Below are 139,909 nucleotides of genomic sequence, written 5' to 3'. Positions count from 1 at the left end.
GATTGATCAACAATAACAATAAGTATTAGTTGTAACCTTAGTTATATATTACTGTTCTAACCAAACAAGACATTGAAGTCATTGCTTTGCCCCAAGAGAAAAGTGTTTTGATGTTAGCGACAGAGATCGAGGGAATAATTGTCAGATTAATCAATAAAGAAAACTTTATTAGTCCATATTGTTTCAGTTTTGATTAGCTGCCTTCTTCCTGGGTTTGCAGCTGGTACTTTCCATTTACAGTCCAGTTACCTCCAAGGATGCTTATAGCTACCATGATGCTGCACCATGTTTAGTCCATTCACAGAAAAATGTGTCAATTAACAGTTCCTGCCATTTTTAAAGGAAAAACTGTGAATAAATGAAAAACATTTTCATATTTCAGCTTCTCAAATAAGACCAGTTGCTGCTTTTCTTTGTCCAATGTAAACGGAACCTGAATATTTTTGGGGGTTGTGGATATTTGGTGAAGTAAAACAGGACATTTGAAGAGCAGATGTCAGCCCTGCATTACGTAAGCTAAACAAATAATTGTAAATTGAAAGAATTGATTCTTGCAACCTTAAGGCTTAACAGACAGTCAGCTGACAATCGAACTGTTGCAGCTAAATTTTATCAACCACATGAATTTATCAAGACAGGCTGTGACATCATTGCAACATTGGTTTAACCATGGCTTTTTTTTTTTTTTTTGCACTAAATGAGGATTGCAGATTTCTCCTTCATTAACTGAGTCACACTCCAGATGGAAAGCCTGTTTACTGCGTGGAACAGGATGGATGTCTGAACATAGCAGCCTCCTACATCATCAAAAGTGTAGAACAGGATGAAAATTTCAAAACAATCAACTATTCTGTTTAGAGTCTTTTATTTTGAAGTCCCCTGGATGTTGTGGTCACGTCCTCCTGATCACAGTTGAGCCCCTGCAGTCTAGACTATAAAACCATTGTGTTAAATGACACTGCAGAGCAGGCACCAGGCCTAATAACACATCCTTCACATTTATGGCTTCTACACCACTGAGTTGTGTGACTGAGGATAATGGCACCTAAAGGTTTTGATGCTGCAGATCTGTCAGACAGCTGAACAGACCTGCCTGGATCAGGCGAGAATACGTGTACAAGTTGTACATGCAGCCAAGAAAGACAACTAGAAATAATAACGGTTGATTTATTCTTGGGAATTACATGAATTGTCCATTAAATTTAGAAAGAACAGCATATGTGTATCTCCAAAGGTTCAAGTTTTGAGCGCTTTGAAATACTGTTTTAACGTTCTAGTTGAGGGAGGGTTGAGGGCTTTTTGTGAAATACCACCAGCTTACACCTCAGTGTCAGTTGATCTCAGCTGAAAGACCTGTTTAGCGAACTATGACTCATATAGGAAGTTGCAGGAGGAGACGCCTGCTTCGTTTCTTTTAAAATCTACAATCAATACTCCCTTTCTCTTTCTCTTCGTCTTGCTCTCTGAACTTTGATTTGTCAACCTAAATGCGCTGACTTGACTTTACAGAGCTGGTTGTAAAGTTTTAATTAAAGGGTGTGTTGTTTTAGAGCTTAACTAATTCAACTCTGTCTTCAGTTGCAGGTTAGTCACCATAGCACCTGTTTTGCAGTAAAAAGTGTAGCTGAAAAACATGTAAATGTTTTAGTCTGTGGAAAACCCCTGAATGTTCTATGATCCTGCACACATCTCTCTTCCACCTACGAGTGCTTTGTTTGTCCCAGTGATTTATAACAGACATGAGCACAAATCTGCTTTTGTGTGAACCTGTGCAGGAGTATTTGCTGCATCTCTAACATGAGCGTTGTGAATGCTTTTTGCAGCTGTCTCGTTACATACAGCTGTAAAATTACTAATGTAGATTTTACATGTAACCAGAATACAAAGGATGGGACTGTTACTGCCGTGCACTTTGTTCTATTCTACTCTATTTCCAGCTCTCCTTATTCCACACTGTCCTGCTGTAAACAAATCACCTCCGCTCCATCTTTGCTCAGATGGGAGTTTTCCTGTGTGACCTGGGGAGGGTGTAATTGCTGATCTTGTGGCCGCACAGTCAAACACAACATGTCCGCTATGAGAAGGGGAATTTCACCTTACGTCTTTTGCAGTCAGCTGCATAAAAACCTTTTTTAAGAGTTTTGTTCTTCAGGACTTTTTCCAGTTTTTGTTGAGCTGCAGTCTGCCAGAAAATAACATGATGGTCCATCCACACAGTCAATATTGAAACCTAAAGGAAGGGGGTTGGTTTATCCTCTGCAAGGTGGACCTTGTCTTAACTTGTCTCTTTAAATATATAATCGTGCTGTCAAAGCAGGGACGAAAACTACATAACTACTTTGTCATCTTGGACCAGTCGCAGCATGCAGAGTTTCTTGTTTTGTGTGTCTTTTTGTGTCTCTCTGTGCTTTACAACCTCTCCACAGTTCTTTGAGGCCTTGTTGTGAGTAAGATAAGTCCAATGGGGGTAATCCCATGAGACCAAAACAGGATGATATTCCTAAAGAGCTGCTGAAAGAATTTCCTGAATACCCTGCTGCTGTTCAGTTAGAGAACATCATTGTTTCAGTTGTCACAGGAGTCTCTTAGTGGTATTTCTCACACTGTACTGCTATATTCACACACAAGAGGGAACAGATTGCTTGTGTAGATTGCGAAAAAAGAGGTGCAGGCCACATATTTCCTTTTTATAAATCCATAAGACGGTGCCTTGGAAGTCAGCATATTGATTCTGTTGCCTAATGCATTCATCAGTAGTGCTGTATTTTTCGTAAGTGAAATTCAGCCTGCCTCTCAGTCGCTTTACAGAATCCTAAGTGCTCCCTGGCTCTGATTCAGTACCCTTACAGTTTGTCCTCAGCCCGGTTCTGCTGCCAGGGTTCCAGGAAAGGATGCCAGTAAATCAGGTCTTTGTGCCTGCCCTGTTTATTCTGTCATAAACCTTGTATACATATATAAAGGTTACTCAGCCTCAACTGCCATGGCTATCAGTCCAGAAGTGTAAGTATGTGTGCCTGTGTAGAGATAAGAGCCTGCTTGCGAGTAACAACAACATTTTCCCTGGAAGCCTCTCGTTTGGGTTAAACACAGTTCAGGAACCAGCATGACAGTTTGGTGCTGTACCGGATTTACAATGGAAGTGAAGAGAACTGTAAGCAGCAACTGAAGCGACAGTATCTGAAAATGCACAGACGCTGACTCTGGACTGGGCATAGTTGAACCATGGAGTAGATTTATGAGATTCCTGAGCTTCTGAGTCTTATTTCCAAAGTTGGAGATTTTGGGAGTGAAAAGATAACATTCCAGCACAGTGAAGTGAGCTTCAGGGCAGCAGTAGGAGCCCTCAGAGAGGTATTTTTGTCTGTTGAACACAAATATGCAGCACTGAAATTATATTAATAACTTTTGTGCCATTTTGAACATTAAGTTATCCACTTCAATGTAAAAATCATGCATGTTTCTACAAATTCGTGCTATTTTTTTAAGATTTAAATACTTTCTGCTTTGTACACCGCCCCATTTCAGCTATGATGGTGGAAAAACATGTCTCCCTCAGAAGTATAGATGTTCCCCTGTCACTGAACACAGAGAGCATTTACCTACAGAAGTTATGGGAACCACACCCAGAGGTTTTCAGTGTCTCCACTCTGGCCTAAGGGAACAGTGTTTTCTCTGTTCTGGCTGCCCCCTGGTGGAGCCTCTTTGTTTGGCTCATATTAGTTTAGCTTTACAAGAATTAAAGGTATGTTTATGAGGGTTCCGTACATGACACAGTATTTCTGATATCTCTGATGTCTACATAAGAAATACCTAAATATTTCATTTTAAGCTGAAAGGCTGGAAGCAAGCTGCCATAAGAGGCCTTACATATTCACATTATAATGGTTAAGACTTTATCTTAAAAACATGAAATATCATAGTCCCAGTGTGGTGTTAAGTCTAACATTGCACTGCCCTCTGTTGGGATGAAAATATTACTTTACTCACAGTCACTCTGCTCTCTCCTCTCAGGTGTTTTGAGGCTCTGGTGGTCTATTTCAAGGCAGGTAAAAAGGAGGAACCGTATGTCACCATCTCCAGGAAGATCAACCTGAAGAAGGGACAGGGGATGCCCATGGAGTGGGAAATCGGACAGTCAGAGCGCATCCTGGCCACGCACAGGAACGCCTTCAAACGCACAGCAGTCATCCAAGCTTTTCTGGGCTCCACGCCTCAGCTGACGCTCCAGCTGTATGCCACCATCCAGGAAAAATACATCCTCCCTACAAGATGTAAGATAGATGGGTCCAAAGTACTGTTCCACTTAATGGGTACCACCAGAAATTAAAATCACAGTGTTAGATCCTGATTATTTTTCTTGATTGCTTGGATGAAGTATTTCTTAAATGATGAAATTCTGTGAGACTGGCAGCTTTAGTACTGTGATTCACCACTTTGATCCTATTTCACATATACAATTAAATTTCATTGCCAGTTCTGTGTATATAGTTGCAGTTTAGGAAGGATGGAAAATGTTAATTGTTATGTTTTAGGATTGACCAGTCCTGTCTGAGTTAGCGTCAGAAGTTAGATAAGCTAACTTTAACAAGAAGAGGTTTTTGAACAGATGACTTCTGTCTGTGTTCACAGTGGCTCTGATGATCATCACCCTGATCTCCATCACATATGGGGCTCTTGTGTGCACCGTTCTGGCCATCCAGATCAGGTATGATGACTACAAGGTGCGGGTGCGTCCTGCAGCCTACTTGTGTATGATCATTTGGAGAGGTTTGGAGATTGCTACCCGGATCACCGCCCTTGTCCTCTTCAGCACCGCGTTCACACACTGGATAATCCTCGTCGGTATGGCTAACTTGCTGTTCTTCTTCTTCCTTCCCTGGGCTGAGTTCTGGGCTAGGAAAGGCTCACTGCCTGAGAACGTGGAGAAAAACTACTCAAAACTAGGCACCACAGTGGTGCTGTGCATGTTCACATTGCTCTATGCCTGCATCAACATCTTCTGCTGGTCAGCAGTGCAGCTGGACCTCTCCCACCGAGAGCTCATTGAGAGGAAGCAGCGCTGGAACCGCCTAGCCCTATACTACTGTGGACGCTTTGTTGAGAACTTCCTCCTCATCACCCTCTGGTACTTCTTCAAGTCGGACTTTTACGAGTATGTGTGTGCGCCGCTGCTGTGCATCCAGCTGCTGATCTGCTACAGCCTGGCTGTGCTCTTCATGTTGCTCTTCTATCAGTTCTGCCACCCCTGCAGAAGCCTCTTTAAGTACAACGTCCACGACTGCCTGCATTGTGTCTGCTGCCGCAAAGGGACAGGGGGGATGAGAGGGAGGAGAGGGAAGCCACCACTCTCGTACTCCACTGCTGCCACCATGGTGCTGGTCCCAGAGGAGCCGCTGGAACTGTTGGACCCCCAAAACTCACATCCTCCTGACCTGACCAGTCAGCTGGGAGAGAGGGAGACTGCTATTGTTGATGACATGATGGAAGCAGCCTGAGAACAACTTAGGGGAACTGTGAACAAATGGAAGTTCTCTACTGTACAAATGGATCCTGGGAATGAATGTGTGCAAGGAATGATGCAGGTGCTGCAGGGAGCACTCCTGAACGAAGCCTCGAGTAGTCTAACCAAAAAGAAAAAAGATTTTGTTTATTTGAGTAAGTGAGATGATGTAATAGAGAAAACATTTTCATAAAATCTTATCCATTCATGGTTCCGCGAGTTCAGGTCGCCTGCTGCAGATGTCTTTATCACAGATGGCTACATACACTACCAAGGAATGTAGCATGTTTAGATATGCAGTGCTGTACAAAGGCTGCCTTCAGAGAGCAGCAGTGGGTCACGTACAGTGGCCCAGGTGTGTGGAAAATGTGCCAAGTGTGTGCGCAGTGCCTGAAAGACTGAGCAGGATGACCCCAGCTTACTTCCTCTCAGGGTCTTTACACTATGAATGCCTTGTTTGCACACTTTTACATAAACCTGCTGTGATGGTTCACTTTGTGTTGTTGACTGTTCAGTCTGGTTGCCTTAATAATAATAATAATAATAATAATAAAAAAACATGTGACAAGCAAGTGAAAATATTCAGTTTTTAAAAAACAAAGGCAATATCAGATGTGTATGCTTCAAAAACTTATAGATGCATTAATAGGAATGACACTAAATGAGCTTCTGTTTTACTGAAATACTTTACCATTTCACTTGTTTTCTATTCTTTGTCGTGTTTGTTTAGTGCCTTGACCACAGTTGTGTTACTTGAAATTTAAATAAAATAATTTGATGTCTACACATTGATTCTTACTGTTTTCTTAAAATGTGACTATTTACCAGACAAACACACATTAAAACACTCAAAATGCATCATTTCTCACAATCTGGACTTTCCTGTACGATGGAACATATTTCCTCATTCCTGCTGTTCACACCTGTGAACCAAGAAGATTCCAAGAAGGAAACTTGCTCTCTGAGCTTTCTCAATCATACAGTTTCTCTCTACCTTTTTCCCTCCTGTCTGATCACCTGTAACATTTCAAACGGGGGAGGAGCCCGGGCAGGTGACTATAAAATCCAAAGTGCGGGTAAACTGAAGACGCAGAGAAGCTGACGCAGTTAAGTGCGCAACATGGGTAACTGGATTATCAACAATGGACTTTCAGCCTTTATACTGGTGAGCTGTTAATATTTACACTTTATGAATTATATCTTTGAAATAGTAAAGAAGACCAACGTTGACATAGGTGAGAATTTACGCACAGCTTTTACGCTCAAAATGACGAGTGTCCAAAATTAGCTATACCTGTCGGTGTCGGAGATTCTGCGTCTCCGGCATAGCGGATTAGATGATTAGTCTTCGTGTGAAAGTCTGTGTTTCTTTGCAGGTGGTCTGGATGGGCATCAACATCTTTCTTTTTCTCTGGTTTTACTTCTTCTACGATTTGGGGGATCAGTTTTTCTACACGCGTAAACTCCTGGGGGTAAGTACAGAAATGTAACTGGTCAGATAAATGGAACTGCTGAACTTTTTTTTTTCACTGATTGGAGAAATACTCAGATCTTTTACAATAAGAAACGTACCAATAAAAATGTAAAAACAGAAAAAAAACTATCAGTAAAATACATAAAAACAGCCCAGCTCTTGTGACTGAACTACTATTATATAACAATGTAACAATATAATAATACATAAGTAGCAGATGGTCATTTTAGAGCTACTTTTTCCTGAACCCGAGGTCACAGGATAAATCTGAGGGATGGTTCTCTAGGACAAGCAGAAAAAAATCTGCTCTTTATCTTCTAATAACTCAGAGATGTGAAATGTAACAAGGGGTCACATCTGCTTCTTTCTTTCTTTTGATTTTGAAGGTAAGAAAAAGTTGAATATTTCCCTCTGAAATGTAGAGTTACTATTTTTCCTCCACTGCTTTTAAAGTTAGATAAATACGGTTTTGTTTCAGTCTGCCTTGGCCTGGGCCAGAGCTCCTGCAGCTGTTCTCAACTTCAACTGCATGTTGATCCTCCTCCCAGTGTGCAGGAACCTGTTGTCTCTGGTCCGGGGCTCCTTTGTGGTAGGTTTGTCTATTGTTGTGTAGTAGCAGGAAGAGGTGCAGTGTCAGAACTTTCATTATATTTAGAAGTCAGATAGGAATCAAGCCTGACTGGAAACATATGTAATATTTTCACACCCATTTTTTCTTTTCATCCCTTGGTATTTATACAGTGTTAGGTGGCAAATTAAAGTATAAACACCTGAGGGGAAAATCTTAACCTAAACAGTCACCAGATCACAACCTAACTGAACATCTATTGGGGATTTTAAACCACGCTCTCGTCAAAACACCAAGTGGAATATCTCCTCCAGTAAATTTCATAGACTTGTAGAATCAAAATGTTCTGGCAGCATGGGCTGACCCAGCACCTCCCTAAGACCATTTGTGTTTTTAATGTCTTACATGTTTTTAATAGATTTTGAGGAATATAGGGTTAAAATACTGTTAATTAATAAGTTTAATTTAATGTTCTTTATCTAGTTTTCTGTTTATTTTCTTTTTTCAACTGTTTTCTGAAGTAAGAAAGATGGTATACAAATTATTTTGTTTTTCAGTTTTAACATTTTGGTAATTTAATTAATTAATTAATTAGTAATTTTTCAGCAGGACGAATAAGAGTAAAATGTAAAATGTTCTTGTCCGTGATATTGGGCTGTTTCTGTATATTAAAAATGTTAAAACATAGAACAGTATTAGCTTTATGCTTTAAAGTCAGGCCTGACTAAACAGTTGCATAATACAGATTTTTATTTGATGTACATCACATATTTTTCTGCATCGGAAAAATGTTTCTCATTATTCTTATTACTTTATCTTTTCAGTGCTGCAGCAGAACAATGAGGAAACAACTGGACAAAAATTTGACTTTCCACAAGCTGGTGGCATACATGATAGCTCTGATGACAGGTGAGCTGATGCATAATTTCCCTTTCAGTCCTGATATTGTTGTTGAATGCATTTCAACAACAGGTTTAGTTTTACCTCTACTATGTAGATATTTTAACCAAGTATGACAACAAGTAACTAACTAAAACACAATTTAACGCAGCTGTCCATCAAATTGACATCAAAAAGTATTTCAGACCCATTTTGCAGCATATTTTCCCAAACAGGAAGCAGATTTCAGCAGCTTGTGTGAATAAACACGTGAAAGCAGGCAGCCGCAGTAACAGGTCTCATCTGTCTCACAGCTGTTCATACGATCGCCCATTTGCTGAACCTGGAATGGCTCAACAACAGCAGACAAGGCGTTTACGATAAGCTCAGCACAGATCTGTCCAAGCTGGAGGACACAGAAAGCAGCACATACCTGAACCCAATCCGCATAAAAGACATGGTAAGTCTTTTGCTAGTTATTGTCAATTAAACTAGGAAAACTGCACTGAAGTAAAGTTTTTTCGTCAATACGCTTACTTCTTAACTTTACAAATACAGAATAAAGTAAGAAGCCTAAGACTCTACAGCTGTGCTGGCAGCTCTGAGACTGTAGATAGGCACAGTGGTGGTTTTAGCTAGCTCGTAACATCAACATGCCAATATGCTCACAGTAACAATGCTAAGATGCTGGTACGCACCATCTGCCTTATGTGAGTGTTATTAGTTTTGCAGGTATTTCAAAGGAAAACAAAGCCCTGTTGAATTTTTGACCTTATGGTCACATTAAAGGAGGAACATTAATGTATCTACCACATTTCATGGCAATTTGTCCAATTATTTTAAAAAAATTTTCACTTAAAACCAAAAATGTCAACCTCATGATGGTTCCAGATTTAAAATCAGGGGTTCACCAAAGTGAGCAGGATTCATCTTCCTGGAGCCATGAATGTTGAGATATTTCAGCCTGGACCAAAGTAGTGGACTAACAGACTAACTGAAACGTGTTCTCCTTCTGCTTGGGTTTCAGGATCCACAGCAGATCCCAACCTACTTTGCCTTCACCACCATCGCCGGCCTGACAGGTGTCATCATCACTCTGGCCCTCATCCTCATCATCACCTCCTCCATGGAGGTCATCAGACGCAGCTATTTTGAAGTCTTCTGGTACACGCATCATCTCTTCATCATCTTCTTCGCTGGGCTCGTCTTTCACGGGGCTGGGTAAGAGAAAAAGTCTCTGTTTTTGTTTCTATTTTTCTTGGAATGTGGTTACTAGCTGGTTTTACTTGTCTCTTCTACAGGCGCATTGTGAGGAGTCAACAGTCAACAAATCCACCACATAATGTCACCTTCTGTAAAGATCGCAGTGATGACTGGGGAAAGATTCCTGAGTGCCCTATTCCTCAGTTTGCAGGAGGGTTTCCACAGGTTTGTCTGTTTCTACTACAAATGACTTAATTATTACAACTCAGGTCAGTTGACAGTAATTTAAATCACATTTTGTCTGTGTCGCTTTTTTTTTTTTTTCCAGACCTGGATGTGGGTGATTGGTCCGATGATTCTGTATCTTTGCGAGCGTTGTCTACGGTTCATTCGTTACATGCAGACAGTCAAATACAGGAAGGTATATTTGAGTCATGATTTGTTTGCTGCTTTCTGAGTTTCTTTGCACGTCCTGTTAAAGTGACTCAGAGCGTTTGCCTCACTTCCAGATCGTAATGCGACCGTCCAAAGTCCTGGAGCTGCAGCTGGTGAAAAACGGTTTCAAAATGGAGGTGGGGCAGTACGTCTTTCTCAACTGCCCGGCCATTTCTCAGCTGGAGTGGCACCCGTTCACCATGACCTCTGCCCCCGAGGAGGATTTCTTCAGTGTCCACATCCGCTCAGCTGGAGACTGGACTGACAAACTCATTGACTTAATGCAGCAGCTACCAGAGGGTGCACAGGGACCAAAGTGAGTACTTCTTCCAAACATTGTTCTAGTACAAATTATTATGTACTTCTCCCAGCTACCCCAGTACTGGTTGTCAATGGTAATGATAGTAGGACCGATCAGAATGAGGTTGAATAACTTAAATCTTGTGTGGGGCTGCTCTTGGCCCCATTTCCCAGAAACCATGTTTCCCACAACCATTTGTACTGAGCAACTGATTGTTGGGCCCTGCAAAGATTTAATCACTCTATAATGTCCCACAGAAAATAAACAGTGCAGAGCCAGATAGTAATAATATAAACACTTTTTAGTTAGTTTAGTTAGATATGTTATGTTACAAATTAAGTATTAATCAGGTCTGGGAATTATGAGAAAAGCAGAATTTGACAACTAGATGAGGAAAATTTCTCACCACCAAATCCATTTACCTGTTCAAAAGTTCCAGACAGAGCTACTAAATGGACCTTGTGGTGAGATCATTTTACTGTATTATTTGTGTGTATAATTATATTTAATGTTTTTCTGGGTTTTGAGTGTTTGAGTGTATGAAAGCCTCTCTGGGGATGCCCTTTGTAAATTAGCTTGTCAGTAGTTTTGGTCTATTCTGCATATTTGCCCCAAAAAACCCATTAAATTTTTTTTTTTTTTTTTTAAATCATCATAGTAATTCCAGATATTACAAATGAATAGTGATTACAGGTATAATATAACCAGCTGAGACATGACTGACATGTATTGTATTTGAGGGATTGTGCAGTGATGCAAGTCTACATGAAGGCTTACCTGACCCAGTTTTATATCATTGTTTCCAAGGATTAAACAGTAATGACAGGGCAGTGGTCCATTGTGTACACATAAACACTACACATGAATTCACTGTGTTCACCAGCCTGCAAGGCACTCTTTTAAGGCTTTTTCATGTTTAGCTTATTTGACATAACTGAAGATTTTCTTCAGGTTGGGCGTGGACGGACCCTTTGGCACAGCCAGCGAGGATGTATTTGACTATGAGGTCAGCATGCTGGTTGGGGCTGGCATCGGAGTCACACCCTTCGCCTCAATCCTCAAGTCCATCTGGTACAAGTTCAAAGACTCAGACCCAAACTTGCGCACCAGAAAGGTAATTACGCAAACGCCGCAATCAATCAGTCTGAGTTTGACATTTAAACCTTAAACTCATTTCATCACACTGACACGCTGCTGAGTGACAGAGGAGCTGTTATTGTCTCTTAAATAAAGAGCATTGTGTGTTTTCACAGTACACCCATGTTAGAAGACAAGTCATCAGCAGTGTGGCCAACATTCTTGTAAAAGGATCATTGTTTAACACTCCTGCATCTGCTTCCTGGTTTCAGATTTATTTCTATTGGCTCTGCCGTGAAACACATGCCTTTGAGTGGTTCGCAGACCTCCTGCAGGTGCTGGAGAAAGAGATGGAAGAGAGAGGCTTGGGGGATTTCCTCACCTACAAGCTCTACCTGACTGGATGGGATCAAAGCCATGTGAGTGTGTGAACTGGTCCTTAGTCACTTAAAGTCCAGACAAATAGTGTCAGGTCATTTCAACATAAACTGAGATGTAATATTTCTGTTTTTCCCTTATTCCATCACAGGCTACTCACGTGATGGTTCACTTTGATAAGGAAACAGATGTGATCACTGGGCTCAAACAGAAAACGTGCTATGGCAGACCCATCTGGGACAAGGAGTTCGAACAAGTCTGCAAAGAGAACCCCACGTAAGAAAAAAACCTAAGAAAATTAAAAATGTCTTTAATTCCCTTATGAAACACCAAGAGTGATTAATCCTGTTAACCATGGTGAAAGAAGTATTCAGATTATCGGTCTGTCTATCTATCCATCCAATTTATTCAGTGTTTATATGCTACTTATGAATTAGCGACTCAAGATGTTAGGGATATACTTAAATATCTCAAAATTAGTACAGAATGTGAGTCAATGTACACATAAACACTTCCACCACTGCCTATTATGCCTTTTTTAATTTAGTCGTCGATCTTAATCTTGTTTCATCCTCAGCTCTGCAGTGGGAACTTTCTTATGTGGCCCTGAAGCTCTTGCAAAAGTCTTGGAAAAGAAATGTGCCAAATACTCAGACATCGATCCTCGAAAGACCAAGTTTTACTTTAACAAGGAGAACTTCTGAGCAGAGAAACGGCAGCAGTTTCTCTGTCAGAAAAACTGCAGATTACCTGATAACAAACTGCCTGACAACCTAAGGCACTGGGTGTGTTTAAATACATTGTACACCAGTAAAGATGCATGGTATGTTATTTTCAGCTGCTCAGGGACCTACTTGAACTGTTTTCGAGTCTTTAAACATACCATAACTTATACTGCTAGTTCATTGTGTGGAAAACAACCTTTTTTTGCACAAAGACAGATTAACATTTGAATCAATACAGTATGTAATTCAATGTATTTCTTTCAAGTTGCAATAATTTACAAGTTACCACTAGCGCAGCTCAGCTATGGCTGCAACAAATGATTATTTCTATTATCTTAGATATTTTCTTATTTTAATGTCAGAAAATAGTATTAAGAAAAAATAATTACATTTTAAAAGCTGCAACCATTTTTTGTCCTTTTGTACTAAAAAAAAATGACTTGATCAGATTCATGGTCTTTTTCCTGTGGAATGATTAATTGATTTATTTTAAAGTGAGTATACTTCATCTGAAGATTATATTGTATATGTAGCACAATATACTGAATCTTGTGCTTTCTAACTAAATACATGTGAATGTGTTACAGGTTACAAAAAACTACTGTGAGCTCTGAAGAAGAGTTGTTAAAAATTATTTTTGTCATGCATGTTTTTCTAAAGCTTTGAGGAAGCAGATTTCTTGGAAATATATAATGGTTTATTGTCAAGGTGTCTGACATTTCCCTGTCAGAATAAATAAATGAAAAGATAAGAATCAGGACGTCAATCCAATTGTGGTTAATCATCCTCATGCCTACAGAATGAAAGTGTTTTTGTTACATTACTTGGCCTATTTTAATTTTAATGTGCCATTTTTAAAGTTGCCCTTCTTGTATAAAAAACCCCTTTGAATAAGTAAACTGAGGAAATCAATGTCTTTTTTTTGTTTTATTGACAAAACAATATCCAAACATTGCCAGACCTGATACCATGAAGACTGTTGTCTGGAAGAAAAAGGACAAAGCCTCCTGACATTTCAGCTCTGGCCTTTACATCTGGTCACCATCGTCGTCCTCTCAAATGTTTTATTTACGTCTGAATCCACAAGAAAAACAATATGATTAAAGAATATATACAATATTTCAAACTAAGCTGAAACTTCTTCAGAGTGGTTCAAGCTGAATGTGACAGATTTTGAGGGGTACGGGACCTAAAACAAAAGGGGTACGTGTAAAATATGAGGAAGGAAAACAAGTTGCTCCATGACACTACAAGAATGTTTTACAAATATGAAATTTTCAGAAACAATGGAAATGAGGATGACATAATGGAAAATAATTAAAAAAAAAAAAAAAATCCACCTCTTGTTTTTAGAGTTTGTTCCTCAGTCAGGCTGTCACGGTGCCCCGCCTGCAGTCTTCTGAATCTGCTCTTTGAGGATGAGGATACTCTGACGCTGCTCCGGGGGCAGCATGGCGATCTGTTCTGGGGTCAGCTGCAGGACTTGCATGATCAGGGCAGCCTAGGAAATGGTGGAAAATGGTCATAAATAAGACAAAATGTGTTCCTATGCCTAACAAAGTGAATGAGAACAGCTGCTTTGGCATCACATATAATATTGTTATTCTTTGGCAACAGGGAAATTAGAAGACCTCCTGAAAAAGCCTTTGTATTAAAACTTCACAAGCAATTTCCAAAAGTGATACAGACTCAGAATGACTTTCAATTAGCAAATAAAAATCCAGGAAACAGCGTTTTACTCAAATGTTCAACAAGTTCCTGTTCGACAAAAATACTCCATGTTTAACTGCAGGCTACAGAAGAAGGCTTCTTTTATAAGTATCAGGCCCATCACACGTCAGTCTTTCCCCTCGCAGCAGACATACAACACTGTAGATAAATTCTATTTGACATATAAAGTGATGCCCACCTTCTCCTGGTCCTGTGTGGAGACCTGGCTCTGCCCTGGACTGAAGCCTCCTCCTGACGGCGGAACACCAGAAATACCAGGACCCTGTCAGACAGACACACTGATAGTTTTCACTGTTTATCAGGAGAGTAATGACTTTCCAGTATGAACAGAGAGCGCTGATTTTTTCCCCCTGGGGTCACATAATGCTTACATTGTTTTTAATGGAATGGGAAGCTAATGTTTATTTAATCAGTGTTTATAGAGTAACAACTGATGAGCCAAAGGAGGAGAGATGCAACCTCCTTGTGACATATTAGATACTTTGAGAAATACCCAGAAAAACAAATCTTGGACAATATAACTGCTTGCCAAATTAAATAAGCACTGAAACTAAATCCGATTGTGATTTGTGTTGGAGGGGCTGTGGACGGAGGGGCTGTGGACGCAGGGGCTGTGGACGCAGGGGCTGTGGACGCAGGGGCTGTGGACGCAGGGGCTGTGGACGCAGGGGCTGTGGACGCAGGGGTGATAATACCCATTTATTTTATGGCTGCATAAAAAATTATGGCAAAATGTTCAAGATGATTTTCAGCAGGAAATAAATTAAGCTCTCCCAGTAAAAGCCTGTTTTTTTCCTCAGAATAACTAAACAGCTGATATAAACATCAGATGAGCAGTTACCGGTCTTGAAGGTGGAGGAGCATTTGGACCCATGCTGTGAGGAATGGGGCCTTGCATTGATCCTGTCATGGGAACCCTCTGCCCAGTCACAGGCCCACGAGCATCCATCGCCCTCGGGTCACGACCTGCAGAAACAAACGAAACCATGGTGAGCGACCACAGCTCGGTCAATATTTACTGAGTCAAGCAAATATCATTTGTTTAAAAATGACTAAAGATTTACATAAAACATACACATTAAAATCCACAGCTGAAAAAAAGTCTTGCTGGCTTCTAGAAACATTTTGAGACATGCACATTGAAAAACAAATTAGAAAGGTTCTGATAGGAAAAATGCATGTTTTATGCATATGTAACCACAGTAGCAAGAAGAAGTGTCATTAAACCTCCACTGGAATTTCCCTCAGGGATTAATAAAGTTTATCTCATCTCTCATTAGGACAAATGCTTTGGACATTAGGGTTTATCTGCCAACTGGGAATGACTGAACTAAGTTACAAGCTAAACAGAAATGAAGCTAATTCAGATTCTCTAACAGCAGTACCTCTCGTTTCCATTGGAGGTCCCCGCGGCTCCATCATCGGGGGCCCTCTGGGGTCTACCATCATGTTTCGTGGTTCACCAATGGGTGGACCTCTCATGTCCATTGGGGGTGCTCTCATATCTGGAGGGGGTCCAGTTCCGATTTGGCCCATGTGTACAGGTGGGGCTTGATGCGGTGGAGGGGCAGCCATGTAACCTCGGCTAAATACACAACGACACAAAATAAGAGAAATGACATTTTTATGAAACTACACTAGCAGTCACATAAAAGGTCAAAGTCATAGAAGAGTCTTCTTTGCACTGCTGAGACTGTATCAGAGCTAATCTTTTCTGTAAACAGATAAGAAGCTTCTCTGCTGTTTCATTTTCTCACAAGGCATGTGTTTGAACTGACTTCAAATTTTTAGGACTGGTATCATTAAACTACATTTGGGCTACAACTAATGAATATTTTCATTATTGATGAATCTTTTTTTTTTTTTTTCCCCAAATCAAGCATCAGAAAACTGAAAATATTCTGGAGCACAAGGTGAAGTTCCTGAAATGTTTTTTGTCCATTCAAAACCTCAAAATATTTAGTTTAAAATAATGTAAGACCAAGAAAATAAAGCCAAGAAAATTCTCACATTTGAGAAGCAGGAAATACCAAATATTTAGAATTTCAGATAATCTGATAATCAATAATCCACAGGTACTGCAAAATTGACTGGGCCCGAAATCTAAGAATTACAACTCATCTTAAATTGATACTGCTCTAAAGTCCACACAGCCTGCTCTATTATTGAGCTAATCTGATATAGGTGAATTTCCTACTTTGCGTCGATGACCTCTCCAGTGACAGACAACAGAGTTCCTCCCCGAGGGTCATTGGGTCCATCTCCCAGCAGGCCTCTGGGTGGGATGCCCCCTGGACCTGAGAGGAGAAAATCCTACATTCAGCCATATTAACACACTTCATTACAACTGAAACTGTTTCTATTCACTGACCAGGAAATATCTCATGACTAATCTATTAAAAAGGGATGCCTTCCAGGCAGGGGAAAGCACACACCACCATAAAACGGTGAGTGTTTCACCAGAATGGCTACCTCAATAACTGGAGATGTTGTAAGAGCACACAAAGTTCACAGTGCCCACAGCAAACTGCCGCAGGCCAATGTCACAACACACAGGGAGAGTTGAGGAGTGGGATCAGCAATACAAAACTGAAGGAAGGAAAGTACTGAGGCCTCAATGTGAATATTAAGAGCAAGTTACAGGTTCATAACACAAACGGCAAAAAACCTGTCTGTAAATAATCTCTATTTCCTTACAGATAAATTACACCTGTATGTATCTTCTGACTTGTTCCTTTTGATTCTAATATAATTTGGCATGCAGAGAGAAGATCAAGTGTCTATTCAGTTACATTTGCATTTTAAAACACTATAAATTCTGGAAATACTTATCCCATATAGGACAGGGCATAGAATTTCGTCTCAATCAGAAAAGGAGGAGTTTTGTAAAAAATCTCCAAGATGCTAGTGTTGATAATTGTCAAAAATGTCCTGTCTTGAATCAGTTGCTAAAGAAAAACCAAGGCGCAGTAACTGTGAAAGAACATGGGTGTGGAGGAGATGTGTCACACCTGTAGCTGACTGACCCCATGTTCCCTCAACACTCAGTGTCACGGCAGTAAAATGCGAAAACACAGTAAATGATCCTAAGAGAAAAACTAAGTAAACAAGCATCAAGACTAAATTAAAATATCCAGGATTGTATCAGAAGTGTCAAATGGTTTTCCCATGTTCAGTGGCTCACTCCACCTTGAAATCAGGTCACACCTGTACTGGTTACTCTGTGCGAGGTGGGCCCATGACAATCAACAGGCCAACAAGAATAGACAACCTGCTGTGCTGAGCTGATGAGGCCTGTAGATCTCACTCCTTTACAGCATCATGAAGTGCAACACTGAGTATAATAAGTCCATCTAGCTGTACAACATCTAGAAGAGAGCTGAAGGCAGAAAGCCTGGCTTGCCTGCACAGGCTGGTCTTAAAATTGTAGTTGGATTTTTATTACCTGTTGTCATTCTACAAATCTAAATTGTTTTGATAAAGATACTGTCAAAACAGTTTGGCTTGTTATTTCAACATTACCTTTGTAATAAACTGCATATCCAGGTTCACAAGTCCATTCAGTTTATTCAGACCGCTTCCAATCCAATCTTAACCCTCTTTGTGTTATATTTAGCTTCAGTGATGATAGTACTTCAAGATCACACATTTATGTAAACAAGCCTATAAATGATTTCAAGGAAATAACAAAAGTGCTCATATTTGATTAGAGTGAGCATGCAGTAACTAACATTGAATCCCAGTAATGCTGTACACTTGGACAGAGGCCATCCAATAACAGTCCTATGACATGACTGTTGAACTGAGGGAGTACTGTGATACCTTGAGGCCGCTCGATAGCAGCTTGCCCAGATGATCCTGTGGGAGAATGCTGAAGGTTTCCTGAGCCAGCATTAAAGTGAAAAGAACAGGAGACACAAGACTCAAGAGAGCAAAGCAGCAGTTTAACAGCACTGTGAGGCATGCTCAGGATATCAGTGTAGGTGCACGCACAGACACACTCAAAGACAGGGGTGGGGAGGAAACTTTTAGAATCTTAACATTAGTATACGTTACATAAGCACAGACAATGTAAAGCCAAATGTTTACAGAGAACTGCAACAGTCATATTTGATGATACGCCTCATAAAGAACCTCCACTAATTATAAGCCTCTGGTGACACCTAGTGATCCCAGCGAGCCATGCCATGCGCAAAAAAAAAAAAAAAACATAAAATGAAGTCCAGGCATGATTATGGTTAAAAATAAATCATTCTCAGCATTTTACCTGTGTCAGTGGCTTAAAGCAGGGCAATGTTACAGATGTAATAGCCAAATCTTTAGTTTTACCCACTCTGAAGAGCAGCTTAAAGCACTGAATTACTCATAAACATGCATGACTGTAGTTTTGTTTGCACCTGTTCCAAGAGTGGTAAGGACATCTGCACTACTTTCATCATTGATGTTACTTTGACTGTTAATATGAATGAATAAATAAATAAAATTAAAGTGTTTTTTGGACCGGTCAAATCTACTCACTTTGTTAATGCTTATTGAGGGTGTATTATTAACAAAACACTGGTAGAAAAAGAATGGCACCTGAATTATTATTTAGTTTTTTCCAAAGAGTGGAATTAATATCTAACCATTAAACAATTTGTGGTCAAGTGTGTTCATTCTGAATGAGGACCTAGTGCAATGTAACAATCATGCCACACAGATCAATAATAACTATAGTCCTCAATATTTGACACATAGGGATAATGCTACTGGTTTAGGTGATGTAATGATGCAAGCGGTTGGTTGACTACCTTGAGGTACAACTGGTCCCGGTCCAGGTCCTGGCACTGGTATTGGTCCAGGGACAACACTCATGTTTGGGGGCTGCATCATCTGCGGCGCTCCATTGACATGCATACCAGGCTGATCATATTCCAAAATATGAATGAGTAAGAAAAAAATAAATTATTCTAAACCCTCATCTTGAGAGTTTTTTTCCCCCCACATAATCTGCAGTAAATTCTGAGCCATAACCTTAAAAAAAAAAGCACCATTGGCCTTCCTGTGTGTCTTTATATGTCAATATGATATAGACTGGCTGGTTGACAGCACTATGACCGTTTCCTGATAATTATCAAATTCAGTTAATTTAGGATTAGGTAAATGTGTTGTAATTAAAAACAATCGATAGATGGTGCCTAATCGGATAACCAGTCCATTTCTTTTATTTACCTACAACGGGGGTCTAATATACACCTGTTGAGGTTCAGTCACATTATACTTCTACGCATCCAATATTCACTGCGTCTTCCATCACTTCCATCAAATTTGAAAATTTGGCCTGCCTTGTTATGTGACCACTGTGTTAGAGAGTGAAAGACTGTCTTATTTACCACAGGCTGTGGCTGAGACACTGGCACACTGGGCTGTACAGGAGGAGCATTGACCGGTGGTGCTCCCCCACCCTGGCCACTGGGAATCAGAGGCTGGACTGTTGATTGCCGATGGAGCATTTTCTTTAAAAGAAGTACATGAAAAGGCATTCCTCAAAAATTTGTTTTGGTTCACAAGCTCAGATGAACATAATGGAAAAATGAAGGTCATGGTCAACATTAACTTATTTTTCTGACATTGCCAAAAATAAGCCCAAATAAATTTGGCTATTTTTTTCATTTTCAATGCAGTGTCTCTCACCAAGGCTATCTCAGGGTCAACAATCCGCATGACCACTTGGGCCTGCAGCAGAGCATAGGCCAGCTGAGGGTTCTGCAGCAGCATGTTCCTCGCCTCCTGGGGACTGTTCTGGACACACAGCTGGAGAGAGAAATCACATTTTCACCAAAGAGAATATTGAAAATTGAAATTACAGACTACAAACAATATCACATCTGGACTTAACTAAAAAACTATGTGTGTCTCCATTTGACAAAAGACATCCTCATTTGAAGAAAAAAAAAAGCTTACAAATGCTTTAGCATACCCTGTTTAGTTTTTCACGATAAATATGATTTGATTTAGACACATGCTCATAACCAACCAAAGTGAGTGCATCAGCACAAAGCAGAGAAAGACAGAACAATATTTGTGATATGAAAATCTGAGCTCAAACACTCTCTGATCAGCATGTGGAGCTGTCCTTCTGACACAAGCTTTGGTGCAATAAAACACTTTTCCAGTTGGGGGAAAACATCTGCAGTGTGTTGTTTCTTCAAGCTTAATGAAGCAGGCTGCCAGCTGTGCAAAAATAGGACTTCTGTGGCAGAGCTGAGAGGGACAGACTGTTCAGCACAGCCGCTGTTAATGAAAGGGAAGGAAGAGCATCTGCATACAGTTGCCATCCTGAAGTGACTCAAACTGACAGAAACATCAGTCACCATCTTTGTTTGAAACTAGTTAGTTAACAACATTATAGGTACAGATTAAGAACAGTTAGATATAGTATCATCATTGTTGTGATGTGCACATGTGCAACAGTCAGATTGCAAGACATGTATCGTTTTCATTGTTTTCTTCAGGGAAAATTCCACATGAAAAAAAAAAAAAAAGCGAGCATGAAACAACCAGAAAAGCTTAACTCTTTTGTTTGGGTTATGTTCTGATTCAAACAACCATGGAAATGTTCTGCGCTTCAATTGGCCAATGTCGCCCCCTGTGGTCTGAGCTTGATCACCAACCACTACAAGCACACATTGACTATCTTCATTAGCGAGACACCTTGAGCCTGTTGCTTTCATGTGCCTGCATGCAAAGTTTGTTTCAGGCCGTAATATGCCTACTTGACATCACACATGCCTCATCACATGACTGTTGTGCATGTGTGCATCACACTGACGAAGCTGACATGAAGCATTGTGCAGCCCTACAAGAGATTAATGCAGGGACTAGACATCATAGGTGCACTTGAAGCAGCACCCAGGATGGCCCTGACGTTTCTAAAGGGACCCACTACCAAAGCCATTTTATTTAGTAAGTTAACAGTTGAAAGAAAATTAAAAGATACTTTTAATATTCAATGTAAATACCACCTTTACCTTTAAATATCTTGAAGAAAAGAAAAATAGCTCAATCAGTGTAAAACCTGTAGGATATTTTAAAATTGACCATGCATGTGCGAGTCAAAATAGTTGCATGTAAAAATCTGAATCGGTAAGCCAGCCTACCTTCATCTGTTTCATAAGTTCAAACATCTGCTCTGGCGGTAGACTGGCCACAGCTCTGCTGATGGACTCTGGAGCTTCCTCTGGCTGCACACTATCTCCATAAGGAGACTCAATAATGGGGGCCCCTGTTCCCAGACCTGTGCATGATAGAAATGGCAAAGAGCTGTCATTTCTTTCAATCAAATCAAATGCAGCACTTTCATTAGAAACAACACCAAGGGAAAATAAACACTTACTTTTAAGCTCTTCTTTGTTTTTCTCACTGGCTGCATTGTCAACCCGGAGCGCCCGACCGCTGAACTCTCTGCCGTTCAGGTTCCGCATGGCGCTGAGAGCCGTTTCCTGGTCTTGATACTCACAGAAGCCATATCCCTTAGGCTTTCCTGTCTCCCTGTCATATACTAACCTGAGAACAAGAGGCCACAGGTGAACACAACAACCTCCACATGTTAAAGTTCACTAACATAGGCTGGGAAACTCTCTTCTGTAACAATACAACTCCAAAACATAAGAGTGCACATGCTTTAACTGCAAAATGTAGCATTAACCTATAAAAGCCCATGGCTAAAATCAGATTTTAAGGTGTTTTACACTGTAACACAATGAAGAGGCTGACATTACTACACAGGGTTTCACTATTGTTGTACAAATGTTATTTTCCACTTTAAACAAAGAGATTTGGCTGCATGTAAACACCAATCAACGTTGTAAACATCACCCAGCTACAAATAAAACAGTGTACATAACTGAATGCTAAATAATTAGCCTGGTTTACTCACCTGAAGCTAACAACAAGCCCGACTTCAGAAAAAATGTCTTTCAGCTGTTCTTCTGTGGCTTCGTAAGGGATGTTTCCCACTAAAGTGATAAGTGCGTAAAACAAATTAAATTTTACAATAAAAAGAAAAAACATTCTCATTTAGAAAAGTATTTGTTCATTTTTTTTAAGACTAGCCAGCAGAATTACTAGCCGGCTACTAGCAGGCTGTCGTTCTTCAGCCATAGCTTGATTTTTACAGTTAATGAATCATATCTGACAGAAAAAGCTGCCTACAGACACGAAGATAAAAAAGGTAGAGACTTACCAAACACTGACCGCAGTGAACGGTCCACAGCTGGGTCTCTACTCGCGGCGGCAGCAACGGCTGCAACAGCAGCGGCTGGAACAACGTTCGCCATTTTGGGGACAGAAATAAATGGGACGCCAGGAAGTGAAATAGTGAGACAATATCCGGTTGTGAAAAAAAAGCGTGACCTTTCGTGACCTCTTGACTGATGACTCTTTCTACTGCCTAAGTTTTTATCTAATTAACCTTCGACTTATTTTCAAACCTGCTGCACTAAGGGTCAAAGTGGCTAGAAGAACAGATGGCGCTGTTGTCCGCAGATCAGTTAACCAAAAAATATAAAATGCTAAAAACTAGGAGACAGTTCGTTTAAAGTGAAACAGGTCAGAAACTATCTCTACTTTAAGTTACTTATTAGAATCAGAATTAGAGTTATTGGTCAGGTTTGTGCACACAAACATTTGACTCTCTTAACATAAAAGGCTAAACTTTAGAAAGGAAGATAGGAAAATATGTACAAGATTGTTAATTAAGATTTTATATATACAATATACACAATCTGTGAGCTGGTTCAAATTCAGAGTGCAAAGATTTAGGTATAACTGTAAGTATAACTGTGGTTTGGCACCTTGCATGAGGCAGGAACAGATGTGCAAATATGCATACAGTGTTAAAATTGCACAGTTTTTATTTCTGCCACTCTCTGGCATTAGGAATTCATCAGCCTGGGGGAAGAACCTGTCTCTGTGTTGGGTGGTTTTGGTATACAGTGCTCTGTAGCGCCTACCAGAGGGGAGGAGCCTGAACAGTTTGTGTCCAGGGTGTGAGAAGTCTGCAGAGATGCTCCTTCCCAGTTTCCTGACCATAGATCAGTACAGGTCCTGGATGGAAGGAATCAAATCTGAAATATTATCGTTGTAAAGGAAGACTTTATGGCTCATCCGTTGCATTAGATTTTACAGGTGTACCTAAGAAAATAGTCACTAAGTATATTTTTTAACTTCTGGCAACTGCCAGTTATGTTATAGTGTGATTTAAACCAAATTCAACTGATTCATTGTGTAACATTTTATATTACACCTAGCAATTCCAAATGGTACTTAAATGTGGAAGGAAAATGATTAGATGTAACAATTGGTTATTTATAGGAAAGGAGAACTAAATTATCCTATGAAACAAACAAAGTGTCTCTTTTATACCCCAGAGTAACCTGTTATGCGTTAATACAATACTGCAATACAATGTGTGTCTCTCCACCCATTTTTATTCTCTAGTCATGCAATAAAATTAGTTAACACCATTTTTCAAAACTTAATTTTGTTGACTACCTATGCAATATACTCTGTAGCTACCCAGTATTCAAAAAAATATTTAAAGTTTAATGTATTGTTTGGGCAGCACGGTGGTTGAGTACTTAGCACTGTTGCCTCACAGCAAGAAGGTCATGGGTTCGCAACCTGGCCTTTCTGTGTGGAGTTTGCATGTTCTCCCCGTGCTTGCGTAGGTTTACTCTGGGTACTCCGGTTTCCTCCCACAGTCCAAAAACATGCATGTTAGGTTGATTGGTGAATCTAAATTGCCTGTAGGTGTGAGTGTGTGAGGTTGTCTGTCTTTGTGTGTCTCTATGTGGCCCTGTGATGGACTGGTGACCTGTCCAGGGTGTACCCCTGCCTTTCACCTGAGAGAGAGAGCTGGGATAGGCTCCAGCAGATCCCCGTGACCCTGGCTTTCAGGAAAAAGCGGGTATAGAAGATGGATGGATGTATTTCTTGTATCTTATAAAATGCCCACTTTTTACTCCCTTGTTCCCCATATTCATGTTTTCAAGTTTACCTACATTTAAGTAGCAGCATGTTATTTGTACTTAATTTACTGTAATTATCATTTGAATTGTGGCCGGTGACATAAAAAGTTATAGTTCGATTTATCAATTGATGATTAAGTGAAAGCAGGAACACTTAAAAACACAAAAGCTAACAGCTGGTTCCACTGGGGATTGAACCCAGGACCTTCTGCGTGTAAAGCAGACGTGATGACCACTACACTATGGAACCAGACATGCGATTCCTCAAATGGAAGTTGTAAGTTGAATAGAATGTGAATAGAATGTGATTTTGTTGATCTGTGCCGCCTTGTTTCTGAGAAATAATAGAAACAGGGCGACACTGATGTACATTGCCATTAAGTATATCTCTGCTTCGTGACTACAGGCTGCGGTTTAAGGAAGAGAAAAAATTGGCCAGCTTCAGTCTCCGCAGCAGGCTCAGACAGCTCGCTTGGACGCATTAAGTCTGTTGATTCCGTTGCGAGTGGATCCTTTTTGGGACGTTTGATTTTATGGCCGTTCACAGAGCACGGTAGCTCACATGCAGCAGCCGAGCTGGATCCCGCGAAGCGATTCGCTTACATGTGTCTGCCTCTCCTGCCTGTCACTTCCGTGCAAGGGTGCAACAAACCGAGGGGAGAGGATTTCCCCTCTGCAGCTCGGACCTGAATTATCCACTTAGGTTAGCATTCACAAGTGTGTATGTTTTCAAAACCTGTGATCTCAATTATAAAACCTTGGACTTTTGCTATTGCTAGTCCAATACAACAGTGTAGTGTGTTGTCAAAGGGTGTGGGCTGTGTTGAAATTGTTAGAGCTGTCTCAAGTGAGACCTCACCTACTAATCAAAGTTGGAACAATGCATGACATTTAACCTTGTATATAACTGCCCACCTATGCAGTATACTGTGTAGTTTCTGATACAGCTTACTGACATATAATGCTGTGCAGAAGTTTTAGGCACTTTAGATGTTTCAGTCTTATCACACAACACCATCAAGTGTCAGATTGACCCCAGGTTAATTGTGCAGGCCATTCTGCAGGACAACAAACCCATAAAGAGCCCACTAGAGTTCATGAAGAACTATTTTCAGAGGCAACAGAAACCAGGAGTCCTGTAGCAGATAGTCTGACCCCAGAGAGCCCTGATATGGACAGTGGATCACACGATCAGTCTGGAATCACACGAGGAGACAAAAGACACTGGGACAGAATCTACAGAAGATCTGCAGCAGCTTCTCCAAACTGCTGCAATGAACCAGGAGAAACTGTGCAGGTTGAACCAAAGAGAGCTGCTATTGGTTTAAGGGCAAAGGGGAGTGCTGCAAACACTGATTAGATTTAGGTTTTGTTCCCTTTACTGCACTTTGTATGAAGTTAATTGATAAAATTATTTATGTAATTTATGTTAAACCCTGTTTTTCACAGTATTGTATGTAATGCTTAACAAAAATAGTGACAGTGACACATCTGTTCAGTCAACCAAAGTGATGTGCTTTTTATGTTTAATATTTTACAACTGATAAACAGCCCACCTCAGGGGTTTAAACATTACATCTAACTGCTTATGTGTGACATTTGGTTAAGCAAAACACTGTGGAGAGTAACAAGACTGAGTATCTTAAACATGTTACTAAAAGTTCAGGTCGATGGATCAACCACCTGTCAGTGTTTCTAACACAAGGCCATTAGTCCAACTTGAAATAAATGTTATAAAATGGAAAGTTATGGAGTTAATCTATTTACAGATTTGCGTTACAGTCTGCACCTATAGATTTTTATTTTTCAACTGATGTATCATTTATGCAATGAAAAGGTGGATGTTCCCTTAATGGAACTGGTTTCTCAGTGTCCATGCCTGTGCTGCTGTCTATAGATCTGCGAGTGTTTCTGCTGTGGTCTCTGCATTAAAGAGTGATGCAATTCAAACTGAATTTTTAAACCTGAGTCAAATTTCTCCTGCGCTTTGACATGGGCTTTGCATGTGTGTACCGCTGTTTCACTAAGGCTGTAGTACAGTGTGAGTGATTTTGTCAATGATTGACGCTCATTTTAGGACTCCTCAATCAAGAAACTTTGCAGATTCTATTGAAAATTTCTCAAAATGCTCTTTTCTTATTTTTTTCTTTCTGTGGGGTCTGAAATCACTGATTATAATTTGAGTCTTTGAGGTTACTTGAGCTCTTCTACAAAACAAGTCATGCCATTTTACATTCGCATTTCTCTTGAATTTGTCTGCTTTCAACATCATTCTTCCCTTTTTTTAACCCAGTTTGACTCTAGTTCCCCTGCTTCCTTAGGTGCCAGTGAGGGAAGGGCCACAAGGCTGCGCTGGAAAATGTGGGGATGACAGCTGCATCTGTTTATCATGTGGGGTACAATAGCACACCTTGCGAGGCAGCCAGACCTTGTATTCTCACTGATCCTGTCTCCAACACAGCAGGCCAAAATTAATACACAAATATGTGAGCAGGATCAAAATTAACGACATGCTCCACAGCCTCTGAATGTAACTGACTTACATTATGTGCATGTGATACTAGAAAGACTGGCTGCTTGATATCATATAAGCTGACTAGCTGAGCAAGTAGGACTGGATCTAAATATTGTTTTCATTAGTGAGTAATGAGACCCTTCCTCACATTATTGCTCATTTTTAGCTTCACGGTGTATAAAATGTCAAAAATCTATGAATTATGGTAACAAAAACCCATTATGACATTAAATAGCTTAATATGTCTGACCAGGAAAAATCCTAAAGATATTTTATGTACAACAGCATAAAACAAAGGAACATAATAGTTGAGAAAAAAGCTTGGAATTTTAGCTTAATAAATGATTTAGAGGAAAAAATCAATTATAAAATGTTTGCACTGATTAATTAATCAATTATTTGATTAAATGTTAAATCTAAGCCTCTAAATCCATGTTTCTAATCTTATAGCCAAAAACTTGTTTCCAGAAACAACAGCCTATGTCAGTTGGATTTATTATATGTGGGCCCAGAAATTTGTCTCTGAGGTACCATTTCAGTTGACTGTTACACATTTGTTGTTGAACTGAGTAAAACATATTCTCTGGTGAATCTCAATAGGTGCCTGACCTCTGTCAGATGCAGAGCTCCACTGAATGACTTTAAAGTTTTCTGTATTACTCAGTAAAATCACGTTGCGTATTGTGAGGCCTAACCAACGTGCATTCCTTTCTCATAAGGCATTTGTGATCTGAATTTTTTAAAAAATATGTTAATATGCTTTCATGCATTCTTTTCATTCACATTTTCAGTCTATTTCTTGTTCCCTTTGTTAGCTCATTGTTAGGTTTGTTGGTGTGTTTGCTTCACTAGCTGTCAATCAGTGCAATAGCTGGAAAACCAGCCAGGATGTTAAAGGTTTCCTGTGGAGTTCCTGACCTCTAGTAGTACCATGAGGCTTTTTTTTTTAGGTCCCTTCCACAATCCACCTTCCACAGTTCCTGCCAATGGTTCATTTGCACATGCATTATACAAAGAAAGCATGACCCACTTGTGAAAATATTGCTCAGTAGTACTACTAGTGGTCAGTAACTCCACAGACCACCCCAGCACCCCATCCAGACTAAACGCAGTCTTAAGCCTTAACTGTAACAGGGGTCTAATCTTTAAGGCCAGTCCACGTCAGCTGACCCTTTTTCATGACTGTCCTCTTCACCGGGGCTGACTTGCCATAAAAATTAGCCAGAATGAGAAGAAGTGCACATAACACAAAATCAACAGAGGTAGGCATACAGACAGACAGAGGGGTGAACTGTAACTTTAATCTGTGGGGTATTATTGAATTACAGACTTCACATTCAGATTTGACTAGACTCTGCTCATAGTCGATTGTGTTTAAATTAATCATGAATACTTAGAATAATCTGAGCTATAATGAGGTGAAAGATTTTCTCCTAATCTCTTACACACATCATGTTAAGGTGTGCTCATTGTCACAAACCTGCCTTGATTGGTGCAGAACAGATTTGAAAATTAATCATGATGACAAAATTTTTATTATATTGGGACATTCAACTGTGCACAGTGCTCCCAGTTTAACAGGGCAAACCACTTGCTGCTACACTGCTGTGGTCTGCTGCAGTTTTGAAGGCCATCGTCTTGAACACACGTGATTTTGATAACAGTCCTGCAGATCCTCTGTAGACTACTCATGTCAACATAAGACAATGTATGCTGTCTCGAACAGTGACATCAATCTTCTGATTGGCCAGATTGCTCTTGGTAGCTTTGTTAGGCATTTTTATGTGCCACTGCTTTCATATTTCCCCGTCTGAAACATTTGACCCCACCTCAAAACAAGGCGGATGAGTGCAGTTTAATTTATGCCGCTAAAAGAGTTTGAAAAATTACATTTGAAAACCACGGCTGCAATGCCCCAGTTACTCAGGATAATCCACAGACCTCACTGTCAACAGTTCCCATAGGAGCTGTTTCTAAAAAGTACAGCAGAGTTCCAACATAGAAATTTGCTCACAAGAAGGTCTGGAGATTAGCCAAAGTTATTAGGGGTAGTGTTTCTGGAAAAACATATTGCTTTCAAGTGTTTCCTGATCATTTTCAAGAGATGAAATTCACCTTGGCAGATGACATGAGGATAGTTGGTGTGGGTGAGGAGGATACAGAGGATAGGGTTAAATGGAGGCAGGTGATTCGCTGTGGCGACCCCTGAAGGGAGCAGCTGAAAGGGGAAGAAGAAGAAGAAGAAGAAGAAATTCACCTTGGCAGATATCTCCAAACTGGGGCACATAACATCAAAACTGTGATACTTTTAGCGGTAAAGACATCAAGATATAAAGTGTGTTTGGACTTCAGGTTAAATGACCATACAGATGTAGTAACTGTGATGGTGTCTGGAAAATCACCAGCTTGTATATGTCAGCCTGTACAATCCAATCTTGCACTCTGTGTGACGTCTTCATGGACACTTTACTGAAAGCACGAATAGCAGAGGCAGTGGTCCTAAATAAAGTACCATATATTTTGCTTTTAGTTTGTTGTGATGCCGCTGATGTGATTCTTTGTCAGGACCCTGAGGGAACTCTCTTGAGGCACAAAGAGCATCTCCACAGTGCACGTGAGCTTCTAAAGGCCAGTGAGACCATGCTTACCAGGGTTTAGACTACTGCCTGCTTCCTTCTTGGTGTATTCTCACATCCCACTAGTTCAGTTTTGGCCCACAGGAAGTTTCTATCATGGCAAATCTGGGCCTGTAGCAGCCATGCATTGTTCACTGACTTAAGCCACTTTTACAAGGCTCTAATAAATTAGCAACATGTCCTGACCTTGCCAGGGATACCTGTAAGAGGTCTGGTGTGTAATCACATCAAAAGAATCAAAGAAAGGAAGAAAAGAAAACTAGATGTTCCCAGCTTCATGTGTGTCTTTGTCACTGATTATTATTAGACTTGTTTGCGTGTTGATGTTGCTCAACTTCAATATTTGTACTTTTGGAACATCACGTTTGCCTCATTTAGTTTGTTGCCAAGAGAACAAAGACTGGCTATTTTTGATTTCTTTACTGTACATGAGTTCCCGTCAAACATCTTAACAATCTGTGATTCATGGTAAAATAAATATATAACATGTACTGCTGGTGTTTCTGAAGCTCAGATTTCAGCTGATCAACACTATATGCATTGGATTTCACATCTCCAGGTTATGGCAGACACTGTGTATGGGACTCACCAGGCCACATATTGTGTTTTTTCAGTAGCATTTTGCAGATTCCCCATACATCTAAAGGGCTGCACTGAAACTTTTCTTTTCAAATAAGAAATAAAGAATGCAACCAACTTCAGAACACACCTCTCCAGAAACATTAGAGGACAAAACCCACCAAGGTGAATCTGTGATGCAGGTTATATTTTCTTACTTCCTTAAATAGTTACTCTGATGTCAAACTAATGGAGGTTTACTGTAGCATGTGTCTGTGTTGTGTAGCTATCAATAAATAAATATCAGATTCAACATGGGTAGATACTGAAAAACATGGAGCAAAGATAAAACCAGCCCAAACCCTGGCAGTTCCACTCAGTAACTCGGCCATAGTAATAAAATATGAAACGTATGATGTAACTGTTGGCTAAATTTGGCTTTAATAAGCTGGTGGTGTACCTGCCAGTTTGACTTGAGACACTTCTATTATCATTACCAGTTTTTTTATGTGCAAGGCCCGGTTGCAAATTAAATCAAAATTAAATCATAGCCTAAACGCCATGCTAATGGGCTGTCACGTGTTTGTGAAATAGTGGTGTTGACACAAATGACTATTTGATGATCAGTGTGATAGACTAATATCAATAGACTAAAAAAGTAACACGTGGTCACTGGATCTGAGTCTCTGTTGAATCTTTGGTGGTAAAAAGAGAGAAAGTCTGTCCTATTTATCTGACTCCAGCGAAGTCCAGTCCGACTGAAGCTTCAAGCCCACCGCGCAGCAGGCTGTTTGTTATTCACCTGTAGGGCTTTACCCGGCGCTAGGACCCAGGGTGCGCGATTTTCATCTCCAGCTGCTGCAGACCGAAAACTGGCAATAAGGGAAGATCGCGAGGACAAGCCAATATTGCATAGTGTATTCATTCTACTTCAAAATCACATCCCCGGCCCCGCACGGAAGCATCTGTGTAGACAACAATAGCTTGTTGCGCTGTGTGCAGGCTTTGTGGCAGCAGACAGCTCGGAGCGCAAGGTAAGACGGTGCAATACCATGCGATTACTAATAACAAAGGCGTTACGGGCGAGCAGGGGGCATTAAAGGGGGCATTGCACAACGCGATTGAGGGCGAGTAAAACTCTGCCAAACTTTGACCTGGATATCTGTATTTTCTACTTGTCGGTGTCTTGCGGGAGCCACAGTAGTTGCGGCGGCGATGTGTCGCTGCTAGCCCACGGCATTATGTAGGATCGTGTCACATGTATGGAGAGCCAAGTTGTGTATCGAGATGACATACGTGAGTCTGCCTGCCGTGGATGCGGTCGGCTCTCCAAACGCTGACACCAAGTGGATCTGAAGTGATGCATTTGAATTTCAGACGTGTGTTCAGCGTCATGTGCATCGGACCTTCCATTAACCTGGCAAATAGGAACATCACCCCTGACTGTTCCTGTGATCGCCTGCCATCATCCCTGCGCTTGTTGTGGAATAATTCATCACTTCTGCCAAGATGGAAGAATAATGCGCTTGATTTTTACTCAACCTTCACCCCCCGTCGCCTTCTCAGCCTCGACGTCCAATATTGACCAGGTGAACCACGAACTTAGACGGGACATCCTCGTCGCTGTAAACCATGGCGGCCTAAATAGGGTCGATAATCTCCAGCAGGGCTCGCAGATAGATGACCATGTATATGCCCACTTTGAAGACGACGTACTTCCAAAAGCCAGGCCTTCGACATAAACAACGTGCTTTCATCGGGGCTGTATCGCAGTTATCATAGTGCGTGTGCGGAATCGGCTGCCACATCCCTGCTCGGGAGATTTATAATTGCATGCACGACAAGTTTTTTTTAAACACCACAGATTCAAACATCCGACGTGGAGCCTGTGAAGCAAACTGGTCTATAAGTGGTGAAGCCCCGAGCAGCCGGTCACTACCGGGATAGCTCCTGCGCGGTCGCTGAGGTCTCCGGGTTACCCCGGCTCAGACACAATGCGATGTGTCAGCTGCCGACTTTGTGATAGTCCTGCTTTAGCCCACACGGATCTCTCCGGCGTCCCCCTTCTCACCGATCGGTGTTTTGTTTTGTTTTTTTTTTTTTTTTTTTGGTTTCCCAATTTCACATTTGGCCATCTGTCAGCGATTTGGCTTGCTTGTACGCAGCCATTACTGAGCGAATGGCGAAGGGCATGTTGGAGGCTCTCACACACCGATCCACTCCGCGATAGGAGAGCAGCGAAATAGTTTCTGCTCTCGGCGGATGATCAGGGTCGTTGTCCTGCACCGTCTTAGTGGCCGGGAACGACACGGATCGTGCATTGGTTGTAAACAAACTCTTGCAGTCAGAGGACGATGTCAGCCTCGCTGTGTGTGCACGATTATTTCCTCACCAGCACAAGTGTTGAGAAAAGTAGGAAATTTGTTAGCCTAAAGCAGTGGATACCTTTGTAAACAGCAGGCCTGCACTGGTTTCAGGATCCAGGTAAGACAAGTGGCCTAATTACAGCAGGGTAACCTGTACTGCTTAACTACCGGGCCAAAATGTGATTATGTGAAAGGAGAGCTGCATATCCTGCGGTTGTTTATCTTTAGGGAGAATCTGGGAAGACTGAGTGCGGATCATCTGCTCTAGAGACTGATTTGATGCTCCAAACTTTTTATCTGTTGGCCTGTTTATGACTGGGAGCTGCACATGTGTTGTCATTCATCTCATGAGTCCAAATATGACCTGTTGGTCCACGTAGGCCTGTATGTAATATCTCCTTTGTTTTCCAGCACTTAGTCTCAGGTCAGACTTCAGCTAAGACAAAGCTCAGCCCATGATTCACTTTGCATGTGTGAAAATACAGAAAAAGGTTATGAGTAAAAGTTGTTCTGTTGCAAATGACACTGTGATGTAAATATGATATTGCCTGCAGGAGAGGTTCATTTATATATCATTAGGTCTGTACAGTAGTCTTCTTCTTCTCTCTTCAACTCGGGCCAGTTTCTGTGAGAATCATGGGTTATTATGGTCAGTGTGGACCAGAGATTCTGCCCCAGCTTGGCTTCATTTGGTGTTAGGTCTGGCACAGAACTAGGGTCTAAAATTGAAAATCAGAAGCTCCATCCAAATTGCAGTTTTTCTTTGAATTTCAGCCCATGTCTCTGAATGGATCAGTTAAAACCTGACCTGACCTGTGAATAACAGGAAATGTGATTTTGACATACTGCACTGCAGAACGAGTGAGTGTTTTTGTTCACATTCATTTGCGATGTTCTGTGGTCTCATTGACACAATGTCTTAACTCCCTGGCCTGGTTAAAGCAAGAAAACTGCACTAAAATAGCAACAGTTAGGATGTAATCATCCTGATGAACGAGGGAAGACCATCTGACAAACATCCAAGGATGTGAAGTCCTCTCTGTATGGGTTTTCTCTGTGGTTATTTAGATATAGATCCATGTGTGACTTTGTGTTTCAGTGAAGGACGGTGTGTTAATCCTGGCTCTGCAGGTTGTGGAAACAGTTCCACAGCTCATGTAATATCAACCAAAGTGAATACAGTGAAGTGCAGAAACCTTGCAAGTGATTGTTTTCCAGGGCTTTTTGTGCCACATAGCTGGTGGAGGTCAGTGCCGGGGGGCCTGGGATTGAGATTTTTGTGGAGTTGGAACCAAAGCAACAACACAAATGAGCAAAACTTTATCAAAGATCACGCTTCTCCACAGAGTTACAGGCTTTGAGATGAATAGAAAAGCCCTTGGTGTTTCCCTCCATCTTCTCCAGGCTATCAGTCTGCAGCCTACATCATGCAACTGGACAGCATCCAACACCCAGAGTCCTGCGTCCTGGTGTCAATTCCCCTGCAACAGACCCAAACCTCTCCCACTCTTTTTTATTTTTTGCCAACACCGTTTAGCAGCCATCACCCACTGTTGTGACTGCGTTAATTGACCCTGCTGTCAGAGAAGAGCACACACAGGTTCAGTGAAACCCGGAGCCTCATTTGGTTAAATAACAAAATACTGTTTCCTACTTCGTTACCCTGATAAGCCTTTTCAGTTTAGCGCACCGTTACACTCTTTGGTCGCGATCCCTCATTCCCCTTGAGCGGCTGGAGCTCGCGTTGCATGCCGGTACCTGCAGTCCTCACCCCTCCCAGCCTCTCCAGTGTCTAATCCTGGGCGTTGCTAGCCGAGCACTACATCTCCCATGCTGTCACCGTGCACCCTTCTGCCCCTCTCTCTCTTTCGCTCCCACCAGACTGGAGACTGGAGATACGGAACGGACTGTCTTGACGACCCCCCTCCCCACCACCGCCACCACCACCACCACCATCCCTCCACAGCCCTCCCCTCCTCCCCTCCACCGCCCTCCCTCCCTCCCTCCCGCACCCCCCGGACTTTTTAGAACCGAAAACCGTCGAGATTAGTGAACAGCCACGGACGGCAGAGGCGAAAGGCTGGACACCGCCGTATCCGAGTCGTGCCTGTGCGTCGTTCACATGCCATCTGGACGAGCGGGTTGGTAACTGTTTGTGTCATTAGACATCTTTAACCTCGACTGCTGATCTGCTAGGGAATTATTCAATATTTCAGAGAGAGAGAGGGAGCGATAGAGTCTTAAAGCGGGGAGGGGGACGGAGAGGAGAAAGCTTGGTGGGTCGGGGGGCTCGGTGAATACCTTCCAACGCCGAAGTGGCCAGCCAGTCCGCCAAAGGGCCGACAGAGACGGGAGCACGGAACAGTAGGTCGGCCGGGGATAAATAGCCCAACACCAGGCTTGGCTCACCGGGAGTAGTGCGAGGGCTTCGCGGAGACTCCGCTGCGCAGGGGGCTGGAAACCAACCCGTGGTGGTCAGTGGAGTTAAATATATTGTTCGCCTCCTTGTAGCGGGCACTCCAGCTGCTCAAGCCTGTGTAATAAGTTGTGTCACCCACCCGTGTGTTTGTCGTCCAGCTGGCTACTTTGTTTGTCTGCAAGTAACTAAATGCAGTGGGCTTCTGCGCCGAAACCGCTTGTTTGTTGGTCAAAAGACTAATTGTTTGGATACTTTGTCTTGTGTTCGTGGGCTCATGAAACAAAATGATGGTCGTCAGGACTTTTGTTTGTTTAGCTCTCCTGTGTTTGTGTGTGTGTGTGTGTGTGTTTACATTGATGTTGACTTACCTTATCAGACGGAGATGTGACACATTGTGCTCCCACGACACAGCCCAGGCAGCCCACTCGACAAGGGAGTGGGGGGTGCTGCTGGTGGTCGTGGTTTCTCATTTGCTGTAATTTCGAGACACATCTGTGTTCCCCCCACCCCACGGTGTTTAGCCGAGGTTTAGGGATGGACACAGGCTGCCTCGTTTTGTCTGTGGATGCATGGACCGATCACCTGAGAGCCAGTTGCCATTCTCGCGTTATGGAGCCTGCTCGCCATCTCCAGCGAGAGAGAGAGAGAGGGGGGGGGGGGAGAGAGATCCGGAGCTCTCCGGAGTTGTTCCGTGCTGATATTTATAACACAGAGAAGCGTGTTGTTTGTTTGTGACTGGCCCAGTCCCCCTTTTGAACGCATGTGGTCATGTTGTGCACTTTTCAGATATGACATTGGGACATGCATCTTGTGTGCCGTGGGCTGGACACTGAGCTTGACCCGGCGAGCGCAATAATTTTGTTTCTTCGAGGCTGTTTTCCTCCAGGATAATTGTCAGGCCCCGACTTTGTTTCTTCCGCACGGTGTTGCCCACTGTGTGTGCGGGCTGCTGTGTGCATCTATTAGGCTACATCAGAGCGGATGGATTCAAATGCTGTGGTGGAGCAGACCGCGTCTGATCGCAGCACAAAGACAAACTAGCTGTAAGCAACTGTTGTACGGTAATGAATGCAGACCCTCCTTGCGCTGAGCTGTATCTGCATCGCTGGATCCCTTTCAGTCCGAGTCCGCAGATTCCAGCAGAGATTGTTGTGTCAGTCATTATGTGCATCATCTTTGTTATGTTTCACTGACTCCGGGGTGAAACATTTTCCATACCCCCCCCTCCTCAAAAAAGCCTTTGACACATTTTTTTTGTTGCATAGTCCTTTAATAGTCGTCTGATTTACTTGCAGGTGCGCTCGCCTGCGCTCACCTCTGCCCACATACCAGGGGCTGCTCTGGCGTCTGTCGTGTACATGAGTGTTTCAGATATTTGCTCTCAGATGACATGAAGTTGGACCGACTGTTTGTTTGTTATGATTTGCAATTATGTGCATCCTCAGCATTGCTTTGTGAAGGAAGGTATCGTTTGTGAAAATGTCTTTTTTGTTGGGATTTCAACAGAGAAGGAACGGGTGAAATTTCATGTCTAATATTAGACAGGAGTGATGAGCCTTTAACATGATCTCTGCATAAAACTGCAGCAAACTGAGCTGGGCCCTGTAATCATAAATAACGACCTGTCCAGTGATAGATCATCTTTATCAATAAGTGTATTGTTATTATCCTTAACATTAATCCAGTCAAACTTTAGCTCACATTCACTCATCCAACAGTGACTGTGCCTTAATCAATTCAGAACATAGAAGCCTGACACTCACTAATAAAAGATCATTTGACCAGTCACAGCTGATCTCATGGATGGATTACTGTAGAGGCCTACCTGGGACCTCTAAGCAAAACCCCCAGTTTGAAGTGACTGTTGTAGAAAAAAAAATCTTGTCAGAAAACAGGCTGAGTCAAAACTAGTGATGTCCTAATTATGTTTTTTTTCTGTATCCCTGACCCTTCAATATTTTGAAGTCTGTCTCTCATCTAATACTATTACTAGTCTAGTAGTAATTTATTATATTTATAATTTTTCTTATGATAGCTGCAGAGTGCATATAGTGAATATACCTTAAAGTTTGTAAAGCAATATAAAATCCTCTTCTGTTTGAAAATGTTTTTCATTTATTTATCTTTGACATGTATCTTTGACCTTCACGGTGCAGAGTGATGTATATGAGGACGTTTAAATATATTTGACAGCAGAATGTCACTGCTTAAAGAAAGACAACCCCCATCACTGATGGTTTAATATTTTTCTATAATGTCTTGTATCGTATACTACAGTGTTTTGTATGATATCTGTGGAGAAGATTGTAGGTGTGGATCTATTGTGACAGGAATGTTTAAAGGTGATTTAGACTGCCTCTCATCATCTCCAATGTGGATGGATTTATTTTTTCAACCAACAGCAGACCTCAGGAGTTAAGACTAACATGTAAAACACTGGGAAAAACATACAAAATGGCATCTAACAATCTGGTCTGAATCTGAAAACGGTGACCTTTTATGTGTCTCTGCCAGGAGCCACTTGGCTCATAATTCCTCCATGGCACAGCTGATGGTTTAGGTGTCATTTCACTCACCGTACATCCCATTTTTAGTAAACTCTTTTCACATTCTGCATCAGTGAGCATTGAGAAATTGTTAGTATTCCCTGGGTGCAAACAAATAAAACCAAAGGGAACAACAGAACAAATATGTTCCTTGGTGTACCATACTTGTCTCTGCTAGGCTGAATTGCCTCCCTGCTCTGAGGAAATTGTAGCCTAACGTATCTGGGCTCTCATAACAAAGAAAGGCAGTTTTCAATTGGTTAAAGTAAATCACTCACTGTTCAGTTTCCTTCATGAAGGATTAAACGAAAGTCTTTTCTGTATTTGAAACAGCATTAACAGTGGTTATATTAAGTGTTGTTTTTTTGTGTTTTTTGCAGTGCATTTCTGGATTTTAAGGAAAACTCTCACCTGACTGACTCAGCTACCCTCAGAGGCATGTTGTGCTGAAGAAACACCTATGCAGGTAATTGTTTTGGTTAGATTGTTAGATTATGCATTCTTTCCTCTTATCTAATTAACACTGGCGTCATGAATTTTGATTATTACTCAGGTGGATCCTACACTAATGAATGTAGGGGATGGAGGCACGGTGAGCAGAGAGATCAGTGCTCCAAAAAAAGCGTCTACTAGTATGGTGGGAAATCCCCCCCAGACGCTGCCCCTTGAGTTCAGAGGAGATGTTACCCTCAGTCAGCAAAACAAGACCATTCCAACAACAGACTGCAAGACAGCGAAAGCCTGCCTGGACACTAACAATTACAACCACAGCCCTGAGCTTTCTCCACTTCAACAGCCCAGCAATGCACCAATGTCAAGCTCAGCCCTCACCAGCTCAGAGAAGAGAGCAGACAAAAGGGCAGAGACTTCAAAACTCAAAGCTGACGGTGCTGGGGTCTTTCCCACTCCTCAGTGGTCAAGTGGCATAAAAGTCAGTCGGGAGGACTCACTCAACCCCTGTCACAGCAATGTGACATCCAGTAAGAAATCACATCTGCAAACACAATCTGCGCAAAGTGTTCCCCCTGGGTTTCAGTGCTCCCCCATGTTCAAACCAGCTCAGCCAGTTGCCTTTCTTCCTTCCACAAATTTTTCCTCTCCACTTTGTAAAATCACTCTTCCACCAGCATTGGGTCAGATTGCAGCTTTGAGAGAAGCAACAGCCAGTCAGTTTCAGAAAGAAATTCAACCTCAAAGCCCGGGTGTCGTAGGGACGTCTCTCATGCGAACCTATCCCTATCCATTCTCACTGGGCCGGGCGCCTGCTGGGGAGAAAAGAGCAGGCACATCAGCCTCAAAGCTTAAATCTAACCATTCATCGAGTAAGAATTGCAAATCTGTAGGAGAACATAAATCTTTAGCCTCAGTGGTAGCCTCACCAGCTATTGCCCCACCGTTGCAGCACCCCTCATTAACTTCTGCAGCACCAACCCGCTACACGTTGTCTCCCACTGCTGCCATTTGCTGTGGTTCTGCACTGGCCAGCATCACCTCACAGAGCAGACTGCTAAACCATGTAGACAAAGGCAACAGCATAGACAAGACAACCATGGGCTCTCTTAAAACAACACTTCCGTCTGCCTCAGAGGACCACACACCTTGCTCAATTGAACCAAGGGATGTCCCTCTCGATTTGTCTGCTAAATCAAAACGTCCAAAATGCATAAATAACCCTCCAGTTTCCATGATTGAACCTCATAATAATGAGTCAAATCAGAGAGAGTTTCATAACTCAAAGAGGACTCATGCTACAACTTATAACTCGGCTGTGCAATACCCTATCTTACCCAATACCCACAGAAATGGATCTCATCAAAAGCAAATTAATAGGCCTCATAATCACCAGGTTCCAGAGCCCAAACCAACCTGGGGTAAGGGATCCTCACAAGACTCTATGAAGAATATCCCTGGGACCTATGTAGGTGTGGCTAGCCCCATACTGGCTTCTACTCTGCGGGGCAAAGATGGAAAGGGGACATTTGCAGATGAATTTCAGAGTTTTGCGAAGCAGGAATTTATATCTATTATTGACCAAGGGGAACATCTGGCCTCAGGAGGAAAGAAGCCATCCTGTCTAATGAAGGGCAACCAACATGCCCACAGTGTCAAGCATGTAAAAAACACCAGCACAGTCATTACTAAGAACTGTCCCTCTAAAGGAGCCCTGTCGACTGCCCTGTCAAGCTCTGCCAGTAGTCAGATTCATCAGAAGTCCGGATCTGGCAAAACAGCGGTGCCATACTCTACCACTGTTGTCAATTCAGCTTGGCAGCAGCCTCCTCATCTTCCTCATCAAGCCTCATCTGTTCAGAGAAAAATCACACAAGGATCACCGAAGACCAAGGGCAACACAGTTACAGAAGGATCTAAGTTCCAGAGTGCTCACCACAGCCCGTCCAAACATGAGGATGATAAGTGGGAGAGGATGAAGTCTCCCCTGTCCAACCTTGCGTCCATTGTAAAGCAGCAAGGTCTTGATACAGCATCGATAGCAGGTGAGGGTAATGCTCAAGGCTCACCTGTTGCATTGAGAAAAGGGGATGTTCTGAATCCCCTTACTGGGAGCCATGACACCCAATCCAAACATACTTCTGCTTATGAATGCCCTCCATGTTGGTCTGCGGAAAAATGGCCTGGTGTGCTATCACAAGGGGATTCCTCTCAAGCTATGAAAAGACTTGAGAAGGCGTACACCACAGAGCCTTTGGAGAATAATACTGAGATGCACATCAGTCATGTAGAACACATGGGATTACAAGTCAAACAGGGCTCTTCAAAACCCATTGGCCAGTCCCATCTCTTTGGGAGCAACGCATCAGCAAACGGGAACAAGATGGAGAGTAAACTAGCCCAGGTGTTAGAGGGGGAGATATTGAAGAAAGAAAGTGGGGCGTCAGACAGTCCTCCCAGTGAAAAATTGGAGGGCAAGGTTGCATCTGTTGTTACAGGGCAGTGTGCTGGGGGAGGCGACAAGTTTGAGAAGAAGACCAACAAAACCAAAGAGGAGTCGCCTGCCAAAGCCACTGCCATCAAACAAAAGAAATCCAGTCCTAAGAAGCCAGCAAAGGACAAGTCACCAACAGAGTCATCGAAGAAGGCTACAGGAAAGAAAAAGCAAGATGCAGAAAACACGCCAGCCAAAGTGTCTTGCCAAAAGAAGGTAAAAGATTTTTTTGTGCCTTTGTATAATTTCAGCGAAATGTTTGTGTCATTCAGATTTTAAAATTCTAAAATGGTAAATAAAAATGGACATACAGAGCTTCCTTTCATAAGATTAATCTGTGCCTGGTGATTAAGCTTCCAAGGGTTCAGTGTACATCTGTTATATGCTTTGTGATCAATAGCATCCAGTACAGCGTGATCACTCTGTCCCGTGTGTATTTCAGCACAAGAAACAATGTGCACCTGTGCCGGAGCAGAGCCTGTCATCAGGAAAACTTTCTCCTCAGAATAAAGAGCCAGTTCCAAAGGACAAGATCAGTTCTACCAACAGTGAGCAACCAACCTGTAACAAACCAGGCATAGTCTTTGTTTTTCACTGACCCTAAATGTTGTCACGGCTTGCACAAATTTCTGCTCTTTATCACAAATGTAATGGTGCTTTCAGCTGTGCCCAACACATAGACATTTTAGTTGAACTTAAAGTTAGATTACTCTGGCCAAATCATAGCTGTAGTTAGATAGATAAATAGCCTGCACTCAGCCTGACTAATGTGGCAGGTTGTGTGTATTATGTAGACAGCAAATGTCTCACACTGTGTGGATGGCAGTTTTTAGTGTCGCAGTAATACTTTTAAGCATAGAAAGTGGATGTGAGTGTAACAGACCAATATGATTCAACCAGTTTCAGAAAGCGTCAGCTGTTCTCCGCTTGCAGAGACTCCAGTAGCTACTCTCAGTAGCTCTGCTGTATCTGCTAAGGACGACGACACCACAGAGAGATCCTTCCCAAGACTGAGGCGAGGACGGCGGCGAGCTGACGAGGCTCGACTTGACCTATGGGGTTTTGCAACACCTTCCCCTCCACCCCCGCCACTGCCTCCTACCCCAGCTTCCCCATCACCCCCTACAACTCCAACCCAACCTGCCCGTCGTCCAAGAGGGAGGCCTCGCTCAAACCCCCTGCCAGAGCGAGTGCACCAGGGCAAGGGCAAGACAGTCAGCGCAGAGGGTGAGACACCTGCTCATAAGAAGCGCCGGCGATGTCGCAGCAGAAAGTATCAGACTGGGGACTACATCACAGAGAAAGACAAGCTAGAAGATGCAGACCACCATGAAGAAGCTGACTCAGTGAGACAAGACAGTGGAACGCCAGCAGGTAGGTCATTTTTCTCTGGAGATCAGTGAAGTTTTGATTAACTGTTTCCAACCCAGGTTTAAAGTGCAGCAGTTTAGATACAGACACAACAAAAAGTCTTTAAAATGTTCCTGTAGCATGTTCTTAGTGTTTTCTGACATTTTATAAACCAAATAATTGATCAGTTCATTGTAAAAAAAACAGATGATGAAAAGTATTTTATTTTTTTAAATAATCAAGTAATTGTTTTAGTCCTTTCAAACACATCATTAGTTAGTTAGTTAACGTGAGTTGGTAACAGCTTCATAAATAAGCCTAATGTGTTCTCCAATACCATTATGCAATAATCCTTTTTTGACTGCTGACTGGACTAAACAGCTAAATGTTTGGCTCTGCTGGCATGGGATGAACCTTTATGATCATTTTTGATGTTTTATAGACTAATTATTCATTCTTTAAAAAATATCTGATAAATAAAACTTTTTGACAACAGCTGCAGTCCAGTTCAAGTCTGGAACAAATGTACAGCTACGGTAAGACAGTTTCTCAAAGAGCAGTTGCCATTTTAAAATGTTTGTCCGGAGCAGCACTTCATGATTTAATCAACTTTGGTGACATTATCTTTGCCTTATTTTGGAACTAAGAGTAAAACAATGACCTGTTTACATTGTTTGGTAGTTGTTTTTTGCGGGTTTTACCCAAGATATTTTACCTAAATAGATTATTACTCATGTCCCCTGAACAACACAGATAAGCATATGTGATTAGGTTTAAAAAATATCTTTTAAATAGACAAGTACTGATTGATTTTACACCTACATAAAAAGTACATTTAAAATGATTAATAGAATAAATGTAATTTTAAATGGTGAAATAAATAGAGTATTTTAAGTATATGATACCTGAAAAATAACTTCTAACAAACATGATTATATAAAGAGCATAAATGTGTAATTCTTACCTTAAATTCCTGAGGTGTTTCATTTCTGCATCAAGTGCACACAAGTTGCCTGTTGATATATATGACACATTTAAGACGTATATACAGAGAATTCACAAAACTATGGCAAACTAGAGCACAGGACGAGCAGAGCAGGACGGCTGGTAGGCAGCGGTTATCCTGTTTCAGCAGATAAGATGGTTAAGGCATGAGTGATTGGTGCAGGGAGAACTGGAATATTCCAGAGCAGGCTCCGTGTTGGCCAGCAAGCATGAAGCTGCTTCATAGCAGCACGAGTATATCATAGATATGAACAGTTGAAACAGTATGATTTTTGTGTGAACTTTTCAGTTTGTTCATCTGTTTGACACCACTCAGAACAACCTCCAATCAGAGTTTTTCATCACAGATCCACAGGCGGATCAATGTCCGAGTCCCACTGCCTCCAGTCCAGAGCCTCCTCCACGAAGACCCTTGATTACTCGCTCAGTATCAGTGCGCTACCAGGAGAGCGAGGTTTCTCCAGAGTGCAATGACAAACCTTCGGGGAAGAGAAAGTTCAAAAGCAAGCACTTATGTGACAGTGAAGAGCAGAAGGTAAGTCACTTGCTGATGCCCCTTGTTGGATTACATTTCAAAGTCATACAGGGTTTGTAGGAGCAAGGTACCACTAATATATAAGCTTACAGTGCCCCCCTGTGGTTAGATAAATCCCATGTTTGTCACAGTTATGACTGCAGCTTCTTTTATGCAGCGCAGGTCTTTGATAAGTGGAGCCCATTGCTGTAACCTGACATTGCATTACAAGAGATTTCATTACACACGGTGCTCTAATCAATAAATCTGTATTTTAGAATAAGACCAAACGCAGCAACCTGGGCAAGCGTGGTGCCTCACATGTTCTGGATGATGATGGTGCTGATGTCAAAAAAACAGATAGCCCTCCACCCACTCCAAAATGTTTGCCATCATCTCCATCCAATAAGAAAGGCTCATTAGGGAAAAGCAGTTGTTCAGAGTCTCCACCCAAAAGACCTGTTCCCCCAGAGGTTCGACGGCTCATTGTCAATAAAAATGCTGGGGAAACCTTGTTGCAACGTGCTGCTCGCTTGGGCTATCAGGTAACTGCTAACGCCTGTTAACTCACACTCTTATTAACATGCATTTAACTCCATTAAATCTCTCTGAGACAATGTTTATGTGACACAGTCTGTCTGTTCTAACTCTGTTCTACAGGACGTAGTCCAATACTGTCTTGAAAAGGATGTCCGTGAGGTCAATCGACGAGATAATGCCGGCTACACAGCTCTCCATGAGGCGTCCTCTCGAGGTTGGACTCAGATTGTCCAGATGCTGCTGAAACACGGTGCAGATGTCAACTGCAGTGCCCAGGATGGAACACGGTAAGATTTCATGGTGCTTGATATAGAGTCAGGGTTTCATTTAGTTGAATTAATAGAATTTAATAAATTAATATGTCTCTCTAGTATTATTATGGTTTTCCTTTGTAATAAATTTGAGAATGGAGGTTATGTCTTGACCTTTGCAAACAGTCCTGAGCTTTAAGGTCTGCTTACTAGCTTTTTTGGCTCAAACGTCTAGTGGTTTTGCATGCGAATATTTATATAGTGACAGTGTATATTGTGCTTGTTATTAATGTTTTTATTTGAATAACTAATTCAAAATAGCCTGGTAATCATCTTATTGTTTTCTTGTTGTGTTCACTCACCTGAAAATATAAACCCTGAACATTCAGTGCGTGTTTGAGCCTATTTACTTTTCCTGTCCGAGGAACTAGCCTCAAAACACAGTTACAGCAAATTGCAAATAATCTTAGGGAAGTATTTGAAAATTAGTCTCACTTTTGTTTTACTGCAGTACATTTTTCACAACTAACAGTCCATATGCAGCAAGTTTGCAAATGTTTTCAGCTGTCATCTAAATGTGTACAATCTATGCAAGGCATTTGTTCTTTGTTTGTTCTTTCTTTAGGCCCCTTCATGATGCAGTAGCAAGCGATAACCTTCCAATAGTCTGGTTGCTTCTGAACCACGGTGCAGACCCAACTCTGGCCACCTACTCTGGACACACACCAGTCAAACTGGCTCACAGTCCCAGCATGAAGACCTTCCTCAAAGGTAGTTCATGCTCATTATGAGCCTTCTTTTCCATCTGTAGAACTAGTTTTTATAATCAGACACATTTTCAAATTGGTAGTGTTTTTTTTTGTTTTTTTTTTACCTCAGGCTATATTCACTTTTCATACCAACAAATACAGAGGCTATCATTGAGCTTATTGAAATAAGACAATAAAATAAATAATAAAACTTGTATTTGCCAACTTTACAAAAGCCCTTTAAATAATCTGTCAACACATTAATACATTCTGTGCCCACTCCCACAGCAATACACTTGGAACAGTGAATAATAAACAATACGAGCTGGAAGCAACACATATGAGAAACACACAGGAAAATCTTAAATCCACACACAATAACAGCTTTTAGTTATTTGCTGTTAAATTTGTGACTTGCTGTCAGAGCTGAATCTGGTTATCCAAGAACGGAAATCCAGTGCCAGTAAAATGAAACATTTTCAGACAACTCAGATAAAGTTGTAGGCCTGTCATGGATTAATCAGTGAATTATGACAGGCCAGTAATAATTTGTCTAGAAAGCTAACGTGTCAGTATCTTTTCATCCATGGGCAACATGAGCAACACAAAAGCTAAGAGGTGAAGGTGAATTACACGAACAGACACAAACACTTGTCACCTACAGCGCTCCGTCAAGTCATTCTGGAGGCTGCTTCTCCTGTTTACCATCCTCTTTGTAATATTATCTCTAGTGAAACTCATTCATTTTTATCAGCATGAAGTTACAGTGAAAAGGAGAGAAGTCGTTCATGGACACATACATACACTCATACGTACTTAAAAGATAACCAGTAAGATTTCATTGCAGCGCTAAAATGGCCCATATCAACAGTTAACATTAACAAAGACAATCATGCCTATTCTGGTGTAAAGACTTTAATCATTTTGTCAAGTATTGCTCATTGAGGAGTCTAATAGTCAATTAGGGAATCTACTTTAAATTTGTTTCCCTTCTTGGAAACTCATTCCTTAACTGCGTCAGACAAATGATTATTGCACTTTTGACACAACACTCCCTCTTGGTTGTCACAGAGGACTGTAGGAAAATCTTTAAGCCAGAGACTGACTCTTTGGTTTGTAGCCTTTGATGTCGACCAGACTTAAAGATGTTTTCCCAGCACTACACACCCTGCTACAGTGTTAACATTTTGTCAAGTGTATTAATCATACACTGTGCATCTCAGGTGATCAGAGAGCTCAAGGTAGCAGCACAAACATGGAGCCCTAGTAACCCATTTTCCATTTCCATTGGTAGGATGTACACAGTTGCAAAAGAGATGGTATCACAGACAAACTTAACTGTCTACCTGGTTTCATAAATTTAGACATGGTGTACCCCAGTAAGTACATGTAACATAGAAATCTTCTAAAACACTCACTGCTGTTTACAGAATATTTCACAGACCTGGAAGGCCGCAGTGAACAGGATCCCGGTTTACCCTGGGATTTCTACAGCAGCTCCCTGTTTGGTAAGAAGCCTCCGAATGGCACTGAGATCTGTTCAGTGTGTGTCTTTCTGTTTGTCAGCCCATCAGTTCACTGATCAGTCGTTTTTCCCTTTTTTCATTAAACATTATTGTAAAAAGAGTCCTTCCTCCGCTGTCTATGAGGCTGACAAGTCATGGCCTGCTAATCAGATTTCTGCAAGGAAATTCCCCTCAAGCTGCAAACTTCTTATACTTTGGCACAGCAGATTGATATTTTACAACAGGGTTAATCACTCAGTTTGTAAAGTGTCTCACTTTTTGTGTTACAAAATATATTTTCTTCCAGTAACAATGATCCTGCTCATCATTATGATTTAACAAATCACCCTTACTGTAGTGTAAATATTTAGTTCTCCCTTGATATTTTATCATTTCCTCCATAAAACCTTTTAATAAAACCACCAAATATTCCCCCAGTAAGACTGATTTTGTTCAATGTTGTGTATGTTTCTGTATTGTGTATGATTTATTAAATTGAAGTAAATTTGTAAATGTATGTATTTTATCAGAATATGTCATTTGAAAACATAATTTTTATAATTTTTATATACATACAATTCTGATTATAATGAAATTAAATTAGCAATTAACAGATAATAAACTGACACAAGTTTGTATTTTGTAACTGATCACAGCGTCGTCTGTTGTGGTTGGTTGAGACTTTCCACTAGAGGGCGTCCTAACCGTGTCTAATAACGCAGCTCAGTGGCTGTGCAGATGCAGAAAGTTTGTCCTCTCCTCCTCTCCTCACCTCGGTGAACTTCTCTTCACAGAGGCCGACCAGGAGCCATGCTGGGACTTCCTGCTGTATGAGCAGAATCAGGAGCTGGATGAGAATTTAATGGGGACAAGTGAGCAGGACTTGGACAAAGATTGCCTTCTGTTTGAGTTCTCTGACGAGCCTCTCCTACCCTGCTATCATGTTCAGGTGTCATTAACACAGGGGTGAGTGCACAAACAGATGCTGTCAGTAAGATAGAGTGGATAGAAAGCCTTCTGAAGACAAACTCCACCATCCTCTAAAATTCGTTATTTTAATAAAAGAAAATAACATAGAACATTTTAATCTTGATATTTCCTTCTTTGGAGACAGCACCAAGTATGGTCTGTTGGAAAAGCTCACCATGTTTGTGTATTCAATATGAATTGAATAATTAATTGTCAGCTGCCAGGCAGTGGTGTCTTTAGTGCAAAAACATCTATGATCCTCAGGATCTTCTGCTCATTTTGTCCTTGTTTACTTCATGGCTGCTCCAGGAATTGGATTTTCTGGCATCAATGACTTTTTTGCAATAAACTCTCAAATCTAATTTCAGAGTTTGAATTATTCAAAAAAGAGTTTTCATATTATTATTTTTCAGCTATTTTACCACTGTAACTCAGCTGCATGTTCAGTCAGGATACTTGAGACAAAACTAAGGGACAGTTCTGTTAATACAAGCTTAAAAATGCCTAATCCTTTATGTTTTTAAATTTATTCATTTGTTTTTGTGTTCTTCCTCAACCCCCACCCTACATTTCTGTCTTGCAGCTTCTGTAATTGGTTCCTGCTGACAGACGTCCTGAAGCGCCTGAAAATGTCCGCGAGGATCTTTCGGGCACGTTATCCACACTTGGAGGTGGTGAGTTTGTCGCGTGCTGAGCTCTGGAAGCAGGTATCGATTAGCCAGGTGAGCTCTGCTTTAGCTTCACCCTACAGAGGCAAAAACAAGGACGAGGTGGACAAGGAGGAAGAAGAGGGACTTGTGGATCTGGTGCGTTGTGTGCCAGAGCTCCAGAGATTGCTGGGCTCCTCCATTCACATCCTCCAGGAGGACGGGGAGGAAGAGGAGGAGAAGGAAGAGACCATGACAAACACAGGGAAGCCTCGCAGCCGATAACCTCTCTAGGATCAGTGTGTCAACCCCGAGCCCTCCGTGCAAGTAGCAGCTCACAGGAAACCTCTCCGTCCATTGTAAGGAGGATCATGTGTTTTAACTCCAGCTACAGTAAAGACGTGACACTCCACCAATAAAACTTCGACCTCAGACAGAAGGTGATTAAGGGATCACAAGGACCTGCAAACAGGAGTGGTCAGTGCTGGAAAGCAGCTTTCAGGTTCCTATCTATAGGTATATTTGAATACATGAGAACTATTAGGCAAACTTTTTTTTATTGATTATGTATGTACATGGTAGTGTATATGTATATTTTGCCATCAGGGTTAACACATTTGGTTATATAAATGTATTCTTGTGGCAAGGGGCGGATTATGTTTAGGACTATGTTTGAGTTTGTTCCCGAGGGAAATTGATATTTTTCGATGGGAGATAATCCAAGGCTTTTATCTTAGTGAACTCTTATAGAAAGCTAAGACATCTGGGAGGCCATTGGCTCAGATGGTCTGTCAACCTGGGAGACCTGGAGACCTGCAGAGAACAGACCACAGCACATAATAGTCAATCAATTGCCACCAAGCTTAGAGCCTCAGTTCCATGTTCTTTGTCTCAGTTTTTACTCGATCATCTTCAAGACATCATTGCTGGCTGGACCTAAAAGCTTAGGTTGTTTATTTTTCCTTCACATTTCACAAAGTACCACACTAAGGTGTACCATTCCCTGGAAATAATGTTTTTGGAACTTGAGCTTGAGAGTTTGTTTACAGAACTGGACAGATAGTAGTGTTCTCCACTCTCCAGGTTGCACTCCTCTTGAACTGATACAGATTCTTGTGGACCTCTCAAAGGAAAAGTTGTACCATCTCAGGAGTCCAGAGTCTGCTCCTGTGTCTGAGAAGGTGCGACGCCCTCTCAGCTGCAGCCACGACTATTCTCCACGCCCCGATATGGTGTTACCAGATCCCTGAGTGCTTTGTGTTGCAGTGTTCTATTTACACTGTTTGTTGTGCTTAATTTAATAGTCATTAATATATTTGACCTCTTGTGTATCTGACAGACCTATCTATGAAACAGTTGCTTTGTATGGTTGGTGCTTCATTTTGAAATGTACTTATTAGGATCCCTTATTCTGAGATTTTCCTCCCTCATTCAGAAACAGTATTTCAAAACAGCAAAAGTACAGTTTTATTGTACTGGTGCTAAGATAGATTTTGTGTTGACAATCAATAACGTTTTGGTTTGAAGTCACAAGCTAATAAAAGATATTTAAGATGAAGAGACTTAAGGTAAAGAAGAGTATAGTTTAGTTAAAGAAAATGGGATACAGCAAGACTGAAAGACTGAGCAGCGTGTGAGATCCTGAAAGAGCCTTTTATTTGATTCTTTTATACAAAATCAACAAGAATAAAGCATGATTGTGAATCATAATTTTATCAGTTTGCTTTGTCACACTTTTATAATGAATGAAATATGCAGCTGTGTTTCAAATGAACCATTTTGGCCTCAATTTACTGACTACATAATTTTTTATCACATATAATTTGTCCCCTCAGAGATAATATGTGAAGAACAGTGATATTGATTTAGTGCTGTACTGGCAAAAAAAACAAAAAAACATCTGTGAACCCAAGGAAGATTTGTGTCTATATCTCAAATCCACTTACTCACATTTGTATCAGCAGACTGTGGTGAGATTATTTTGTTCTGTTCCCAGCATCAAGAATGAACTGCCAAGCTCAACGTCTGCAGTGAGACCATATAACTTTTAAAGGAAGCAGATCTTTGCTCACTTCAATATATGCAGTGGTTTTGACGGTTAACTTCTGCTTACATAGATGACAGTATGTTATCTTGGTAATTTAGCATTTAGTATCATCCTGTACTTGGTGCCCACTGTTTAAAAAAAAAAAAAACTGCATTGCCTCTACAGTCCTCTATAGTTTCATGACAACTGAACAAACATTGTTATACAGTTTTGTCAGAAGCTGCAATCAGATCTAGATAAACTGTCAGAGTCTGGACTGGAAAGGTTTAAGTGAATTCATCAAAAAATCAAAAAGCAGCCAAGTCAGAGCTTAAAACACACACTGTCATATGAGCTTTTTCAGTATAAGGCAAACCCAGAACCACGACTATAATAATTAAACAATTATTAAAACTACAAAAAAACTTATGATATTGCAAAAGATGTTTAAAGATTTTGCTCATAAATTTTCACAGATTTCAATTTTTACAAATCTTACAAATCTTACGAATCAGTAATGATAGAAAGATAAAAAAGTTTCATCTTATCTGCAAAAAACTGAAATTACACTTGTTATTCATTAGATATGTTTATTTATTTGTAATTTATTGGAATATAGCCGTAAAACATTTCCTCAGTGGAAACCCCAGATGGTACAAATCATACGAGCACAAAGGACCCAAAACAATTTTCACCCACATAATTAAATTAAAACTAGCTCCACCACCAAACCTGGTGTTAATATAACACGTTCATTGTGTGGTCTCACTTTATTTTTAATCCACTAGAGGGAACCAATGACAGTGACTCAGAAAACATTAAACCTAGAAGAAGTCTGCTGCCTAGTTACTCCAATCAGATCTAAGTAAGTATATATCCATGAGTTATTAGTCACTTCATTTACACTAATATTTCATTTCACATAAGCTTATTGATCTGCCATATAAATAAGTACACTAGAGGGATTCAGCTACATAGATATCTATATAGATAGCTGCCTTACTATTACCAGGTCTACAATCACACACTAGGACACAGCTGCTTTGAAGTCTCTTCACACTCCACACTTTTAACAGCGTGGAGTTTAATGCACATACCTAACTGAGCTAAATACCAGGAGATGGCATCATGTGAAGCAGGATTTAACAGTTTAACCTTCAGGGCAGTTGTGTGTGTTGGCAAAGTCTGCTCTCAGTGACTAAAAAATGTCTTGTCTGCAAAAAGTTCCCATGATAGTTTCTCTGAATTTAACATCCATACCCCTTAACAATAACAGAACATAAGACAATATTTTTCAATGAGACTGTTACATGTGAAGTAGAATCATAGATGCTTGAAAATGTGATCCACAATTAACTGGATAAAATTAAAGACTCAAAATAAATCAACTGCCTGAAACATTGTAATATACAGTAATTCAACATTTCGCTGAGAAGCATATGGGCTTCTGTTTGAGGTCTCAGTTTGACAAGATGTTTCACTGTGCTAAAATGTGACATACCAGTTGCCACCCCTGGCAGGGCCCCATGCTACAGATGGTCCTATCCACTGAATAACCTGTGCAGTCCCCATGGGGTTATTCCAGTTCAGCCAGTGCTGCGACGGGACATTATATCCCAGCCAGATTTGAATCTAGTGAAACAGTGTCAGTGTATGTTTTAAATAACATACTTATAATTGTATATGAAGAGTTTATTCTAAATTACATAAAAATGCTTTGGAGTTTGGCATTGAAGCTTCAGAAGGTGCTTTTGTGGGAAACTATTTAGATGGTTCATGCTACTCCAAGTGAAGTGATCATGTTCCTGTGGCTTTAGGAATATTGGGAAATTTTGACTCTCCTGTAAATCAAGCTACATTACATCATACATGTAGTTAAGCTCCCGGGTCCACCCTCTCCACCAAGCCCCTATCCAGACCTGCCGCTCATTGGCCTCCAGTTGTGGGGCAGTAGAGACTGATTGGTTTAAAACGAGGGCATGTCTGCACAGGACCTACTGACAGACTGACATGGAAAGAGGAAGGGAGGTTAGCATGATTCAGACTTGCTTTGTCCTCTTATGGAGAAAAACAGGAACATGGAGGGGGTGGGGGAAGAAAAATTAAGTGTGCAAGGGAGGAGGGTGGGTGGTGTTTGTGTTTCATTTAACCAAACACCAAAAACCATTTCTGATTCTTTTTAACATCTCTTTTAACAAAACTAAATCCTGTCTTTTAAATCCAGCTCAAGACAAACATGCCGTTCACTCACAAAAACTTTCCAGGTTAGAAATGATTCATTTGCACTGGCCAATAAGTTATTTGTTATTAAAATGTGTCCCTCTAAACGCCTCCTGCATTTGGGTTGGGTTCACTGAGGACATCTGTTGTCTCTGTTAACTGCACTTGGCTCAGTTATGTAACAGACCCACAGAAGGGGGAAGTCTGCTCGGTTAGCTTGAATGTAAAGTTTGGTTTCCTTTTTTCTTAGCACCTATTGAAAACACTTCACAGTACTGGTCTGCCAACTCCTGACCAGAATCTTAAACATGCTAGAATAAATGCTGTAATCTGGCTGAATTGTCTTCTGATGTCTGGCAAACTTTTTAGTGCTTGAGACAGCTCAAACCTACTTTCATCCCATGAGACTTCACAGCGCTCTTTCTTCAGCAGGATTTAGATGAACGTGTTTTCTCACCACAGCCAGGGATGTCTGCACTATATCTGTATATGGCTCTGTATTAAACCACATTAATACAATACACAACCTACAGCACCCTACATACAGGTGTTACATGATCTTTTATTTCTGTTAACATAAAGGCAGCTAATAGTGTTAATCTGTTGCTAAAGTTGACTAGATGGTTTCACTCCAACAGCTCTCAACATAAGCACAGGGGGAACACCAGACAGTCACGTATTGCCTGTCAGTGTGTTGCAAAGGGTGCTGACTTTGTGCAGACATCTGAGTTAGCTTCTGTACGCAGCTAACATCTCAACCACCCAGCATGTGCGTATGAAACCCAGTCACCCAGACATGCTAATGAAATCTGGTTAAAATGAAGTAACTTTGCACTTTGCAATTCTTGCTACATGAAGTTCAAGTAAACTAGAGCAGGCCAGTGCTGAAAATTGTAGATGCAAACACTGTTCAATGATAAAGATGTTTGTTTTTGGCATTTGAGATGCAGTTTAATTTGAAACTCTCAGGGAGTACAGAAAGTACACATGAGGTTTTTTATTTCATCCAAACCTACTTTCAATAAATCGGTGTAGTTGCAGTTCACTTTTATCAGTTCTCTATTTTTTAACCCAAAATGATGAATAATCCTACAAAACCCAAGTTTGTGTTACAAACTCTCATGTGTGATACTGTGTTTCCTGTGGATTGTTTGGGTTTCCAATAGCTCCACTGATGACAGAGGCCTTCATCTTAGTCAACTCACTCACACTCAGCCATCCCATTGTTTTGTAGATTAAATGCAGCACCCAGTCAATGGACAGAGGTACTGACCTGCACAGAGCTCATCTCTTTAATCTCACTGTGTCACTGAGCAGAGGATTTCTGCTGCAAGAGATGACTGATTATCACCTGCCTTCCTGATAGTCTGAGTAAACTGTGGACCAGAGGAACAGTGTGATTTAAAGACATAAAACCACTGGTAGAAAGTAACTAAAGACATTTATTTTAAGTACATTTTTGAGGTACTTCTATTCTACTTTAGTATTTCTATTTTAGTCTACTTTATACAATGACTACTACATTACTACTTTAAGCTAGGTCACTACATTTCAGAAGTAAATTGTATACTTTTGATTCTTTATTACTCTGAAGTTATTCCATTACACTTATCTGACAGCTAGGATTACTAGCTAACTTAAAAGTTAGCTATGTATATATATATAAACAGAACACAATATGATGCATTCCTATAATTTTAATTATACAACACTGTATAAATTAGGTATACTAACATCAGATAAACATAAAATCTGCTCTAATGTAATGTATGAGGCCTGCGATGGACCAGCGACCTGTTCAGGGTGCACTGTATATTATTGTGATTACAGAAGTGTAATCACTATGCATAAGTTAAACTTTGCACACGGCTTTAACCTGTGAGAATTTTTAGAGTGCTACTGCTATTTTCCCTCATTATTACGAAAAGCAACCACTAGTGCATAAGGCTCAGCTGAAAATTATGAGGCATATACATCAAAGGTGATGTGATCAGACTCCATATGGATGTGTATATTGCATGCATGACAAAGGCTATATTGAGCAGTAAAACCTCTGGGTTTATAAGTGTGTGTGCACAGCAGACAAGGCTCTTTGCCCTCAGATACACTCCGTGTCAGGCTATAAGCTGCTGCATTTGGACTCCACACCCACTCACCTCTTATATAACCTCTAACATTCCTCCTTTATATGTTCTGCATAGTGTGGGCACCAGTGTGATTTGTTCTGTTGGTTTGCAATTGTACCACCATGGATTGTGGGTTTTCTTCTATGAAAAAATAAAATAGGCCTTCTTAAGATCGTAAGTGAATTCAGCACATTATCCTCCCATATGAAGGACTATGTTTCACCAGCAAGGGAGGCCTTTGTAACCCAAACAACACGTACTATTTTTTCCCAACACAAAGAACACAGAGATACTGGATCAACCCAGGTCGTATCATAAAATCAAGGGAAAACACGGAAGGAGGTGGAGCCTCTGTGTTGGAGGGGTTCAGTAGGAAAGTCTCTGGCTAAAAGAGAACATGATGTTCCCACTTATACAGCTGTGTCTCCATGCTGACAAGACAAAAGACCTGAGACTGATCTGATGTTGAAAGACTGGACAACAGCTTTCACCTGAAACCAGATGCCTAGACCCAGTGCACAAGTTCTACGGCTGTATTTATTATTTTTTAAATGTAAAAAATAATAATGTAGGAATAGTTACAGACCAGACTACACCTGAGCATTTCTTATTGAAAAGTCAATAAAAAACACCCACAAAGAAACAACTCGCCCCTGGTCCCAGTATGTCTCACTATCTGATTTTAGTGTCACATTCAACTAAAACTAGGTCACTTTTGTTGGATCTTGATAAAAACAGCACTAGACATTGAAGTAACACATTAATATCCTAATTTATCACAGTACAAGGTCCATGTGGGGTTAAACATAAACAAAACCTAGACTTAGTTAGATTACTCAGTTACAATTCAAACACTGCAGATCATATATACTTTATATCTGGATTCTTAAAAAAACTTACATTTCTTTGCTGACAGTAGAACTTTCTAACTTTTTAGTTTATTACAGTTCTAATTGTAATCTTACAGAAATACCTTTCCAAAGAAGTTTGTTTTCATCACTAATGTTTTCTGCATCTATGCTCCATGAGAAATGTTAATGACATTATTGAGCGTGCTGGTTCTCATTACGTCTGCACAATATGTAGGCTGCAACAAGGCAGCACATTGTATTGTCTGAGGTGGCACCAGTGTGGGCTCCATCGTCTTTCACACGAGATGATTGTACACTATTGAAATGCTTAGCAACACAACATTGATTACATGCGGGCAACAAGCATCGCATTACAGAACAAACCTGTTTTATTCACAAGCAATAGTTACCTTAGTAGCAAGATAAATACCTAGGTGGGCCCTTAAAGTTCAAGTTAGTAATGGTAGAACATATCTAAGTACATTTACTAAAGTATAATTTTAAGGTACTTGAGTGTTTCTATTTACATATTAGAGGGAATACTTTTACTTTTTACTCCACAAAATATTTGTCTTACATATCATACTGACAGGTATATCAACTGTTTCGCTCACTGTTGCGTACCAGCGATAGACGTACTGGATATCTGTCATCATCATAAGAATGAAAAGCACATGATTAAGGTTGGTGAAGGGTAATGGTTGGGCCCCAACCAATACTTGGTTAGGTTTAGAAAATCGCCATCATGGATTTGGATAAAACAGTATTTTCTTTAAGGTTAGACGATACCAAGATTGGTATCTGTAGCAGTTACTGACACTGCTCACTACAGCATCTCCAGAAGATGGAGAGAGATAGTGAGTGAAACATTGTTTTTGTCTTTACTTAATGAACACAACATTTATCTAATGCAGGTACATTAATAACTTTAGCCCATAGTCTAAAGCTGGTAAAAGATGCATGGTGACATTTTATTTAAAGGGTAAATTCATGGTTGTGTTGAAATGTTATAATGAATGACTATAGAGAATATCAGCCTGTGAAAGTGAGAATTAGTACCAGTGATGTAAGAATTCAGATCCTTTTGAATATTTCCTATCCTGCATTCATAAGTTCACTTCATGCAAAGTATTAAATCCAAGATGCACTTCTTCCAGTAAGTCAAAAGCCTGTTGAGGCGTCTGTTTGTCACAATCTCAAGTTCACATATCAGTTGTTTGATTTCACAGTCAAGCTCCACTGAAACGTGCCTGGATATGAACGCAAACAATACAGTGAATGCTCTCAGGTGTTTACTCAGGGAGCAGTGTTGTTACCATGGGAAAAGGGATAAGAGCAAACAGGGTGTAGGTCTTGAAGTCACATATTCAGTAGATCGGTAGTGTAAGTCCAAATAAAGCCTTTAAATTTAGAATCACACTAAGTGACCTTTAGATGTCACACTTCAGCAGCAACATGACCCATGCCTCATAAAGTAATAATCTCTGCTCTGTCTGGTTGTCTGGAGCTTTATGTCTGTCAGGTAAGGGTTTTATAGCCATTGAGCAACAGACAGTGGCGATGTGGTGGTGCAGGGCACTGACAGGGTAGGGGCAGCTTTCAGAGGCTGCTGCTGTCTGCTGAGACTGTGATCACGTAGCCTCATGCTGGCTGTTGGGGAAGGGCAAAGACCTGCCAACCACACAGAGATTTAAGAGGCCTTTCAACACCGAATATCTAACATCAGTCATGTTGCAATGAGCCTGAAACCCACAGCCATGACAAAAATATATACATCCAGTATCGAAACAGTCCAGATTTCAATAAAGACACGGGTTTCTAGCATAAGCATAGTTTGTATTTTACACAAAAGCTATTTTACATTTTCAATAGAGTGGATTTCACACCCAGTTTTCTAAATGTTAGCTGTGAATGATGAAACATCTTCCTTAAACCTCTGGAGCCAGTTCAAATCTGCAATGTGCTGACTGGGGTTTCTCAAGACGTTAATTTGAGTGGGGCGACGTGCAGATGTCAGCAATCAGAGCTGTATTTCAGAATATCAGTGTCATGGTTCAATCCCTCTGAGATGCGCTTGGTTAGAGAAAGCAGATAAAACTATAACTATAAAACATGGCTGGAGATATCAGTCATTTATGGCACATAATATCCATCAAAAAATAATTTACTGGCAAAAACTATGACAAATTTAGTTTAACCCTGGAAAAATATTACCAGGAGGTGAAATCACTATTTAAGAGACAGATATGAAAGTAGTATCCACCTTCTTATCAAACACTTGGAAATAAATATACATATGTCCCAAAATATTGAATTATGAATATTGAATTATGAATATTATTATATACACACACATAGTGAATAACATTTGTTTCACGTTATAATTGTTATGATTTTACACAAAAATAGACAATCTGGTCTCAGTAGCCAACTGAAGGAATACTAATGTTGATTTTGCTGCAAAGAAAAAAACAGTAATCCAGTTTGTGTTCACATTCACTGGCCAGCTGTCACCAGTGTGGCTGACCCACTTTATTTGAGTGGGCTGAGGCACACTGACCAGCACAGCCATTTTGATTTGCAGCCTTTTGTATGGCCCATTGTGAGTGGAAACAGAGGACTACAGCTTCTCACCACAGCGCTCATAACAGCACATTTTATGCAAACTCTCTGCCCTCTGTGTCGTCACTACTCCTGGTCAAAAGAGAACCGGTTTGTTCGACTGTGTCTGCTCTCTGCTCACTGGATGCATTTTATCACGGTGCAATCTCTGAATCACTGCTGTGCCCTGGAGAGAGAGAGGGGGGGGAAAAACTTTGTGACTGGATTGGCTGCTCTTGGTAGAGCTGTTGCTAAGGGGAGGGCTTCACTCATTTATAGATGGATGTGGTTACTGGTGCAGGGAACCACTGAGCAACACATATCAATCTAATGTTTAATTTATACACCACTGCCATCACATTCAGTGTGGTGGGGCAGAAATTAGGGATTGATAGCCTCTAAAACTTCTCCAGAGGTTTCAAAGATCAAGTTCTCTGTGCCAACAGGGTGGCATTTCTTTTATCAGGTTTATTGTCTCAGTGTAAAGTCTTATCACCTTTGATAGGTCATTTCACTTTACAGTGTTTTATAGCTCTGCTTCAGCTATTTCCACTGTTTGGGATGATTAGTGGACTGTGAAATGTGAACAAAATTAAGATGGGAAATATAGCCCACAAATATATGTTGTGGGCTAAAGGGATTTGTTCCACCATGACACTTTGTAGCGTGTGACAGATTAAGCACAATTGGCTATTAAATTACAGCAATCTTAAAAACTGATCTGTAAGGAAACATTCACAAAATGGGTTTTATGAATTCTGAAGAATTTTTTTATTGAACCGCAAAACATTTTAATGAAAATATTGGTTGTGCTAATTTGCATCTACATTGTAAGAAATATGCTGTAGATAGAAATAAATTAGCGTTACGATACCCGGGAGGGCAAACAAGCTGCAGGATATTGCATTAAAGTGGTACAGAAACATTACTGAAGGAGATCTTCCTGTCAGCACAACCGTCTATTTGCATAAAACCGCAATGAGATGAAACGATGAGTGCCTAATAAATTCTCTTTGAGGGGAGCCAGGGCCTCTTTTGCGACATCACTTTATATCTTTAGGTAAAGCCTCATTAAATCTCTCTATACCAACATTAAATAAAGCAGTTCAACCTGTCAATTTAACAAGAGCACGTCAAAATGAGTCACACATGCCTGCACAAACCTTAAGTTGGATTGAAGCAGGAAAAAGTTTCTATATAAGCAATTACAGGAAAAGAGCATGAAGACCTCCAGCATCCATCCTGTTAACTGACAAAAGAAACAAAGCCAGAAAATAAAGTTTCCAATTATTTATTTCACAAATGCATTTTGCTTTACTATAAAATTGGTTTTGAAATATCTAAGGACAAAACAAATGTGCCATGTCAAACACCACGATGAACCATTTAAGTGGACAGACAATGGCAGGTAACTGCACAGGGCATGAGGACATACAAAAAGTCAAGGCACGCCATGTTACAGTAATACCAAGTTTAAAAACCTCTGCAGGTCAGAGCCCTTCAGCTCAGCATTAAACTCATTTAATATATTTAAAAAGGAGGGACAGAATAACCAGCATTCAATATCTCCTACATTTAAATCTTTTATCCACAATCTATCACACATCAATCTGGTACCAAGCTCGGGATTGAAGTTTAACATGAAAAGACAATAGGGGGGAGCAAGGTTCCGCATAAACCAAAAGCTGTGCTTCATCTGGACTGGGGGTACATACTCAAATCTCCACCAAGCACGAAACCGCAACAAACATGAGCGGATAGAAACGTGCAGGCATCACTGGCTTCAGGTATGTCTGGTGAGAAGGGGATGCTGGAGCATTGTTACGCAGGCGTGAGAGAAGTTAAAGTGGTAGCCCTGGTCAGTTCACTGTCCATTGAGATCTATTAGGAAGAGATGGGGCTCTTCTCAACACAACCCACTGTGCAAGATAAGCAGTCCAGGGGGAGACTGAAGAATTTAGTGCAGACTTCTACCTCATGAAGTTCCCTCCTCCGATTTCTCTCTTGTATCTATTGGTCAGGTGGTCTGCTTGCACGGTCAGCTTGGACAGCACTCCAAACAGTCCTCTGAGGTGATAATGAAACTGATGCTCCAGGTCTGAGTTGTCATCCAGGAGCAGATCACCGTTGACCTGCTGCTGATCCTTCACAGGAATGTCCAGGGAGGTGGACCCACTGCTCATCTCCCTTTTCAGCAGGCCCCACTCCATGTCGTTCTTTATGGACTTGAGAAGCAGGTAGTGCTCGTACATGTCCTTCTGCTTGTTAGGAAACGGTGGCTCATTGTTATTGTTGGTCTCCACCTCGCCCTCTGCCTGCTCCTCCACCGGCATATCTCTCAGCAGGCTCGGCACCATGATGGTCTCGTCCATGTTGTTGGCAGCTGCTATGAAGCGGTGCATGACGTTGATGAGGGAGTGCTTGTTGCTGGCGGAGTCGCTGCTGAGCTGCATCATTTTGGAGGCTTTAGGATAGTTTGGTTACAGTGCGGAGCTGGCAGGTGGAGTTAAGACAGAGCTGCGGCGTTTTAGACGTGGCGGAGCTGCGAGAATCGAGAGAGGAAACGTGAAACATGAGGATGCAGCCTGGTGCATGAGATACTGTAAAAATAAAATGGCCAGGCCTAATGCCGTTTCAAACAGGAACCCATGCACACAAACCTGTCGCTAGGGCGCAGGGAATGTGACCCAGGGCAGCTTGTTTCTCATGTCACCCAGAGAATAACCTGACTTCTAGCTAAGACTAGAAAACCTTTCTTCTTTCATTTGGCCGCATGCACGAATCACATCGATATGACCTTGACTTCCTGCTATTGAGTCCTAACAACTGTGCGCTACAGAGGCTTTAAAACAAAAGGTGCACACTGACCTGAACCACAGGTAACCTGAGGAAAGGAGTTGTCTGGCTGGAACAGCGAAGTCTTCTCTAAAGCCGCACACACCCGCAGATGATAAGGAAGGTGAGAATTTCTCTGTCTGCCAGCTGAGCTTATATACCAAACGTGCCGAGGTCGGATGGGAAGAGAAAGGAAAGCCTGCCCCTTTTATTTTATTTCTGCAGAGCTAATTGGGCAGCATGGACGATCTAGGCCGTCCAATAACATCTGATCCGAAACCGACCAATAAGACTTCAGACCACAGCTGCCAATCAAAGTCATTTCTCTTCAATTATAACTGCACCCTCTTTATTTCTCTGTTTTTCCCCGCCGTTTGCAGCCTGAGGAGGTCGTTATGCAAGTTTGGACTTATTGTTGCCTATACACAGATGAGAAAGTACAGACTGGGCTAATTATCTTCATTTGCATTGCATGTCTGTGGAGTCAGACTGTGTCGGTGTATTGCTGCAGTAGCACTGCCACCTAGTGGTTGTTGGAGTAACCTCAGCTCCTCTGAACAGAAACTGGTCCTCTCTGCATCCCCAAGTCCACTATTGTTGGGCTCTTCTGAAAGAGCTGCAGGTCTTACACATGACACACAGCAGTAACCATTAGGACATGGAGTGTAGCAGGACCAGCACAGGTCTGTTAAAGTGCATTAAGACCGAGGAGAAGTGGCCACAGTAACAGGTTTGACTGTTCTCAATATCCCTGAAAGCACAATTTCCTTTTGCATGAACAAAAATCTTTTTTTTAAATCACCAACTCAGATTTGCTTTGTGACTCGCAGTAAATGAGAACGCATACAGCTTGAAGTATTTGCACTGATCTCAGGATTTTCCTATTTCTTTTCTAAAGGCTCATCAATGACTAAATATCCACTGTCATTAAAATAAACTCCTCACATTGTGGCCAGTACACTTTAAAGTCTTCAAAATAACTTACTACCCTGAGTATTTCAGGTTCATGTGGTTTCTGTGATGGTTTTCTGGTAATGATGTTGACACAGTATATTGGATTAAATTATGTAGTCAGTTTTAAAATGATACCTGTTCAGTACAAGTGATGGACAAAATCCAGTCATTTTGTGTAAATATGTATAGTCCTTTTGTTACTGGTCTTCAACCACAACTGCAACAGGGACATGCTGTTCACTCCAACTTCTTCTTTGAGGTCTCTGCAGGAGTTTGAGTGAATCTAGCCTTGAACGTGTTGAGATTTACTGTGTCAAAATGGAGGCACCATCATATGACCACAGTACTCAGCAGTTATTTGAGAAACACGTAGCTTAAATAGATATTTACAGAGAAGCATGTGGCTGAGTTTTCTTCTCAGCTGTGGGTCAGACACATCCTGCATTGAGCTTGGTAAAGATAATTGATTTCATCTTTATTATTTTTTCCCCAAGTATTTCACATGCATCCACAAAAGAATTACAACGTAACACTGAAAACTGTGAAATGAAGTTGACTGGGCTGCTGTAATTGGCACACATGAAACACAGACTCAATACTGGCCTACACAGTCACCAGTAAGGCTCATTTTCCACAACTCAGAAGCCCCTTACTGTAAATCCCACATCTGAGGGATGGATTTCACAAAGAAAATAGTCAAATAGTCAAATACTTAGCTTATTCTCTAAACTACAGCTGCTTAGCTACAGACTAATTCTAGCAAAATTACAAAATAAGGCAGCTGCATTATACAAAGACACAGGAAATGGAAATGTTGGTTGACAGGTAAAGTCAATTACCTCAAATCACATCTATGCTGAATGAAAAGTCCATAATTAAATCCCATAAGTAGCAAATGATATCTGAAATGTCCAGGCCCTTTTTCTTTTTGGTCAAATGACACTAGGTGCTGTCCCTTTTTGATTCCCTCTTCACCTTCTGCTTTGATGGAATAAATAAAAAGAAGCAGTGATAGTTTTCCCTTTCTAAAACGGTATTAACTGACACGCACAACATTAAAATCAGAGGAGATTCATTTAACTCAGTTTGCATCAGAACCTGCTCATCAGCAACCTGCGAACACAGACAGAAAATGGGTTGTAATGAGCTAATTAGTATTTCCATTTGAACATTAGATCATTAAACCATTGCTACAGTTTCTTGGGAGGAAGAGTTCACAATCTGTGTTTAATACAAATACAAATACTCTTTGTGATGTTGTCTCCCAAAAAAGAACTGCAGCGTTCACTCACTGTGCCTGAGTCTTACCTGTGGAAAGTTAATATTAGACCATCTCATACTGGTTGTTGGTTATGTATCGAGACAAGCAGCAGGCCAGGAATATCCCAATGAGCTGGAAAAAAAAAATTAGATTTAAAAAACACAGACACAGTTCCAATACAAATACACCAAATTATTCTCTGTTCTCCTTATATGTAAGAGGAAAAGGGTATAAAGTAACCACATTAGTGCACAGACAGGATGTAAACCACTTCACGCCTACACCATGTTGCCTAAACAATGTGAAACGAAGGTGAAAGTTGATATTACTATCTGCAGTAAATGTTACCAACTAACTATATAATAGTTAATAATTCACTCAAAGCAGTAAATTGAGATTTTGGCCAGTCATGGATCATCAACATGGGTGCACTCCGTAGTCCATCAAAGTCACTCTTAAAATTTAGATTCTCACCATAAATACAGTACACTAATTTAGTTGTACCCTACAGAACTTCTGACCACTTACACAGCTATGGAACAATGTTTTGTTCATACAGTTTTTGAGAAGAAAAATGAACAAACAACAATGCACCGGCAAAGTCAATGCACAGCATATACCTTGTATTCTTGCTTATTTCATTATGGCCAAGTGAAGGGCCAGAGAATTCAGCTGAACTAAACGTTTGTCCAAGCAGACAGAAAAAAGCTAGAGTCCTTCTCTGCCTGTGACTCTTATTTATTGTAACACAAAAAATCTGAAAGAACATATGACATACTTGGAAGAATGCAATCCCAAAAGAGATCCCTGCGATGATTCCCAGGTTGGCCTCCATCACACTGGTCACCTGTGCGAAGCAGCCCTAAGCAGCGGAAAATAAAGATTTATAGAGTGACTTTTAAAACTTTCTACTTACATAGGTTGTGAATCGAACTGCATTCTCTGTCAATACATGCTTAAATTCATTTTAAATATGACTTATTAGCTAGATATTATCTAGCGGTGGTGCAGTCAGTGAACTCACCACTGTGTACACCTCTTTCTCAGCCTTGTTGAGATCCTTCAGGGTCTCCGGTGAACATTTGGTGTTGTCTTTACAGCAGCTGACAGGAATGCCATTCTCTTTAAAGTAATCTGTGTTGCTCCAGTCAGTGTAATTTTTCACCCCACAGCAATGCAACTACATAGAAAACAACACAAAAATGTTATAACCAATTTCTTTATGCAAAAGAAAAAAGTGTATTTAAGAAACAAAAAAAAGAAAAAAAAAAGCTGCATGTTGCCTGTTTAGCCACAAGTCAATGAGCGAGTCACTGGATCTGTTTTGGATCATCATCGAGGGAAAACACCTGCACTGACAAAAGCTTGAAAGAATCTACAGTGCTTTTCTGCTCAAAGTGGTTCAGTCTTTGAGTTACCCATTAAAATATTCTTCTATAAACATAAGATTTTAGATTTGTACAGTGGCACATAAAGTCAGATATGAGCAACACTATTAGCGTAATGGAAAACCTCTCACTTACAGTCCTCTGGATGGTGTCAACTGCAGCGCTTCTGCTGTCGGTGGCATTGTAGGACAACACAGCTTTTGAATAGACATTGCCCAATTTGGCCTTGATCTGGACAATTCAACACAAAGCAGGTGACAGATCTTGGTGAGTTGAGGCAACTCATGTGATAAATTTTAATGTTTTTCATCAGTAACTCACCTCATGTCTGAAGATAAAGCCTGAGATACCAGCTACAAGTTCAGCCAGGAACACCAGGGTCAGAAACATGGCATACTGAGGAAACAAAACAAGGAAAAACCAGTTATACAAGTTAGTTTCTGTGGGAGCATTTCAGACATCACTGCACTGTGACTGACCAGTTTGAGCATCCATGGGCTGCCGCGGCATGTAGCAAAGCACCCAAACAGTCCAAAAATAACAATAGTGGCTCCAGTCCCAATGAGGACATATGGTGCATTGGTGCTCTCCTCAGAAGCCAGGGAGAAATAGGCCTCCAGGCTCACCTTCCCCCACACTCCGACAGCCAGCAGGATCACGCCTGTGAACTAAAGGAGACAGCAGGGCGAGTCAACACAGGCATCAAAGATACAAAGAGAAAGATGAGGAGGGCTTTTAGGGCTGTGTTTGACACAAAATCTAAGACTAAAGGCTCAGAACCACTTAACCATTTACACACCTGTGCTGCAGCATTTTATCAAATCAAAATCCTTCTGACTTAATTATCAAATCTACAGTATTTCAGTGATAAGTAACATCAATGAAGAATTCTTTGATATACATTCAGACAAGTAAAACACAGAGTGCAAATTAGTTTAAGTAGTAAAGATTTAATACATTTTCTTTGCTACTGAAAAATGGAAGATACGTTATTTGATCAGTTTTGTTAGACTTGAGGTTTAACAAATCCAGCCAACTTGTAACAGGGTCCAAAATGGAACATATCATCAAATCTAAACCCCAAATTATGCACAACCAAAACTGAAAATTAGTTGATATTGGTTTTGACCATTTTTCTTTCACAAAGGAAAGACATTTGCCGGTTCCTCTTCCATCATGTTTGGTGCAAACAGTGTGCAAGTATCAGGCCTCCATACACAGCTAGAAAAAAATATCACAACGAGCTGTGTACCAAGAAGTGACCATGCAACTGCAGCTACTTAGATAGATTTGTGACCTCCGACGGATCTTGCAAATATCAGGGACAGTTTTAATTAAGAACCACAATGAGCTGAATCCAGCAAGAGCACAATTTCCCTGATTGATTTCCCATACTAAATCTACTCTGTCCTCAGGGGAGGGTGTGCAGAAACAGACGAGTTACAGAAGCAAGTGTAAAACAGGATATGGTCTCTAACCATATATTTCATAAATTCTCCTTCCATGTGTGTTCATATTCATAATATACATGATTATTTATTCACCTGTTAGTAAAAACATGCCTGGGAGAACGCACCAGCGTCAGCCTGTGGTTTAATCATCTCAGCATCTTCGCCTTTAATACTGCCTAAACAAGTCATTAGCCTGAGGCTAGGCATCAGCTCAACCAGCCAAGAGCAATAAGTTGTCAGATAAAAGCTGAACTTTGTGTCAGCAACAGCAACAGTGTGAGCTGGCTGTTTGTTTGGTACAAAGATTAAAAGGGAGAACGACGATAAGTGCTCATTTTTATCTGCTGCTGTTTATGCGTTCCTTTCCTGTAATTGGGGCTGCAACTAGCAATTACTGTCATTGTCAGTTATTCTGCTGGTTATTTTCTCAACCACTTTGTTAGCTGAGAATACAGGACAGAATTGTTACAATTTCCCACAGCCTAATATCACATGTTCAAAATGCTTGTTTCATTTGACCAACAGCCTCTGACAAAAAAAAAAAAAAAAAAAAAACACCAAATTATAACTAAGTCTTTAAACAGAAACTTACTATATTATTTAATTAGTTAATTTTCAAGTCAAATTACAAAACATTATCTTATTTCAGATTCCCATATGTGTGGATTTGCATCTGTTTTGTCTTATGTGATAATAAATATGAGTATGTAAATGTGGTTATGTTTTGGGCTGTTGGTCAGACAAAAAAAAAAAAAAAAAAACAAAAAAGAAAGAAAGAAATATGAACATATCTCCTTGGGGGGAAACTGCACTGATATTTTTACAATGTCCTGTTATTTTAAGACCAAAACAATAGATCAACTGATCTTATGATTAGTCATCCATTGTTAATCACATGACTGAGCCCATCTAGGGCCTAATTAAATGAATCTAATTAATGAATTAATTAATGAATTAATTAGATTAATCAACACTATTCTGATCCTTTGCTGATAGACAGACACATATAGATATAGATAGCATAGATAGACAGATAAACAGATAGATAGGATTAGGATTTAACTTTATTAATAACAGAAGGGACATTAAAGAACTATCATTAGTTACCAATACATTAAAGCAAAACTACTCTACTGCAAATAATAGTCCACGGTTATATTATCAATCAACTGTGTGGATATGTTAGAACAAAAGCAAAACATATGTTATTAACTTATACAATTTCCAGTGTCTTTTAATGCCTTGTTTTATTTGACCAGCTGAAGTGATTAGTTAGTTAGTTGGTTATCAAAACATTTAGTTAGCATTTTGCAGAGTAGAACTGGAAATCCAACTATAAATCAATAATTATCACTAAGATCACAGAATAGGTTAGTTAAATTATTGATTAGGTCAACGTCTTTCTCCGCTAAACTAACGTTAACTAACTAACATGAGCTAACGTTAAGTAACGTTAACCGTTGGTCGTTCTCCTCGCTAACGTCTGCGCCTACGTCTCTAACGGTCGGTAAATCTAGAACAAGTGGTTTCTTAACTAAGTTAGTGAACTAGTTAGTGAACTAGTTGTCGGTATGTCCACACAGAACCAACTCCACTGTGACCTGTGGAAGTTTCTTCGACACGTTTAGCTTTAAGTCGCTAACCCCCTGTAGTGATTTGAGGAAACGATGTAGAGAGTTAGCCCCGCTGGCATCGCCGCCCCGTTTAGCCCATTGTTGCTCCGTCTTTAGCGTTTCTCCTTTACTCACCCAGAATATGAGGCTGTAGGAGATGAGGAAAGTCTTCAGGCAGGTGATCACTGGCTTCGTCTGAAGCCGGCGAGACGGCGGCGCCATGCTGGTGTTTTTTTTTTACTTTAAGCTGGAGGAGATAAAAAAAAAACGGAGAAAAGTTGACTCCGTTGCGCCCTAACGGGGGAGATGGAAAAAAACTTCGGGGATAGATCCAAGAGGAAAGGGGGAAGTGTCGTCACTAAGGCCGCTTGACTTTCCTGAAGGGATTAGTGCTTTTCCTCTGCCCGGAGCGACGACACTAAAACACAACAGATACATCAGATTCAAAATAAAACCCCTGAAAACTGAAACCACTTCAGTGGATCTGTGGAAGAATGGTGTTAGATAAGAGTAGGCAATCAGCACAGCACATAATTAAAACGCAAATAAAAAACAAATAATGAAATGGACACATCAGGAAATAAATATTGAATGTTCATTATCAGAAATCTGTTTATTATTTGATATGTGGCTTTTTATTGTTCGACGTGTGCGGCTTTCTGTTAGTCCGCATGAATAGGACTTTTTATTATTTGATGATTTATTACTGTGAATATTTTTATGATGTATAATTCATTACTGCGATCTGACACAAAAACCTTCTATGTTTCAGATTGATTAATTAAATAAATGTCCACTAATGTTACTCGACACTAAACACAACACTGTGTGATCTTCACTGTTAGGACCGTGAGTTATTTAAAGGGGTGGAGTTTTATAAAATGGTCCAATCATATATTTAGTGCAGCGGTGGGAGGAAACGCGCTGACACGAGAAGTCCGGTAGTGCCACCAAGTGGATTTTAAGTCTGATGATGAAGTAAAAGGATCCTCGTTTTACAAATAACTGCGAAGAAGCAGGACGGGAGAACTTATTGTCCTCAGCGGGGAAAAGTAAACCAAGTCATTTGTCAAACCAGAAACTTTGTTGGATTATACAATTTCGCCTTTTTCTTGGACCCGAAGAAAAAAAAAAACACTTTTCCCCCCGAGGAGCGTCATCCTAGTGTTTCTGACATGCTCTTCAGCCGCATTGTTGCTGTGTTTATTTTATTCTTCAGAGGTGAGTTCATCAGTTTAAACATAAAGAGAAGAAAATCTCTCCAAAGCTTTTCTTCAGCCCTGCATCCAGTTTGTGAGTTGGTGAATAGTATTTTATTTCATTAACACAATATGCGTTAAAATGTCATTTGAGTCCACTGGGGGAAGAAGTCTACCTAAGTAGTTTATTAATGTAAAAGTACTAAAATACAAGCAAATACAAACAAAGACTCCATTAGGATTATTGGCATATTAAGTCCTGTATTAACACATTCACTGAAAATGACAGAAAACTGTGTTTTATTAGCAGAATAAACTTAAAGTATGAGGCAAAGTAGAGTTACTGTTGTATCACAGCATGTTCTTGGATTATTCTTATGATGCAATAATGTGCACGCAGTATTACTACCAAGATAGTCCATTATACTACAACTAATTTGTAGAAGGCCTTAACTAATGATTATTTTCAATAGTAAACAATTTTCTGTTCTGGTTTGAAAATCAAACCAGAATCAAGCTCAGAGTCCCAAATAATTCAGTTTACTGTAATTTATGATGTTTAAAAGCACTAAATTCTCACATTTAATCAGGGAGTCTTTGATATTTTTTCAGTTCATCATAGTCTACAACCCATTCATGTGGCTCGCATTTAAAATCTTTAATTTAAAACCAGTAATTACAGCTGTTTGATAAATGTTTTGGTGTAAAAAGCACCATGTTTTTCTATGAAGCGCTGTCAAGTAAAAGTATAAAGTGGCATGAAATAGAAATATACTAAAGTGTAACTTGAGTAAATGTAGTTAGTTACATTCTGGACAAGTCAAGTCACTCCAGCATTCATCTTCTTTCCCTGCAGTTGGTAAATACCTTAATCTCAGCAGCAATAACATCTGTATTAGATGCAGATGTGCTGAAGTTTTGAGGCGTCTGGATGAATGCAAATAGCCCCCACTCCTCCATAAGGAATGAAGAGATAGGACGTAACATCTCCCAACATGCAACTGGCCAGAATCCAGTCAAAATGAATTTTAAATAAGTTATACATGAGCTGCCTTGCTCTTCAGGTGCTTCTTTGTACTTGCTGACCAGGCAGTTTAATTACAGCTGGGCTCCAATCTCTGCCAGTTAATTACTGAGGAATCCCCCACTGGACCGAGTGTGCTAAAGCCTTCATTTAATCCTGCAAGGTAATAACGTGACCTGATGTCCACCCTGAAATGCAGATGAGCTCAGATGATAATGCGGAATGATTGAAAGGATGCTGGTCATTATCTCCCCTTTGTTATTAGAGATAAATGAAACCTCAGGCAATTCTCAGAGAAGATGCCTTCATCTGGTGTGACTCACCCCTGCAGCATGGACTCAGCCTGCCTACAGTGTATGCATGTTATGAAGTCTGCACTGTGAGTAGTGCTTGACGCTCAGTGTGTCAGCGTCTTAATATTCTGCACCCTTTAGTAGTCAAGCATCAGAAGGAGTATTCTACTACCCTACTTCATAAGTCCTGTAATCAAAATTCTAATGATCAAAATACTCCTTCTGCAAAAACTGGTTCCTGTAAGTGTATTAGAGTGTTCATGTATTAGTACATTTTATCTACCTTGAGTACGGTTAGGTAGGCTAGATAAGATAAATTTGAAGGGTAATGAGATGATTGATAAGGTAGAAAATGAGTTGTGTTATAAAATCTATGTTAGGAATTCAAGCTGAATCTTTGTTTTATTGTTAAATAAGCTGCTGGATGATTCTGCCTTGTTTATGTTATTTAAATAAAATCATCTGAAAAGATTACTGGGGACATCTGTCTTTGGTAAAACTGCTAACAACAATCATTTAAAACATATCAGTTTCCAAAGATCCAACTTTTTTTAAAGATATATTAATGGACAGAAAATTTGTAGAATTACAATTTAGACTAAAATGGTAAGTAATGCTAAGTACATATTTTAAAATAGTACTTAAGTATAGTGTTTGAATTCTTCTAGGTAGGTACATGTCACTTTTCAGTAGTTTTACTGGCATGATTTTTAATTGCTGTATGCATGATGGTGCATGTCAGTTATTAGGCACGTGAAGTACTGTTTGTGGTCTGTCTGTACTTCAGCCCTGCAGTGCAGAGCATCAGACTGATGAGCTGAGCTTGTTTATTTCCTCTGCGACTAATTCTCTATAAGGGGGGCTGGGGAACTATTAGCCTCAGTTACTGAGTGTTTCTGAGTGGAACATTGAGCTCATTTTGAGAAAAACGCTGACAATAGGTTTAATCCACACATCGCCAGAAACAATCTGGAGCAATTTCCAGGGTAGTGAAACAGATGATGCTTTATTATTAATAGAAACTGTGTAAAAGTGAACTTAATTTGGTTCAGGGTAGAAAACAGAAACAACTGAGCTGAAGCAAAGGAAGCAGTACAGGAACTGACTTGAGGTGGGGGTGGAGGTTGACAGACTGGAAAGTTTGGCACTTAGTTCTAAACATGGAGACATTTTTGGGATTTCATAGGGGATAATGTGCCTGAACCACAACTGCTGAGAAAGTGAAAAGGATTTATTGTGCAGAAAGAGTGATTCAGAGACAAAATTCTGAATGTAGGCCAGTATACAAGCCATTCTGCTTCTAACATGGAAAGAAATGAGTAAGAGGGACCATATCCAAGTGAGTAATGAAAACATGCAGTTTGTCCTAATTTGTCCTAAAGGCCAGAAAACACTACAAAATAAAGGTCTAACATGTTTTCATTGTATTCAAATCTACATTCATTTCTCTCCTTTCATAGAAACATTATATTCATGCCCCTTATAAGTTTTTCATGTTTCCTGACGCTGGACTCAGGTTAAAAACCCTCAGGAGTTTCTGTTAGTGTCACTGATTGCAAATCCAGGTGTCTATGGGCTGGAATTTTATTGAGCTTATGTGAAAGGAAACCTGAAATGAATTTATGCAAATGAGAATGATGTGTGGGGAGAATAATTTTTATGGCTGCCTGCAATTGCCTGTCTGTATGACTTATATATAACACTCCTGATACTGAAGCTCAGTGAAACATATTGTTTGACCAGACAGCCATTTTCGGACTCTGTCTCAGTTAAATACTGCAAAAATGTTACAGGCTGGGATAGCATGGTGGCTGAGTGGTTAACACTGTTGCCTCACAGCAAGAAGGTTGTGGGTTTGCAACCCTGCCTTTCTGTGTGGAGTTTGCATGTTCTCCCTGTGCTTGTGTGGGTTTTCTCCAGGTACTCTGGTTTCCTCCCACAGTCCAAAAAACATGTATGTCAGGTTGATTGGTGACTCTAAACTGCCCATAGGAGTGAGTGTGAGTGTGTGAGGTTGTTTGTCTTTGTGTGTCTCTATGTGTGGCCCTGTGATGGACTAGTGACCTGTCCAGGGTGTACCCCTGTCTTCCACCCAAAAGAGAGCTGGGATAGGCTCAAGCAGATCCCTGTGACCCTGGTTAAAGAATAAGTGGGTATAGAAAATGGATGGATTGATGTTACAGGCCTTTTTGTTTTTTGATGTTTACCGTGTGTGTGTGTTTTGTTGTTTCAGCTGGTTCTGGGACCATAGCTCATGAAAGCTACAGTGACTTTGCAGAGGAAGACAACACTCCTCAATTAGACTACAAAAGTACGTACGGAAAACGCACTCAGTAGGGGTGGCTGATAGGCTAGCATTATATACACATATATTATATCTATATAACAATATTAAATTACCTGTACTATGACTAAGAATTTCATTAATGTTCTCCATCTACAACAATGTTGTCATATAAACAGTAACGCACACAGGATCAATACATTCTCTGGTCTTAAATGAATGTATATTTTGTGCAGGAGCACTTGGGTTTCTTAGGTGATTTTTTTTTAAAGAGAGACCTAATCCCAAACCTCAATGTTCAGTGTGTGAAATCTGGCATTAAATGATGCTGTTACAAGTGGTAGAGTGCCCGTCTGATTTGGTTGCTCTTCAAAAACAGACCCTTACTGGTGTCGTTCGCCGAGTCTGACCAATGGGGAGATGACCTGTCACTCCCCTCGAGGTGGGGCCTACAGGAGCACGCTGGGTACCCGCTGTGAGCTGAAATGCGACCGAGGATATCGACTGATAGGGAAGAGTTCGATTCAGTGTCTTGCCAACCGACGCTGGTCTGGGACAGCTTACTGCCGCAGTATGTGGATGTTAGATTTCAAACTCCCATATGAGGATTACTCTGGTGATCCTCTATGTTTTTCTTATATTCAGCAACTCCCATAAGACAGTGAACTGGTCCTACTAAACAAATGTTGTCTACATAGCCAAACCCTGATCCATCTTATTCCTCTGCATGATAGAGCTCTGTTGTTGATTAATATCTATCTGTTTTAAGCTTTACACTGTATGTCTTTGTGGTTTTATTTCTTCAGAAATGCGTTGCCATGTCCTGCCCCTCGTTCCACATGGCAGATACACCTGCACTCATGGATTCGTTGTTGACTCCAGGTGTGACTTTACCTGCAACCCTGGCTATCGGATCGAGGGGGAACACTCACGCACCTGTCAGCACTTGGGTTCGTGGAGCGGAGCACAGCCAGTTTGTTCAGGTACATATTAATGCAATGGTGTGCAGATCCAAGTAAAGCCCACTGTCAACTCTAGTTTTAACCTACTGCCAGAACATGGACTTCAATTCTGTCTAATTTCCCATCATTCTTTCAGGATCCTAGCTGTCATTGTGTCCACTCTGACAAAAACAAGCACATTTCCTGCTCCTCTGTTCTTTGGACTCAATCCAGAACTGTGCTCTCTTGCAGCTTTCATAGTCTGCTCTGCGTAGACTTTCCAAAAATATGTTGCCATTGAAATCAGTCCCCTTCCTCTTTATTGTCTCCAATAGTGTTTTAATGTTTCCAACTGTTTATTTCAGATACTGATCCTCCAAAGATTAAGTGTCCTCCATCCAGACTCAAGGTCGCTGAGCCTGGAAAACTCACTGCCATGGTGACTTGGGACCCTCCTGCTGCCACAGATACTGCTGATAAATCACTGGAGTATGTCTCTCCTTTTCTTTGCTTCTCTTTGCTGATCACTGTAAAATAGACCTAAACATTTGGTTCTCACTTGTCTCTCTACAGTGTAATATTAGTAGGCCAGGAACCAGGCACAGACTTCAACGAGGGAGTGCACGTTATCCGATACAAAGTGTATGATCAAGCCAGGAACAGAGCTGCCTGCAAGTTTATTGTACGTGTTGAGGGTAAGCTGACAGACCTTATGTTTTTCACCCATGAAATTAATTTGAATAATACACTTTAACAAAGACACGCTGGATTTCTTGTTTCCACCGTTTTCTTCCCAGTGAGGAGATGTCTAGAACTGTCTGCACCTCTGCATGGCTACCTCACCTGCTCCTCTGATAGGAATAACTATGGTGCAATATGTGAACACCACTGCGATGGAGGATATGAGCTCAGGGGCGTGTCTAGTCGTGTCTGCCAATTCGACCGCAACTGGGATGGAAACAGTGCAGAGTGTGTTTGTGAGTCTGCATGCATATTCAAATCCTTTACTTCGTTTATCTACCAGTAAACCAATCTAAATGCCTGCCGTTATAATTAACAGTACTGCAGGCAGACAGTGATCACAAGCTAAAATTGTTGTATAAAATTATTTTTTATGCAAAATCTAGAAAGTTAACACACTTGGAAAATAAATGTGATGGTGTCCAAAGCACACCGCTACATTGTAGCTGGATTGTTACTGTAGTAGATGTATATAAAACAAAATGGAAAAACTCAAGTGCCTTAAAACTTCATATACACACTCAAGTAAAAGTACTTGGTTACTTTGCAGCACTGGCAAATAGATACATACATATAAGATCCAGGATGTAATTGTGACATTGTGTTTGTAGCGATGGAGATTAAATCTGATGTAAAAACAGTCTCCGCCCTCCTGGATCAGTTCTATGAAAAGAGGAGGCTTCTGATCATGTCTGCACCCAATATATCTGACCCAGACTACCAGCTGCAGAACATCATGATACAAGTGAGTTTTGTTACTGGTGACTTCACATGGATCCCACCCGCAAGGAGAAGTTTAAGGAAGTTCAATGAAAACAAACAAAAAAAAAACCTAACTCTGTATTCATTCTTTCTACCAGAAATCAGACTGTGGATTAGACCTGCGACATGTAACTGTAATCGAGCTCCTGGGTTCCCCGCCTCACGAGACAGGCCGCATTAGAGAAAGTCTGCTTAACTCTGAAGTCACCGAGGGTTTGAGGTAATGGTGAGATACATTATCAGCAGATTTATGGTTTATTCTGGGTAAAACAAGCTCATTCATTTGGAAAAATCCTCCTTCTTATTGCCAGTAGACAGTTGAGTCTCCTCACTCTGTAAATGTCACAAGCCTCCTAAAAAATGGAACCTCTACTGGGCTGACTTTACAGATGAAGGAAAAAATCCACTTCAAAGATCACCAGTGTCAAAAATAGCATCATAATAATTCCAAGGTAATACTAATGGGATTTTCAAAGGGCTGACAGAGCATCAACAGTGAACATCTGGCTTTGTTTCCTGTAAGAATCAATGAGTAAGGAATTTTTTAAACCCCACCATTTTGTCAGACACAGACACAATCATGTAGGCACTAATTCATCTTGGAAAAGACCAAGAAAGACGTTTCCACCAACTGTGCATTTTGAGTAAGGGGAGCTGCTCACTTTTTCCAAACTGGAAAATCTCTTCCTATCCTTCAGACTCTGTATCGACACACAAACCCCACAGATTACTTTTACGCATTTTTTGAAAGTAGTATAAAGCATGAAACATGCGGAGTAGAAAATCAAAACAAAAAGGTGAGATATGCTGCAGAGTAGATATGTGTTTTATCCCTGTAAGTGACCCAGTTCATATTACACAGTCATATTATTGAATTAAAGCCCTTTTAGATATCCAAGTATGATACAGTGAGACAGTCCCTTTAATTGCTGTATCATGTTTCTCTGTAGACAAGCATTCAGAATCTCCAGAACCTACTTCAGTATGGTGCTGCTGGATAAGCTTGGACTGGACCGAGAGCGTTTCATTACCCCGATGGCGTCACATGAGCTGTTTGCCTACGTCGACAGCTTCCTGCTTGATGAAGAGGAACGAGAGAGGCTGGAGCTCCACACAGACTTCTGTGACTAATCAAATAAACCTCTGCGGTTGCCACAGTGATAAACTCATCAGTATTACTAACACAAGATGAGGAAGGACAACCAACCAGAAAACAGGTCCAGATGAGCATTAGGTGGAAATAGAAGACAAAACTGCAGCTCCTTTTGCCCAAATGTGATCACTCTGTAACACTGAAGTGCTAGCACTGTTTTGTTTTTTTTTAAACCCGATCAGCTCAGACACAGGGAGGCCAGAAAATAATCACCACAGATACAGAAAACATGTGGAGATGAGAGTAATCAGTAATTATGTTTTAGATTTAGTGATTTTTTTATTGGATGAACATTACAATGAACATTTAAGGCAACCATGAGGTAAACATGACTGATTACACTCTGACAAAGTTTTTGTCTGTTATATGTGCTGACATACTTATTTCAAAAAGGCTTTTCATTCAACATATATAAATGCCATTTTATAAGATAAAATGAATGTAAAATACAAAAAGAGATTAAACTAAGCACAATTTGTTGGACGTAATACCAGAAATTTTATATGAGAGATGTATATAATGAATAGTTTACCCCATATATCCATGTAATTCTGTACACAAATATTAAGACAAGGATGACACGCTATGACAGTTTCTGTGCTAAGTGCTGTGCATGATTTTGAATGGAAATATTAAAAACAGCCTAAAATTTCAAAATACAAAAACGCAATGCTCTTAAAATAAATGTAATGCTGTGACATGTTGAACAGTAACACCAGTCTACAGACAGAGGACAGGTGGTGTCCATGCTGATGACGAGCCCCAAACAGCCAGGCAGCAGTGACTGGATGTGTTTAGCAGGGCAATGGGGTATGCTTACAACCAATCAACTACAAATCTGCTCATTCAGTAGCCAAGCTCATGGTCTGATAAGCTTAAAAAATAAAATGAATGTACAATCTTATATTTGTGTCAGACCACACAGTACAGCCCCATTTCAGCATCTTTTGTTTGAAGGTCCAGGCCTCTGCTGCAATCCTCATTTGCCCTTAGACTTCCCCATGGTGGACCGCAGTGGAAGAGTGCCCTCTGCCCATGAGTCAGGGTACTGCATCATCTTTTCCCACAGACTCGACTCCTCTTCCACAGAGTCCATTTCCACTTCCTCCTTTCCTATTTTAACAGCACCTGCAGGGGAATTGTTACACACTGAATGCAGAATCTGTGTTACAATGGCAAATTTTCACACCAGAGAAAAAGGTTAGAAGCATTGTAGGTGCTTCAGCACTCTGACAAAGGGAATTATGCTATGACAATAAAATTGAACTACAAAAGGAAACATTTGGCATTACTTCCTTTTTTATGAAGAAATAAACCCATCTACTGTATGTCTCATATGCATGCCCTCAAAGTGAGGTAAAAAAATCAACATTTACAAAATTCATTCCATGCTTTTTTACCTTTGCCAGAGCTGAGGCGAACTCCTCCCAGGAACTCATTGCTCAACATGGCCTCTCTGTCCCACACAGTCAGCTCCAGACACATCTCCTTCAGCTGCTCTAAAGCCAGATCTTTGTACACAAATGTGTGGTCATAGTGGGGGTTCAGGTTCTTCTTCACAACTGGAGTCTTCTTCTTTGTGGTCTTTGCCTTTGCTGGGTACAAGTACCTGCAGAACCACCAACACCAAGTTAATTTAAAAATGCTTATGTGAAGAAAGCAAGGTTGAAGAGATGAGAGATTGCCACTAACCCTTTTACAAAGCTATCTGATGTGCCTCCTGGTTTCATTGCCATTAAATTCTTGGCCTCTTTAATTAGGACATGCAGTTCTCCACCTTCCTCTGTTGCTGCCTTTTTGCCTGAAGCGGAGACAGATTTAAAATTTAAGCAGAAATGTTTCAAACATAACAAAGGCAGTTCTGCCATAATCTTACCTTTGGTTTTCTCTGTTGTTGGCTTTTTAGGTGGGATGTACTTTAAGGATATCACTAACTCTCCCTTGTACTGAGCAAAAGATGAAGCTGGCATGGCAGAGGGTGTCTGATTAGGAAAAGCACATATTTAGGACACACAAAAACAACCCAAACTACAATTTTTCCTTACAATGTTTCCTCCTCTACACCAGATCAATACTTAACAGGTTAATGAAATCTGAAAAAAAAAAAAAATCCATTAGCAATATACTAACTAATTCCTAAAAACCATATTTGCCAAGATTTCTTTCTAAATGACCATAAATACAATTCTGGTATTTGTGCTGCAATTTCTTTCATGAATATTGTGACAACCATGATTCAGAGCCAAGATATATATTGTTCTGGCACTACCTCTCACCAACAATCAATGGTTTCACCTTGTTTTGATTTGCTATGACCTCACTCTGAATTTAAGCCTTCACAATTTTTCATTGGGACAGCAATGTCAGATAGGTTAGACAAAACATGCATGACATTTTGTCAGTATTTGTCAATCAACTATTTCCAGCCCGTCTGGGACACCTTTCAGTTGGTGGCTGCTGGCCTTTGCTGTTAAAATAGTTTGTAAAATAAATAAATACATTCAATTTCTCTGATGTACCTTGCCCATGAGAACCACACAGTCCTCGCATGGGGTGTCGAGGTCTCTGGAATCCAGAGAAATCTCTGTCTCTCCTAAGAAGGCGTTTCGACTGAGGCGACCATGATGCCAGACTGAGATCAACAAGGAGCGTGTGAACAGCTGTGAGCGGCTGATAGAGTACTGGTGGAAAAAGAGGAGAAGGTAGAATGATCAAAGATTTAAGATCAGTTCAGATTTGATTGTAAGAAAAATTGAAAATATTTTCTTCAAAACTTTTAAAACATTAAAAAAAAAAAAAAAAAACATAAGAGCAACTTGAATTTGAAAAAAGATTCAGCTCATTTCCATTTTCAGTGGTTCTGTCACTGTACACTGACTGCACACTGGAAGCCAGAATCAAAATCAATATTTGACAAAAGCTATCCTAATCCACAATGTCAATACCAATCTTAAAGTTTCTGTAGGTGTGGTCATTATTTGCAGCAAGCATGGCACAAGGTCATTTATCAGGGTGTGTCATTAAGTCAACAGAGGATAATGCCTACAGTTTTGGTGTAATTAGTGAGGTGCGAGTTATAAACCTTCACCTTTAATGTCTCTTTGTAGACAGGGTTGATGGTATTTCTCTTAATGGTGGTCTTCCTTTTGCTCTGGCGAGATTTGTCAGGGAGAAGATAACATTTGACATAACTGAAACACAAAAACAGAAAACCGTGTCAAACAGTGTTTGTGTCAGGAATGGCTACTGGTCTGCTGAAGTATTTCCTAACTAAATGCTACAAACAAATCTGTTGATGTTCAACTTCCTATGAAGCTCAAGTAATCACCTGTGGGATGTGATTATCAAGACTTTGTAAAAACAGCAGTCTTATCTAGGCAAAGCTGTATTAACGTCACTGGGCAGGGAGATGTGCAGTAGAGAAAATGTGTCCTTAAGAGCCTCAGTTGGCACGCATGCTCAATGTGAGACTTAAAGTTTGAAACTGTGCCTTCAATGTTGTGTTGTGCCTGTTGGAGGTTCACATAACAGATACTGTATGTTTGGAAAAAGTGTTTAGTATTTACGGGTTGCAAAGCTGTCGCGAGGCATCGGCGTAGGCCAGCCCATGGCACTCTTTGATGAAGACATGAAGGTTCTGGGTGTGTTCATCATAGATTATGGAGAAGACAACATCTCCACTAACGTCCACACTGTCAAAGTCTCCAGCTTCACTGTAAATACTCATGAGGCTGCCCAGTGTGCTCTGCATAAACACACATAAATCCAAATGTAAGTAATAAATCATTAACAATTGAATTGTTTGTTCGGAGCTTCATTAATACAAATAAAGAAAGCAGTCATCAGGATGTTTATGTCAATGTATTAATCCAGAGTGACAGCGTGATGTCACGCTGGCTCCTGCTTTCCCCTGACACTTTGCCAACTATAGAAACATTTTTGTACACATTAATTTCACTCTAAGTAGGTGGAGGATGTCCTGAGGTTACAGATGTTCATTCAGATTATCTAAAATCAGTTCTGTTCTGAGACACATAATGAGCTGCTCTTCAATGAACCATCTGAGGACTAATGTGATCTGTGAGAAATGTCAATACTTTACCTTTGAGCTATTCAGGCTGGAGGAGCTCGAAGCCAGCGTCCTTTTATGAAAGCTAACCAAGCTGTCAATATCATCCTCCTCCTCTTCATCTTCCTGTGGCACCATAAAAAACATTTAGAGGGTTGATCTCACACACACACAGACACAAACAGTGGAATATTTACCTTCTTTGTATTTCCCTTCTTTTAAAAAAGGATTTGTATTATTACAAAATAAAACAACACTACATAAGATAATGGACCATAAAGACCAGATGTGTATCTTTATTAAATAAATACACCTTCAAACACCACTGAGGATGTGTCTTGACATCTGTACCAATAACCAGGCAGACCTAGTTTAATCTAACAAAGCTCAAATTTAACTATAATTGCAGGAAAATATTCAAATAAAATCAGCTATAATGCCAGGTTCTAGTATTAGTTCCTGAAAATCAGAGGATGGGTTTCTTTATTCTGTTTTATCCCTTTGGCAGTGTTGTTCATCAAACCACACAGGAAATAATTTACCACAGAAGAGGCAAAAATAGCATGAAAGCTGCCTCAACAGACCAGAATTAAATGTACAAAGTGTTTCATTTAAATTAAGATGCTGGAATGTCACTGTTTCTATCAGTACTGCGTGACCACAAAATATAACCTGAAAAACCTCTACCTGTATTATATTGTATAATAGTGTTGGAGATGGAGACACTGTACATAATGAAAAAGAAAATAAATGGTAAAAAGGTCGAGACAAGACAGCAAAAAGTATCAAGTTACTTTACTGTTAAATAACTCACCTTTACATCTAAGCCTGGTACTGAATAGCTCCTACTGCCCATTGAGGTCTTCGAAGTGTCACATGCATCACGCAGGTCCAGTGTCGATACATGCTCTAAACATAGAGATCAGGAAGTAATACTCATAATTTTACCATTTGACTGGTCAGACAAACAGCAGCATGGCACATGGCTCTTGATCACTATGATAACCTGTAGGCTTTGGGGCTCGTCTGATGCTCTTCTTGAAGAGCCTGTCTACTTCCTGCTCTGTGCTTAGTTTTTCTTCTGGGGCCTGTGATGACAGAAAAAGGGAGATACAATGAGAGAAGAAAAAGATTAAATAAATTGAGACTATGTCCACGTGAAAGCTTCTTACAGTATTAGCTTCTGAGGTGGTGCTGTCAACAGCTGCTTTAACTGGGACAGTTAGGCTGGAAACACTGGATCCTGCTGGGCTGGACTGTAATGAGCGGTTCTGTTTCCTTGTTGACAATATAAATGAACATTAAATACAGAGACAACATGTAATCATTTACTTTAACAAAAAAATAAAAAACTTTCACATTTAACCAGCATTCCAAAGTGGAGATGTCTCTGTGCTGTTCATAGTTCTACACTAAATATGGTGAATCTGACTGCAGTACTTCATTATGTTCCTCTATTTTAGAATCAGAATCAGTACTTTGAGGTCATGTGCACAAATAAGTCCCCAGATTTTTTCATGTTTACTATTAACAGACTTAATGGTCAAATTTTATTGAAAACTAAATACACAGTTTTTTAAAATTGCAATATAAATAACACATTTTTGATGTTTTGATTATTTGTTGCTTATTGCAGTGAAAAAGTTTTGAATTTCTGGGCAAATGCAAGGTGAAAAGATGTCATGATTACTCCAGTTATAATTGGATAGTTTAAAGGATTATGTCGCAAGGTCACTGCATTTTGGATTTTTCAGCTACCTCCATTCAGAAATGATGTGATATGCTGTGGTCATCCGACCCTCAAACATGTACAACAGACTGCAGGGGAAGAGGCCCTGACACTTTTGGCTCAAATGCTGCTTTGAAGTCAGTGGGCAGTGGTTCTACCTTTTTTGAATAAATATAGGTGAGTTTACCTGGATTGATCAGGGGTCACATTGCCAGATTTAGTCTCAGCTTTACTGCTTTGTATAGTGATGTTTTCTGCAGACCCTGTATCGCACTGAACTCCTTCCTTTGATTCAAGTGATTTCTTGGAAGGAACAGATCCTGAACTTTTGCTTGACTGACTGTTAGAGAAAATGTGAGAGGGTTGATGTTTACTTAATGTTTGTGTTCTGAAGATCAAATTTCTACAACAAATTACAACATTTCAAACCAATGACAACAAACCCTTTGTCAGCTATCTGGGTTTTCTGCCTGGGCAGAGGCACAGGAATGGGAGGATCTGTGATTATTTCAGCACTTTTCAACAACCCTTCTCCTGTGGTCTCACGAAGATTTGCTGCAAAGAACAAAAGTTAAATCACGCTTTTATTCTAGTTAAATGAAAAGCTATAATTACAGCATTTTTAAATATTTCCTTCTCTTTGCTGTTGAACTGAGCAACATTCCTGTGACTGGGCATTTCATTTGGGGGTTGTTTACATTCCTAGCTGAACAGTTGATACCAACTTCCTTTTCCTGTACTTACACAGCAGCTTCTTTTTCAGGGAGACCTGCACCAGGTCATGTCCAGGCGTTGTGGTAAAACGGTTCACCCTTTGATCGTAGAACCAGTCGCCTGTCCTTTTCTTTAAATCCCTGGAATCCAATATAAATACAGACCTAAACTGAGTAACATTTACAGTCATACAGAAGTTAAATATTATATTAGTTAATGCTTGCCCGACATGTTATCTACTCTGTCCTTATGCAGTCATTTTGCTTAAAATAGCTGCTTGCCTAGTAAGGAAAGAAGGTTACATGTCTGGAGATAGTATCTGCTGTTTGTACAATTACAAAGACCTATTATATATTATTTAATTAATATGAAATTTCTTAATATAAGCAAGTTTTGTATACAGTGTTAATACATTTTCTCCATGTCTATAAAACTATATAACAAATATATATTATACACTCAGTTGAGTTATACACTCAAACAGTTGTTGATTCAGCAGTACAGTAGTTTCAGACTGCATTTGTTTCAGCTTACTGTACCTAATAAACTGGCAGCTGAGTATTGGTTGATCAGTAATGGTTGTTGCAAACGTTTTTGTGTGTGTAACGAGAAGGCAGAGATAAATACTAATAAACACAAGCTCAATACACAAATTATTGGAGTCTAGCTGATCTAGTATATGCTTTCAAATACACATGTAACAAGTTTTGATACAGCTCATTTGCCATTCATCATATATAGATTTATATTAATTTCTATATTAATTAAAGCAAGCTTAAATACATGTGTTCTAACAAGTTTAGCAACAGCAGGAGTAAAACATTTCTTACGATTCTTTGGCACACACACTGCACAGCCAGAATCCATTGGAGAGAACTGTTTGGCAGTTGCGGCACACATGGTGATGGCACATCTTACATTGGCTGGAGAAAATACTCAGTCGACTCAGGGGCTCCTGGCATCGGCCACAGCTATGCTGACTGTATTTTCCACTGCCACGCTTGGCCCCTTTCCTCTTCACATCCAGCAACTCTGTCTTCAACTTCCTAAGACAAAAAAAGACACATAATGCACTAAGTTTGGGGTTTTACATATACTGTAAGTGTACCAGTTGTTGGCCAGTCATCTAGACGAGCAAGGAAAAGTTCAGACATTGTACTAGACACAGAAATGCATGGTAGATTATTTCTTGTGCAAGTGTTACATGTTATTTTTGATCTTAAATGGCACAACTACATCAAGGACTTGGTCTGACCAATAGGGCTGAGTGATTTAAAAAAAAAAAAAAAATCACATCGCACTGACATTAAGTACAATAAGTTTCCCATCACTCAGCAAAATTGATATTACTGAGTTGTTTTTCACATGCAAAACAAAAATCTCAATATGCTGATAAAATATAGTGTATCTTTATTGTCAATTATATGGCTTCTTGTGTAAATTTGTTTTCTGCATCCAGCAACAAGGGCTGTGCACTGTTTAAAATCCTGGATGAATGTCCTATCTAACTTTCATAACTGATACTGAAATGATACCTTTTTTTCTACATCTTAGTTTGAGGAAAGTAACTTTGCCAAAACATGTCAAACTCCTCAATGTATGAGTATATTATTATTATTATTATTATCATCATCATAAATTTATTCAAAAATTATGTTGTGTAATACTTTGCTTTAAAAAAATGATCTGATCAAAGAGCAGGTAAACAAGAATAACAATCTTTAAGATTGTGTGTTTTAAAAATTACTTTTTTTTACTTTACTACATAATACACTGAAGTATTCTTGACAGGAATTACTTTAAATATACTTTTCATTCTCAACAAGTTATGCTGTTAGTGAGACGTTTTGGAAAATAAACTTGTCAGTGCTCATGTGAACTGGGAACACTGCCCTTACCTTAATCATATCTTTGGCATTGTATTGACATTTCTGCATTAAGCTAATATGGTCCAATATACTAGCCATTTTGACTTACTAGTAGACTGTAAGAATAATAAATATTTAATAATTTTGAATTTTCCTTCAGGGATTAATAAAGTTTATTTATTTATCCTACTAAGTGAATTGGGTTATTCCTAAACTTATTTCCTAAATTTGCATGACCTTTTATTATTTTGATAGTTTTAAAATTGATAGGTGTGGAAAAATAAAAAATTACTTTTCATACCAATAATAGGAAATTCTCACCGCACACGCTGCTCCTCAGCTTGCCTCAGCTCCTCATCCCGACGCAGCACCTCCAGGATCAGCTCCCGCTCAGAGTCAGAGAGGAAGCCCATGCTAAGCATATCAACAACCTCAGGCATTGCGCCTTCAGCCAGGAGTCCTTAATGCAGATTAATGGGCTCAGCTCAGGCACTGTTGCACTTAGTAGATCGCCTGAAGTCAAAACAGGGCATCAGGAATTGATTGAAAGGGTAATTTACTCTCTATAGTGTTAGTATAGACAGCAATTTAACCTCAAAAAGGCCTATACAGGTGAACAGCCGTCTTTACTACTGGAGAGCCTATATCTACGATATCCTATAAAATAACCAACTAAGTTGATGGCCTGTAGTGATGAAGATACAGACAAGAGTGACCTTTTTCTCTTCCTGTTGGCCTCCTTGCAGCGAAGCTTCTGCTGCCAGCATGTCAGAGTCCTACTGTATAAATCTGCTCTGTTGGGGGTGGTTCATTTAACGAGAAGGCAGGTAAACAAAGAACATTCTGCCTCATTAGATTATTTAAAGCTCACTGCAGACAACGTACAGCAAATTTGTACTGCATAGCTTCTGAGTAGGTGTTGTAGGCTCCATATTGTATTTAAATTGCTAAAAGTTTTTTCTCCAAAACTCAAAAGTGATCGTGTGAATCAAAAGCCAAAAGAGCCTGATAATTAGACATATTTTCCATTTCACTAGAGGACAGGAATTAGTCTCAAACCTAGTTTTCCAAAAATGACAAATAGCTTAAAGGAACAGGGAAGCCAGAGTATTTAAAATCCCACAGAAACTCTCTGCCCGGGTGAAAGGTTGTCTTAGAGGGACCAGAAAAAACAACATGAACTTGGCTACCACATAGAGTTCCCACCCTCTAAGGATACAGAGAACCGGGTGGAGTTCAGCAGTTTAACCATTTGTTTAAGTCCAACATCAAGCTTGTAATCTGTCACGTCTGAAACTCTAAACTGTACTCTTTGAATAGCTCCAAAGAAAGTTGAAATAAAGAGGAACAGTGTTAAGTAGCTAAACAGTGGAAAAGCTGCAATTCAAAACTGCACACTAAAACACAAGATAGTTTTTCTTATTGTTTAAATGCCTAGGGTCAGCAAACTCAAGCAGGAGTTTAATTATGCCTGCAAGGTAAACCTGTCTGGGTATAGCCTTCATGCATCTGCACCAAATGACAGTGATACTACACTAACTGGAATAATACTTTAAAAATACTAGACAGAAAATACTGCAGAGGGAATTTGTGTAAAAAAAAAAAAGCAGTGAGCAGAGAAGACGTGACAGCACTGCGCAGGTATGTACGTTTTTGTTACAATAATTATTATAATAATAATAATAATAAGACATCAGTCCTGTGTGGTCCTGCATATTCGTCTTTCTTTATATGTTTGTTTAGCCCAGTCCTTTGCGGCACAAATTTAGCTTTACGTCTAATTTTGTTTTGGAAATAAAGAATAAACAAACAAACTAATAAAGAATTAAACACACAGGGCCCTACAGATAATCAATGATCAATGTAAAAACTGAAAAAACTGAAACGTTTTGTGCCTCTTCCAATCAAAGTCTGTGCAGATGCCGTTGTAAAGAACTGAAAATGTAGTAATTAAAAAATGAACATATTTATGCAAACATAAATTAGACCTCGGCTTTTTCCTGTTTATCGCTTATAAATAACGTTATGCTAGTTAATATTAATAACACGTCAGGTGTGTTTGGGGATGAACAGACTCCGGAGGGTTAACAGGCTGAATTTGTATTCAACAAACACAGCTCCATGACGGCACATGTCAAATCATGTGCGACAAGACGGTAACGTCAAGTTATTAGTTAATCGTCTTTATCGATCCCTGATTGTTAAATTCAGATTTCAGCCTTTGAAAAACCGATGATCCGCTAACGGTCGAACGTCACCTACCGTTAAAATGAAGTAAAACTAGCTAACGTCTCGGCTGTCGCCTCTTCACGTTCTGCTTTAACTTAAAGACCGAATGTCCGGTGGACGTGGGTTTATTTATTTGACTGATTTATTTGGTGAGTGTGAGGAAAATAACACACACCTGTTGTTAGAAAGCGACTGCGCCCCGCTACACGGTGTGTTTGCTTCAGCTCGGCCGATGGCAGCGACATATACCTGGCAGGGAAAACACAACACACACGGTTAAAAGTAGTTAGCACACAATATAACTTCATAGACTGTGTTGTAAGCAGGTTTAACTTTACTCACCTTCCTTATCAGATATGATCGTAACCGTGTTTAGCTACCCCCTAACGTCGTCTTCTTCTGGTCTCCAGTCAGTGTTGACTTAGTGCTCTGGAGGAGTCCCAAGTACCGGAAGGTTAGGAAAGTTTGCAGGAGCGCCTCTCCACATTTTCCATGACAGGTGCATTTCCTTTGCTCTGTTTAGCAGAGAAACGCTGCATGTGGAACATTTGACCAACTGCATTGAAACAGTCCAGTAATTAATAGGCTCTGGTCCCTGTTTCCTCCTGTGTATGAGGAAAACTGGGAAGTTGCTTTATCAGTACTGAGCTCGAAATAAAAAAGAAAGTTGTGTTCGCTGAGAGAAATAAGATGCAACATATAAACGATTACAGTGAGCCACTTATTGCTATGGAAAAATAACACTACACTGAGTAATACTGTGCTTAGGGGTATCTGGACTTGAGTATTTCCATTTTCTGCTACTTCATATTTCTCAAGGCAAATATTATGTTTTTTCCCCACTACCTTTATTTGATAACCTCAGCTACTTTTGTTATTAATAAAACAAAATACAGTAGTACCCATGAAACCTTATTGATCCCCAGATGAAAATATATCAAGCTACCCAGTAGTATGTAAAGTCATCCAAGGTATAATTATTACATTTAAAATATGATCATTAAAATAGCATATGGGACACTTAAAATTAGAACTTGTACTACAATGGCCTTAAATAGTTTTACTTTTACTTAAGAATTAAAGTACTTCACCTCTACATATGGTGTGTTTGTACAGTTTCTGATTATACACTACACTGTTTTGTTTGTTGGCATAGCCTATGCAAAGTGATTGTAGAAAACATTGCTAAGTAAATGATCACTAGGTCTGCTTCCATAGGCACATAAGTTTTTTTAAAGTCTCACTAAGACTAATGTGATTCCATTTTCGACATATTTCTAGTATCAATATAATATTAATGACTGGAATACTTGATTGGTTGATTTTGGTTATCAGCTGGATAATTATGCTGCTATTTTGCGGCTAATTAATTAAATGTGCATGGCCAAAAGCTACAGCCAGGTACCTATATGTATTTACACAGTGAAGTCTGATGCTTGACTTGGCTTTGGATAATTCTGCTTTTTATTAAACCTTACATATATGATTAATGCTACACTTCAGAGCAAACTCACATGGGCTGTTTCTCACTGAGAAATAAAACTGCTGAATATACTTCTTTTGGCAGGTCATGCCAAAACCATTTTGTGCTTTCAGCTCCTGCAGATACAAAAGGAAGATAAAGGGAAAAATAACATTGAGAGCAATGTGTTGATCCATTTCAAGCCTTTAAAACAGCTTCATTGCTCCTTGACATCAATTACTACTGAAAAGATCAACACCATTCATCCAAAAGATATTTCCTTATTTGGGCCCCAAATCTCCCTTAACTGTTCAGCTGGGTTCAGACCTGATGACTGTGAAGTCAATATCACATGATTCACATAATTTCCATGCACATGAAAGCAATCAGTGAACCCCCTTATGGAAACATCTGTGCTCCTTTATTCACATATCAAGCCACTGTATAACAAGCCAAAATATTGGAGTTTAATGAGTTTTCTGTAATTACCAAGAGTCAGGAGTAACCCACTGATTTTTATTTCAGCCAACAATAAGAAGTCTAGGGATCAAACACAATAAACAACCTGTGAGCAAGGCACATAATCTCGTAGTGCTCCAGCGTTGGTGTCCAGTGTCTAACACAAGGCTGTGGTTAAGGTACAGCTGGGAGGTTTCCAAATGTAATTAAAACTGTATGAGTGTGAGGCAGGGTGTTGTTACAAAAAAGTGTCTGTAGACAGTGAACCTGCCCTTGATAAATAATGGTTAATAAAAACACACCAGCATTTTTACTACATTACAATTTAAACATATAACATGATGTTGTTGCTTGCATTTGAAACCTAGGGACTATACAGTTGTCTATTTCTTCTCTCCAGCATATTAAAAGACTTAGTGCCACAGTATCTGTGTTCAGCTCTTTAATTCAGCATGGTCTGCACTCCAAATCCAGCACTACATGGTGAACATGAGGCGCATAGGATTTTACATGCTCAATGTGCAGGATGTTTGTTTTCCATGATGCACCAGTGACGTCTTGTAAAAGAGAAGCAATGTGTTTTGCTGTGTCATCAGCCCAGGCCTGCCACGCCTCTCTGTCAGCTTTCTTCCCAGAAACCCTCTGGGTGGCATCACCGACTGCGGGAATGGATGCAGTGTTAGGTAACGGTGAAGTAACGTTCTGGTGAATGTGTAAAATGCCACCGGTTTTTCTCTTCAGCAGCTGACAGGCAACAGGCCAGCCGTTCTCAGAGCTTGGTATGAGACCCAGGTTCACCCTGTCAGCAGTGTCACACAGACTGAGCTGGAAAAAACAAAACAAAACAAAAAAAAATTATAAAGCTCTTCAATATAGTTAAGTAAATTCTTTGCCCTGATGAAAGCCATAATTCCTAATTTCATCCATAAAATGTTGGCCATTATGAAGATTAAGGGAGGAACAATCACATAAACAAAACATTAAAAACTGAGAAACTGTTACAATATTCAGAATACTAAACTGCCTCTATTGATTTGTACTCAGTTGAGATTGTACAAAAAAACAATACATATTTTTCACCACTGCTGTGATGCCAGAAATATGTTTGCAATTATACTGGAATTTATGTGAAGGAACAAAACCAAAATCAAAACAAAAGAACTAGATTGCTTTCTATTGCACAACATTTAAATGATGAATTGTTCATTTGATTCTGCAGAATCCAGTGATACAGCGTTCATGGTTTATTATCTTATGTAAAAAAAAACACACATTCTCCAGATTTATATGCTTTTTCTAGTTAATCAAGATAGGAATCAAAACTTTCTTAGTACCAACACAACCACTAGAGGGTATAAGCCAACGCTTTCATCCTTGTAGTTAAGTAGTCACTGCTGAGAGACAGAGCGAACACTGTGGTAGTGTCTGTTCTTCTTATGCTAGCAGAGTGCACATAAAAACACTTTACTTGTCGGTTGTCCCCTTGGTGAATTGTGCAGCGATCAGACACTCTGTTTGCCTTGAGGTTTCTCTCCAAAGCTTCAACAGCATCAGGGTTCCACTCACAGGCGTGAACATGACTGGCCCCCGCATGGACCAGATATGGGAGAGTGAAGTACCCAATACCTGACAGAACATAACAGTTACTATAAGGGAGGACAGGATTTAAAAAACAGTAAAAGCAGCATAATAAACAAGTCGTCTGGACCAGGATTAGACTTAAAACTCAAAGTCAAAATTCAAGACTGAAACATGTCAACAAGACTGATTTTTGTAGCATCACAACTAGTGTATTTGTTAGAGTGCCGTTTTGATGCATTGTATAATATAGGACATGTGTTTCACTGTCCTACTATTTTATTTAAGTGATACAGTATATTCTTTTATGTGAAAAGCCATCAAACACTGACATGTCCCCACCTGCATATAAATCCACCACAGTTTCACCTTTGCAGTTAAATCCTGCCACTCGTAGCTTCTCTGTTATGTTTCCAGATGAGAACATGCATTTGGTAACATCAAACTCATACCTGGAATAAAGGTGAAGAAGACTAAATAACCAGCCATGTACATTTATTAAATAGATTAAAAAAAGGACAGACAGACTTAGAAATACCTAATGCCATTGTCCACATGTTTGACCCAGCTGTGTTCTCCTAACAGCATTATCACTACAGGGGACCTAAATCCATCACTGGATATTCGACTCAGTTTTGCCAGGCGCTTTGCCTCCAGTCCTTTGGCCACTGCACTCCATAGCTGTTGATCTAATGGGAAAAAAGTCAGTAAATGCTCTAATGAATTATTTTGTGCATTTAGGAATAATGAAAACTCTAGTGATATTTGTGAACAGTACCCAGTTTCTTCCATATTGGCTGGGAGAAACAGTTGTCTCCCAGCAAGACTAAGTCTTCATGCCTCTGGAAACGGCGAGGGAGGTCCTCCCTCAGCTCCTCCGTCCATCTTTCTCCATGAGACTCCAACAGCTCCTGGAGGATTTTCTCGAGTTTATTTCCTTTTGTCCTTCCTCTCTCCTTCTTTGACTGTGGAGGGAACTGTGGTGGAAACAGTGTAGACAGCAAAGAGACTTTATAGCTGCTGTACAGTACTGCCCGTTGCTACTAATGCTTAAGTGAAACCCAGCTTTTATTACCTGACTCGAAACTATTTCACAAGGACCATCGGAATCCACCATGGACCTGAGAGATTGCAGATCCAGTTGTGACACACAGGATGGCAGAATGGATAGAAGGACGGTCCCATTTGGTTCTTTCAATAGACTTAAACTCGGGTCCAGAGCTTCTTTGATCTGTAAGCATTTCCTGTGAAATCAGATGTTACAGAATACGTAATTCCATTGGTAATAAAACAGGCTAGTGCACACAGTGCACACAGCTCTTAGATCCTACCAAAAGTTCCTATTCAAACTGTTAGCTGGCTAATTTAGCTTCAGCGGCTATTTCTGGAGAGACTGCTAATTAACGTCACCTGAAATGTTGTGCATGAGACTGCGATACACGAAGACAGGGCACGCCATCCATCATCAAACAAATAGCTCCACAGTATTCATGTTTGATGATTCAAGACCGGCAATTTAGCCTAAAATGATCAACTACGAGTTTAGTTTTAGCATAACCGATAGCTAGGTACACGGACGCGCACTGCATGTGTTTCCAGTCGGACTACTATGCAGGACGGACGTTTCAAAACACAGCACTTGAAGTTGAAAATAAATCGCTGCTCCTTAAAAACGAAACTTTTAATCGTGTCTTGAGGTTAAAGAAGAGCAATGTCTTAATAAAAATGACTTAGGTTAGAAAACGACAGCTTGTTAAATTAAAATACCCAATTTAACACGGTGCTCGCTGGTCGACAGATGGAGACAAACCGGCCAAACTTAGAGGTTAAAATTAATGACATTTAGTTTATTAGAAAGATAAGCTAATGTTAAAGAACATTTGATTTGGGATGCTTCAGCAGTTATACTCAATCGAGCTGAAAAAGCTTTTAGTTAGAAAATAAGTTGACTCATATCCTGAAACATAGGTGAGGTACGGAATATCATTGGTTGGATGTATCTCTGTGATATTGCATCTATTTCTTCCATAATTCTTAATGTTTTGTTTACGTGTTACCTATTTTTTTCCTTCACTGTTCTTAAGTGCATCATCAGACATTTTATGAAGTTGTATGTGTTGTTTGAGGTTCTAACTTAGTGGCCAGGGGATAATAAGCTACACTAATGTCCTCAGAATATATTTGAGTTTCTAATAGTATATCTGCTTTTGAAACACATTAAGATGTCTGCTTACAGCAAGGTCAGACTACCTTCTCATTACTAGTCTCTCTTATATAATGAAAAGTCGCAGCAGAATTTAAATTCTAACTTTTAGATGTCTGTAGTCGTGGGCACATTTGAACCTAAGTTGGCAGGTTGATCAAAGTAGAAGCTTATGTTATGTTATGTATTAATAAAGTCTTTTCTGCACTACTGTATATATGAAACAACAGGGATGCTAATGATGAAGACGTACAGTGGCTTTTATTGCTCTGGTCTATAACTTTCAGGCAGACTGAGAATAAAGGTCGTTCGGGTCTGATAAGGTGCCATCTCCTCACCTCTGTGTAGTGACAAGGAGGCTATAATGGCCATATGACTGAGCTGAACCAATATTGAAGTTGCACTTTTTATGCCAGTACTTAAACAGATTTAGTTGGGGCTATAAAAGAGCGTGTATTATATAGCAGTGTAAATGTCACTATTATTACAAGCCATGAACATGTAACCACACAGACTTTAAACTATGGCTCGTGGACTTAAAGTTACAACAGTTACTCAAATTGTAAAGGCTAAGGTCAAGGTAAATACAAACACTGGTGTAGCTTTTTTAAAAATGGGCAGCTACAGTAGCGACACTACAACACAATGGGTTTAATGTTTAAAAATATTCTAATGCTAGATCAATATTTATAGTTATCTGTTAAATTATTATTTCAGCTCAGTTTTTGTTAAACGGAAGAAACTTCCTTGATTACTTTTGGCATATGTATGATCCAAGGTAGAAAAATCCCTCACACATATCTACTTAAGAGACTTGTGTCATTTGTAGGCCTATATGTTGAATAATTCATAAAGCAGCTATTATGAAAAGTTCATCTACTAAATAGTAAATATTAGAGATTTGCCATATTTTGATACACTGCTGTAATTTTTATTAATTATAGGCTTCCATTTGTAAATACTGCAGGTCGACAGATGATGTGTATTTTCAAAATGTATTGATACTTGTAAAAACATAACACAGAAAATATATAGTCATTGGATACGGTTATGGAGATAGAAATAATTTTAAAACGTACAGAAAGTATAATTAGCATGCAGCAAAAAAAAAAAATCTAAAATATAAACACTGAATTTCAACATTACTAATTTCTGCAAAGGCAATATAGAAAGCAGATTTCTCTGAGGAGCCCTGCAGTGTGCGCCTCTGCTCTCTGGAGCCTTTAAATTACGCATGGAGCAACACTTGAGGGATTAATGCAGGTGGTGTCTATAACCAATTAAGTTCATTCGTTTCATTCGTTTCCTCCCTTGGGTAATACTACAGGCGAGACATTACGCATATTAATGTGATCTAAGGACCTTTATCTGTGTCCTTTGTTCCTTTTTGTTTTACCTGTCCTGCCCCTTTAAGACTGGACATTTCAATCTAGGCGTGTTTCCTGCTGCCATTGACTAAACCGAGAGCTGGCATCCTGCGGGGAAAAAAAGCACATTAAACAGCTTAACGTGTATGCGCTTATACAGGCTGCGATTATCTCCCAATTTAAAGGCTTTTCTAAATGATAACTGAAGGACCATGTCCAACAGTATGGTCTTCGTCTAATTTCTGTGAACACGGAGCAGCTCGCCTGTACCATAATTTCTGATTTATCGAGATGATATGAATGTCAGCCGGTCAAGGTCCGCTCCCCCGGTGCAACAGACTCGACCGGATTCTTTAGCTGCTGCTCGGAAACATATGCAGCCAGCTTCTGGATGTATTTCTAGTCATTTGCAATAGTGAGCGGGCGTGGAGAGATCTGAGATTGTTAGTGCAGCGTGGGAGCCTGACCGTGGGAATGACATGCTGCAGTAACCTACAGACCTGAACCTGGAAATTATTATAAGGATTGGAATACACTGATAATGTGACTGCGACACTTGCAAAGAAAATGTTTCACAGGCGATGTGCTGAAATCTTTGACATCACTGAGTAAGTCTGTCTTTGTGTGACATTAACTCAACACTATTTATTACAATATATGCGCGCGAGAGCCTCTTCTGTCCTGTCAGCTTATTGTCTTAATGGTTTCACAGTATAACACCTGCCATTAATCCAGAGAAGCACTGAGGACTGCGCTCAACAGAGGACACCATGTCGGCGGTGATGATAACACGAAAGGTGCGAAAATGGGAGAAGCTCCCGGGTAAAAACACCTTCTGCTGCGACGGAAGAGTGATGATGGCCCGGCAGAAGGGAGTCTTCTACCTGACCCTGTTCCTTATCATCGGGACCTGCTCTCTCTTCTTCGCTTTCGAGTAAGTCGTGTCCTCTCTCTGACTCCTGAAGAGTCGTAGGCTATATCAAAATCAATGTGTTCATGTCCATGGTTGTGCCTCTAAAGTCCCCAATATCTCTCTGTGCTGGCACTTTCTATAGTAAGCAACCCGCAATAACCAGTCTTAGGTCTGCAGTGATCATCAGTTAGTCTATTAGCTGACTGACACAAAGGTAACTGATAGTGGTTGTGATAGTCTTTAATTTTAAGACAGGATTATCTGGTCCAGCATGACAGTGTCAATGTTCTGCTGTTCTGTGTTTGCACTGGTCAGATAACACCTCATCCTGGGCTCTTCCAACGTGTAATGGATATTTTACCATGGTTTTACATTTATATGAAAAAAGTTAGGTTTATGATGGAAAAAATGCTAATGTCAGTCCTCTGTTAAAGTACTGCAGGGCGGCAACAGTTTTCCTTTTTGATTAACCAATTAGTTTCTTGATCAATACTTTTGTCAATGAAATGTCAGGAAGTAAAACAGTTGCCCAGTATGGTTCCTCAGAACCCAAGATGATGCCTGCTAATAACTTCTGTTATCCCAGCCCTAAATCCTCAAATCATATTTACTATCGATTATGTCAAAGAAAAGCATCAGATCCTTATATTTTGGAGGCTAGAACCAGCAAATATTTTGTGCTTTTGGCAAAAATAACTTCATTAATTTGTCAATTATCAAACATGTTGGAAGTTGATGGAAGTTGATCTATCTCCAAATTTTAGTTTGATCTCACCAGTTTCTTTTGTGTGTATTCGATGCTTGATGTGTGCCTGATGGTGCCAAATGAGTATTGGATATTTGTGAACTTCTACAATGTGCTTTATGGTAATGTTGCTCTTTGGGTTGTTGTTTTTTTTTTTTTTTTTTTTTTTTGTGCAGTATCATACTGTGACCTCGTCTATGGCCTTCATTTGTAACAAGTATCATCTGTTTTGATAACTTCGCGAACAGACATGTGGATCCATTTTTTGTTGCTCAGAATTCAGGCCCTGACAGCAGAAATGTTTTTGATGGACCGCACTAAGGTCTTTTAATATTTAATAACACTAGCTGTCCAGCTTTGTCTCTGGTTTAAGAAGAGAAAGCTATTTTTGTTGGCTCAGCAGTTCTTTTCTAGGTCCACTACCATTAAAACCCAGTGGACCTTTTATCCCTGCAAACACAGTCGGTTAACTTGGTTGCAGCATTTAGTCTTTTAAGCCTCTACAGACGACCGTTTTTAAAATGAACAATGTGACTCTAAATGACGGTCATGAAGCAGCACTACTTATTTAGATCACATCCACTTTCTGTTATTTGAAGTATTCCTCATATTCTCTTTCTTGCCAGTGTTTAACTAAAAGATTCGGCACAATGATTAAGCACAAATCTTGGACACACACACGGCAACATCCCGACTGTGGGTGTGTATGTGAGGTACCATGCAAAATGGATTTGAAGCATAGAAAAGAAGTAGCTGTTAGAGAGCTGCCAGGCTCTTCCCATCTCTGGCTGCTCTGCACTTTAATGGCCTGCTGCTTTTCTTTTGAGTCCGGACAGAAGAAGCTGTTGTCCAGCTCAGAGCACAGAGATGATAGTGCTCATACTCAGCAACCAGAACCTGGAGGAGGCATTGTAGGGACTAATGGCTGGAGGGTTGTTAGTATGATATGTTCATATTACAGTGGAACATAATTATCTCTCGTGAGAGGATGGATATTAACATTGAGATTAGACCCAGGCAACATGGGGGTCATTTTCAAAGTTGCCATTATACAGCATGTTGATACACCTCTAATGGTGTAATAGTCTTGTGCAAAAGGGTATGATGTGGTGAAATATTTTCAGCTAATATTAAAGCTGCAGCTAGCAATTCATTTCATAATGTACTGATCACCTTTTAAATTGTTTTCTGTACTGTTTTTAAAGTGTGATCTCCTTACATTTTGGATGATTTGTTCCTGTGGGCTTAAGGTTGTGCTGTGAACTGTACAGTTGCATTGATGGGAGAACAGAGAGGGCAGTGTCTTGGCGTGCACTGGCTCATATCCAACACCAGCTGATCAGATATTAATACCAGCCATCAGTAGCCCATGTGGAAACAGGCATCTAAATATGCAAATTTTAAGCAGTCATTAAGAACAACTAAACAAATTATACACTAAAGAGATGGACTTGTCCTGTTTTTTTTCTCTTACAGGCATAATACATTTTTAGGAGTGTATGTCCTTTCCCTGTCAGTTTTATACCCACCTAGTATATCTCAGTAGCCTTTTTTTAAAGCTGACGTATAAATGGCTTTGGTAGTCAATTGCCTGACATATATCCATGAGAGGTGTCCTCACAGTTAGATTTTGCCTTCTTTGGTTCCCAGTTTTACATTTGTGTGTGTGTGTGTGTGTGTGAGTACATGCATCCATATGTGCATATGGACAGCCACCTATGGATCTTGGATGAAGGAACAAGAAACAGGAACACAAGGACAGTGTGTCATCTGTCTATCCACCCCAGGAGGCTGAGCTATGAGGACACAGAAGCATATGTGCATGTAATGAGACTGATCCTTTCTGTCTGTGTGCTTGTGATCTGTTTGCTTGTAGTGTTTCAGGTTCTGGTAGTACTCTTGATAAAATGTAAAGATGCAATAAAGGAGCAGCTAAAGTGAAGGGCTGAGCCTGCAGAGTGAGTGGCTACAGTCAGAGGAGATCTTATAACCGACCCCTGAGTCTCCTCAACATCTGACCCCACCCTGTCTCCCCATTAGCCAACCAGAAAGCAGCTGCCAGCTGAGGCTAAATGAGCAATAACATGATTTATGCCCTATTTAGAGTACATAGTCCGTTTACAGTAAGTGTGATCTACAGGCTTTGTTCTCTGGAAGCTTCCCTGGTGGGAGAGTGCTGCTTTTTGTTGAGGATCAAGTGATATTTTTTAACCACATCCTGTGACAAACAGGGAGAGAAATGTTTCCTTGCCTTCATTTCTTTGGTTTGAAATAGATGCTTTTGTGGAAGAAATACATAAAGAGATGGGTGTGTCTATAATCATACTGTCTCTATTTAATTGTTTTTCATGTGGTTGAAATTAAATCACCAGGTTCACTATTCTTATTTATTTTAGTGAATACTCTGTTGTGCAACATCAGTGAACCTAGTTTTAATCCTAGAAAAGGGTATTTGACCCTGGGTCAGATTTTCATCTCTCAAAAATGTTGCATAACAAGAAAGACTGATTTAAACCAGACAACAGATTGTACCCTTTAAAGCTTCTGTGTCATATCCTTATAAAACTCTGCATTCATTTTGGTGAAAAGAAAAATGAATGATGTTTGAAAATCCTACAAACATCATTTGATTTATATTGCTGTTTTGAGGGGTTTTTTTTAACATTTCTTCAAGATTCTTGTAACCCTCTGGATGAAAAAAGTGTCATCTCTCATAGGCAAAAATAGATTTTTACTTCCTGATCCAAAGAAATGTTGTAGGTAGTGATATTGAACCAACATTTAAAGATATTTTCATTGATGTTGATATATATTTCTTTTCTTTTCAAATATTTGATATTTTCATACAAAATAATGTCAGTATTTTGATGATGTGTCATTAATGGTGCAAGGACATTTCAGATATCTAATGAAGAAATACAGTCACATTAAGAGAAACTGGTGAAAATCTTTACTCTGCAACAGAGAGAATATTTTTCATCCAGATTGTTATTAGATTGGATTCTGCAAATTTGGTATTTATGTTTGTTTGCCTTTTTTTCTGGAAAAAAAGCTGCTTAGCTGTCTGACTTGAATGTAATGGGTACACATGAGAAGCACGAACTGGAGAAGCATGAGTCCCTCTGCGAAAGGGTAAAAGATTTCTGCTGCAATCTGAATGTTTGCCATGATCAGTGATTGAGAGTATGTCTGTGTGGGGAAAGAGAGAGGACCAGTGGAGTGTTGTTTTTTTTTGTTGTTGTTTTTTTCTCCAGCATTGCCCTAGAAACAGCCACAGTCTACAGATGTTTGCCTGACAGAGGTCTGTGTCTGAAGCTCACTGTAGATTTGCTTCCACAGCAAGTACATAATTCATCTGTTGTATGATTCATGCAGGTCTGCAACATCTTATATCTGTTAATTAATAAAAAGGGCTTGAATTCTAAAAGTTAAAATATCTTGAGTCAGCAAGGCATGACATGGTGGCATAGTAATCCTGGGTTCAGTGGGTTTATCAAGGCAAAGTTAAAGTGATTTTAATTCAGGGGCATCCTGACTTCAGAAGCTTCTCATCTCTGAGCTTGTGTCATCCTGAGTTAAGAGGGGGAATCCTCTGAATAACAGTCTGCAGTAGACACACCCTAATGCATCTAAAGCTGCCCCCCACATACACTCTCTCTCTCACACACACACACACACACACACACACACACAGTGATGCAGAATGTCACACTTTCAATGCAGTATAAGCAATCTGTCGTTTCTTTATCACTTATGTAACTGTTTAATTCCGTAACCGTTGTCCTTGCAAGACCAGCTGATGTCATATTGTTTTTAACCAACTGGTCTCTTCTCCATATTCCCATAACTAAAGGTCTAATGTGCACTCTAATGATGTTATTACAGTTATATTTGGGCCTTTGAAGTAAATAGAAACAAGCATAGCATATGGCAGAAACACTTCATTTGCATAGTAGGCTATTTCAGAGGTACCCTGAAGTATAATAATATATTTTTGTGTGGTTTTGAATCATTGGTCTAAAACAAAAATAATCATCATCAGCTTCCTTCAGATGTGACAGAGGTCCACTCTGGGCCAATCAATAGCCAATATGACCAGTAGCTGAGGTGCTAAATTAATAAAAACTGAATTGATTTGCTTCTTAAAGGTTTAAAAGGCAAAGTAATTATTTATTGGTAATAGCTTGTTGTCCCATGTTCGACTAGTCAGTGATGGAAGTAGGCTAATAATGTAGCAATACTAAATTAAAAAGGCTTGCATTCAAAATTCCGCTTAAGTTTGACATATTTTAAGTAAATCACATCGGTATTATTTATTAAAAGTACCGATAATTTGAGTATGATGGCTTTTGTTAGTGTTTTATTATAGACAGTATTATTGCTATTGCGTATATAGTGGGTTAAAGGTGTGCTTTGTCATTTTTAGAAATATCCTTAAAATGTTTCTATGCTTCCTTGCTGATAGTTAAATAAGATCGATAGCCTAGCTTGGCACATAGACTGGAAACAGCAAATCAACTAGCCAGCTGCCATAAGACTCACTGCACCAGCACATAACTTGGTGTCAAACCACACAGTTTGTATAGTGTGCAAAGGAGAGGTAGACAGTTGCATGGGGGAGAGAGCATATGACAGCACATGCACCTGGCATGTGAGTGTCTTTGGTGGCCTGATTGATCACTTTGCTGGTGGAAAGATTTCCCCTCATGGACACAGGGTCGGATTAAGTCCAGTTTTTCTGCTGCTACTGTGGTGACTGATAAACAAAGCTTCACTGAGCTAGCACCACCCTGCTCTTCGGCAGCACAGGAAATGGTCAGATCCAGGAAGGATGTGCAGGCTTGATGGGAAGCGATGATAGAGTGTGCCTTGAATACCTACCAGTCATCATTACGGGAATTACACTTCATTGACAGGCTGCCTCCCTTCAGTCTGCTCTCTGCTGGCTTTGCACTAAAAAATGGGACAAACACACCTCATAGGCCTGCTCCAGTGGAAAATTCTATTGATTTGATCTCTGCTCCTTGTTTCCATTAGTGAAAAAAGGCACTGCAGGGAAACTGCTCAGACCAGTCAAGCAGGTGTTATCTGTGTGAATGTGTTGTTGCTGGTGTCTCGCTAGTGCTCAGGTATGTTGTCATACCTGGTTCATCTACGTAGTTTGACTAAAGAGGTAGACTTTGCTCTCTGTCACGTTGCGCTGACTGAAAGATGTTTACTCAGTTAAATTCCTTTCCTTCTAAACTTCCTGTCAGCTGTGTGTGTGCTGAAAATGGATGAAACTCTGTCAAGACTAAACAAAATTGTGGTAAACCGCTGCTTTTGTCCTGAAGAAAATCCAAAACTCAGATGTTACGTAAAACAGTAAAATAGCCAAGTGATAATTGTTCTAATTTGTAGGTCATACTCACTTATGTAACAAGATGTCACAAGCAGATGTTGTTCTTTTGAAATATTTTATTCTAGACAAGTGCAGCTTTAATATTTGTAATATTTTGTGGATAAATATTTAAAAAATACCTTTAACATCCAGATGACTTATACTTGAGGCTGCACCTAATTCTGTATTTATATATTATTCTGCAGATAATTTTCTGGAGTAATTTTCTGCTTGAAGTGGAGTTCAGGATCCAGTATACACGTTTAACACAAGCAAAGCACAACATTTGGAAGGCTTTTTTGCTTAAAAAAAAAAAAGACCTCAGCCATCTTTTCAGTTGCTGCTTATACTGAATATGTAAAAAAAAAAAAAAAAAAAAGTCACTTCAGCTAATGGAGAATAATATATAAAAGTTAACATAGCCTGATGATTGTGATTTGTAATTTACCAGTGTGTGTCTCTTCAGACAAGAGTTTTGAAAATGTTTGACCATAGGGGTTCACTGGGCAGCATGATGCATGACAGGCAGTACAAATGTTAGTTTTGTAAGAAATACAGAATAATACTTTGCCCTCCTGTATTGCAAAATTAGTGCTGTATTATGAAAATTTGATCCTGGCCACATGGGAGGGAGACAAACCTACACAGTTTTCCTTTTAATAATTGTAGGAAAAATCCTTTGCAGCTTTTCTGTTCTGTTGCAGCACTTTGCTGTGCAGCTCACATCTGTTATCGCACTGAGCAGCAGGGCTTTTTGGAGGAGCCCTGCTGGCTCCAGTATCCACGGCCCAACGAACAGAGTTATGCTAATGTTTCTCCAACTCTCCAGAAGGTGAGGGGAGTGTGGCATCGTGTTGTTTAATCACGGCCATGACTTTAGCACGAACCAGAGAAAGGGCAGCTTTCACAGTTCATGACCTTATGCTCAAAACATCAGTTCAGGATACGTATGTTGTTGTCATGTCAGGACCTCTCTGCACATGCTCTTTTTCTGAGAGCACTCCTGTTGCTGTTTAAGGTTATTGTCTCCACACTATAATAATATGTATATTCATTAATGTCATTCATTCTATTTTATTTTATTTTTTTAAAGAAATGTAAGGTGGATTTTTATTTATTTTGTTTTTGAGTTGATAAATCCGTTAATCAACTAAATGGACCAGGTGATCATAACAAAAGGAGACACAAGACGCCTGTCTGTGATCGGGTCGAACAGAAGAACTGTAATCAATGTGATGATGATTGTTTTGGACCTGATCTTTATTCCTAATCCTTTCTTTTTTCCACAGATGCCCATACCTGGCTGTTCATCTGTCTCCTGCCATCCCAGTTTTTGCTATTCTGCTCTTCTTCTTCGTCATGGCCATGTTGCTGAGGACCAGCTTCAGTGACCCTGGGGTGCTGCCACGTGCCCTCCCAGAGGAAGCTACATTCATTGAAATGGAGATTGGTTAGTTACAGGATTGAATGTGTAATATATCTTTATTAAGTAAAAGATGCATATCCAGACATATCTGTTAATATTTTTTCCTATCATACTGTATTTATAAAGGGAAAGCAATGTACAAAATACAAAAACAAATAATAGAACAACAAAGAACAATAACTCGGATAAGGAAGCCAAAGTAAGCACAAGATAAAGTGTAAATATATACAGTGGATGTTGAAATTGTTTGATACATGACGAATATATTAAATGTGACTATGTCAGTCATTTTATTGCTGATACAGTAATATTGAAAAACAGTAAAGCCACACTGGTAGTACCCCTTCTTTCATGCACCTTTCAGTAATAATATTCAGATCCAGGGCAGCTTCATGTGGAAGTAGTGAAGTAGTGTGTGGTGCCATGTGATAGTCCTGCACCTGGCTTTGAAGTGTGCATAGCTATTATTCACAATCAGTACTGATAATGCCTCCAGGCACAAGTCTCTTATCTACATCCATTCAAATGTTAAGTCAACAAGAGGACAAATGGTTATTATAGCTCATGTGCTGCTGCTCCATCATCACCATCATCATTAAAGTAGTTGTACTGTGCAGTATATAACATTTTTTCTGTATAAAACATCATAGACTGAAAATTAGTTGAAAGTAGCTCAAGGTATTTTGGAAGCATGAATACTTCAATAAATTGGTTAATGAGGCAGGGAAAAGATGGCCTCAGTCCTGTTGGTTTATTCATGTTTGTTATGCTTTATGTTTGTTGCTAAAGTTTGGGTGTGCTCATCTATGGATGTAAAGCTTAGTCTAACACACTTTGATTACAAGGATTCTGTCTCATTATACAAAACAAACTATATGCTGAATAATAATGACAACAAGGCCTTTCCAAACAAAAAATAGAAGAGCCTTGTCTTCATCAGCAATGCTTTTTTTTTTTAAATTTTTTTTTTTATGTCCACTGCCTGGGCTCTCCATTCTCTTTATATCTAGAGTGATAAGTCATTCTGTACAGTGTCCTTAACACCACTCCCTCTCTGTCTGTCACCGTGGCTGCTCAGTGTTCACCCTTTGTCTCTGTTAAAGATTCACGGTGTCCTTCAGCCACCACTCATGCTCTCTCACTCCAGACAAGAGCCCTGGGTGGAGACTGGTCCCTGCTTGTAATAGAAGAGGGCTGTAAAAGCAGGGCGGAGGCATGTGGTCCTCAGTGAATGGGTTAGCAGCCAGCCATCACTTCTCTCATCATGACTGTGACTCACACCACTTTGCTGGATGACAATGGCTCAGTGGTCTAACCAGCAGTGGCTGTCATGACCCAAGTCTTATCTATACGACAAAACTGGAAATTATTTATGTAAAGGCTGCTGCAACTAACGATTTAAAAGTATCTTGGTTTTTAATTGATTGGTCAGAAAAAATGGTGACATCTTCAAATTAACTTTTTTCTGACCAACAGTTTAAAACCCAGAGATATTTAACTCACATTTATATGAAGCAAAAAGGGGAGAGAAGAGAGATGAGACAGCAAAAAAGTATTTTCCATAATTGAATTATTCCTTTAAATAATTATTATTTGTATGTGTTGAAATAGCTGTTTATTGGTATGGATGCTGGTTCTCATTCTGAAGCTGAGGCAGGCATGCTGATGAAGCTGCCGCAGCCTCGATGGTTGGTTGCTGCTGTTAGGGATTAGTCCCAGGGGGGAATGCTAATATGGGGACAGGCTTCTTCTTGGACTATCTTATGCCACTAGCAAACAGAGCTTTGCTACCCGAGGGAGTGGCATTATTCCCTGTGTGTGATGACTCATTCATTTATTCTTCGATAGTTTCTTCTGGAAGCCAGTCTTCTTTTCCTTTCAGCTGCTCCCTTCAGGGGTCGCCACAGCGAATCATCTGCCTCCATTTAATCCAATCCTCTGTATCCTCCTCACCCACACCAACTATCCTCATGTCCTCAATCCTGCTTTTTTTTTTAATATAATTATAAGGCAGAGTGTTTTAGGTTGAATAAAATCAATTTCCTAGTCTTTGTAACTGTACATATATTATGGACGGTTCTCATACAAGCTTTTAAACATACCGTCACTGATTTTGTTTTAGCATAAACGGCTTTGGTTTACGTAACATAAAATGTCAAATATGCAATTTAGATCATGTAATTTGTATTGAAACACTTTCTCCAGCCTGGATAATTTAATTCATTAAGCTCTTTTGTCTTAATGTATCCTCAGAAAGTCAAAGGAGCATGCTTGCTCTTTTCTATTAACTCCACCTTCATGCCTGCTCAGTGCAGCATGTTAACTGTAGATTTCTCTCCAGTCCCCTGAGAGATTCCAGCCAGCAACTCTCTGGCCATTAATCAGCCTCTCTAACCTCTCGGCTCCTGCAGTGCAACTTAATCAGAAACATCTGAATTGAGAATTTCTTTTCATTGGTGAATGCTGTGTCAAAGCAAGGTTGTCTCACGTAGTGGATATGGCTGTGAAATCATTTCAGTGTTTGCTCAGCTGATCTCCAATAGGACAGGATACTGTGCTAATAAATAATATCAACAGCTCAGCAGTGATTACACATAAATTTGCCATAATCAATAATGTATTGAGGCAGCGTTATCTGTTGATGTGCAGCACATTTACATCATATATTGCTTGTCACCTAAATCTCAAAATTTCTCACTGCTTGTTTAAGAAATTTACAGCAGGTGACTGCTGTACAGTCTAATGCAATTAAGTGCGACAGCACTGCAGGAGGTTGTATCTTTGTGAAGGTTATAAGGCTTTTGCATGTGCGTGTGTGTGTGAAGAAGGTGCCAGAGGTGTGTTGATTTGTGTTTTCTGAAGTCATAGATTGTGGTATTGCAATTAAACACTTAATAGAAAAATGTGTTATGTATTACCAGCTCCTACTTATGACTATTATGCTTTTTGTGTCCACAGAGGCTGCCAACGGCAATGTCCCTGCAGGCCAACGACCTCCACCTCGGATTCGCAACGTTCAGATAAACAACCAAATCGTCAAGCTCAAATACTGCTACACCTGCAAGATCTTCCGACCACCTCGAGCATCTCACTGCAGCATCTGTGACAACTGCGTCGGTAAGACATCACTTCTAACCTGCCATCAGCTCTCCGAGTGTTCAGACAAAGGCTTGACAAAGTGAGAAGAAAGCTGATTTCAGTTATTCAGAAATAGAAAAGTGAGTAATGTTTCTTTTTTTTTTTGTCTGTCTTTTTCGGAAAAAAGCTTGCTGACATAATGATTATTACTGAAGCACTGACCTTAATTTTCTCCCTTGAAAATCTAAAAATCCATGTCTTTTCTCTTGGAGCTTTATAAATAGTGTTTTTTTTTTTTTTTTTTTTTTTTTTAAACCGTGTGTGTGGTGAGGAATGTGTTTGAAGGGAGTGGAGACTTAGAGGCAATATGAGAGGAGACAGTGGTGGCTCAGTGAGGGAATAAATGCTCAGTCATTGTGAACACTGGTTCATCTGTGCCCACCTGCTGTAGAAACACACACACACACACATACACATAGTCCAAGTATGACATAGCAGCATGCCTCAGTCCCTCCTTTTAAGCAGTCATGTCTTTTCTTTCTCAGCTCACAGATCATGCAGCTCCATAAAAAACACCAACGCTGTTTCACAAATTCAATGTATTTGTCATCAGGGACATTTTCAGGTGTACAATGAGGAGTTTGATTATTAGGCTACTGAAAGACTATTAGCTCTAATTTTAAGGTGTTGACATCCACATGAAGTGCAGGACTAGCTGCTCTAAGAATTGCAGTAAGAGGCTTGTACAGTATATGAGTGAGTTTATAGCCAAGCTAGCAGCTCTGTGGGGTTGTACTTCTGCATCCTTGATGTATAGGCTAACATTTAGGTTTTGGCTGTTCTGAGTTCTCAGTTTGTTGCATGCATTAGACAATTAGTTTTTAACAAAGTATGCAAGTTGGAGGCCCATCAATGTTATTACAGTTAATTCTGAGTATCTTCTGAAGTGTTGAGATATTTCAGCCTGTATCAAAGTGGTGGACTACTCTGCCTTTACTAGAGCCATGCCATCAGAGTGGCTTAAAAAACTAGGTGTGACTGCAGTGCTGTTATTTAATATGGATGTAAATATCCTCAACACCCTAAACGCTGGACGTTGGCATTGAAACCTCAGCTGTGCCACTGTTCATATACCTGTACATTGCTCTATAAATAAAAAATGATCTTTTTTTGATCTTATACCTATGAGGCACTTCATGTCTAATGTTTGTGCCTCTGTTTACTGGATATCATTGTGAAACTCCATCCAGCAGAGTGAAAAGTGTAAAGCAAGATGTTTACCTCTGTTGTCCATTTGACCCAGCCTACTTTTGGCTCTCCACCAAATGATAGAAGAGGAGAGGCAAAGAGGAAGTCATCATTATATTTAGACAGCAGGTTTACAGAGGCAGAAACACAAAGCTTTCTTTGGCTAAAAGGCTGTGGCTGAAACTGGTGTATTTTTAACACGTTGATTTTTAAAAGTGTCTGTTTTCTATGAAAGTATGTACTGTACTGTATTTACTATGATGCCTTTTTCTCTGTTTCAGACCGCTTTGATCACCACTGTCCATGGGTGGGCAACTGCGTGGGCAAGAGGAACTACAGATACTTCTACCTGTTCACCCTGTCCCTCTCCCTGCTCACCATTTACATCTTCACCTTTAACATCGTCCACGTGGTCATGCGTGAGTTCCACTGTGTAATCAGCAGGAACAGGAGAATGACGCATGTAAAGCTGCAAAAACAGGAAGGATGACCTGCCATGCTAACTAGCAGCTTTAAGTGTATATGTAAATGCATGCAGATGTGCTGAAACTGTGACCTAATTTAGACCAGGACTTTCCTAAAGCGTGATGTGACATGCAACAGCATCTGAAAGCCTGTTATGGTTCCTCTTTTGTTCTCCTGTTTCCTGGTTCTACCCAAATCAAGCTGCAAGAGCCACAAGTGTTTCTAGTCAGGATAACTAGCTCTCGGCTTGTTTTCTTAATACTGCGGCCTATGTATGAATTGTATGTTTTCAGTGTAGATGAGTAAGACGGCAGTGGGATTTTTAAGCAATATATCTTCTTTCCACAGGTTCAGTGGATAATGGCTTTTTGAACACTTTGAAGGAGACACCTGGGACATATCCTTTTAAGCTCTGACCTCAACATTTGATTAAAGACAGCTGCTATTCTACAGAAAATTAAGAACATTAACACATTTAAAATGACACCCCATCCAATAAACCCCTGCTCAAAAGGCAACTGTCCAATCATAGCTACTGTATTGATAGATCTGTCAGGTATTGAATTTGAACCTGATATGTACAGGTAATTGGTACCTATCTACAGTAGTAACAATCTAAGTTTATATAAATATATAAATAATATAAAGTTTATATTTTCTTGTCAGTAAAATGGGTAAACCCCTCCTGCCTTTGACCATATACCCTTCTTTAAACTTTCCACTGCTTTAATCAGGTTGTGTAACTATCATTTTGCTCTCACCTGCTGTCCACTGTTTAATCAGTGACCATGTGTCAGGCAGAAAACATCTGTTGCTGTTTTCTTAACTCGAGCTCACTGTGCTGGAGGTGTTGGTGTGTTTCTTCACCCTGTGGTCAGTGGTGGGACTGACGGGCTTCCACACCTACTTGATCTCTCTCAACCAGACCACCAATGAGGATGTAAGTGCATCTTACCACATCTTCCTTTAAACATGACTACAGCCAGACAGAATCATCCTGTGAGACGCAACGCTGCACTTTGCATCTAGTTTGTTTTAGGTTTCACACAGTCTTTATGTAAATGAACCATGACCCATAAACACATAGTGAAGACAGTCCTGTCTTGTGCACCTTTTATCAGTTTTTACATTTTTGCTAACAGCTGCTTGTACAGAAAGATGCATAGCTAGAAGCACAGAAATGCTTCTTGGTGGCATTTGCGATTAGCTTGTTGGATATTAAGCAGCTTTTTGATTTTCTCAAGACACATGAAGAGACTAGATGTAAATATGGTAGAACTGAGACTCGCATATCCAGGCATTTCTGGCACTGCTGTTAGGTGTTTACATTTTCACCATAACACAAATTTGTCAACTCACAGGACACACTTGTGTTATTTGATCTAAACAGACCTTTTGTGAATATACTTTAAAATGTCATGTTAGGGGAAAAAAACAACTCTTTGATCAATCAGAAAGAGCAGATATTTTATTTTATATTTAAGAGTTTAGATGATGAGTTAAAACGTGTTTAAAGGTTTATTAGATTTTCAGGCTTAGTCAGGTAATAATGAAGAAGATAGAGAACAGATTTAAGAACAGCTCCGTGTTAATATCTTGGAATCATGAGTCTGGAAATATAAACATACGTCACCGGGCTGTAAACACTACAGTTTCGAAGACCACTGAGCTGTTTCCTTGACAACGGGTCGCCTTGTTCTTCACTGAAAGACAGGAGACTGGTAAACTGGAGCTTATTAAACTAATCTATTACACTGTAAACTAAAGCAAATACAGAAAGTGTTATGAACTCAAACGCAAAGAGTAGAAATCAAAACTGAAGCTAGTTTATTTATAGCTGCAGCTTGAACAAAGGCATACAGCATGTCACATTAATTTAGTCTTTCTATTTTCTAATCAGACCACAAAAAACATTTGACCAGCCTTTCTGTCTGTATTTTATGAACAAATTCGCCCTAGTTTTATCCAGTTCAGCCACACTGAAACCAAAAGTCTTTTTACAGCAGCTGCCGTTTTATTCTGCTCAGTCTAAGCCATATGACAAATTGGCTGGTAAATAATTTGAATGCTAGAAGCATCAGTTGGACTCCTCTGCTCACCAGCAAGCCAAGGAAATCTAATCATCTACAAATCTGCATGAAAAGCTGCTATTCTAAATAAAATCAATGACAGAATTAAGCTGTAATAAGAACAAAAGAGACCAGCTGGTTTCTGCCTCTCGACTTGTCAGCTACGTTTAGAAGAAGCTTCTGCTAAATGAGGAAAAAAGTATTGATTGTTTGAATGCATTACCATCGAGTCTTTTACTACACACATACACATGCATGCTAAAGCAAAGCATGTGATGGGTGGTGGTGATGTAGGTAGATGAATCCACAGAGGGAGTAATTTATGTTGTCTGTGTATACTAATGCTAACGGTGTGTATACTTTATTTGAGGCTTTGTTAGTGCAGATCTGACTGCAGAGGCTCTGATGAGAAGCAGCAGCAGCAGCAGTGTTGGAGATGGTGGGAGGTTCTAGATGGCTGACAGCAAGAGAGCGTGTGCATACTTTGTTGTAATGATTAATTTATAATTCTCCTTTTTCTTTCCTGTGGGATGCATGGCCTCATTTTTTCATTTAAACAGTAATGAAGCTCTGCAATGTGCACCTATAGTGTAACATTGCTCCCGGAGTTGTCACCACAGCCATTTCAATATCTGTGATTGGCCTAATAATAGATGCATCAATATCTGCAGGGGCCAGGCATGCTGCCAGAAATACTGCTGTGGCTTAGAGGAGGGGGGAGTCGGGTGAGGCTGGGTGAGAGAGAACGGGAGGAAAAGTGGAAGTTGAAAATGGTGGAATAAGTAGAGAAGGCACCTTGAGTGTTGTAGTTGCTCCACCACCCACCCACACACACACACACTGTTGACCTACATCTGTAGCACCTAAAATAAAACATTCTTTTTTACTTGTGGGAGGGTCAGTCAGTACAACTGCTACAACTCAGCCTGTGAAACAGATTTTTTAAAAAGCACTTAGGGCAATCTTCCTCTTCTTTTTCAGGTAATAATATAACAATTCTGTATTTTTAGTTAGAATTTCATTTAATATACTGGTTGCATTGTTTTCCTTATTAATGGTAGGACTCTAGTGGCTGCAGAGTTGGATGACTCTGCTTAGAGAGACTTTAGTAACAAACATAAAACCATGCAAATCAGAAACGATTGGAAAAATATATCAGGTCTGATTTGGAGAACATACGTATAAAATGAGCCATATAAAGATATCTAGAATATTTCTATTCAGTGTAATTGTGCAGTTGTTAAAGTATTGTTTGAATAAACACCATATGAATATGAAACCTATGTGCTTCCAGATAGCTGCCAAATAATGCAAATGATTAACAGTAAATATTTACATTTCAATATGTGTTACAGTGAAGAAGGGCCTGATTTTTTTTTTTTTTTTTTTTTTTGAAATTCAGAATTTTGTAATAATTTTATGAATAATAGAAAATGTTTTAATCTGTTGTGGTTGTGCTTGTTGACACCCAGTGGCACTTTGAGTTCCCATTAGATCCAGGAATTATTAGATCTCCAACAAGATCATTTTAGTAGGTCAAACTCAAGCCTCTGGGAATAACATCTAAAAATAGCGATGTGCTTTTAAATAAGGTATAAGCACAAGGAAAAGAGAACTGAGCAAGATTGTAAAATGATCTGGGCGTGTCTGGGATGTTGGTGGACAGTTTGGGGCTCCAGTAATTGGTGGTGTTTTTTGTTTTTTCCAGATTAAAGGATCCTGGTCGGGAAAGAACAGAGTCCAGAATCCATATAGCCACAAGAACATTATCAAAAACTGCTGTGAGGTGCTCTGTGGGCCAATATACCCAAGGTAATAATGTCAGATTAAAAAAAAAACTTGAACTGAACAGCTCTGTTCATAACAGGAAGAAAAACATGCTGCATAGTCTCACACAGGGTTGGATTATTGATTTTGTATTAAATGTCTGCTTTTAACCAGAATCCTGTGTCTTTCATGTTTAATTTATCCACATTATCCATCTTAAATTTTATGTCTTTTGCTCTCCTCCTATTGTTATTGAGTTCTGTATCAATGCCTGCTATGGATTAGATTTAAGTCTGTCTCATTGTGGTGAATAATGAGCAGGATGCAGTTCATCACTGATTGCCATGTCTCGCTCTACAGTGTCTTGGACAGAAGAGGATTGATGCAGGAGGATTCGCCTGTTTCTGCCACGTCTGCTGCACCCTCCTCCTCCAGCATCAGCAACCCAGTGCCACAAACCATGGTGAGCGTGCACGCACACACGCACACACAGAGGGAGAGGGGAGAGGGGAGAGGGGAGAGGGGAGAGGGGAGAGGGGAGAGGGGAGAGGGGAGAGGGAGAGGGAGAGAGAGAGAGAGAGAGAGAGAGGGAGAGAGAGAGGGAGAGAGAGAGAGAGAGAGAGAGAGAGGGAGAGAGAGAGAGAGAGAGAGAGACTCTTTAGACTCCTGGTTCTGACTTTAAAGTGGATCAAGGCTGCAAAGCACAGACGCTTAACTACAGAGAGGAATTAAACCAATTACAGAGAGTGTTGAAGAGAAGGAGGTGTGTTAAAGGAGGAGTGTGCTCCAAGTGGAAAACACTTATCAGTGTAATCCAACTGTGACACATGGATGTGGAGCCATTTTGTGAATCCTTAGTCACCATTATCTATCATTTGGTATCATAGGTTTCACATATCAATGGTTTCAGTCTGTCCCTTCTAATTTGTTCTATAGATCATTTTCATACTAATACAGTGTCATAAAGTGAAGCTCATTATGAAATTATTTTCTGAACAGCTGCAAACAATTATTTCTTGAATTATTGTTGTTTGTACAAGTTTATTCGTTGTCTTGTTTCAGCTGCCCGATGTTTGCGTTATCAACATGGAGCAACGCAGTTTAGCGCTTTGTTTTACTTCATTATTCATAACCTTTGTCTGTAGCCAGTCAAGTCATAAGCATGTTAGTTCCATGCATTTCATTTGTTGCGTGAAATCTCTGCTGCAGTTCAGGATGTTGTTCTTGGCTCCTAATGCATCTGCATCTTTTCAGCACGCGGTCCTGTGCCTACAGAAAACCACAGCTGCACTCATCCCCAATGAGCACACACCTGAGGATGCCAAGCCCAGTGTTGCTGCCTCAGCAGAGAAGAGCCCCTCCCCCAAAGATGGGGACCCTCCTGCACCCAAAGTCCCCCCTCTGGCTTCACCTGAAACTGACGTAGAGACATCCATCGTCAAGGACAAGACCCATTAGCTATATAAGGGAGCGGCTGTTGTCGAAGCCCCTAGCACCCTCCCTGGTCAGAAATTGAAACATTAATAATCTATGATTACGTGCAGGTGATTCGCTGACTCCTGCCCTACATTCAACCAGAAGTTTCTGCTGCAGCTGCCTCTCTTCCCTCTCCTCAGCAGTAGCTGCAGAGCTGTTTGACTGACACTGGCTCCTGCAGGAGGGGGAGTGATTTAATGAAAAGTCAGCAGCTTCCTCTGACTCCTGAACACTGCATGGAAAAGACACGCAGGGGGAGAAGCTGCTGGATAGTGCAGAAAAAAAGTGAATAACTTCCCCACAGTTCACCTGTGGGTCAGTTCAACTACTTTCTTTATTCAAAAATTGCATAATGACATTTATTGTGAGAAGCCAGTTCAAATATACTCATTGCAAGTGTCTGGCAAAGACAAAATTACTTTTGGACTTGTGTAAAATTCATACATACAGTCAGTTTTTGTTGTGTGTACATTACATGCCCTATGCAAACCATGTGAAGGCTGAACAAGCAGCTTTTTATAGTGTGTGGATAAAAGGGTTTCACCTGTAAGTCTGTAAGTTCACATGATGTCCAGGCATGGGGAGGACATGCAAATCTATAGCTGAGATATCCTAAAGGCTCCTTCTAAGCAAGTCAAAATCTACCTTGTATTCTGATACTGCTGCATTCAGTACTGTTGTTCCTTAGGTGCATCTTTTTTTTAAAAACTGATTCAGACCAACACCTGTCCTTCCGTTTTTATATAATCATGGATGTAGCGTGACGTGAGCAATCTGAAATAGATGAAACTGCTTTATGCACAGTTAAATCATGTTTCCAGCAGACGCTTATTCCCAGGATGGGTGAGAAAAGGCCTGACTTCAGATGGTCGTAGACACTTGTAACAGTGCCTTATCCTAACAGCTGCACTTAAAAATGCAGCTGAGGTCAACCAACAGAGAAGCCCTTCAAATCTGTTCTGATACAGTGTTAAATGAGAATTTATACACAAATTAGTTCAGTGGTTCCTAACTAGGGGTTTGGATCCAAGAGGATGTAAGGTGATTAAAGGAAGTTTGATGTTTTGTGAAGTACTCTTATTTGCTTTCTAATGAGTTAGATGGAAAGATTGATATCACTCTTGTCTATAAATATGAAGCTACAGTCAGGAGGCTTAACCAGAAATATCTCACCTGGTCCTGTCCCATCTGAGCCTCTAAAGCTCACTAATAAACAGACTTATTTGTTTATACTTACACAAACTGACACATAATTTGTGGTTTTACAAACACTTTCTTGACTTTATCATTTTGTAATTATGTATTTAACAAACTAGATATGTGTTAACTAGTGAGCTTTAGCTGTGCTGAGGAAAAGGCAGATGTTACTGCTTGTCGGTGTTAATGCAAACTCGAGGTCCACATACACACACATGACAGTAGGTCATTAAAATAGTTCCTACTTTCCACAAATGCGCATACGAAACATAAGAAGATTAATCAGGTCATAGTCTTGGGTGGACTTTGAAGTCCATTTTTATACAGAACAAAGGCTTGACTTCACTGTAACCCTCATTTCTTACAGTATAGTTGCTTTCTGGGTGGAATAATTCATATGTACTGTGGAAAGCAGGAACAGTTTAACAACTAAGATCATGTGGACTTCAAGCTTTGTATTAAGACCAGTTTTCCAGCTGGTTGTATTCAGGAACAAATAGTTACTTTAAGTTAATGATAGGCATCAATCAACCATCTAACTTTTAGAAAGAAAGCAAAGGAGTGTTTTCCCCCCAGACGTCCACTTATTCATTTTAACAGAAAGTTGGGGGGGGGGAAAGCATTTCTGCTGCATAATCTTATGAATTTGTGCTTTTTTTCGTTAAATAATGTGCTGTTTCAAAGGGACACTGGTCTTAAAGGTTGGGAACCACTGAAATAGACTGAAGCAAAAACAAAGCAAAGCCACTGTACATAGTTTTAGTAGGTATAAATGTACTGAAACACACCTGATGAATGAGCAGAAGGATGGCAGCAAGGACTTTTTAATGCAAGTGCAGTCTGTGTTAATTATTCCGCCTCCTACTGCAAATCACATCTGAGTCCTCTGTGTTCCTGCCATATTCTGCCTTTTCTCTCTGTAAGTGTCTCATCTTCGCTGAGTTATTCCTACAGAGCACCCAAGGCCAAGGCCGCTGCAGCCATCTGTGGCAGATTCATTATCAGAGAATAAAGCCAAGGCACAAAGATGTTCAGTCCTTCCTTTTCACGCATCTGTGTTTCTAACGGTGAACGCCCCTTCATGTGGCTTCCAAATCTGTTCTGGTTGTGGAGATCACTTGAGGCACAGCAGCATCTAAAAAGAAAAATAAGAGGAAGTGAAGCCTGTTTTTGTAACATTTAAATGATGTTAGCAGATAGCGAGCGGTTTGTCAGTGATTGTGTTGTTTGCAAGACAGAGTTGGTGTTTGTGAAATATACTTCTGTAGAAATTCTAGTGTGTCAGCAGCATCGTATCAGACACTAAAATCTGCCTGAGGTGATTGATTGTAAGACTCAAGCTGTCACAGATTCTCCTTAATCTCCTGAAAAATATTTACTCCAAAAGTGTGGAAGATAAATTTTAGGATGCTGGGATTGTTGGCAGCTGTGTGATCATTTTCATTTAGCAGTTTATTGCTCAAGATGAATATTAGATACAATAAAAGAACAATTCTTTTCTTTATTGATTAATTTATGGGAAATTTCCATGATTACAGTACTTGATTATTTGATCTATAGAAACAGTGAAAAATCATCATGTTCAGTTTGTTGTGCATAACCAACCATCAGAGTATTCAGTATTTACCATGTTGTAGATCAGCAGGTGTTCACATTTGAAAAGGTGGAACTAGCAAAAGTAATAAAATTGTCAATTGTCTGATTAATCAACTAATTATTTCAGCTCTAGATGAATCCTTTATCCATGTTTACTTTCTCTGCACTTGGATGAGAAAAGTAGAGACAAATCTCTACTGAAAGATGCTGTTAAGTGTGTGGTAATATTGAATATGTGATGTAAAGAAGTGTAATTCCTGAATATTGGTTGGGAAAAATCTCCAAAAAATGTTAAATCTCTGAGGAAAACTAAACAAAACCTTTTTTTTTTTTTTTTGTAGGCTTTTGCTGTGGAAAATATTTGGAGAGTTTGTCTGATTTCTTTTGTGTTGCTGTTGCAAGAATGTATGTATGTGACTGATGTCTGAAAAGAGAAGGGACGTTTGTGTCAAATTCCTGTGTTTCAAAGCAGGTTTTAAAGGGACGGTTGAACTTTTAATTTGCAGCTGTAACCGTCTGCAGGCTGTTGAGCGACCGAACTGAGCTGATCTATGTACAGTGTGATTCCTGTGTAAAAATGTCATGATGTGGTCAGATCTGAATGCTCTGATCAATCTATTACATTGCATTAAGTATACAGATACAGTACTATACCACTGACTGATCTCTTATTTATGTTCACTTTGTTTAGTATCAACACTGTGATTATATGTATTTCATTCAGTTGACTTAATTCTTTTTACATGATCAATGTGTCTGGTAAATAAACAATATTGTCTTATTATTCCAAGTTTTTTTTTTTTTTTTTTTTCAGCCGGCATTGTAACAATTTATGTAATATTTGTGCCCCTGGATAACCACCAGGCCATCACCTGGGGCCATGTATTTATTATATTATTTATGTAAATATTCTTATTCTTATTAGTAAATATGTAAGAATAATCAGAAAATCTACCTGAAGGTAAAAGTCTTCTTTGCACATAACAGCAGAACTTAGGTTCAGTTATGAATAAATTGACAGTGATTCCTCTTTTCATCTAGTGCCATCATTAGGTCAAAATTTTATTAATTTTAATCTGGAAAACCGACAACATTCCCCTCATCCTTTGCTGAACTTTGAGTGAGGTGACCACTAATAGAACTGGATAACACTGATTATTGTTTTACAGTGGCATCTGTTATGAAGCTGAAGCAGGAAAATGGGAAAGTGGAAGGGGCTGAGTGACTTTGACAAAGGCCAAACTGTGATGGCTAGATTACTGGGTCAGATAAATAAAAAAAAAACTGTTTTCTAGTTATGACTGGATTGTTTATCTTGCAATCTTGAGAAAACAAGTTTTGTTACCTCGAAAATAACGGGTTATTTGATTACACGACCTCAAGATAAGAACATAAAAAATGGCCTTCTTAGCTTCCTGCATTTTCATTTGATTTTTGTCTGGTTTTAAGAAATGAAATTTTAAGATATTTAAGTCTTTAATGTCAGTGACATTTTAGGCTCATTTCGTCCTATATTTTTAATATACTGTGTAATATATAGTTTTATCAAAATGTCAGGTGTTTATCCAAAATTCTAGATTTAATTCAGTTGATTTCTATTTACTTGCTTAGGATGAAATGTAAAACTGCAATAACAAAGAGGACAAAAATAATTAACAGGTTACATTATCAACACCTTACTGAATTATGTTTTATTCAAGTTCTATTTACATCATCCCATCACAGAAATCAGTGTAAGTAAAACCTAAACTACTCAAAGCATCAAGGTACATGAAAAATACCAGAAACTATTTTACATTCATGTTTTTGTGAGACTATGGTAAGAAAACATACGAGACAGGGACACAAAAAAAAGAAAGAAAATGTCTGAATGCTTCATTTCTTCATCAAAACCTGACGCCTTACATGATGTGCCCAGTCGGTCATACACTATCACTATCACAACAATCAGAACAGCTGAGACAAGTAAAACTGTGCTGCTTGCTTAGCAGTGCAAGCCAACTGAGGAAAATGTAGACCTACAGTATTTCCACCTTACCTCGTGATCATACCAGTTTGCTCTCTTACAATAAAGAGCAATTTATTAATGACATTAAACATCCACAGAGTCCCGAGAACCAGGAATAAAAGAAGTTTGAAGTATTTTTCAGTCACTTTTCAACATCCCTCGTCCACCGTCATCTCCTGGAGCTGTTCCTGTATGGTCTCCAGCTGCTCTGATAGGTTCTCCTCTTCTTGCTCTGACCCTTGCTCATGTTTCTCTGTCTCCTCATTTATCTGCTCCTCTGATTCTTCGTTCGGCAGCTTTTCCTCTGTCTTTGGCTCTTCTCGTCCATTTTCCAAGTTCTCTGAGCTCTCGAAACAGCCTGAATCCCTCGGCTCCTTGGCATCCTCCCCAGATTTCTCCTCCTCCTCCTCTTCTGCCTCTGACTCTTCTTCAGCTGCACGGAGCAGAAAGAATCATATTTTGACACAAAAGGTCCCAATATAATCCATTTTAAATAATCCTACACTCTGAGAGGCTCTTAACCTTCTTCACATTCAGAAATAACCTTTTAACCTGCATAAAGTTTTTTGGCCACTTGGGGGCACTCAACACAATATTGTTATTCTGTATACCGTTAAGCTGATATAGTAAAACAAATACATTCAACTTATTAACACATCCAATTCTTATGCTAAAATATTATCATTGATGTGGACCTGTGTAAAATATTTAAACTCTAGTTGCTAAATGCTCCATGTGATCATTTTTCACGAGCAAAACCTTCTACATTATCTTCACAAAATCTAGCACAGCAGGTTGGATTGTTTTAGCTCCCTCACTGTTTTTGGAAGATGCTGACCCACTTTAGTTTTCTTATATTGAATATGGAAAAATAATTGCCCAGTCTTGCCAAATTAACATGCTGAATATATATTTTGCAACTAACTGTAATGTTAATTGAAATCCATGAACTGTATTGTATGATTTGGTGCAGGATGGGTGTTAAAGTTATATTTAATGATTTGTCTGGAAGAGAAGCAGCCTGTGATATAACTGAGCATGACTGCAAACTGTGGGTGTAATGCTGTGCGACTGAGCCATAAAATGTCCCTAATTATATAGCTGAAAAACATGACGGGAGCTTTAGGGAGTATTCCCTAAAGACATATATTTTACACAGGCACAAACTGATTGCTGATCACTTTCTAATCAGTAACTAATTGACTTTTGTGGAATATTTTCTTACGAGTTGATTGAAATTCTGGGTTAGTGAGCTGTTTTCTTCTTACTACACAGCACAGAAGCACCATCATTAACACACTTGCAGCTTTACAGTGTGTGGACCTACAGTCTCTGAGTAGTTCAGTGGCGTTCAGGATCTTGGAGCGCTGCTCTGGATCGGTAATGTTCAGCTCGTTGAGGTGAGACTCCTTCAGTCCTGCAAAGTCCTCCAAGCTCTGGAAACCGTGCATGGACAGCAGAGAACTCAACTCCTAAAACAGAACAGCATAAACATTCAGATGCATGACCATCATTATAATACAGGTAAAGACAACTATGCAGGAATAAGTGAATACTACTGCAGTGCAACATCAGTGTATCTTACTGTCAGGCCCATGGTATCCAGCACCTCCTCCAGGGTTTTGGGTTTGGACTTGGTGCGGTTGGTCTTGCTGTTGCAGCGTCTCCTCCTGGCTGGCGGGCTCTCATCAGGCAGGAGGTTGACGTAGATGAACTTAAATGAGCCCACTTTGTTGTTGAGCTTCCCTGTCCAGGTTCCCACAGGGGGCTTCTCAATAATATAGATGATGTCTCCTTTCTGTAAGAGAGATCAGGCATGAATAACAGGCTTAGATCAGGAGATAAAAGGATGAGCAAAATAAGGACCTCGAGAGCAGGAATCTTTTAGTGATGTATTCATCATCAGTTTAAAATGTAACTGCTGGCTGCTCAGTTAATTGACATCTTTCCAATTGCTGCTCAGAAACTCAAAAGCTGTAATTTTCACATGCACAGCAGCATAACAAAGGACGTGAAGCATAAATGAGCAAATGGCTAACCTTTAAATATTTCAATACCATTTAAAAGAGTGTTATAATACAGCTCCATTCTCTAACTGGCACTGCAGGGACACAGTCACTACTGAAACCAGTAGAGAATGGCTCTGTAGTTTAAATTTTGCCTTTAAGAATAGTAATCAAAACCACTCGTCTTGTTTCATATGGTTAACAAGGTCTCTGGAGGACGACAGCAGACAAAGCCAGGGGCCAAATCAGAAAGTGAGGAAAATTTCCCCTGTGGACTCACTTGGAGTTTCAGTGACTCCACATCATACGGGCTGGGAGTGAAGTCAGTGTGCACCATAGCTCGGCCACAGAATGGGCCGTTGTAAGTGATGCCATTCTCCTCAAGTCTCATGCTGTCCCTCTGGCAATACCCACTGTCCAAGCTCTGTCTGTCGCTGCCTGAGGAGGACAGATGGGAAGCAGGGTCAGATCCATCCGGAGCCTTCACATTATTATGGATCACAGCAGTCTGACACTGACACTGAGCATTTTTCATTTATGTCTACAGGGTTATAACACTTGACAGATATCAAACAGGAGAGTGTCAGTGTAGGAACATAAGAGCTATTTTGAATGGACAGTTTGTCCTAACTGATTAGTGGATTTTGTCACTCCTCTAAGTTTTTTATCTTCTCTGGGGTTTTGGAATTACCACAATGCAAACATTAAGTATAAAGTTGCCACGGAGTTGGGTATCTTTTTCATATATTTGCACCAAAGTATGACAATTAAGAGAGTAATATCATCAGGAAGTGTAAGATACACTGAATCTAAAAATGAGTGTATCATGTCCTTGTGTTCAGATGTACACTCACTGCCTGAGAGCTGGCGGGTGAATGGGCTCGACATGGTGTCCTCTGACCCTGTGGAGCACACTGATGTCCTCTGTCCTGCAATTAGGTCTGGGGTCCAATCAGCAGAGACAGGAGACAGCTCCTCACCGCTCTCCCCCTGGAGGAACAGAAGAAAACAGTGTAGTTCAGAGGTCGGTTCATTAACTCACTACGCTCATTTTCAAAAGAGCATGCGTAATTAATCACAGTGATGGCTGTGTACTTACAAAATGTAATAATGTACAATACTTGAGTAAATGCGCTTTGATATCACAACAGAAAATCTCACTTTTAAGTACAAACATTTGTCCACTAGATGGCGACAAAATCCTTTTTATTTAATTTTTTAATTAGATTTTTTTAACAGTTCTGTTTCAGGAACACACATTTTCATAGATGTGGAAGTGTTTTAGTATCAGTGATGGTTACAGTTCACCTCTCTATCATAGATAGTACTATTAGTATCCATAAATAAATTTAAAAAAATCTTTGTGATCTTCATATGTAAGTGTGGTTAAGGTAACAGTCTTTACCCCCTCCTCAGCCAGAGCCTTCTGCACCATCTTCGATGTTTTGCGGGTCATAGTGCGTGAGATGACATTGCGCCACTTCTTGCCTAGTTTGCTGCCACTTTTCACTGTTTCGTCTGCTGTTTCACTCTCTTCCCCCTGACATGAAAGTAAAAATAATCATCACATGTCTACAGTTTGGTTACCGATGCCAGGTGTTGACAGGGTATTGAATACAACATTATTTAGTCTAAGCATAGTGCGATTAGGTTTAAGAGTATTTTAAAAATTACAAAACTATGCTACTGACATAATTTAATTCTCACAGTGGCATCGCTGTCAAGTATTAACTTCTCAGAAACTAGAAAAACCCACAGACTTTGTGGTAGTGGCTTTTTGAATACGCACATGTCCTGATAGCCACAAAGTTACATACACACATGCATTTCATGCAAACCCATATTCACACCTGTACTTTATTGTGGCCAGATGCTTTGAAGCAGTTTCTGAGCACATTACCTACAAAGCTGTGGATGCAGCTAAACACCACGGGGCTGTGAAAGCTAATGATGTTTTCAGTATTTTTTATGAGGCAGGTAGTTACAGCTAATGTTCTCGGTGACATTTGTTTGAGGACACAGATGTTGAGTCCCATGTGATTTCCAAAGGAGGGAAAATAGAGCGTTAAGTCAGTTTGTCCAAACTGTATAAGATTTTTTTGAAACACTGAACATTATTCTGTGCTTATTACAAATTGGCAGCTCACAGTGTATTTAATGATTAAAAATGCTTACACTTACATAGTAGCAGAGTTTACCACAATTGATTTTGTGTACTATTTGAATAAACTGTGTTGTGTTGTCAGAGCTGATGTTTTCAGGCTTTTACACACATGAAGACTCTGTCCTGCATAACAGGTTCACTGTTTATCTGCAGTAACCACAGTGACAAACACACAGCTGCCACAGAGACAGAGAAGGCTGTAGCTGTTGAATCCTCCACAAAGATTTTGGTGTTTGTGCTAAAATGTAGAAATAAAAATGCATGACTTGGAAGGAAAAATGCTCAAACCCTCTGAGGAAGGATCATCACACTTCTGTGAAATACTCGCTGTTTCTGCAACAGTCTGCCTGACGCAGAGGCTCTCTGCTTGACTAGCTCACACCATAGGACATCCTGTCTGCATGCTGCTGTCATCTGGGCTGGGTGTAATGCTTCTCATTCTTACTTCCTCTCTGTTTCTATGCTTCTTTACTTATTTGTCCTCCAACTTCTACTGACAGCACCCTGAATGTTATCGGGAAGTTATTAAAGTTCTGTGAAGGTGTTAACTTTTGTGCACATACATGTAGCAGTGTAGTAATTCAGGAAGAACAAGTGTGCACTTCTGCAACAGTCATAACTGATGACAGTCTGCTTGGCCTCTGTGCCCTTGGTTTCTTCTGTATGCAGTGTTATTTAGAGGCTGGGTGAAATGATCACAGCCTGCACAGTGAGGAACAATGTGACAAAATATCTGAAGGAACTTCCAGTTAGGAACTTAAAAACAAAGAGCTTGTAAGTGACTTGCTTCTATTTTTCATGCCAGTCATTATTGTGTAACTAATAATGTTTTTTTTCTTATTTGTGAGTGTTTTTTATGTTTGAGAAGTCCAACTTACATTTTCCAAAGTGAACTCCTTTTCTGACACAATAGGAGAGGTGGGTTTGGACTTCATAAAATCCTTAAAGCTGCTGGACCTCTGCAGGGTGAGCTGTAAATCCATGATGACTGGTATTAATTCAAAGTCATAATGAAAAAGACCAGGGAAGCATAACAAATCTATTTGACTAATGGCAAAAGGACAGCAAAAATCTTTTACGATAACAATACATAAATAAATAAATAAATAAAGCAAAGTGGAAAATATCAGAAACCAGTCAAAAGGTTGTTTGGGTGGTTTGTAATACAATACTGGCCACACTAATATCTCTGTGGTGCATGTACATGTTCTAATCTCTATAAATGTGCATAGAGCATGAATCCGCAGAGGGATTTCTCCGAAGAACTAACTGCCCACATTTCTCTACTCACACAATGATCAAAGATAAAGACGTGAATCTGGGTCATTAAATGGCTGCATGTCACAGATTGTGCTGCAGCTGCTTCTGGAAAACTTTACAAGTGTAGTTGAGCAGCCCCGTGATACGCAGATATGGGGAAATCAAAAAGGCAACAACAGTCATTTAGCTCAATGCAGATATGATGATGCATGTGTGTAGTCTCAATCTGAAAATTGATATATATGGGAATAAACCTACTCCAAGACCATTTTACTGGATTGAAATCCTGTTTTCTGAATTCTAGGTCTGGTACAGGGATGCACTGCTTGTCAGAGTCAAAACGGTGAATACTGCCCCTACACATATAATTTTCACATCTTAAAGGTTTTTTCTAGCTGTAGTGGAATTTCTTAGTTTATTTTCCACCTAACCACATATCACTGTGCATGTTCTTATCATCGCTCATCCTTCTTGAGTTTTTGTTCAAACCACAGGAAACAGGCAAAGCTTGAGCAACTGCTTACAGCCAGTCATTGCAAACATCTAGGCAGTATTGGCAGATCTCAGTTTGTATATAAACCTGAACAGTGAAAACACCAATGCAGCAAAGAGAAAAAAATGACCTTCATTATGACGTTATTATGAGGTTTGCCTCTAAGTGACTGTTTCTCTTACTGTTGTGCTCCTCAAATCCTCTAATAACGCTGATAATTGCAAAGAGGTAACTGGTGTCATGGAACAGTGATGTTCACTGAACGTGGTTATCGCCAGTGAAAATGATGTGTTAGGAGATGCTTGCTGAGAATGAAGGCAACAAGATGTGGAATGACAAGGCGTGAATTCAATCAAAGGAGGGCAGATATGGGTGGAAAAATTAGGTTGCTGGTGTTAAGCGTAGGAGTCTCGCTCTCATGATGGCAACAGAAGCCACAAAGCCTGTTCTGACTCAGTCTACATCTGCACCAATGAATCACACTGCCAGAATAGAGGAACCTTCTAAAAAGTACAATGAATAAGCTAAGGCTAACTAACTAGACATCTAAAAATGTTCTGTTTTTGACAAAAAGAACTTATTAAACTATGGTGTGTCTCTGTTTCGGTCTCACCACAGAAGTTTGCAGTAACGTGAGCTGACATCCTGTGTTCAAAAGATGTGCACACAAAGACAGTCGTACGTCAGTGAAAATGTCAAGTGTTTCAAGTGTGTAGCTAAACCCATTTCACAATCAAACTCTATTAATGCTATGTCGATAAAAGCTTCATTTGAGCACATTAACTTCTCAACTTCCAAAACATAGTAATAACCAAAAAACTCGGCTCACCTTCTTCTTCTGCGCCTGCTCCTTCTCCGAGGCATTTGAAGGCCTTCGCCTCAACATCTTTGACCTCGGTGGTCCTCAAATCCCTCTGGATAGACAACTGAAAGAAAACAACACCGGTTTTAATCACTCAGGGGTTTCTGTAACTGTGCTGTCACTACCAATGGAGTCAGAGAAAAAAAAAAAAAACAGAGGAAGGCAGAGTTGCACTCCGCTGCAGACAGACACAGTGCAGAAGCTGAGAGGAAGTCACATGACCCACAGCACAGAAACTGTTTTAGCACTAGGTTTACGCAGAGGCTGGCGGGTTTTACATGTTTTTCAGTTTTGTGCATGGTGTAAGATCTTTGTGGCTCAAAACTGCCACACACGAAACAGTTCATGAAAATGTCATCACAACTCAGTTTTGACTGTGGCATTGGATAGCCTGATAAAAGTCAAAAATTAAGTAGTGTTTTCTTGACATGGGCAATTTCGTCCAAGATGGTGATTAAATAATTGAGCTCTCTAAAGCTGCAGTGAAGAATTCATCCTGCAGCCACCTACATTTATGATCCTTGACAGTTTTAAATCTATCAGTCATCAGATTTCAACTTGAATGTTGAAGTCCATTTTCAGGCAGGAAAGATCTCTTTCAAACAACACACCAACACTATTTAGTTGTTGCTTTTTCTTTATGTCCAGACCAGTCCATGTTTTTTTTTTTTTTTTAATTTTCAGCTTGTTGCTTAGCTATGAGCACATATTTATATGTGAAGTGTGGAAGTGAAAGATATCTAGAGATGACATATTTAGAAACTCAGTAACGGCTCTGCAGCTGCTGCAGAGGCCTATTGCAGTTACAGGAGGCCATGAAAACATCACCAACTTCAGATCAGACAGTTCAGCTTATCCTACAGAGTTTTTTTTATGCAGAAAATAGTTTCTGAGACCAAAAATCCACAAGGCCAGACACATACCATCACTGTAAAAAAACATTACAGACACTAAAGACAAAAACAACTTGAGTGACTCAGAATTGTGCATGCCTTTAAATGAATAGTCAGCTAGTCGGACAAGGAAAACATTGGTAGCAAATGCACAGAGGGAAGTACTATGTTAGTCAAGTTTAGCTTGTTATTTTGATGGCATAGCAAACCACATGATAAGAGGATGCCCTATTTTAGTTTCCTGTTACTTGACTATAGGTTGGCAACAGTCTGATCTCTCTGTAGAGCCTAAAGATACAAAATGACAAACAAAAGATTGATTTTGATTGCACTGGTAGATAAGTGAAATCTAAGAGGTGGAAGAAATATTTTGATCTTTTGCTTAAGTAAAAGTAGCAACACTACACTTTAAAAGTATCAAAATAGTCCATTACATGTTAACAATGTAAAATGGTAATGAATAAATGTAGCCAACTAGGCATAATAATATATTTTAAGGGCAGTGAAGAGCACAGCAAACATAAGTAAAATTTGACCATATCACAAAAATCAGCTGTTCAAGTAGGAAGGAAATGCAATAGGCTACTTGTGTTAGACCTCATGTTAGGTAACGAGTTTGTATTGAGAAATGCTGAACATAAACAATGCTGAATGTAAACAGTGTTTATAAGAACACTCTACAATGCAGCTTTAAATATAGTTGCTTTCCAGCACTACTAGGATGACCCTGATAACCTTAGATGACTATGTGTATAGATATAAATGTTTAACAATGACTATATAAGACATAAGAGCAGAAGCAGCTTTTGAACAAATGATCTCATATACATTGTTGCTTTTCTCAGGATCTCTGTACCTCAAGACCTAAGACAGAACAGATTTGGATAAAAATGTTTTTTTCTGTAAAGTTTTTTCACATGCTTTGAGTGATGCAGATGTTAGACAGGAGCATGCAGCTGCAGGGGAGCCGTGCCTGCAGAATGTTCACACCTTCAAGACACCTTGAGATATGTGCGGCCAGAAAACAAGTCCTCTGGGGGCATGAACTGAAATAAATGGCATTTCTTCTAACAGATGTTTGAAAAATGAGACCCAGTTATCTGAGACAGGTTCAGGTTTAAGTACAATTTGTTGGGTTCTGAGAAATTAAAAAACATATAAACATATAACATATAAAAGTCATTGGCTTTTGGTGGCATCACTAATTTTATGGCAGATAATATTAAAGATTGTCAAGTGGTTTTAAATAACATCTATGATAGATAGATAGATAGATAGATAGATAGATAGATAGATAGATAGATAGATAGATAGATAGATAGATAATTAGATAGGCATATGGGAATACAGTATGAAAAAAACAATCCCTACAACATCAGAAGTACAATGAGTGCAGTACTACAGTATCTAAGTTCACATGGTCACATGAAGTCAGCGAGAGCCATGGTCAAAGTTTTTTATCACTGTATCAAGTCAAAAAGTGATCGGAATCATGACTTGAGTCCATGTCGCATGAGAATTTTACTTTAATAAAATAGAAATGATATCTGCTGGTCATATAAATGTCCAGTTTAAAAACCAAAGCGACAACATAAAAAAAGTCACACAAGAGATTGTTTTGTTAAACTTTTAACTCCACAATATCAGACATTTATTCACAGAATTAAATTATTAAACAAATATATCTTTGAATTAAAAAAGCTAAATTGCAGTGCATCTCTCAACCTGGTATAGCTGCTCATTGAGACTGCATAGGGGTATCATTAGTGTGCAAGTCTGCTCTGAAAGGAGTGAGTGCAGAAAACATGGAGATGCTCAGACGATATGAAAGAGGGCTACAGGCAGAACAATGAGAGTCAGCGAAGAGGAACAGACAGATGCAGAAGAGCCAGATGCCATGAAGGGCTCAGTGTTCCTGAACATCCAGTCCTTCTCCTCATTCAGTCCCTGTTTGTCCAGCTCTGGACCTAGCAGCCTCCGGATTGTCTTGTAGTATTTGTTCAACCACTGAAGCTGAAGAAAGAGAGGACAGGTCTTGATCAAAGTCTTGAATGTGTCAAAAAAAATCACATTACTAGAATGTAAAAAACAGATAAGACACAAAGTACAAGATTTGGTGGATGTGTGGTGTAGATAAACTGAAGATGAACAAAAAAGATGAATTCTGCAGCAGTCTTGCCAAAAATGTCAGTTTCTATAATAATTTTACTTTTTAAATTTTCATAGAACAAGTAAACAGAAAACATCTGTTTTCCTTATAGATAAGATCAAGCAAAACACTGTTTAAATTTCACACGTGGTTTTCTCTGCACGTTTTGATCTCTGAACTGCAGAGAAGACTAGACCTGAAATGTAAAAGGGGGATTTTAAGAGGAAACCAGAACCCTGTAAATCAGGAAAATGAAAGACCTGGTTGATGTCACTTATACCCAAAGGAATTTAACAAATTAAAACAGGAAACAAATTTTATCTTTGGGTATGTTAATCAGCATCAGGGCTTTTTACAATTTACTGTGTTAAACAATTTTTAATATCCCCATTTTCATTAAAAATATTACATATTGTATTTATAAAATTGTATTTACCTGCTCTGAGCTGAGGAGTGAAGTGTCAATCAGTTTTCTGTCATATGGAACAAGTGACACTGTGTCAAAGGTCAGGTAGTCCTGACCATACTGAAAGAAACACATGAAGCCACACATTATTCAGAAAGTAAATATCTCAGTTAATAAAGAAAATGATTATCATTGGCAGCTCTAGATTTCAAATAATGTTTTTTGGATCTGCCTTTGTTTGGACGGGAATGATCACAGCAACATCTTCGATCCGGATCCCAAAGTCATTTTCCTTGTAATATCCAGGTTCTACAGAAAATATATACATAATCAGTTTGGTATTTCACTCTATTCTAACATTTGAGCAAAAAATATGAAGTTAACCTCCTTTAAAATGGAAATCATGATATTTTGAGTAAATCTCACCTATAGATGTGAACATGCCTGCTCTGAAAGGAATGTTGTTGCCCTGAAAACCAACTGGCCCTAGAAAAATATAATATCACATAATTAAAATACAGTTTATATAACAGAAAACTATTTTTAAAATATTTTATATTGTCACTTACATTCAATTAGTAGGTGTTTTATTAAAGTTACAAACTGGACATGATGCTATATATTAGTATTCATATTTTCTATTGTTATAATGTTTTTTCATTATTGATCATATTCATCATTTTGGATCAAACAAAGTTTTTGTTTTCACAGTATTGTCTCTGGATAGTGCTTGTACTTTACTTTTACAGTGTTTGAGTTTCTTCTCTCTATTTTATAGTATAATATGTATTTTATATTATAAACTGAGTCTGTAATTTGTAATTTGAACTCTTAGTAAGATCAAACTAGACATTTGAAGATGTCACCTTTCCTCATTCTTGGGCGTAATGAAGTTAAGTCTAATGTAAAATCTCGAACAGCCTCACGTGTCATAATTATGTCTTTGAAGACGACAGCCCGTGAAATCTGCTTTTTTTTAGAGGGGATTTCATGACAAAATGAGAAATTTCATACTTAGGTTGTACGATAAAAAGAAGACAAATATACAGGAACCGTACACTCATGAACTCCAAAATAGTTCCCAACGCCATGACCTGTGCCATGGCCGTAGTTCAGTCCCACCTCCCACAATGCCCGGCGACCCAGCATCTCCATGTTTACACCTTATGAGAAAACAAAATCCACACATCAAACATCCTGCCACAGGTACCACTACACAGCCACTCCAAAATGATGGCAAATGGAGAAATGGGGCTCTCTAGTGGTGAAAGGATCCAGGACAGAATCACTTCAAATATAGTTTTAAACTGGAGTAAGTGTTTTTTGATTCCCACCTCTTGTCCCTGAGGGAAATATGGTTCGAGATATCTCAATGTTTCCCATGAGCACTCGTGTGAAGGCCTCCTGTGAAGTGAAATATATTGTAAAGGACAGGAAAAAGTTCAAAAAAGAAAGGCTTTGTCTCTATATAAAAGCTCCACCTGTAGTCTGGCTGATTGGCCATCTCTTCTGTTTTGATAGAGAAATGTAAATATCCCTTCAAAGATGTTCACATTTTCAGTCTAACAAATGAAACTCTTACCTTTTGCAAGGCTGTAGGAGTTCCCCAGTGAACTGTCCGAGTGATGTCAGTGGTCCCATCTCTGGTCATAGTGAGACACAGGATGATTCATTTTAAGTGCAAGTGACATGAGGTGAAACCAGATGAATGTGTGAGCAGAATGTGTTTTTACTCACAAATACTGGCCACCAGAGTCCACCAGGTACATCTCATCAACTGTCAACCTCCGGCTGGTTGCTTCTGTTGGGCTACAACACAAAAAATCACGAAAATCACAACAACCCTGCACTGATGTGACGGTTTTTGAAGGCCCACACCAATGTTTTTAAAAGATTAATCCATCAAACATCATATTGTGTTAATAACTGTTCACCATTAATTTTGTGGATTGTTGGCTTTTCCACCCATTCAAATATGTTGGAGGCATTTTTGTGAAAAAGAAGTCAGTGAGAAAAATCTTACCTGTAATGTGCAAGTGCAGCATTGGGTCCACTTGCAGAGATTGTCTCAAAGCTTGGACCTCTGCTGTCCTTCTGCTTTCTGTAATAAGAAGTGAAGGTAACTGATAAACTAATTATGCTGATTTTACATTTCAGATTGCCAATCTATTTTTTTTTCTCTGTGATAGGTAATCTGATGCACTTCTTGTAATTTCAAATAAAGTTAACAGGGATGGAATGCTGTTTGTCAGTCCTCCACCATCTCCTGTATTTATATGCACACTCACCCCCGACACATATTAACATATTCTGCAGCTGTAAGCTCAGTCTCCTTCCCCTTGGGCACAGTCTTCTCCAGCCACATTAACAGCTGAATAACTGCAACTGCATCCCTCACCTGCACAAAAACATAGGTACACAAGGTAGAAATGAATTTTTCCATTCAATTAAAATCTATTTCATTGTTTTATTACTTAACTTATTAAATTTCATCTATTTTATTACTCATTTGCAATACTTTCAAATAGTTCATGCTGCTCCCATTTGTTCTTTTTAAAACATTTGCTTTAAGCTGTACAAAGGGTACTATAAATACTGAAAGTTGGCTTGTCTCTGGCTGAGCAAAAAAGCTTCATGATTAACAACCACAAGTGCTTCTTTATAACTAATCATGCTGTAACTTTGTGAATGTACAGACAGTGTGTAGAGGTTTGCTTGTGTATATCCTTAGTACATCTGTGTGTGGATGACATACGTGAGCTTCTCTCAAGATCCGCTGCTCAGTCTCATCTTTCACAGCTTTAGTGGTCAACACAGGAGAGTAGGAGCTAGTCATTAGTTTGTCCTGACAATGCAAAAAAAAAAAAAACAATAATAGTTATGCATAAAATATATGTATACTGTTATTTCTCTTTGTGCATTTACTTCCAAACACCAAATGCATTAATGAAAGTCCAAGATAACCATATGAGACTATAGGTGATGATGCAGCTTGTAGAGCTACAAATAAATTGTATTCTATTTAAATCCAGTTAAACTTCCATTCATTGATTTTTTGGCCACTTTATGGGAGCAAAACAAGATGTAAAGACAAAATATTTTATTGCATATGAAGTTGTTGCAGCAAAAGTGCCAGCACACATTTTATACATTCTGCAGTTGCTGAACAGGAGGTGTAGAGTGAGTTTATCAGGGCTTTTATTACTGTCTGCTGCATCTGGAAACATTGTCAATGAGACTTTGCTATGCTAATAACTATTTATTATTTACAGAAACCTATGCTAAAATGTTCAGTGCAATATTTTGTGAAATAAAATATCTGCATACTGCTGGTGTAATGACTTCATAAAGTGCGTAGTTTGTATACTCTGTGCCGATCCACACTTTAATATCAGGCTGGGCCACATATGTCTTTAAATGATCTAGGATGGATTCGTAGCTCTTCAGCTGCACACAGAGGGGCCCCTCACAGGAGGCGTTCAGATACACCTTTAACTCCTCCGTTACTCTGACCGTGTGGAGAAAGAGCCTGGAAGAGTTGGTAGAAGGGGAAATACAAACAGTGATATATAAAATAAGTAATTTAGTCCTTATATCCCAGCATATGTGATGAGAGTTACAGGAGCAGAGACATAAGGGAATGAATCTAATGTAATCCCTGAAAAACAGACTCACCAGATCTCATCAATTGTCAACAGTGTGTAGGAATAGAAGAAGGGATTGTATGGGATGTCACTGCCACGCAGATTAAACAGCCCTAAAAAACAAGAATATTCAGCAACACTGATTATCAGCAGCAGTTTGCACATTTATTCACATCACACATTTATTCATCTTTGAGATCCACCAGAGCCAAGACACAGTGCTGGTATTTAACTTTTTCTGTGTCCTTGTCGTAGAAAACAGACTCACAAATTTTGACAACAGAAATCAGGAAAGGTGCTGCTGTGTTATAAGGTTATAAGGAAAATGCTTTCGCTAATCAAAAGTTTAAAAGTTTGCTGAACTGAATTATTGATCTACTTAATTGTTAAGCGAGTAACACAGCCGCTTTGAGCCCTGTGGCCACCAGGTGGCCTACAAAAGTGATAGGAAAAGAAACTTTTGGATGTGCCTACTATGAATCATATTTTAATTTTCAAATCATTATTATTTAATAGTAATAATTTCCGCATTTTTAGTGGTTGTTGCAATCTGTCCTAAAGGTAATACTGTTCATATTTCGTTTGAGAATATTTGATATGTTCTTCTTTCTGCAGTGATCTTAATAGAAGAATGAAATTCTGCACATTTTAATTTATATTACAACTTATATTCACATGTCGTCAGAAGAAAATCTAATTTTGTTTCTGTGATGTATAAGAGCTACAACAAAATTAATGCTCAGCTAAGTACTACTATATTCTGCAATCAATACATTCACATTTAGAGTGGCTGAAATCCAATCACTTACAAGCTGTTTCATCCAGAGCTGAAAGCAGAAGAGCTGTGGGTTTGTACGGATTGTCCCTCATCTGATTTCTTATTTGCTCCACTTTCATCTGCCAGGACCTTTCTGCAAAGACACACATTTTACTTTTAACTGCATTCATATAACAATAAACACTTGATTCCTGTTTGTACTGGACACTGAGTTTTGTTTTTTTTACTGTATACATCTTCACCATTATTGCAATTAAACCTATGTTGATAGATTTTTGCCAGTATTAGAGCAGCTTAAACATAGTTGTGAACTGTGTTTGTGTCCACATGTAAGGAAAATATTTGACCCATAAGCTAACACATTTACTGCTAATAGTCCCTAAATTGGCCTGTAATTGAAAGCTGAGGGAAAACTTGTTAAATAGTAGCTGTACAGTAAAAACTGTACTCTCTGTAAATGTGATGATTCTAAACAGCAGTGCATTTCCACTAACGTACTGCAGGCCTTATCTTTGACACACCCATGACTGCAGTCACTTTACAGACTAAACCCACAAATATCAGAATCAGTTCATATCAAACCATGAGACAGCATTTATAAAAGCCTTACTTAAAGCACTGTATGAGAGGCTTTTTTGCAGATTGCAATCAAATGCATACACAGACACAAAGACACACATACACCCAGACACAGACACACACACACAGACCATTAGGTTTATGATGCTCTTCAGTTCTTCCATTTATCTATTTTCCAACCATAAAGAATAATAAGGCCCCTGGGCGTCCAGATAACTTCCTTATGCGGAAGCTTCTCCATTTTCTCTAAGTTAGTATTTGATCTGTCAGCCTGCCATAAAACATGGACAGGCTGTTTATTGCTTGCTGCTGCGTGCTCAGTTTGCAGGTATTTATCAGTGCATAGATAAAGGGCACCACAGAGGATGACCAGAAGACTGCAGTTTGTGTGTTTACAGTGCAGACACACACACACACACACACACACACGCACACACACACACACACACACACACCCTCACACATAAATAAACCCACGTATGACTCTGTCAGGCAGTAGAGTGAGGTTGTCAGGTGGGATGGACGGTCTGTCCTTCCACACTTGGTCGACCAGGTTAACAGGGATGGACTTCAGGCTGCGATTGCTCGACTCCAGATTGACGCCATAGTCCCCCTGTGTTTCTAATGGAGGAAATTGCAGATGATTACACACACTGAACTGAATCAATCACGTGTAAACAGTCTGTGTGGCGTCTGGGGGCTCCATCAATAATTTTCCATCTACTTTAGTGAGCACTTTATTGATGTTAACCTGGACTGACAGGAGGGGTAGAGAATAGAGACTTACTGAGGGAGAAGAGGAAGGGATCAAAGCCAATCTCGCTGCCTGATGGGACTTCAGAAATCAGCCACTCTGCCACATTGCGGATGGACACTGGAGCACATCACATGACAGTATGTAGTTAGATTATTATTGACTATAGTGACATCCAGCCAGCCCACCAGGGGTGCATATTTTGATAAATCATAACAATAATCAAAATAGACTTGTATTTAGATGTGGGACAAATAAAACTAGCACAAATTGTTTTATAACACAAGAAAGATTACTAATCAAAAAATAAAGGTTTAAAGGTGCAATGATCACCCTCTTACAGGGTATACTGTCTCAGAACACTGAGACAGAAGAAGAGACTAGTTTAAAAGATTAGTTTCTGGCCCCTCTTGTGTTACAAGATATGGATTAGTGACCCATATTGCAAGAACACAAACAAAAACCCACAATGCAGTATAACGGAGTAATAAAGGCACAGTACATAGTTAATGTATACCATAAAAAGTAGTATAAGTACACTGTAAGATATAGTCTGTATTTACAGTAAAGGGAGAAGATGTGTCAGAGCTGTAAAATCCACATAAACACGAGTGTTCTCTATATTTTTCTTGACAGCAAATCCCATGAAAAGACCAAAACCAACAAAGTGCTAGTCCATCTCTAAGTCTCTCCTTTCTGATATCCCTGCCTTGTCTGACTTGACTTTGCTTTTTTTAGTCATGTAAATCCTATAATAATAGCATCAGCATTTGTCATGATATTTTTAAACAAGATCATCAAAACCAGAAATACTTGATTGCAATCCATGTGTCCTACAGTTGTCATAACAAGTAATCAAAATATCATCGCTGCCCCACCATCTTTTTCCAGCTCCCAGTTGCAGTCCATCTGTCTCTCAGCTTGAACCCAGTAGCGACTGTCTGTCCACAGAGCGGCCTTGGTCTGAGTAACTACAGCAGTGCCTGTGGAGAGGCAGGACAGCAGCTGTCTTAGGGAGAGGGCAGCAGTGACAGTGAATTACAAATGACTATAAATGTCAGCGCTGACTTAGAAGAATGCGTGATGGGACAACTAATCACATGCTGCATATGGGGAGAAACGGGAAGGTTAAGAAAAGACACTAACGGGATTTCATCCTGGTGATGAATGGTGGATATATAATGATTGTGTACATCAGTATTCCACTAGTGTAACCTCACCTGAGAATCATACATTTAAATAGCTTCAGTATATTCCAGAAGATTGCATGTTTTTTATTTTCATGGAGGCTCAGAAAATGTGACTGTTCTTTATGGAGTTTGGTGTTGCTTGGTATAAAAAGCACTTTACTGAATTTCCATATCTTCTTTTACACTCATCTGTGCATGATCATTAATTTTGTTAACCATTACTGTGTGAAAGAGGATCTGATCATTTAATGGTAGATTCTCTGCGAAGAAGAGCACTGATGAATGAAAAGATGCAATGATGCGGTGACTGAAAACGATGAAACTGGGAAGCAGGCTGTGTAATGAGAATGTGGGCTGAAAGTAGAGGAGCTGTATGACCGCAGCACTTAGATGTGGGGAGTTGAGTCATGGGGCGGAGGAGGATGCCGATGAGGAGGAGGGGAAAGGAGGCAGAAAAAGACTACCTGCGGATCCTGTAAAGCCGGTCATGAAGGCCATTCTGGCATCACGTGGTGCGATATACTCACTCTGACAGGGAAAAAAAATCGATTACACACACTCATACCCAATCACATAATGTTTAAAACCCAAAACATTTCATTATGATGGACAGCAGATGTACCAGGTGAGCGTCGGTGCCAGGGATAATGTAGGCAGAGATATTCAGAGGGAGCATTCGCTCTCGTAACTCCTGCAGCTGGAGAGTAGTATTTACTGCTGTGCTAGGAAGGTACTGCCTCACACACACACACACGCACACACACACGATGAAGACAGAGACAGAGAGTGTGAAAGTGTTCAGATTTAATTAAAACCTGAGGAGATGCTGATTCATCCCTTTCTGTATCTCCCTCTGTAATCATTAACTGTAGTGAATGTGCAGTAATCATTAACTGTAACTGCAAAAAACTCATGCAACATGTTTCGTTAAAAGAACATATTGTCTGACTACTGTGACTTATTGTTTGTAACGTATCAATCCAGTCAATAATAAGAGTGCTTCCTTTCACAAGTTCTTACCGGTGGGTAGAGAGAGCAGTCCCTCTCAGTTTGCTCATATGCAACGGCACCAGTAGTTCTTCCTGAAGTGACACAAAGGCTGACTGAGCTGAGCTACACAAGTGCAGTTTCAACATAGTGTAAAGACACGCTTAGTATTTTTTTTTTCATATTGCTTAATTGTTTTAGATACAATGAATGTCAGACTAATCTGTCGAATCAATGTGTCTGAAAGCAAAAGCGAAAGATTTATGAAGACAAAGACTCCGGTCGGTCAAAGTAAAAAGGACATTGAACAAACACAATACAGATCAATCATATCAACTTGTGCAGTACACAAGTGACCACAGAAGTCTAGATTTAATCACTTACTTGATCTGTTGGTATAAACACACATATTTCAGGCAAAAAAAAGAAAAAAAAAAACTCAATGAGTAAACAAACAGATGGCAAATTTCATACGCCCTGCTGACAAACAATGAGTGTTTTTATGAGACAGCAGGACATAGGATTTTAAATGCATGTGATGCTAATTTGAATTATTATATGTTGTATTATAATAATTCATTACTTGTTATCTGGTTTTACATTTTGCAGCTTATATGATCATCAAACACCTATAGAAATATTGCTTATCACTGCAACTCAATAAAAGTCTTTATACAGAGAACAGTGGCAGATCCATGAGGACAAAGAGGAACTTTTTACCTGTCAGCGCCGCAAGAGACAGAGCCAGCAGCCAGCCACAGGACAGCATCTTGGCACTACGAGCCCGTCAGGAACAGATCCACACACAGAGCTGCTATAAAGCAGATCCTACGATCCGTATGCAGCGTATGTGAGAAAGTGTGTGTGGGTGTCTGGTGAGAAATTGTGTGTGGGTGTCTGCTATTAAGTACATGACTGTCCTCTCTCTCTCTCTCTCTCTCTCTCTCTCTCTCTCTCTTCTCCTCCTCCTCTGCCACCACTCACTATCTCCTATCCCTGCGGCCCTCTGATGGGAATCATGTGCAGTAGCTTTGGTGGCAGATCTCAGTTTGCTTAAAAATGCCCTAAAACACCACGTTTCAAAACACTGTGAACACCCATGTATATTTTCCCACCATCTGAGTGAATTGCTCAACCTTAATTTTATTATAGTATCATGATGCAATTCAGTGGCTAAGGGTTAGCATTTCCCACTGCACTGCACAACCAATCAACATGTGTTTTTGATTAAATATAAACATTTTCATACAGTTTTATTGCAATTATTGGTTCTGATAAAAGGAGGGATGCCAATTCTACATTAAATAGTATAATGTGGAATAAGGCTGCTTACAAATAGAGCATGCAACTAGAAAGTGTGGACAGTGTTCAGTTTTAAGATACTTGCACATAAATTAAAGTGCAAATATCTGTGGCTGCAGATCTATAAAGTCTTTGTGTTCCTGCACAGATTTCCATAGAAAACATTTCTGCAGTTTGTATCCTTGAATTCAAGCCAAATGTGTAATGGCACTTAGCTGAAAGAAGAAGGAGGTTTAGTAGAGATGGGAGGTGTACGATTTATGAATTTCATTACAACAATGACGCATCACCCTGTCTTTCAATATTTTGATCTATATTATTTTATTGTGTTGGAAATAGTTTTATGTCATTTAATTTTATGTCATTTCATTCTGCTTCCTTTTAAACAGATGGTTTGACATTTAGGGAAAGACACTAAACTTGGTTTTTTGCTGAGAGTTGGATCAGAAAATCAATTTGACTCTTACACCACTTTGCTACAGCCAGCGGCAAGTTAGCTTAGCACAGACTGGAAAAAAAGAGAAACGGCTAGTCTGGATCTGTATGATGGCAGCAAAATTGACCTGCCTAACTACCTAATCTAGCTAACTGATAAATCTGATATGAAACTGTGTAGAAACAAAAAGAAAAATGCTGTTTTATTGGGACTGCTTTTTGGCCGGACATTGTAACTTCGTGAAGTCTTGACGGCATAGTGAGGTCGAACAGACTGCCAATTAGTTTACTGCACAGTAAATGCAAAGCTTCTGTGGAGCCTCAGAGCATTCTGTTACTGCAGGATTATTATTCCAGTACACCAGATTTATGCACGTACATCTGGGGATTTACTGACATTGCACTTAGCTGATTTGAATACATTTTTATTAGGTAACACCTATGTGGTGCATTGGGATTCACTGACTTTGATCATAACTTCAAACCCTGGCAGACCTTCTGACTGCACTGCTGTAGTCCTGAAATAAGACTCTGATACATCATCAGTAATACTGATCACAGAACTGTGTCTCTTAACCTCTTTGGTCATTAAGCACTAAGCATAGCATGGACACATATTTTAGTTTATTATAAAAGTCTCTGTGAGTCTTTATGAATATGAAAGATAATTATAAAGCTGGTTAGGTTTCAAACTTGGTTCACATCTCATTAAGCATTCTTTTCATTGAAATAATTGTATTGAACCTCATTAACACTTTTAATTACAAATAAGTAGAACTTCTTCTGATGTTTTCTGAACAATTAGATGGTTTAAGTATTTTAGTTTTTACTTGCTTGTATTAAAAAAAAAAAAGTACCCTAAAATGTTGATTACGTGTTATCTAAAACCATGATGACTACGTGAAGATGTGTTCGTTGTTTTGTAGTAAGTGGAGAAAATTCTGCATGTGAAGAAAAAACTTCCTGATATCTGTCTTCAACAACATGCAGCATAAATCTACAATAAATAACAGCAGTTCAAATGTCACCCTCAAAACAGAACCTGCTTTGTTCCTGCTCACAGCTCTATTTTTAGATATAAAGTGACCCAGATATTAAATTCGACATTTTATTATCACATTCAGTAAACGGCCACAGATACACTCTACGAACCATCTGATGAGATCTAATCAGTGTGAAAGCCATGCAGGAAAAGCTGAACAAATCATAATTTCAAGGTCGGGATGTTGTCTGACAAAATCTACGTAAATGCAAGTCAATGACAATAGCTGCCTGGTTATAACCATGGTTAAAATGACTGATCACAGAAAATGAGACCAAAACTGTTTTAGTCTGGACTGATGGCAGAAACTGAAAGAAAAATGATGTTTACAAATTTAACAAACAGACTCTAAATTGCTTGCATGGGAAGGAAGAGTTGGCTGATGGATTTGCTTATTCCAAGCCTCATTAATCTTTCACTGTATAACTATAAAAATAATCTGCTACTGCGACCAGTCCCTTTAGCTAAGAACAAAAAAAATGTGGGCAGCTCAGGCGGACACTGAAGGACTCGAGCTTGATAGCATCTGCTTGTAAAGAGTGATTGGAAAATCTTTTGACCCTGTGACAAGAGAGAGGCAGGTGGTGAAATCTTATCCACATGTTCCACGGAGCAAAAAGAGAGTTATATGAACAGCTGAGGGAGTGTCAGCATAACTCAACAAAACCCTGTGATATGAAAGTGCAAATCACAACATCAGATTGTTCTGTAGTGAAGTCCCTGCTGAGACAGGGGGTTATATAACAAGCCAGAGCCACCCTGATCCCACAGAAACTATGTTTTGAGGCATGAAAGAATTTAGGGCCATGGTAGGCTAGGGAAACCTTACTAATAACATCTGTGGTAGTAGTGGTGCGTCTAGGCATATGATGACTGTTTTGTGTGACTTACTGGCCATGGTATTAACTTGTCTTATATGTCTAAATGTAGTCAGGTGTCAGACAAAAAAGAGATCTTGAGCTCAGTGAGATGTACAGAAAAAGTAATGGTTAAGAAACTGATGCAGTAACTAAACATGCAGCATTAATGTCCTTTTCTGTTTTTTAGATTATTTTCTTTGGGTGTCAGAGGGAACACAAAGGTGTAGGGCAGCCTCCCGCTTTCATGGCACATTTTCAGGTAACTAGCATTCTAGGACCAACATTGTAATTCTTTTCTGCAAGCACAGATGTGGTACAGCCAGAGACATGGAACATGGATGACAAAATTACCAATGGTTGCACCCTCTACACTGCATTACTGCTTACTCCTACTCTGGAGAGGCACAAGTCACTCTTTACCAAAAACAAGAGACAAGGAGGCTCCACTGCAGGGAAGCTGACAGAGGGATGTGTCTCCAGACAGAATAACTGTGCATTGCTAAGGGAGGTATTGCCAGTAGGTTGGATGGTCCATCACTTTGGTTCAGACTTAAATATCTAAACAAATATTAAACAAATTTCATTCTGGGTCCCCAGAAGATGACTAGTAATGAGCTTAGCAACACACCGACATTTGTGGTTTAGGTAAATGCTTTGATAAATATTGGATGGCTTCATACGGATTGCTTGTTAGTAAGTTCTGGTAAATACAAAAAGAAACACCTTACTAAATGCCCCCTGTTTTGCTTTATAACCACAGTCAGCAGTGAGTACAGAAACGCCTGTCTACTGCTTTAACCTTGGAGCAGAGCAAGTTACATTACAAAGGAAAAGAGGCCTGCAATATGCATCTGTTGTGTTGTTGGGTCACCATCTGTTATTGTGTGCTGAAATGGGAAACTGCAAATGGGTCAATAAAACTCAGCATTGGTCATAAAGCTTGTTTAGTTTGCATAATTCTTTGATAACACAGAGAACAAAGACAAGTAGATGGACAAGCAGTAAAAGTGATTATGTAACTCCAAGGCTGTAAACTGTTGATGGGAAGAGGCTGCTGACCTGCAACCCCAAAGGTTTTTTAGGAAATAGTCATGGTGGGGTGGTATCAGGCAGGGTTTGCAGTTACATTTGACAAACATTTATCTGATGTAGCCTTTGAACAATGTGATCCAATAAATTTTAACATTTTGCAAATCCTGTCAGATGAATCTGACAGTTTTGCTTCTGTAGTCAGCTTGGTTTCATGGAGATCGCAATGGATTGCAAAGGTGGCATATATACTCCAGCTGAAGTGCTCATTTGAAACTCTGCTAGGGTTCAGTAAACTGCCACAGCACTTCTGCTGGTCGTAAACTCCTCACAAACTCCACCTCCAATCCAACGTCTGCCGTCAGTGGATTTTAATTTAAATTTATTTAGTTGGAAGATTTAACATTGTCACTTCTTTTTTTTCCTCCACTGCCTTGGTAAATGGTTGACAGGAGCAGAAAGGTCAGAGTGTAGCTGTAGGAACAACAGTGGGAACACTTGCTTCATGTAGA

At 39.7% G+C, this 139,909-nt stretch overlaps 12 protein-coding genes and 1 non-coding gene across 23 annotated transcripts in view; 5 read left to right on the top strand and 8 right to left on the bottom strand.

The window, feature by feature from the left end:
* Positions 1–6,282, top strand: part of xkrx (XK related X-linked) — an 8,784-nt gene extending 2,502 nt beyond the window's left edge. For 2 of the 3 annotated variants that reach the window (XM_026330565.1, XM_026330564.1), the window contains exons 3-4: positions 4,012–4,271; positions 4,630–6,082. In XM_026330565.1, the coding sequence (XP_026186350.1) occupies positions 4,012–4,271; positions 4,630–5,495 (1,126 nt within the window). In that variant the 3' untranslated portion in view covers positions 5,496–6,082. Of the gene's footprint in view, positions 1–4,011; positions 4,272–4,629 lie in introns of all 3 variants that reach the window. The other variant, XM_026330566.2, reaches the window with a different exon arrangement.
* Positions 6,283–6,375: 93 nt separating this feature from the next.
* On the top strand, positions 6,376–13,366 carry nox1 (NADPH oxidase 1). The gene is made up of 13 exons (XM_026330670.1): positions 6,376–6,665; positions 6,877–6,972; positions 7,453–7,563; positions 8,367–8,451; positions 8,736–8,881; positions 9,449–9,642; positions 9,723–9,849; positions 9,953–10,045; positions 10,134–10,375; positions 11,312–11,474; positions 11,710–11,856; positions 11,967–12,091; positions 12,393–13,366. Exons 1-13 carry the CDS (start codon positions 6,621–6,623, stop codon positions 12,517–12,519), a joined length of 1,701 nt encoding a protein of 566 aa, XP_026186455.1. The 5' UTR covers positions 6,376–6,620; the 3' UTR covers positions 12,520–13,366.
* Positions 13,367–13,454: 88 nt separating this feature from the next.
* On the bottom strand, positions 13,455–22,607 carry cstf2 (cleavage stimulation factor, 3' pre-RNA, subunit 2). 2 transcript variants are annotated; one of them, XM_026330671.1, is made up of 13 exons: positions 22,496–22,607; positions 22,190–22,268; positions 21,647–21,816; positions 21,411–21,547; positions 19,945–20,064; positions 19,644–19,766; positions 19,062–19,191; positions 16,469–16,568; positions 15,657–15,856; positions 15,113–15,237; positions 14,450–14,533; positions 13,881–14,041; positions 13,455–13,614 (listed from the first exon to the last, which is right to left on the bottom strand). In XM_026330671.1, the coding sequence occupies exons 1-12, from the start codon at positions 22,587–22,589 to the stop codon at positions 13,916–13,918; spliced, it is 1,488 nt and encodes a 495-aa protein (XP_026186456.1). In that variant the 5' UTR covers positions 22,590–22,607; the 3' UTR covers positions 13,455–13,614; positions 13,881–13,915. The 2 variants fall into 2 exon arrangements, with proteins under 2 accessions (XP_026186456.1, XP_026186457.1); XM_026330672.1 differs by lacking the exon at positions 13,455–13,614 and having other exon boundaries at positions 13,916–14,041; positions 19,062–19,173.
* Positions 22,608–24,458: 1,851 nt separating this feature from the next.
* trnav-uac (transfer RNA valine (anticodon UAC)) lies at positions 24,459–24,531 on the bottom strand. Its single transcript has one exon. It is a non-coding gene; the product is annotated as a tRNA-Val (tRNA).
* A 6,348-nt stretch (positions 24,532–30,879) lies between these two features.
* On the top strand, positions 30,880–49,481 carry bcorl1 (BCL6 corepressor-like 1). Of its 7 annotated transcripts, none has more exons than XM_026331057.1 (12): positions 30,880–31,024; positions 37,702–37,787; positions 37,875–40,481; positions 40,708–40,813; positions 41,199–41,639; positions 42,968–43,155; positions 43,413–43,679; positions 43,795–43,961; positions 44,551–44,696; positions 46,105–46,182; positions 46,974–47,145; positions 47,732–49,481. In XM_026331057.1, exons 2-12 carry the CDS (start codon positions 37,782–37,784, stop codon positions 48,078–48,080), a joined length of 4,527 nt encoding a protein of 1,508 aa, XP_026186842.1. In that variant the 5' UTR covers positions 30,880–31,024; positions 37,702–37,781; the 3' UTR covers positions 48,081–49,481. The 7 variants fall into 7 exon arrangements, with proteins under 7 accessions (XP_026186842.1, XP_026186841.1, XP_026186836.1 ...); XM_026331056.1 differs by having other exon boundaries at positions 41,166–41,639; XM_026331051.1 differs by having other exon boundaries at positions 40,708–40,840; positions 41,166–41,639.
* A 9,413-nt stretch (positions 49,482–58,894) lies between these two features.
* On the bottom strand, positions 58,895–60,648 carry mid1ip1l (MID1 interacting protein 1, like). Its single transcript, XM_026331206.1, has 2 exons — positions 60,488–60,648; positions 58,895–60,161 (listed from the first exon to the last, which is right to left on the bottom strand). The coding sequence occupies exon 2, from the start codon at positions 60,073–60,075 to the stop codon at positions 59,590–59,592; it is 486 nt and encodes a 161-aa protein (XP_026186991.1). The 5' UTR covers positions 60,076–60,161; positions 60,488–60,648; the 3' UTR covers positions 58,895–59,589.
* Positions 60,649–61,862: 1,214 nt separating this feature from the next.
* Positions 61,863–67,509, bottom strand: tspan6 (tetraspanin 6). The gene is made up of 8 exons (XM_026331342.1): positions 67,257–67,509; positions 64,537–64,725; positions 64,379–64,453; positions 64,193–64,288; positions 63,694–63,849; positions 63,448–63,531; positions 62,717–62,801; positions 61,863–62,521 (listed from the first exon to the last, which is right to left on the bottom strand). The coding sequence occupies exons 1-7, from the start codon at positions 67,341–67,343 to the stop codon at positions 62,733–62,735; spliced, it is 756 nt and encodes a 251-aa protein (XP_026187127.1). The 5' UTR covers positions 67,344–67,509; the 3' UTR covers positions 61,863–62,521; positions 62,717–62,732.
* A 558-nt stretch (positions 67,510–68,067) lies between these two features.
* srpx2 (sushi-repeat containing protein X-linked 2) lies at positions 68,068–76,177 on the top strand. Its single transcript, XM_026330652.1, has 10 exons — positions 68,068–68,342; positions 71,871–71,948; positions 72,301–72,492; positions 72,728–72,904; positions 73,228–73,351; positions 73,436–73,557; positions 73,660–73,839; positions 74,215–74,348; positions 74,464–74,585; positions 75,316–76,177. The coding sequence occupies exons 1-10, from the start codon at positions 68,297–68,299 to the stop codon at positions 75,494–75,496; spliced, it is 1,356 nt and encodes a 451-aa protein (XP_026186437.1). The 5' UTR covers positions 68,068–68,296; the 3' UTR covers positions 75,497–76,177.
* Positions 75,778–86,657, bottom strand: sytl4 (synaptotagmin-like 4). Its single transcript, XM_026330651.1, has 18 exons — positions 86,470–86,657; positions 86,303–86,376; positions 84,220–84,411; positions 82,861–83,076; positions 82,061–82,170; positions 81,760–81,871; positions 81,504–81,656; positions 80,760–80,865; positions 80,594–80,675; positions 80,402–80,496; positions 79,621–79,713; positions 79,085–79,263; positions 78,607–78,709; positions 78,038–78,199; positions 77,395–77,500; positions 77,211–77,319; positions 76,919–77,127; positions 75,778–76,646 (listed from the first exon to the last, which is right to left on the bottom strand). Exons 3-18 carry the CDS (start codon positions 84,336–84,338, stop codon positions 76,498–76,500), a joined length of 2,103 nt encoding a protein of 700 aa, XP_026186436.1. The 5' UTR covers positions 84,339–84,411; positions 86,303–86,376; positions 86,470–86,657; the 3' UTR covers positions 75,778–76,497.
* Positions 86,658–88,091: 1,434 nt separating this feature from the next.
* tyw2 (tRNA wybutosine-synthesizing protein 2) lies at positions 88,092–91,216 on the bottom strand. Of its 2 annotated transcripts, none has more exons than XM_026330394.1 (7): positions 91,037–91,216; positions 90,702–90,870; positions 90,405–90,603; positions 90,165–90,315; positions 89,969–90,078; positions 89,517–89,674; positions 88,092–88,873 (listed from the first exon to the last, which is right to left on the bottom strand). In XM_026330394.1, exons 1-7 carry the CDS (start codon positions 91,090–91,092, stop codon positions 88,496–88,498), a joined length of 1,221 nt encoding a protein of 406 aa, XP_026186179.1. In that variant the 5' UTR covers positions 91,093–91,216; the 3' UTR covers positions 88,092–88,495. The 2 variants fall into 2 exon arrangements, with proteins under 2 accessions (XP_026186179.1, XP_026186180.1); XM_026330395.1 differs by having other exon boundaries at positions 89,996–90,078.
* A 2,078-nt stretch (positions 91,217–93,294) lies between these two features.
* zdhhc9 (zDHHC palmitoyltransferase 9) lies at positions 93,295–114,092 on the top strand. Its single transcript, XM_026329933.2, has 10 exons — positions 93,295–93,804; positions 93,909–94,130; positions 101,524–101,684; positions 104,619–104,777; positions 106,268–106,405; positions 106,800–106,848; positions 107,289–107,391; positions 110,229–110,332; positions 110,648–110,750; positions 111,542–114,092. Exons 2-10 carry the CDS (start codon positions 93,967–93,969, stop codon positions 111,743–111,745), a joined length of 1,185 nt encoding a protein of 394 aa, XP_026185718.1. The 5' UTR covers positions 93,295–93,804; positions 93,909–93,966; the 3' UTR covers positions 111,746–114,092.
* A 2,116-nt stretch (positions 114,093–116,208) lies between these two features.
* On the bottom strand, positions 116,209–123,549 carry sash3 (SAM and SH3 domain containing 3). The gene is made up of 8 exons (XM_026329932.2): positions 123,317–123,549; positions 121,613–121,705; positions 119,976–120,110; positions 119,425–119,560; positions 118,851–119,008; positions 118,150–118,362; positions 117,892–118,036; positions 116,209–116,997 (listed from the first exon to the last, which is right to left on the bottom strand). The coding sequence occupies exons 1-8, from the start codon at positions 123,371–123,373 to the stop codon at positions 116,714–116,716; spliced, it is 1,221 nt and encodes a 406-aa protein (XP_026185717.1). The 5' UTR covers positions 123,374–123,549; the 3' UTR covers positions 116,209–116,713.
* Positions 123,550–125,211: 1,662 nt separating this feature from the next.
* xpnpep2 (X-prolyl aminopeptidase (aminopeptidase P) 2, membrane-bound) lies at positions 125,212–135,623 on the bottom strand. Its single transcript, XM_026329628.1, has 21 exons — positions 135,450–135,623; positions 134,763–134,824; positions 134,365–134,475; positions 134,207–134,270; positions 133,431–133,535; positions 132,586–132,672; positions 132,276–132,419; positions 131,251–131,352; positions 130,473–130,554; positions 130,125–130,326; positions 129,553–129,642; positions 129,086–129,195; positions 128,821–128,898; positions 128,535–128,606; positions 128,380–128,440; positions 128,132–128,201; positions 127,856–127,960; positions 127,224–127,283; positions 127,030–127,106; positions 126,828–126,917; positions 125,212–126,255 (listed from the first exon to the last, which is right to left on the bottom strand). The coding sequence occupies exons 1-21, from the start codon at positions 135,496–135,498 to the stop codon at positions 126,058–126,060; spliced, it is 2,019 nt and encodes a 672-aa protein (XP_026185413.1). The 5' UTR covers positions 135,499–135,623; the 3' UTR covers positions 125,212–126,057.
* Positions 135,624–139,909: the final 4,286 nt, after the last annotated feature.

The sequence above is a fragment of the Mastacembelus armatus genome, chromosome 10 (assembly GCF_900324485.2).
Source record: "Mastacembelus armatus chromosome 10, fMasArm1.2, whole genome shotgun sequence".
Taxonomy (NCBI): domain Eukaryota; kingdom Metazoa; phylum Chordata; class Actinopteri; order Synbranchiformes; family Mastacembelidae; genus Mastacembelus; species Mastacembelus armatus.
Note: the sequence above shows the minus strand (reverse complement) of the source record. Positions and strands in the feature narration are given on the sequence as shown.

What these genes read in the sequence shown, in the direction of transcription:
- nox1 (XM_026330670.1), top strand. Translation starts at nt 6,621, where the DNA reads ATGGGTAACTGGATTATCAACAATGGACTTTCAGCCTTTATACTG. An exon ending in CTCGTCTTTCACGGGGCTGG is followed by an intron (nt 9,643 to 9,722) that starts GTAAGAGAAAAA and finishes TCTCTTCTACAG; the next exon opens with GCGCATTGTGAGGAGTCAAC. An exon ending in AGACAGTCAAATACAGGAAG is followed by an intron (nt 10,046 to 10,133) that starts GTATATTTGAGT and finishes CCTCACTTCCAG; the next exon opens with ATCGTAATGCGACCGTCCAA.
- cstf2 (XM_026330671.1), bottom strand. Translation starts at nt 22,589, where the DNA reads ATGGCGAACGTTGTTCCAGCCGCTGCTGTTGCAGCCGTTGCTGCCGCC. An exon ending in GGGCTTGTTGTTAGCTTCAG is followed by an intron (nt 21,817 to 22,189) that starts GTGAGTAAACCA and finishes TCTTGTTCTCAG; the next exon opens with GTTAGTATATGACAGGGAGA. An exon ending in AACTTATGAAACAGATGAAG is followed by an intron (nt 20,065 to 21,410) that starts GTAGGCTGGCTT and finishes TTCTCTCTCCAG; the next exon opens with CTGTGTGTCCAGAACAGTCC.
- bcorl1 (XM_026331051.1), top strand. An exon ending in AAGTGTCTTGCCAAAAGAAG is followed by an intron (nt 40,482 to 40,707) that starts GTAAAAGATTTT and finishes TGTGTATTTCAG; the next exon opens with CACAAGAAACAATGTGCACC. An exon ending in ACCAACCTGTAACAAACCAG is followed by an intron (nt 40,841 to 41,165) that starts GCATAGTCTTTG and finishes TGATTCAACCAG; the next exon opens with TTTCAGAAAGCGTCAGCTGT.
- mid1ip1l (XM_026331206.1), bottom strand. Translation starts at nt 60,075, where the DNA reads ATGATGCAGCTCAGCAGCGACTCCGCCAGCAACAAGCACTCCCTCATC.
- tspan6 (XM_026331342.1), bottom strand. Translation starts at nt 67,343, where the DNA reads ATGGCGCCGCCGTCTCGCCGGCTTCAGACGAAGCCAGTGATCACCTGC. An exon ending in CCTACAGCCTCATATTCTGG is followed by an intron (nt 64,726 to 67,256) that starts GTGAGTAAAGGA and finishes TGTCTCCTTTAG; the next exon opens with TTCACAGGCGTGATCCTGCT. An exon ending in TTGGGATTGCATTCTTCCAA is followed by an intron (nt 62,802 to 63,447) that starts GTATGTCATATG and finishes TTTTTTTTCCAG; the next exon opens with CTCATTGGGATATTCCTGGC.
- srpx2 (XM_026330652.1), top strand. Translation starts at nt 68,297, where the DNA reads ATGCTCTTCAGCCGCATTGTTGCTGTGTTTATTTTATTCTTCAGAG. An exon ending in ACTGCTGATAAATCACTGGA is followed by an intron (nt 73,352 to 73,435) that starts GTATGTCTCTCC and finishes GTCTCTCTACAG; the next exon opens with TGTAATATTAGTAGGCCAGG. An exon ending in GAAGTCACCGAGGGTTTGAG is followed by an intron (nt 74,586 to 75,315) that starts GTAATGGTGAGA and finishes GTTTCTCTGTAG; the next exon opens with ACAAGCATTCAGAATCTCCA.
- sytl4 (XM_026330651.1), bottom strand. Translation starts at nt 84,338, where the DNA reads ATGCCTGAGGTTGTTGATATGCTTAGCATGGGCTTCCTCTCTGACTCT. An exon ending in CCAGCCTGAATAGCTCAAAG is followed by an intron (nt 79,264 to 79,620) that starts GTAAAGTATTGA and finishes GTGTTTATGCAG; the next exon opens with AGCACACTGGGCAGCCTCAT. An exon ending in TCGCGACAGCTTTGCAACCC is followed by an intron (nt 78,710 to 79,084) that starts GTAAATACTAAA and finishes TTTGTGTTTCAG; the next exon opens with TTATGTCAAATGTTATCTTC.
- tyw2 (XM_026330394.1), bottom strand. Translation starts at nt 91,092, where the DNA reads ATGATGGATGGCGTGCCCTGTCTTCGTGTATCGCAGTCTCATGCACAA. An exon ending in GTGAAATAGTTTCGAGTCAG is followed by an intron (nt 90,604 to 90,701) that starts GTAATAAAAGCT and finishes TTTCCACCACAG; the next exon opens with TTCCCTCCACAGTCAAAGAA. An exon ending in GCCAATATGGAAGAAACTGG is followed by an intron (nt 90,316 to 90,404) that starts GTACTGTTCACA and finishes TTTTCCCATTAG; the next exon opens with ATCAACAGCTATGGAGTGCA.
- zdhhc9 (XM_026329933.2), top strand. Translation starts at nt 93,967, where the DNA reads ATGTCGGCGGTGATGATAACACGAAAGGTGCGAAAATGGGAGAAGCTC. An exon ending in CATCGTCCACGTGGTCATGC is followed by an intron (nt 106,406 to 106,799) that starts GTGAGTTCCACT and finishes TTCTTTCCACAG; the next exon opens with GTTCAGTGGATAATGGCTTT. An exon ending in TGTGGGCCAATATACCCAAG is followed by an intron (nt 110,333 to 110,647) that starts GTAATAATGTCA and finishes CTCGCTCTACAG; the next exon opens with TGTCTTGGACAGAAGAGGAT.
- sash3 (XM_026329932.2), bottom strand. Translation starts at nt 123,373, where the DNA reads ATGTTGAGGCGAAGGCCTTCAAATGCCTCGGAGAAGGAGCAGGCGCAG. An exon ending in AGCAGGCGCAGAAGAAGAAG is followed by an intron (nt 121,706 to 123,316) that starts GTGAGCCGAGTT and finishes ATGGATTTACAG; the next exon opens with CTCACCCTGCAGAGGTCCAG. An exon ending in CACTGAACTACTCAGAGACT is followed by an intron (nt 116,998 to 117,891) that starts GTAGGTCCACAC and finishes TGCTCCGTGCAG; the next exon opens with CTGAAGAAGAGTCAGAGGCA.
- xpnpep2 (XM_026329628.1), bottom strand. Translation starts at nt 135,498, where the DNA reads ATGCTGTCCTGTGGCTGGCTGCTGGCTCTGTCTCTTGCGGCGCTGACA. An exon ending in GGATCTTGAGAGAAGCTCAC is followed by an intron (nt 129,196 to 129,552) that starts GTATGTCATCCA and finishes GTTTTTGTGCAG; the next exon opens with GTGAGGGATGCAGTTGCAGT. An exon ending in CTATTTTGGAGTTCATGAGT is followed by an intron (nt 127,284 to 127,855) that starts GTACGGTTCCTG and finishes ATATTTTTCTAG; the next exon opens with GGCCAGTTGGTTTTCAGGGC.